Source organism: Mustela lutreola, chromosome 15 (assembly GCF_030435805.1).
Source record: "Mustela lutreola isolate mMusLut2 chromosome 15, mMusLut2.pri, whole genome shotgun sequence".
NCBI classification, from domain to species: Eukaryota; Metazoa; Chordata; class Mammalia; order Carnivora; family Mustelidae; genus Mustela; species Mustela lutreola.
Window position 1 is genome coordinate 1,455,657 of NC_081304.1, and position 103,933 is coordinate 1,559,589.

At 63.6% G+C, this 103,933-nt stretch overlaps 4 protein-coding genes across 22 annotated transcripts; 3 read left to right on the forward strand and 1 right to left on the reverse strand.

The window, feature by feature from the left end:
- The first annotated feature begins 28,527 nt into the window (after positions 1-28,527).
- Positions 28,528-68,916, forward strand: SLC38A10 (solute carrier family 38 member 10). 7 transcript variants are annotated; one of them, XM_059150140.1, is made up of 17 exons: positions 28,528-28,929; positions 31,470-31,587; positions 36,560-36,605; positions 37,304-37,397; positions 37,646-37,789; positions 38,820-38,944; positions 41,616-41,718; positions 42,477-42,659; positions 45,633-45,744; positions 46,602-46,708; positions 56,450-56,621; positions 62,350-62,517; positions 62,828-63,283; positions 63,878-63,994; positions 65,209-65,232; positions 66,976-67,137; positions 67,378-68,916. In XM_059150140.1, the coding sequence occupies exons 1-17, from the start codon at positions 28,831-28,833 to the stop codon at positions 68,421-68,423; spliced, it is 3,276 nt and encodes a 1,091-aa protein (XP_059006123.1). In that variant the 5' UTR covers positions 28,528-28,830; the 3' UTR covers positions 68,424-68,916. The 7 variants fall into 7 exon arrangements, with proteins under 7 accessions (XP_059006123.1, XP_059006125.1, XP_059006128.1 ...); XM_059150142.1 differs by having other exon boundaries at positions 56,450-56,606; XM_059150147.1 differs by lacking the exon at positions 28,528-28,929 and adding an exon at positions 32,884-33,032.
- A 2,138-nt stretch (positions 68,917-71,054) lies between these two features.
- On the reverse strand, positions 71,055-73,680 carry NDUFAF8 (NADH:ubiquinone oxidoreductase complex assembly factor 8). 3 transcript variants are annotated; one of them, XM_059150153.1, is made up of 4 exons: positions 73,223-73,381; positions 72,966-73,076; positions 71,585-71,717; positions 71,055-71,299 (listed from the first exon to the last, which is right to left on the reverse strand). In XM_059150153.1, the coding sequence occupies exons 1-3, from the start codon at positions 73,304-73,306 to the stop codon at positions 71,673-71,675; spliced, it is 240 nt and encodes a 79-aa protein (XP_059006136.1). In that variant the 5' UTR covers positions 73,307-73,381; the 3' UTR covers positions 71,055-71,299; positions 71,585-71,672. The 3 variants fall into 3 exon arrangements, with proteins under 3 accessions (XP_059006136.1, XP_059006137.1, XP_059006135.1); XM_059150154.1 differs by lacking the exon at positions 71,585-71,717; XM_059150152.1 differs by lacking the exons at positions 71,585-71,717; positions 72,966-73,076 and having other exon boundaries at positions 73,223-73,680.
- Positions 73,603-83,288, forward strand: TEPSIN (TEPSIN adaptor related protein complex 4 accessory protein). 3 transcript variants are annotated; one of them, XM_059150148.1, is made up of 13 exons: positions 73,603-73,711; positions 74,495-74,567; positions 74,826-74,917; positions 75,086-75,179; positions 77,207-77,274; positions 77,441-77,519; positions 77,675-77,746; positions 78,526-78,735; positions 79,675-79,921; positions 80,030-80,143; positions 80,229-80,307; positions 80,549-80,683; positions 81,638-83,288. In XM_059150148.1, exons 1-13 carry the CDS (start codon positions 73,664-73,666, stop codon positions 82,184-82,186), a joined length of 1,860 nt encoding a protein of 619 aa, XP_059006131.1. In that variant the 5' UTR covers positions 73,603-73,663; the 3' UTR covers positions 82,187-83,288. The 3 variants fall into 3 exon arrangements, with proteins under 3 accessions (XP_059006131.1, XP_059006133.1, XP_059006132.1); XM_059150149.1 differs by having other exon boundaries at positions 73,604-73,711; positions 79,744-79,921; XM_059150150.1 differs by lacking the exon at positions 77,675-77,746.
- Positions 83,289-86,452: 3,164 nt separating this feature from the next.
- On the forward strand, positions 86,453-103,615 carry CEP131 (centrosomal protein 131). Of its 9 annotated transcripts, none has more exons than XM_059147818.1 (26): positions 86,453-86,697; positions 88,696-88,897; positions 89,614-89,717; positions 90,178-90,292; positions 90,533-90,660; positions 92,928-93,041; positions 93,565-93,714; positions 94,803-94,920; positions 95,339-95,461; positions 95,669-95,825; positions 96,172-96,266; positions 96,738-96,920; positions 97,255-97,437; positions 97,516-97,638; positions 97,821-97,946; positions 98,289-98,438; positions 99,497-99,599; positions 100,270-100,471; positions 100,734-100,841; positions 100,921-101,038; positions 101,175-101,309; positions 101,957-102,099; positions 102,172-102,349; positions 102,442-102,638; positions 103,242-103,302; positions 103,376-103,615. In XM_059147818.1, the coding sequence occupies exons 2-26, from the start codon at positions 88,712-88,714 to the stop codon at positions 103,448-103,450; spliced, it is 3,375 nt and encodes a 1,124-aa protein (XP_059003801.1). In that variant the 5' UTR covers positions 86,453-86,697; positions 88,696-88,711; the 3' UTR covers positions 103,451-103,615. The 9 variants fall into 9 exon arrangements, with proteins under 9 accessions (XP_059003801.1, XP_059003799.1, XP_059003806.1 ...); XM_059147816.1 differs by having other exon boundaries at positions 86,453-86,679; XM_059147823.1 differs by having other exon boundaries at positions 86,454-86,679; positions 101,175-101,249.
- The last annotated feature ends 318 nt before the right edge of the window (positions 103,616-103,933 follow it).

Here is a 103,933-nt window from a genome sequence, read left to right on the forward strand (position 1 = left end):
ACGGACCCTGCCCTCTGCCCCCGGGGCCGGGACCTAGCCCTGTGTGGTTGCTGGGGAGGGTGGGGGGAAGCTGAGGGGCGCAGCTTCCGGGTCTGAAGAGAGCCGGAGCCCCAGTTTCCAGCACTGCTGTCAAAGCAGCGGCTCCCCACCTGCGTGGGGCCTCCCCACCTCCCGCCTTCGCCCGCCCCCACCCCTCCCTGCTGAGGGCTTGGGACTCTGGCCTGGATCCTGGGTCCTTGGCCCAGGGAGCCATGGCTATGGCGTCTGCCAGGGGAAGCTGCCAGGCTGGGCTCGGCCGCCCTGGCCGGAGGCCGGTGTGGGTGTGGGAGGGAGCCTGCCACCCAGCCACACCTGTCCCGCCGCGGGCCCTGGGGTGGGGTTTCCCATCAGTGCTGGAGTAGGGTCAGGCTTCTCACTCCGCCCCGGGGCAGGGTGCAGAGCAGATGGGCCCCTGCCAGCTAGGAGTCACCGCCCAGCCTCTGGCCGGCCTGCCCCGGCTCCGACAGACGGGAAAACCTGCGGGAAGGGGATGGGCTAGCCTGGAGCGTCGAGAGGGAGGTTGGAGGGGCTCCCTCGGGCCCCAAGGGACAGCTCCTGCCCTGCCCTGCCTCTCCCCGCTCCTCACCCAAGCCCCTGCGTGGAGGGAAAGAGGGGCCACGCCCTGAACCTCAGTGTGTCCGGACCCCGAACCACCGTTCAGTCCACGGGCTTTTCCTCCTGATCTTGTCCCAAGCGTATCTGTGAAGTCAGAGGCGTGATGTGTTGGTTTTATTTTTTCTAAGACATGCTCAAAGAAGTTATGCATTTTATTTTATTTAAGATTTTATTTATTTGACAGAGATCCCAAGTAGGCAGAGAGGCACGCAGAGGCGGTGGGGGAAGCAGGCTCCCCGCCAAGCAGAGAGCCTCATGTGGGGCTCGATCCCAGGACTCTGGGATCATGACCTGAGCTGAAGGCAGAGGCTTTAAGCCAGTGAGTCATCCAGGTGCCCCAAATTTATGCATTTTAAAGAAACTTTGCAGGGTCATCTGTGGACATGCCCGGCAGCCTGGCCAGGTAGATCCTGTCATGGGGCCAGGCATTTCCAAATTTCCGGGGTCCGGGCAGCAGTTGGGGTAATCCGGGCAGCCCCAGAGCAGGGAGGCCAGGGTCTTGAGTCCCTCGTGAGCCCCTGCCTCATCCTTGACAGGCCAGACCCCCAGAAGCAGCCTCTCTCGGCAGCCCAAGTCCTGTCTGCCCTAGGAACGGTGTGGCACCCCAAGCAGACTCCCCGTGGCCCCACAGGCATTCACACCTTCCCTACGATCGTCTGTTCGGGCTGCTCCCCTCGTCTATAAGCACCCCTTCCAAGTGCCTCCTCGGCCCACCCAGGGTGAAACAGTAGACCCCAGTGACCTTGGCCCCTGGGGTCCATGGTCGGGAGAGACCAGCATGGCCAGACCTTCGTGCTGGGCTCTGCAATTCAGGGGAGATGCATACGCGGGGCGCACCCCAGGCCCAGAGCCAGTGGTTTATGCTGGACCAAGAAAGAGCCCTCCACTGCCCTCGGGAAAGGCCAGGACGATGGCAGAGCACGGAGGGCCCCTGCTGGACAGAGCCTTGGGCCGCAGGTCAGCCCCTCCCAGCCTGCCCCCTTGCCCCCAGGGAGGGGCAGGCAGTGAGGGAGGGAGAAGCCTGTGCCCCCTGCTCCCCACCTTGCCCCGGGCCTGTCTCCAGGCGGCCAGATCCACTTCTGAGCTGGCTCTGCCCTGGGGCCCTCGGAGCACTTTAGAGGGAGATAAGCCAGACTGTGTGGACAGGGTCTTGGAGACTCCTGGGCTGGGTGCTGGAGGGGCTGCGACCTTCTTCCCCAGAGGGGAGCTGTGTGTCCTGAGGCCAAGGTTACTGATGAGGAACCCGTGCCACACCTGCCTCCACACTCAGGAACCTCCAGAGAGGTAGATCCTGTTCTAGCCGCCTTGGACAGATGGGGAAACCGAGGCACAGAGGGCTGGATACACCACTGGGCCGGGTTGGGGGTGGAGGGGAGGGTGTCAGAGCTGGGACTGAGATACAGGCTGGTCCAGACTCCGGGCAACCGGGGGCGCGGCAGAGCGCCCCCACACCACTGCCCACAGGACCCCTGGCAGCTCAGAGCTACTACTGGCCTGGGCTGTGAGTGTGGCCTTTCAGGTCCCCTACCCACCTGCCGCAGCCCCTCCGCGTTTCCTACCTTCCTCGATTCCCCTCTGGTCCAGGACAGGGAACGGAGACAAAACCTTTATTTATTTATTATTTATCGGACAGACAGAGATCACAAGTAGGCAGAGAGGCAGGCAGAGAGAGAGGAGGAAGCAGGCTCCCCGTGGAGCAGAGAGCCTGCTGCGGGGCTCGATCCCAGGACCCTGAGACCATGACCCGAGCCGAAGGCAGAGGCTTAACCCACTGAGCCACCCAGGCGCCCATGGCCCCAGGTCTTGATCTCAGAGTTGTGGGTTCAAGCCCTGCGCCGGGGTTCCATGTTGGGTGTGGCGGTCACTTAAAAAAATGGTTAAGGGGCGCATGGGTGGCTCAGTGGGTTAAAGCCTCTGCCTTTAGCTCAGGATTGAGCCCCGCATCAGTCTCTCTGCTCAGCGGGGAGCCTGCTTCCCCATCTCTCTCTGCCTGCCTCTCTGCCTACTTGTGATCTCTGTCAAATAAATAAATAAAATCTTTTAAAAAAGGGTTAAAATGGTGCAATTATCTGTTATGCATGTTTTAGCACATGAAAACGGGTTATAGAGGAAAGGGCCTGGTGAGCGTCTCCCTGGGCTCGCCCCCTCCCCGCCCGCCCCATCCCTCTGAGGGTCAGAGTCCCTGCCAGGCCCGCCTGGCTTCCCAGCAGCCGAAAAGCAATTCCGCCCACTTCGTTCTTCTTCAGAGACGGCTGGGGAAGGGCGACCCCATAGGCATAGACGTGGGCTGGGCCTTGTCTATAGGGTCCCCATGTCGGCACCCTCCCACGGCTCCAGTTTTGGGGTGCTCTGTGGGCCCACGGGCCACCGCAGGAATGTGAGCCTGAGTCAGGGCCGGTCTCCTACTGCCTGCGGGCTGGTGTTGGGCCCGCAGCCTCCTTCCTGGGCCATGGAGGCTACACGGAAATCGCCCCACGGGGTCTGTGGGAGGAGTATCGGTCTCCATGCGAGCCTGTGCCACGGCTCCTGGTGGGGCTCCTGGTGGGGCTCCAGGACCAAGCTCCCCCTTGCGGCCCCCATGGGGCATTTGGATGCCCGTGACTGAGCCCCTGCTGAACAAAGCCACAGGGTCACCCTCGGGCCTCACCTAGTTCTGCAGGAGGAGGCGGTGCCACTGTTTCCAGGCTGTGCTGCCTCAGGGCAGATGCTTAAGCTCTCGGAGCCTCATTTCCCTGACCTCTGAAGAACCTAAGGCCGGGACTGGAAAATCCCTGTAGGACAAGCACTTACTTGTCTGACCTAACTCGGAATACGGCCTCTCAAGGGTGGGGTCCAGGGGAGGCTGTCTCTATGTAGGGGGTTTAACGAGAACCCCACTCCCCATCTCCCCGAAAGATACGCCCACCTGCAACCTGGGAGTGGGCGCTTCCTTGGAAGATGGGTCCTTGTCTGACCACCGTCAAACAACCCGCAGGGGCAGATCCGTGGAGGTCATGGTTACCGTCCTGGGGAAGGAGCCGTAGGCCCCAGTATTCTGCCTTGTCGACTCCCTGGAGCCCAAGGCCTGAGCCTCGAACTCCCTTCCAAGAGGGCCTGTGCCCGGTCTGACCGGCAGGCCGCGCGCGAGGTGCCCGCAACGGACCCCCGCGTGTCCGAGGTCCTCTGCAACCCTCCGTCTTCTCATCGGCCAAGCAGGGCACTCTCAGCTCCCTTGAGCATTGGAGGGTGCCCCCCAAGTCATATTTCCCCAAAGGCTTGGTGGCTTGGGAGGCAGACATGTGATCATGGCTATGAGCGTGCAAGGTCCCCAACGGTCACAGTCTCGGGAGGGCGCGGTCCGGGTGGAGAGAACCCGCTGAGGCCTCCTCAGGCCCAGGCGGACCCTGGCTCAGCGGGCTTCAGCCCCAGCGTGACCCCAACTCCCCGACCAACTCTCTGAGGCCTGGACCGGCTGTGACCTGAGGGTCTGGCCCTTCTCGCCCGGCCCTCCAGAGTCAGGGTGGGCGTCCCAGAGGGAGCAGGAGCCCTTGCGGGTGCCCCCTTGTCCCGGCCATTCTCGCCCCCCACAGGAAACAGGCCCCAGCGGCGGTGGCCTTGGCCTGGGTGCCCAGGTTCGCGCGCTGGGCTGCGCAGGCCCGCGGGTGTGGAACCGATTTATTCGGTAGCTTTGCTGCTGATTAGTTGCAGGTGAGTGGACGGCACGTGGTTCGTGCTGTAACAATATTTTGGGACAATTAGATTGAAACCACATTGCTGGAGGCCTGCTGGCAGCTCGCCGCAGCCCTGCACTCTCCCTGCCCTTTGTGGCTCCCGGGCCGGCCGAGCCACCCCCAACCCTCCGGGGGCCTCAGGGCCTCCCACCCGCACCCCCGTCCGGCTCTTGCCCTGGCCTCCAGCTGACCCCGGCTTCCAGTTGCTCCAGGAAACAATCGCTGGGGTCTTCCAGGGGCAGGTGGGGGTCCTGGGGGGCCCTGAGTGGGGCTTCCAGGCTGGACGGCCACCCCCTCCCCCAAAGGTTTTTCTCCGCACACCGCTGCCCCTGCCCGGGCTACAGTCCCTGGAGCGCTCCTGCCCTCCGTCCCAGCCAGCTGCTCCCCTAGACTGTGCCCTGCAGGAGAGCGGTCCCAAGCCCGGTGACCCCCGACGGGAGGGCACAGCTGAGGCCGAGATGGCCCAGCTGCTGGTGGGGGTCCTCTGTCTTGCCCCCACCCCTGGACCATGCCGTGGGCAGAAGGGCCTAGAGGCTAGGTGGGCCCTCTCACTGCAGGCGGGAGGGGGCCGTGCTTCCTCTGCAGGCCCTTGGAAAAGGCCAAGGGCACAGGGTCCATCCTGCAAGGGGACCCCTCAGGCCAGGCTCGGACTTGGGGAAGGGGGTAGTCCATGAGGTCTGAGCACGGATTTTACACCAGACACACCAAGTCCACTTTGAGTCTGGGGACATGTGCATGTCCGGAGGGGATGGGGAGGGAGGCGTGTGGCACCTCCTGGGGTGGCGTCAGGGGCTCAGAGCCCTCCTTCTCTTCCTCAGACGCTCGGGGGTCATGCTTCGGGCCCCAGCCCTGGCGCAGAGCATGCTGGGGCCCTGCAGTGCGGGTGGCGTGTGTGAGGGGACCCCTCAGACCAGGGGCTCCTGGATCTTTCAGCCTGCTGGGCGTGAGGGGCACAGGTGAGGGGCCGCGCCCCGCTCTGCTCCTGCCTGCCAGCCTCTGGCCCAGGCACCTGCAAGCCCCCCAGGACCCCCGCAGACATGGGGGCGTGGGGACCCCGAGCCCCAGTACAGCTGCGGTAAGCGGAGAACTCGCTGTTCGCTACCGGATGACGGTGTTTATCGGTCTTCCGACGTAATCTCAGAAGGCTCGTTAGCAGGCTGCGTTTCTAATGCTTCCTGAGCACTCAGAGGGCTTTTCCAGAACGGGGTTTTCCTGGAGTTCTGCTCACTTGCCCACGTTTGTTCCTTCCCTGGGATCCTTGGCTCTCTCTGACCGGCCTTCTACTCCAGCGCCGCCCGTGACGTGTTCCATTCCAGGAACACAGATCCGGAGCCTGAAACCTCAGGCGTGTCTGACGTCGGGGAGGCCGCCTGGCTGGCCCCGGCACATAGAGGGGAAAGCCAGCTCTTCCCTCCAACCCCACTCTTCTCGGCCTCCCCTCGGCTCCATCCTGGGAGGCCCATCTTCACTTTGGGACTTGAGGCTTGGTGCTGTGGAGGTCGCTCTGGGCCCTTGGCTCCATGACTCTCTCTCAGAGGGACCCTGCCCTGTGTCACTGTCCTGTCTCTGTGTCTGTGTCCTACCAGAGCCCCTGGACTGGCCCAGGAATGCAGAGGAGAGAGGGGGTGTGAGGGCCAGGAGCGACCCTGTCCCGGGTGGGTAGGAGCCTCTCAGAGCCTTTTGGAAGGTCCTGGTCCTTTCTGGGTGTCCCCGGAGCAGATCTCCAAGGCCCGCTGCAGCCTCGGGGCCCAGCAGGGAGAGCACATCGGCAGGATCCCCGAAGGGCAGAGAGACACCGGCTCCCCGGCTGTGGCCTCACGGAGCTGGGGCGGGAAGCATCCAGAGAGCACCCCTCAGGGCCGATGGGAAGCAGCCCGGGCTCCCAGCCCCAAAGAATCGAGACCCACTGTCAGCAGACACGCGGTGTGGGGCGGGAAACGTCAGCCGGTCAGTGGTCCCCTCTCCCCCCGCAGCCCGACAGTCCCCAGGCTTTGGTGGTCCCGGGCATCCCCGTGGCTCCGAGCGGACTCTGGCCGCTGCCCTCACCCTCACTGGCTCCCAGGGTGTCTGGAGCGTGGGGAGCACCTGTCCCACCTGTGGCCAGGGACAGAATCTACTAGGGCGTTTGCCACATCTTGGGGGCCTAGCCTGGGTCGGGGTCCCTGTGTGCTCCTCACTATGTGGGCGTGTGCACACCCAGGGTGAGCCCACATGAGCCGGCGTGGGACAGGAAGCAGGAAAGGCGGTGAGGCTCCTCCAGGAGCGACCCTCTTCAGCGGCACACGGGGTCCCCTGGGAACCGAGTCCCCTCTGTCCCCAGACTTTGGACTGGCAGCCCTGGCCTGGCCTGGGAAGGGAGGGTTTCCCTCCAACCCTAGCTGTGCAGGCGAGAAGGGGTCCCCTGCGACAGGCCCCGGGGGGTGCCCAGCCCATCGCTGGTCCTCACCCCGCCAGCACAGGGTGGAGGGGAAGCTCCCTGAGCGTGCGGGGCTCGCCTGTCTGGGTTGAAAGGGCAGAGGCACACGCATGTTTCCTTCTGACGAAAGAGTGGGGCTCGGGGACACCCCCGTCAGCAGGTCAGCCTGCCGACCGTGGGACCTCTAGAGTCGGGGCAGGTGCCCGGCCCGGCCGGCCAATCAGAGCAGGCCGCGCGTGGGTCATGTGCGGGGTCCCTCGGCCTGCCCAGCCTTCGGGTGTGGTGGGGTGGGTCCAGGCAGTGGGCAGAGCTCCTGGCCGCAAGCGTTGGCACAACGGGAGACATTGCCTTCTCGGTGTGGACCCAGGACTGGCAGCAGCAGCCGTGCCTAGAGTTAGCGATGCAGACCGCGGAGCCCGGACCTGCCACAGTGGGTGGGCCGGCAGTCTGCGGCTCGCCGGGGCGGGGTGGGCGGTGAGGCCCGCTGGGTGGTGCCGCCGGCCGGACCTCCTGCAGCCAAGCGAGAAGCGCCCCGTGTCCTTTGCCCACAACTTGCTCAGTCCCAGGGTCTCACCTACATCCCTCTTGCTGTCCTTGCCCTGCCGCGTCCTGGGAAGGTGCCTTCTCCCCGTCCTTCCAACCTAACAGCGGCAGGTCCCCCTGGGCCGGTGCCCTCCCTCGCCAGGTTGGGGCTGTCTGGGGTGGGGGACTACGCAGGGGGGGGGAATCGAGTGGAGTAGGGAGTGGGGGCGGGGGGAGGCACCGGGTGGTCCTGATGCCCAGTGTGGCTCCCACGTGAACCAGGGCCCACGGCCCACGGTCCTCAGGGGCTGGGGCCAGGCTCTGTCCCCCAGCATGGCCTCACTGCGGGGGGCTGGGGATACTGCTTGCTTCCAGTAAAGTGTAGAATCAGACTTGGGCACTCACAGCGAGAGCCCCCGCTGGGCCTGTAAACCGGCCACACTGGGGCTGGACCAGCCCTTCCTCTGAGCCGCCGGGACGCGCGTTTGGAGGCTGTGTCCTCGTGAGGAGGGTGCACGTCGGGGAGCCTCCAAGGGGAGCACCTGCGGGAGCCAGCGTGGGAGGCACACGTGAGAACAAAGGGCCAGGGTGTCCCAAGGAGAGTGCGGGGAAGTGGAGGCAGGCGGGGTGGGTCCCCCAGGACAGGCCATCCAGAGAGGTCCTAGTAGGGGCACTGGGCAAGGGACTGGGAGCCTGGGAAGGCCGGGAGCCACCCCCAGGAGAATGGGCCCACGTGGAACGCATCATGGCCCTCCGGAAGCACCAAGTGTCAGATGATTTCCAGGAAGTTTTGGCAGCCCTGGTTTTGCCTTTGTGTGCCTGGTGGGCTCTCTAGCATGACGGTGGGTGCTCCCCCGGGGAGTGGGGGGGGTGCACTAGGGACCCAGAGCAGGAGCTTGTTTCCTGAGAGGCAGAGGCTGCTGACACCCGTCTGCCCACCGAGTCCACGGGACGCTCCCAGCACGCCAAGTGTGGGCTTCTTGAGCACATGTCCACTCTGGTCACCGGTGTCCCCAGGTGTGAGCGTTCATGGGACTTTTCTGACCCATGGGGGATGCAGCCCAGGCACCCACGTGCCGGCCCCTGTCAGGGCATCTGTATCAGGCTTCCCTGTGTCCCCACATTCTGGGGTCACCTCCCCGGGGGCCATGGGGCTCTTGCTCGGGACCTGCCTTAGGGGGTACACAGGGGCCCCCCAGCAAGGGTGCTAGTCTCCCGGGGCTGCCATCACAGAGGACCACGGAGTCAGTGGCTTTGAACAGCGGACGTGATTGTCTCCTAGCTCTGGAGGCCACAGAGCTGGTCCGTCTGTGGCTCTGGGGGAGAGCCCCGCCTCGCCTCTGCCCCCGTTCCCGGGCCATTCCCGGCACGCCTTGGCTTGTGGCTCTCTTCTCTTCCCTGCATGAGGTGTGTCCTGCCGTCTCCTTACAAGGACGCCCGCCGCTGCTGTAGGGGTCGCCTACCCCAGGGGGATCTCTTCTCGGGATCCTTACCTTAATCACATCTGCAAAGGCCCTACTCTACATCAGGCCACGTTCAGAGGCTCTGGGTGGACACCATTCACCCTGCCACAGTGAGGGACCCTGGAGTACCCCTGGCCCCGTGTCAGGGAGTTGCTGGGAGGCAGCTGACCGGAGCTTGAGTGAAAGGTTCAGCAGAGCAGATGTGACAGGAGGAGGGATGAGTGGAGAGGGGCTTCTCCCCGGGGGTCTGCCTGGGAGTGGGGGGCCCTGGCCGGGAAGGGGGAGCAGGCTGTGGAACAGACCCTGGCCGGGCAGAGCCCGTGGTGACCTGGCCACACTTGTGTGCCAGGAAGAAGAGGGGACGGAGGTGGGGTCCCCTGAACCCTGGAGGAACAGGCAGCTTTGACCCACTGGTCAGGCCTGACCCGGTCAGGACATCACTCCCTGCGCCCATTGCGCACTGGCCCGCACCCGGCTCTGTCTCTCCAGCCCCAGCCACTGCCCATGGGCTTGCTCTGAGGGTGCCTGCGGCTCACCAGTTGCTTCCACCGGGGTATGGGGCCTGTGGTCAGAGGAGTGACCGTCAGATGGCAGGACAGGACCCTTGGTGTGGGTGTTGGTGTCCCTGGAAGGGGAGGGCACTGATGTCTGTCTCTGTGCTGCTTCTCCCTGGTGGGCCTGGTGTGGCTGGAGAGGAGGGCGGTGGGGGGCTGTGAGACTGGGTCTGGCACTTTGGAAACCCCTAAGAGTAAGAGGGGATCAGCCTGAGGGGCTCATTTCTGGGGCCTGAAGCCATCACGACTGGGGACTAAAGGGAAACCGACAAAACCCCAAACCACCGACAGAAAGAGAAACTTATTACACAAAATGCTTTGAAATTTCTGCCTGATAAAAGCGTCGTTATTAACAAATGTCGAAAGGCAGCAGACTAATCAGGAAACGCAGACAGGAACCTCTGTGAGACTGGGCCACACAGCTCCCAGCGGAGAGCCGCGGAGCCGGGGACGGAGAGCCTGTGGCGGGGGGACCGTGGCGTGACGGGGCCAGGGAAGTTCCACGCGACCCAACCGTTCCAGTCCGTGGCGTCCATCCAGGGGAGAACACATGTTCACGTGCAGCCTTACCCCGGAAAGTTCCTTAAGAACCCCGCCTGGAACAGCCCAGATGTCCAGCCACAGGGACCTGCCACAAACATGGTCCCCCAGGCCATGGTCACCAGCCCACAACAGGAGGACACACCTCATTAAGAACCCCGATGTGCCTCAGAATTGCTGGGCTGAGCGTGGGAGCCAGTGCCTTCCGCATGATTCCATTTGTTAAAAATATTTTATCGAGCAGCGTCTGGGTGGCTCACTGGGTTAAGCCTCTGCCTTTGACTCGGGTCATGATCTCAGGGTCCTCGGATCGAGCCCTATGTCGGGCTCCCGGCTCAGCGGGGAGCCTGCTTCTTCCACTCCCTCTGTCTGCTGCTCCCCTGGCTCATGAGCTATCTTTTTCTGTCAAATAAGTAAATAAGATCTTTTAAAGATCTTTTATTTCTTTATTTGAGAAAGAGGGAGCGTGCACAAGCAGGGGGTAGGGGTAGAGGGAGAACCAGGCCCCCGCTAGCCGGGAGCCGGACAGGGGGCTCGATCCCAAGTCGAAGGCAGAGGCTCTACCGACTGAGCCCCCAGGTGCCCCCTGCACGAGTCCATCTACAGGAAATTCTAGAAAGGGCGAAACCATCCCAGAGCGACAGGAAGGGGATGGGGCCCACGGGGGCTGCCATCAGGTGTGCGACCCATTGGAAAGCAGCACGAAGAGATGTCCTGGGTCTCTGGGACGTTCTGTCTTGATTGTGGTGCCGTGGCATGCCTGTAGACATTGTCCAGAGTCATCGAACTGTACACTTAAAATGGGTGCATTTTATTGTATCTAAATCATATGTTACTAAAGATTAAAATAGAACAAAATAAAATAAAACCCCACCAGGATACTAGCTGTCCCCTGTCAGATGATGGGGGTCAAAACAGCTGGTGGGGGAGTCCAGCTGTGCCAAGAGGCGTGAAGCTCTCACACTAGCGGGGGGGCGGGGGGGCTATGTTGGCCCACGCCTGCCGGCAATTTGGCAAGAACAATCTAAATTTGAAACATGCTTGCCTTTTCGCCTAGCAGTTTCTCTTCCAGGAACTGAGTCTTCCAGACGGGCTCGCACAAGGGCACGAAGATGATGCGAGGGGCCCGTGCACAGCAACACTCGGTACGCTGGGAAATGAGAGTCGACCAGCAGGCGCCGACCGGCTGAGCACCAGGAAGCGGAACGTCGGTGTCCCGGACCGTCCCGGACTAGCACCCGAAGTCCCGAGGCCTGGGAAGCCCCTGGGGGCCGAGAAACAAAACAACCGAGTTGCGGTGGCACAGGGCCGTTCCTGGATGTCGCCTCCGGAAACCCAGGGTGCTGGGATACGCTATGTTCTTCCCAGCCCATCGCGCCGTTGGATTCATTGGTTTTCCGTGTATACGGATTTTATAATTAAAAAAATATTTCTTTAGGAAATGTGACCTTGGTCTGCGTCCAAGGCAGGTGGGTGGGGCGTCTGGACCACCAGCCGCAAGGAGGCAGGTGCCGGTGAGGGCGGGGCCCAGGCCCCTTCGGCAGGGGAGGAAGGCCGGGTTGGGGAGGGGCATCTCGAGGTCACAGTCTAGGGGACCCAGGCAGTGGAGGCTGTGGACGTCTGGGCGGCCTCCAGTCCTCCGCTTCCTTCCCCTGGATGTGGACCCCTCCGGAGGTGCCCCTCGCCCCGGGACCGCCTCCTGGAAATCGGCTCGCCCGCCTGGCTGCCTTTGAACCCCTCGGCCTTCAGCGGCAGCCCCCCAGCCTCAGCCAAAATAAGGCAGACCAGGATTGTTACACAAATTGGCTGGTGGGGCCCTGAGCCCCGCTAATTCCTGTGTCTTAATGAGTGGGAAGATGAGGTTTTTATTCATCACTGGGGCTTTAAAAATTGCAGTAAAGCGGCCCACTTTGTAAAGAAAAAATCAATAGAGAAAAGAAAACAGGAGTATGTAAATGGACAGAGTGACAAAAAGCAGGCCAATTACCCCCAAAACGAGACACAGTTATGCCTCCATTAACTCAATTATATTTTCAAAAAGATTTCTTGCGAGGCCCCCACCCCAGCCCACCCCCACACGCCTGTAATTTTTACATCAACTTCAACCCATTAAGTTGCATTAAATTATTTTGTGGGAGAGAGAGGTGTGTCTGGGGAGGGGAGCGGCGGGCCTGTCCGGCTCTGCTGGGGGCCTGGGGTCAGTGGCGGGCAGGCTGGGGGCCCCGGGGGCGGGGGGGATCCAGCTCTCAGCCCCTGTGAGACCATGAGGAGGACGGCCACCGGCTCCCCCTTGCCACATGGGCGCCCCAGGACCTGCTGGTCTCCCCGGCCCCAGAGGCCCCCCACGCCCTGCCCCTGCCCTTTATTCCCAGATCATTCTCTGCTCCGCACGTCCTCCCCCTGCCCCCGGGCGGGGACCCACATGTGCCCCTCACAGTGGGCACCTGCCCTCGCGGCCTTCACGAGCTTTCTCTTTGTCTCGTTCCGGCTAGAAAACTTAGTTTTTTTGAGAAATAGGAAAATGAAGTATTTAAAATAAATCACCGCCCAAACTGGGGACTGAACGGGGTAGAGACCGATGCCTGCCCGACGGACTGCCCTTCCGTTCGCCCGGGGTCCGGCGGCCCAGCCGCACCCGCCTTCCCTGACGGTTCTTACGAGCTGCTGCTTCTGTGGGCCCCGCGGCTCTGGGCTGGCTGGCTCTAACCTGCTTTTCTGCCAGCCGCCCCCCGGGAGCCGAGGTCTGTCCTACATAAGCCTGTGTCTGGGCCAGCCCGGATCTGGAGCTTAGTATCAAGGACTCCAGGCGGTGGCTAGAGGAGGAGGGGTGGGCTGGGGCACGGAGGGCACAGGAGCCGTCAGACAGGGAGTCGCTAGGCATGATGTTGAGGGACACAGGGCCAGGCCTCAAGCCAGGGAATATAAAACCCGGGGAGACTCAGGCTGAGCAGGGCATGGGTGACCCCGAGACACAGGCCAGGGCCCCCTCCGGGGCCGGCAGAGTGAAGGTTTAGACCACAATACAAGACCCCCCAAAGAATCAACCCCTTTGTCCCTTGGGGTATGAGATCCACGCAGCAAGGGACCTGCCCGGGACAGGCTCTAGGGTCTGGTCGCCAGAGGTTTCCTGCGCAGGCCTGGCCGTAGGGACAGTGGCAGGGAGGGAGGAGGGACAAGGCACAGAGACAGAGAGGCCGCTGTGACCTGGACGGGGTTCCGCGTGGCCAGCCCCTGGGTGATCGCGCCGTGGGGACACCGGTGTGAACTTCAGCCCCTCAAAACCTCCGTCGCCCACGAGCACCCCGACTCTGGAGCTGAAGCAGCCACAGCAGTCGGACGGCCCGCAGCCCGGGGTCCACGGCCAGGTCCGGGTCAGGTGCCCGGACGTCAGTGTGGGCACGCGTGTGTGCGTGTGTGGGAGCGGCAGCCTCCGCGCCCACCTCCGCTGCCCACCCCCACGCCCCGGGGGCCTGCCGCTCGCTGCCGTGTGCTCCTGGGCCGAGAGGCAGACATGCGGGCTGGACTGCAGAGTCCTGGCTGGAGAAGAGCCCGCAGTGGGGGTCGTGGCAGGGTGTGGGAGTCCCCGCTGGGCTGGGGAGGAGAACTGGGGGAGACCCTGCAAAGAGGGAGCACCCCACCCCGCCTGTAGCCTCACCCCGGACCAGTGCTCCCCGCCCAGGGACCCCCTTTCGACCCCCAGAACCCTAAGGATGGAGGACAGCTCAGAGAGGGGCCAGTCCAGCCTTCCCTAGCTGCCCTCCCGCCCCTAGGGGCCCAGCACCCCAGGCCTCTGGGGAAGTGGGGGGATTCCGCCTCCCTTGGGACTGGATCCGGCGTCTCCTTGCTCTGTTTTCCTTATCAGTCATCTGTCCGCTCACTGCCGGGCCACAGGCCGCCAGGCCGACCTGCCCTTGCCAGTGAGTGGCCTGAAAGGGCCATTGTTCTGGAGCAGATTCGGGAAGGGCATGGAGACCCATCTGCCGTCAGTCAGGCCCACGGGGTCAGACCTGAGGACCTGGGTCAGGCGGGTCTCAGGAAACTCCCCAGGACCAGCTGTGCCTGGGCAGCCCGGGGGTGGGGGGGGCAGTGCCCGAGTGAGGGCCAGCTTGGGGGCCAGCTTCCCTGTGTGGAGAGTCTAGGACCCCAGCCCCCGGATCGGCTGAGAAGCGGGGGTCCTCCCTGGGGCAGCCCAGGGTTCATCCTCTCCACCTCTGCACCCCATGCCCATCCTGCCCCGAGCAGACTGTCCGCACAGATCGGGGGATGAAGGTGGGTGCAGCTGCTGGGCCCCGGCTGGCCGTGTGGGCCGGCATGGAGACCTCCCTGGCTCCCGCCTGCCTGTTCCCCACACCCGACCTACCCCCTCATTCTTTTCGGGGTCCTGCCCAGCCTCTCTGCCACCTGGGGCACCTTCCTGAGAGCCGTGCAGGCTGGGCCGGCTCTTGCGCTCGCCTGGCTGAGCAGCTGGGACGCTGGGCCCCCCGGAGGGGAGAATGTCTGCATCTTCCCAGGAGCCTGTCGCAGGCCCTGCTTCTGCCGTGGTCCTCTCCCTGGTTCTGCTCAGGGCTCGGCCTCTCCCTTCATTTCTCTTAGCACCCCCCCCCCCCGCCCCCAACAGAGCGTGACCTGGGATTCCTCAGGCCCTGGGAGCTCTGTGGGCATGGTCTGGCAGCCAGAGGGGGCCAGATGGGTGGCGCAAGGCTGGCTGAGCCCTGGGGCTCTGGGGAGCCGTGGTCCAGGCTTTGGAAGACCGTCAGGAGGATGTGCACCCAGCTCCCGGGAGCAGCAGGCGGCCGCAGGGTCTAGGTCTGGGTGGTCTGAGCCTTCCAGGGCTGGTCCCGTCTCAGGCTGCTGCAGGTGCAGGGGTCACCTTGGTGGGGGGCGTGCCCGGCCATGGGGTCACAGCCTGCCCAGGCTCTGTGTCCGCCGTGCCCTTCCCACACAGAGCCCCCCAAGGTGATGAGGGCGACCTTGAGGGCTCCAGCTGTCCCACACCAAGGTCCAGGCATCAAGGTCACCGCCAGCCTGTGCTGCAGGAAGGGGGAGGGGTGACTGGAGGTTGGGGAGGGAGAGGGGGAGGGAAATAAAAAGAGATTAGATTTTGTAAAAGGTACTCGAGCTGTCTGCTGATACCGTCTCTGGTCTCCATCCGTTTTATAGCCTGACGGCCCCGCGGCTGGGCCTCCTCCGTCAGGGCAAGCTGGGGGTTGGGGGGTGAGGAGCGCCCCCCACCCAAACCAGGGCCGCCTGGTGGATGTGCCAGTTCTTCCCCTGCCCGGCCTCTGCTCAGGGGCGGCCCCAGGTCACAGGCGCCCAGCCCCCAGCAGGACCAGGGCACTCTGCGCAGGCGGGACCCGGAGGCTGCCCGAGGACCCGGCCCCCCGCTGGCGGCCACTATCGCGGCCCATCTATCCCCCTGACAGGTCAATTTTCTCCCGTGTTTTACAGAACCTTTCAGAGCAGGAAATGTGATCCCGCGGCTGATTTATGTCCTTACCTGGTCTTTGTTCACAAGCTGCCCTCCACGGGGCTGCGCGGAGTGTCCAGGCCTGGCTGGAGGACGTCTCTTGACCGAAGGGAGTCCCGCCCCTGCCCCTCCTGGGTGCCGCTTTCCACAGAGCTCGCCTGGGACACGGGGCGCTGGGCCGTCACCGTGTTTCCCAAGACGGGCCTTCTTGGGGTGTTTTGGATTCTGGCGGGTGGGCAAGCCCACTCCTGCCCTGTGAGCATCCTGGGGCCACATCCTGGCGGGGAGCCCGTCCCTTGGTCCCTTCGCCTCCTGGCTTGCAAGGGAGGGTGCCCCGGGTAACTGTGTGTCTTGCGTGTTGAGTCCACTCTTGTTCCTCAAAGCGGGCTCTTCCTCGTTGCCGTAGCTGAGCTCTCAGGGCGTCCTGGGGACAAGGGGCCCCTCTTTCCCCATGTCCTCTGGAGGAAGGAGTCCCTCAGCAGCTGCCTCCCGAAATAACGAGGACCTTTTGTGTACGATTGTCGGGCTTGCAATCTTCTGCAAGCGATGCACAACACATCCAGAGACTCTCCGCAGACGTTCCGAGTGGGGACCGCTCAGCGCCACGGGGCCCTGCCCCGCCCCCTCTGCCAGTGGCTACCCCCCACCCCTCCCAAAGAGAATTCTGGGAACCGGGGGCCATGGGGTCTTTTCTGTATCACCCCTGGTTTCGCATGGTTTTGTGAGGTGGGAGCTGCAAGCGCAGCCCGCTGGGGGCTCCAGGGACAGATGCTCCCGGCACACCTGCTCCTGAGCAGCAGCCTCTGCCCCTGAGACTAGCAGGGGCCGTGCATGATTCTTGGCAGGCGGCGACCCCGCACAGCTCTCTGGCCTCTGATCCCGCAGGGAAACCCAGACCCTGGGCTCAGCCTCCCCGGCAGCCGGGACACGTGTGTGACCCAACCATCGGCAGACAGACTTTCCCCGGCTCTGGGTGTTGACCCCTGACCAGGTCACCAGGTGAAGACACGGGCAGAGTCGTCCTGGTGTAGCTGCCCGGGTGTCCTGTCCAGGCGGGGCCGCCCTCCTGCTTCTCCTCTTCCCAAGCCCACATTTCAGCCGCCCGTTTCAGCAGTGAGAGCTTCCACTACCCCTTCAACCTGACTGATGGGCAGAACCGCGCTGGTTGCTGTCGCCAGAAGCTGACTGAAAACATTGGCTGACACAGGACCCAAGGCTGGGTCTTCAGATTCCACCGTGAGGGGAGGGGACAGCGCCCATCAGCCCACTCACCCATCTGTCCGTTCATCCACACACGCACGCACCCATCTACCCCTCTGCCCTGGCATCTGCCCTGGCATCCATCTGCCCCCTTCCGCCCACACATCTGTCCATCCGTCCACTCACCCATGCTTATCTACTCCTACCTCTCCCTCCTCACTTTCCTGAATAGGGCACTAACCCTATTCCAGGCCTGGTGCTAGGCACCGAGGCCACAATGGTACAAGAGCCCTTTATTGGTTCTAATCTAGGGGAAGAGACGACAGCATGTAAGTCCAGGGGGCTCTGGGCAGGCAGAACCCAGCTGCGGGAGGAGAGGTCCAGGGAAGCTCCCAGAAGGAGACGGAGCTTCGACATGGTAGGGAATACGGGCTTGCTAGGCAGAGGCCAGGGACGTTTCGGTTTTTCCAAGGCGCATGGCTCGAGGAGGTCAGGGAACAGGGTTGGGGGCCAGGAGGTGCGTCCGGAGTTGCACTCCGGACAGGAGAGGCTCCTTCCCAGTCTGCCTACAGACGGGAGAGGCATCGACAGTCTTGTGCTTAGGTGGCCGTGGCCACTGCACTAGCGGCAGGGGTCCGATAGGATGCGGCATGCCAAGTCGCTAAGGCACCCCAACTCCCAACACCGACCTCTAAGGCACTGCCTGAGATCCCGCAGGAGCCCCGGGCCCGGCCCCAGGCTTTTCTCTTCCCAGCAGCCACCGGTCCCAGCCTCGGACCGCTGCTCGCATTTTAGCAAAAATCTCCCAAGAAACAGGGGGACTGCACAGGCCCCATGCACAGAAGGGCCCCATGGTCTGTCGTTGTCTTGAAATCCTGAAGAACGTCCACTTCTAGCTTGTGTGCTCTGCGGGGGACCCTGGGGCAGGTGAAAAGTGGAAGAGACACTGCGTCCGGGGTGTCCCTGCTGTGCCGCACGCCTGCAGGCAGTCCAAGAAGCCCCAGGAGCAGATCTGGGGGTGCCCCTGAGATGAGATCCCCAAAGTGAACACAAGGTAAGTGTGTTGCAAGGAAGCCAGGGGGGCGGTGCTCCACAGCCTCTGGGGCCACACTTCCCCTTAGAACCAGAGATGCCTCCTAACACGGGAGGGGTGATGTGTAGCAAGAGCACCGGGAGCAAGGGCCGCCACACGCGCTCTCAGTGGTGCCCTCCCTGCCCGCCGAGCCCTCGCCCCAGAACCGTGCCGATGCCCGGGAGGGGACGGGACAGTGGGGCCGCCAGACCCCCTCCCAGGCCCTCCCTGCCCTGTTTCCCGGATGCAGATGGAGCAGCAGGCAAACAGCTGGCCCAGCTCCGCACTGTGCGTGCCCCGGGGCTGGTAACGAAACCCAGGAGCCTGGACACCAGGCGCGGGGGGACTGCGTGGCCTCAGTGCTCCCGCCCGCACTTGGGGTGCAGAACGGCATGGCGCGAGGTGAGAGTGAGCAGGAAACGTGTGCCAAGAGCTGTCCACTTTCTGTACTTAGAATAGCGTTAAAGAGCAAACACCGCCGCCAGGGACGGAGGACGGAGAAGGGAAGCTCTGGGCTCTCCCACCTTCCCGGGCACTGTCCGCAGCGTGTCGTGGGCCCTGCCCTTGCTCTTCCCCGTGGCTGGGCGCGCAGCGTGAGGAAGGCCTGGCCTGCGCCCCTCTCAGGATCCACCTGCTGGGGTTACTTCCGCCCCCACCCCCGCGTCAGCTGGGGGACGGAGGTGACTTGTGGCTCAGCGCCCCCACCAGGAGCTCAACACACAAAGGGTTCCTTTCAAGAGCCCCTGTTCGGGCCTGGAGGCCCCCAGGAAGGGTGGGGACAGCTCCCTGAGACTCTGTCCTGTGACTGTCTTCACCAGACTGGGCCTCCCTCCATGCCTCCAGAATGCTGAGCACAGGGTAGTTCGTCATCGGCGCAGAGAGGAGGGGACAGAGGGCTGGACTGAGCCGTGATAAAACGGTGTGGAATAGCCACTGTGCACTTTGAACCCCCTGATCTGCGGAACGGGGCTGTGACCACCCACGTCCCTCCTGGCCTGGGGGCAAGAGGCCGGGCCCTCTTTTCTCAAGACACACCCACCTTCCACACCAGGAGAGGGGGACAACTGGAGGGGCTTGGGCCAAGAACCTGAGTCTGGGGGATCTTTGTCATCAGGCCCCACCCCTGGGGGCTCTGGCTGTGCCATGGGAGACTGAACTTGGGCTCAGAGCCCCCCCAACCCCCGCCCCAGCCTGGAATTTCAGGAACTCACCTGTGTTCTATGCAGACTTCATCTGTGCTTGTCTGGGCACCCGAACAGCAGGGACAATGACACCAGCCGGCAGGGACCGTGCCCCTGTGGGAAACACACCTGCTGCTTCCCATGCGGGGCCTGCTTCACCCCTGACACCGGCCCTGGCCTGGCACGAGGCCTGCGGGCCACCAAACACGAGGCTGGCTTTCACTTGCAGAGACGGTAGTGGGGCCCCCACGGCCACCTCCGGAGGGAGGGACGGGCTGCGCTGGGAGTGGGGGCTGAGGGACACCGGGCTCTTTGTGGGACTCCATGTCCTGTCTCAGCCCTGGGAGGGGGAGGGGAGCGCCTCATTTCAGGAAAGGAGCCGGAGGTGGTGGAGATCCTGGTCCAGCCGCTGGCAGGAGGGTGGGGGAGCTTATGGTCTGCCGGGAGAAGGCTGAGGCCGCCTCCCCTGCCGTGCCGGGCGGGGCTCCTGCGGGGGCATTAGAGCCAGAGACCACTCCGTACCACGGGAGGGACCTGAGGCCACACAGCCCTCTGGGAACTCGAATTCAGGGGGCCTGGCCAGACCCCTGCCCCCAGGAAGGCCGCCCTCCCCGGGCCCCACCCCCGCCCTCCCCCCAGGGCCTCCAGGGACAGCACGTCCCACACCTCCCACCTGCGCTGCCTGATTCTGTCTCCCCCAGGCTGCCGAAGGCTCGAGTTACCCAGGCTCCATCTGCCCAGGCCTCTGCACAGCTGGGGACGCTCTCGGAAGCTCTGTCCCTCGCCTGGGCATGTCACATTCCTGCATACCTCCCCGTGGCCCACTGTCCCGCTCACAGTCAGGACAGCCATGGGTGCAGGGAGCCTGGGGGGCTGCAGCTGCTGGATGGGGGAGCCTGGATGCGGCCCAACCGTGCCCCAGGGCTCCCAGCTGCGTCCCCCTCACCTCCCCCATCAGGGCCCTGGCTCCCAGCCCAGCACAGGGAAGGCAGTAATTCATCACTCGGGGTCCACTGGGGCCACCTGGGGGAGCTCTGGTATCCTGAGGGCAAGGGAAGGACTTCCCCAGAAGGGGATGTCCCATGAAAGGCAGGACCATGGGACGTTTCCAGGGTCTCCTCTCATCCACTGTGGGTCACGGCCTTCCCCGGGGGGCTGGGCGGGGCCCGCAGGCTTTGTGCTCTCCGGATACACACCTTTCAGGGGAGACCGCGATAGCCCTGATCCCCGGGTCGCTGCCCTGGGAGAGGATCCGTCTGGGGAGGTCTCCCCACTTCTGGGGGCCACCCAGGTGGGCCAGTGTACAATGGGCAGTTCCCACTGAAGTGGCCGGAGAGGAAGGTGGGCGGGGATCCCCCAGACCTCCCCACCCCATGCCTGCCCCACCGGGGCTGCCACGGCTGCTTGGCCCTTCTGGAGTGGCCATGGCTGTTGCGTGCTCTCTGACCCGAGTAGAAGCTCCTCGGTGCGGAGAAGACTGTGGCCATCCAGGAGACAACTGATGGGAGCCACGTGGACGCTCTGGTCTGATCGGCCATTCCACGGGTGAGAAAACTGACGCCCCAGGAGAGGGTGCCTCTCTCCACTCTGCTGAGCCTGGTCTTGCCCCAGGACCCGGGTCCCAGCGCCACGGATCGCCAGAGTCACGGACGTCCCGACTCCAGCCTCAGCATCGCTTCCACTCTTGGGGCTGGAAAAGGAGTGAGAAAGCTTTTCGGGGGGACTTTCCTTTCTGCCCTCCCACAGCTGGGAGGGAAGGGTCCTGCTTCTTCAGTGCCAGCGCCGAGAAGCACGGGGGGGAGGGAGGCAGGTGGGAACCCCAGCCCCTCTGCTCTGCCCCGACCAGGCCTGCCCCTTTGTGCCCCTTCCTCCCCCCGTGAGAAGATGCTGGGGACACCGTGGAATGACGGCCTCGGACCTCCGAGCAGTCTCGAGGGGCTGCCCACTCACACCCTTCCTCAGAGGCTCTGGTCACTGCAGCCCCCCCAGTCCCCCTAGCACCCCCCACCCCCACCCTGAGCAGACCTTGTGCAGTGCCGACCAGAAAGCTCTAAGAATGGGGGAGGCCGCCAGTGTTGAGCCGGATGCCCTCTAGTCCTAGAATTTGCTCCAGGAGAAGAGAGCTCTGGGCAAAAGGGCAGAGGGGCCTCGGATCCCAGGACCCAGCGTGCTTCTGTGCGAGCAGAGCCTGGCAGGAACTCCGGGCCTCCGTGGGCCCCGTGCCCGCTGGCCGGCCGATGCTCCAGACAAGGGCAGAGGCTGGAGAGGCTGGAGAAGGCTAGTCTCATGCCACAGGCCTCCCCAAGCGCAGCAGAGAGGCCAGGCTCCGGGATCCGAGGGGCCTTCCCACGGGGCGGGAAGGGTCGGAGGTAAGGATGAGCGGGAAGGGTCTGTGGGGGGCTCCCTAACTTCTTCAGCTGCCGGCACCTGCTGGAATTGGGGCAGGTTTCTCCTCTGCACATGCCTTCGTCAGGCGAACCCCTGGGGATCTCCCAGTCGAGTGCGGCCAATTAGGTGGTGCTGTGAACCGGCCCCGCAGGGGTGTGCAGCGGCGTGGGGCGGCCAGGGCGGCCAAGGGCAGCGAGGAGGGATGGCAGGGGAGAGGAGGGCAGGCAGAGCAGGGGAGGAGGCAGCAGGGCCTGAAACCTGGGAGTGTCGGGCAGGCCGCAGGCCACCCAGGGCGGTCCTGGGGCTGCCGTTGCAAAGTTTCATAAACCGGGGGCTTCCAACCACAGAGCTCCCTTACCTCCTGGGACTGGAGAAAGAATTCTGAGCTCAAGGTGTTGGTGTTCCGTTCCTCCAGCGGGAGAAGGTGGTCCTCATCTCCCAGTGCGGACGCCGCCGGAGACCCTCGGCCTGCAGGTGAATCGCTCCGATCTCGGCCCGTCTTCACACGTGTGCTTTCTCTGTCCAACCTGGAGCCTTTTTTTTTTTTTTTTTTTTAACAAGTCACCAGATTAGGGCCCACCATTCTCATTTTAAGTGATTCTACCTGCAAGGCTCCTATTTCCAAATAAGGACCCATTCCAAGGCACTGGGGCTAGCATTGTGCACAAGAATTTGGAGGGCTGTAATGTAGCACAGCCACGGCTCACCGCCCAGCCCCATCGGACTTAACTGTGGGAAACTCCCCTTGGCCTTCCCCCCCACAGGCACCGTGGTGTAGTCTCCTCAGCAAGGCCCCCAGGAGGGCAGAGGGAGGGCACTGGGGCCAGGCTGGGATGGGGGTGCACCTCCCCAGCGAGAGTCGTCTGGATGCAGGGGTGACCAGTGTCTGAGACCCGACGCAGACGCTGCCACCACGCCCCCACCCCTGGATCGCCCAGGCCCGCGCAGCCCGGGGCCAGAGCAGCTCTCCTGTCATCCCCTCCCCAGAGCCCGGCCTGCTCAGCACAGCCTGGGCCTCAGCCCCACTCCCAGAACCCAAGCCACCAGGGGGTGACCACAGTCTGAGCTCTGGGAAGAACGCTGGGGTAACAGCTTCTGGACCTGGAGACGAGGACGGACCCCCAAAGCTGGGCCACCCAGCCCCCAACACCCAGCCCCATCTGGGCTCTGGGTATCTCCAACCTGGGGGTCCCGACAGGAAGAGGGCATGTGTTCACCTGGGGCCTGCCTGGGGCTCTCCCATCTTACAGGCCTCCCCTCCTCTCCTGAAGGGGCCCGGGAAATAATCGGAGGAGAGGACATGGGGAGGCACCCAGGGCTGGGGGAGGGACCACATCTGAGCCACTGCTCAAACCTCATCAAGAGCCAGGGGCCTCCACCCTGCCCCCACCCAGGAAACCAAGACCAAGGCCAAGTGTGTGTGCTTGGGAGGGGGTTGCATCTCAGGATTCCGCTGCCCCTGGGATGGGGCCCTGGCTGCCCCGAGCTGTAGGACGGGCTTGGAGGATTCCAATGGGCACCCGTCACGGGGATACTAAATGACATCTCCTCCTGTCTGCTGGGGCTCTGTCAGTGTTGCGGCTGTGGGTTGTATAAACGGCAGGGGGCAGGACAGAGCCACCAGGTCGCGGCTTCCCCCATCCCTCCACAGAGCACCTCCCTGGATTTGATGCAGGCAGTCTGAAAGGGGGGATCCCCCTGGGGTGTGGGATGGGAACTGTGGAACCTAGACGGTGCAGCCACTGGGCTGGAGTGAACGCAGAAGCCCTGCCTGCCAGGCCCCACGCAAGGCTCCCCCACACCGCACAGCCCAAGTCCTCCACCTGGGTCCCGGTCCCTGCGCTGACTTCCGAGGCACATCCCTGCCTCCCTCCCGTCTTTCCACCAATTTGGAAGCTGGAGGCAGATGAAAAAGCAGAGAATTGTCCAATGAAGATGCTCTCTGGGAGAGAAGGGGCCAGTGCTCCCTGGGACGTTATGTGCCCCTCACAGGGTAGCCTCGAGTGGGGTCATGGGCTCCACTGTCCACTCACAAACACGGAGGACAGACTCTGCTCCCTGGCCCGGGGTCTGCCGGCCGCTGGCTCTCCCAGACCCTTCTCAGAAGCAGCCACAGCTTCCACGTGGACGGAACCCCGCTGGGCCCCTGTATTTCTTTGTTGAGGATCAAGGTTGGGGGAGCTGGAGGGGAAGGAGGGGTTAGAGAAACAACCTGCGCAAGGCGGCACCCCGTCCCCCGCAGGGGAGGGATAGGACCCTCACCTCAGCACAGACAAGTGTCAGCATCCCTCTCTCTTTGAACATAGAGGTTGGCAGTCCCTGGTGTCGGGACCCACATCCGGCCTCCACCTTCCCCAGTGTCCACAGCTGTTGCCTCCAGAAACCCAACGGAAAGTTGTTGCCCTGGGAGCTGCCACTTCAGTGGTGGGGACCCCAGGGCAGGCTCAGGGAGGTTCATGAATGTGCCTGAGGTCACACAGCCCCTGTGTTCCAGAAGCCACAGATGCCTCCCATGGGACACGGGCATCCCATCAATCGTGGCGACTGATCTCACGGGGGCATAGTAAAGTCCACCCCTGCGGACCGGGTGCCGGGTCCAAAATAGCCACGGGGCTTCCTTTCTTCATCCCTTCCTGTGCCCGACGTACACTTCAGTCCTAAAAATGTCAGTGGGGCAGGATGAAGGGAGTGCCCAAGCCTGCAGGGGCTAGGGGGTGGGGAGGTCTCGCAGAACGGAGTGGATGGGGCGGGGGCCGGGTGGGGGTGAGGCAGCCAAGGGCAGGGTGTTGGAGCCCAACGAGGCGGGACAGCATCATGTAGGAGTTACGAATGCAGAAGGGGGACTTCCAGGCCCGGGACCTCCGGGAATGTTTGGAGGTCCTGCCGGGGACTTGGGGCTTTCAATACACGCAGACGGGCTTTGGGAGATGTCGGGACGTGAGTGCGTGGACCGTACACACCAGCCTCCCAGCTCAGTCCGCTGCGGTGCCCAGGAGCAGCGGCATCCTGTGGCTGTGAGCACACTGGGGCGCAGATCTTGGCTGGAAGGAACAGGGCTCCTTGGAAGGAACCAGGGCTCCTTGGAGAAATGACTGACGGCAGCAAAGGCCAAGATGAGCGGGGGACATCTTACGGAGCAAGAAAGCAAGAAGGTGCTCAGGTAGTGACAGGGACACACTGAAGGACCCAGAAGCCAGCGGAGGGCTCCTGAGGTACAGGTCCGGGGAGATGAGGGGAACGGAAGAGAGCGCTAGCCGTGGACTGCGGCCATCGAGTAAAACAGGAAACCGTGAGTCTGAACCGACAGAGAAACTGATGAATTAAAAGTCTGATGGGACCAGGATGTTTGGTCTCAAATTACCCGCTTCCAAACCGCTGCTTAATTGCAAAGGAGAAATCGGGAACTTGACGGGGGGCAAAGCGGATCTCATCAAGCTGTCCAAGAAAACATCATCTGTAACTGAACAAAGCAAAATCTTCCAGCGCCTGACAGGGTCCCCTGAACACACGGCCCCACTTGTACGATATTCCTGCCGAAGAAACACAAGGTAAGTCTCCAGGTGAGTGTTGTGGGTAGGATAATGGCCTCCCCAAAGATGTGCGCCTCTCGGGGCCTGGAGCCCGAGACTTGGAGACGGAAAGATGATCCGCGCTATCCGATGAGGTTGATCTAATTCCGTTTCCTTAAAATTGTAAAACTCCCTGGCTGGGTCAGAGGCACGTGCTGTGAGAGGGAGCTGGGCCCTCCCCAGCGCCGGCTACGGAAGTGGAGGAAGGAGACCATGAGGAGGCCTCTAAAACCCGGGACGGCCCTCAGTGTACAGCTGGGGAGAAAAGATGTCTTGGTCCTCCTGCCCTGAGGAAGTGAATTCTTCCAGCTGCTGAAGGAGCCGGAAACGGATTCTCGCCTCGGGCTTCCAGAGCGGAGGCAGTCTGCCCACACCGAGATTTCAGTCGCCAAGATCCCTAACCGGACTTCCGACCTACGGAACTGTGAGGGAAGGGGTTTCTGCTGGGTGAACTGGTAAGTTGACAGTGATTGGTCCCGACAGCAGTGAAAGACCAACAGCGAGGAGCAAGTAGGAGACCCAAGTCGAGGGGCACAGCGTTAGTGATCAAGCACACAGAATTCCTCAAAATTCATAAGAACAAATATGAACAGCTCTTTAGAAAAAAATGGGTGAAAAGGAACAGGCATTCGATAAAAGAAATATAAATGGACGATGACATTTGAGTAGGGTGATTAACTTCATTTGCAATTAAGGAGAACAAAGTAAAACCACGATGAGATTTCGTTTTATTCACCAGCTTGGCCACCCTGATGATACCAAAGGAAGGTGACAGTTTGGAGCAGGGGACTGCAATGTACAGCCTTCAGCCAGACTGGGCCAGCCAGTGCTTTTATAAATAAAGTTTTATTGGAACACAGATACTCCTCTGGTAGGTACTGGTGAGGGCTGCTTTAGAGCTACAACAGAAGAACCGAAGAGTCGTGACCGAGACCATATGGCAAGCAGGAAATATATGCTGTCTAGATCTTTAAAAAAAGAGAGATTTATTTATTTATTTGAGAGACAGAGAGAGCCAGTGAGCACACAGAGGGAGAGGGAGAGGCAGGCTCCCCACTAAGCAGGGAGCCCAACGCGAGACTAGATCCCAGGACCCGGGGATCCTGACTTGAGCCGAAGGCAGACGCTCAACCGACGGAGCCACCCAGGTGCCCCTACTATCCCTTTACTGAAAAAAGTTTTCCAGCCTCTGATGTAAAGGAGTCCTCGTAAGTACTTTGAACAGCCCTTTGGCGAAATCTGGTAACATCAAAGGTGTGCATAGTCTTGAATCTACAATTCCACTTCTACAGGTCTGCTCTAGAGAAACTCTACGGGAGGACAGAGACCAGCACTAACGTTCACTGCACCACTGTTTCTAAGGGCGAATATCGGGACGGCTCTGGTGCCCTCAGCAGGCGCGTGAGTACATGTATCTTGGGCCGTTTGAACAATAGAATTCCAGAGCAAAAATGAATGGCTCTGAGGAGCGATTTGACAATGAATCTTGCCAACAGCTGAGTGAAAAAGGAAGTTGCAAAAGAACACATATGTATAAACCCATTAGTATAAAAATAAAAAATGCAAAAACGCTCTACCCCAACACGCAGTTCAATTAGTTAGGCTATAACTTTTGGCTTCTTGCAGCAAAGTCCAAAGTAACAATGGCTTAAAGGGGGTGGCTTGTCTCTCCCTGGTATGGAGGACGTAGCTAGGGGCTGGGATGGCGGCTCTGCTCCGTGATGCTGTCCAGAGATCCAGAGATCCAGGCTCCTCCTAGCTTGCTGGTCCACTCCCACCACGGTCCGCATGGCCCAAGACGGCTTCCTCCCACAACCTCGATGCTGCAGACCGTAGGAAGAAGCACCCGTAGCTGCAAAGGAGGCTGCGAAGTGCGCTCTCTGTCCTAGGCAGCCGTACATGCTGGCAAAACTTGGGAGACTGCGTAAATGAACACGAGGACACAAGCTGTAATGTCCCCCACAGTCTGGGCACATGCCCACGGGCGGTAAACCTCTCTAAAGGAAAGCACGGGAGTGATAACGTCAGGGTAATCACGATCCCAGGACAGCTGCGAAGGGACAGGAAGGGGGAGGCATGGAGACACCACCAAAGGGTACGTCTAAGTTTCCGTCTTAGAGCCGAATGGTGGAGTCATGAGTATTCCTTATTCTCTATTAACACATACTTTCAAGCTTCATACTCCATCATAAAAGTGAAAAAGGTTACAGAACGTATGTGTGATTTATATAAAGGGCAATGAATGGCACGTACTATTGTGGCTTTGAAATAAGAACTTATTTATTTATTTTTTTAAAGATTCTATTTACTTTAGAGAGCAGAGGGGGAGGGAGAGGAGTCTCTTTAGGCTGAGTGCGGCGCTGGGCCTGGGGGCTGATCCCCGGACCCCGAGGTCACTACCGGAGCCTAAAACCAAGAGTCCGGGACTGTGCCACCCAGGTGCCCCTGCATTAAGTACTCCTGACCTGGCATTCCCTCCTCTTCCCCTGGTGCCTGGGGGTGCTACAGAGCTTTCCCTACCTAGTGGCTGGGAGAGTGGAGCTGAGGAACCAGCTTCTGTTCTAAGACATAAGGTCCTCCTGGGTGCCTGGGTGGCTCAGTTGGTTGGGCAACTGCTTTCAGCTTGGGTCATGCTCCTGGAGTCCCAGAATCGAGTCCCACATCGGGCTCCCTGCTCACTGGGGAGTCTGCTTCTCCCTCTGACCCTCTCCCTCTCATATTCTCTCTCTCTCTCTCAAATAAATAAATAAATAAAATCTTAAAAAAAAAAAAAAGACATAAGGTCCTCTGGGTGTCCACAACCCGGGGCGCCCCTCTACCCTCTCCCAGCAGCCTCAGGTTCCTGGGGCGGTCCACCCTGCTTCGAATTACCTGCGTGGTCCTGAGAAGGCCCTTCCTTCCGGGCCCTCCGTGGCCGTGCATGCCTTCAGCGGACACACGGTGAGCATCTGCCGGCGCCGGGAATCCACAAACGCATCAGGGCTTTTCTCTGTTCTCTCCCCTCCCCAAGCCCTTCCTCCTCCAGTCCCATCTGTTTCTCCAGGCCCGGCGGAGAAGCCACCTCCTTCTGGAAGCCCTCCTAGATTTCTCCGGCCCTTCTGTTCCCCAACCTTGCTGTCCTCTCGGCGCGTGGCCTTTGCTCCGGCGCCGCTGGGACGTCAGACCCGCAGGGCGCCGACCCGCGTGCCCTTCCGAGGGGCCGGCCCGGGGAGCGGGTGCCACGCTCTCTCCTGCGAGCTGTGTGCTCCTGGCGGGGTCGCCAAGCCGCCCTGCGCCTGCGCGTGTCCCGCGTAACCCGGGGTGCCCGCTCCTCCGAACAGGCTCAGGGCGCAGCTCCCCCGCCAGCAAGCCCCGGCCCCAGCCCCGGCCCCCGGCCCCCGGCCCGGGTCCCGAGCGCGCGCCCGCACATCCGTCCCGGTGTAACCGCTGAAGGTGAACCCTTCCAACCGCTCTCCTCCGAAGGCGCCGCGCTTCTCGCCTGACCCCACCGACCTTGTCCTGCAGCCCCTGCAAGGCGAGGCTCGAGGGACCAGACCCGCGGGCGAAGCCGCCTGAAGCTCGGGACCGGGGCCGGACCGCAGAGCCGGGCAGGCCCCGCCCCCGCCCCCCGCCGCGGGCCCCGCCCCCGGAAGCCCGCACCCGCTTCCCATTGGCTTGCGGTCCGCCGAGGCCCGCCTCTCCGGGCCACGCCGCAGCCTTCCCCTCGCCAGCCCCGCGGGCCCTGCCAGGCCGGCCTCTCATTGGTGCGTGCGCGCGGAGCCCCGCCTCGCGCCGTCACTTCCGGGCAGGGAAGCCTGCGGAAGGCGGAAGTGTGCGCTGAGAGGCGGTCGTGGAGAGCGGCCGAGGCGGCCCGGGTCGGTCTCTGGCTGCGCTTCCGCGTCTGGGCGCCGGGACCCCGAGGCGGCCGGCGACAGCGAGTGGGGGACGAGGCCATGAGGCCGCCGCAGGGCCTGGCGGGGTCTGGAGGCTGACCGTCCCTGCCGCCTTCGCGCGAGGCCGCCGCCTCCAGGCCGTCGCCCGTCCGTGTCAGGGTCTCGCATCCCCGGTGCTCCCAGGGCCTCGGACCGGGGCGCCCGGGCCCTAAGCCCCGCGCGATGACCGCGGCCGCCGCCTCCAACTGGGGGCTGATCACGAACATAGTGAACAGCATCGTGGGGGTCAGTGTGCTCACCATGCCCTTCTGCTTCAAGCAGGTGCGTCCAGCGCGCGGGGTCGCCGCGGGCCGGCGGGGGCGCTGGGCGGGGGCGCGGGCGGCCGGCGGGCGTCGGGCCGGGGCGGCGCGGGCGGGCTCGGAGCCGGGGGCGGCGTGGGAGCGTCCGCGCGGCTCGCGGCTCGGGCGCGGCTCGGGCGCGGGGCCGGCCGCGGGGTCCCTGCGCGTCTCCGTGTCTCCTTGTTATCGGGGCTTTTGGGGTTTGGGGGGGTTTGAAGCGATCTTTAGGCCCAACGCGGGGCTCACGCTCGCGACCCGGACATCTGGGGTCGGCCCCGGGCGGAGCCGGCCCTTTCCACACCTCTGACCCGAGCGCGCGCTCGCTTGCGGGGCGCCCGGCTGCGGGCCTGCGGGGGGGGCGGGGGCGGGGGCGCCGAGGTGACCCCCGAGTTCGCCCACTGGGCTGGGCCGCACGTGAGTGTCCGCTCCGCCCAGAAGCCCCTGGAATCGGCGCCACGCGACGGTGCGGCCGCGGGGAGAAGGGCCGCGCCCGCGGGGCTGCACCCCCCGGCTTGCGTGGGGTCCGCCCGCGGACGGGTCTTCGCCCGCGGACCGGTCTCCGGCGCTTCGCCCAGGGGAGGCTGCTGAGCGCCTCGGCTCGGGCCCCTCGTTCCCTCGAGCCCAGCTCCTGGGCTCACGGGGGCCCGGGCGGGGCTTGCTGCGCCCTGCGCCCTGGCGGGGGCCGCGCGTGTCGGGGGGCGGCCGGCGGGAGGCTGCGGCGGACCAGTCTGGGGATGAAGCCAGGCAGGGAGAAGTGGAAATCAAGTGGGCGCCGCCGTTTAATTTTAGGCTAAACACTTTGCATTTTCGTACTTAGCATCTTCGGGGTAAAAATAGCACCATTTTTTTTTTTCTTTAAAATCTGGAGATTATTAATCCCCCACCTCAGCCCCGCGGCCTGAATTGCTTCCCAGTTCCCAGGCGAGTTGTGGGGACTGTGCCGGCAGACGGCGGGCAGGAGGACAGGGACTCTGGCCGCTGTAGAACCAGGGGCAGCCCCTGTGACCTCACACTGAGCCCCAGCGTGCCCGGCCACTCGCGGGCGTTTCTGGAAGGACTGTGGGCCCCAGGCTGCACGGAGACTTGCCCGGGATCCGCGTCCCGGCCCGTGTGTGTTTGGGTCTCTGTGGGTCCGAGGCTGCCCTCCTCCACACGGGTCTGTAAAGTGCCGTGGCCCCACGGCTCTGCGGGGGCTCCTGGGCAGCTTTCGGACCCCGGTGACTCAGCCCAGCGCAGATCTGGGTCTGGCGCGTGGTGGGCACGAGGCCCCGCCAGGCTAACGTGCCCAGGAAGGCTCCCGCTTAGTGGTGGAGGCCTGCGTGGGAGCACAGGACCGCAGGGGGTCCCCTGTGCTGAGGGCCTGGCCCAGCGGGCGCAGCCTCTCATGTGGGCGCAGCACCTGCTCCCCAGGAAGGCCTCGGCTGGGGCACCACGGCAGGCCAGGGGCAGTTTGAGGACGTGTGTAGTTGGTGTCCGACAGCCGTGTCATGGTTTTGGGGTTCTTTCTGTTTGCTTGGGTACTTTCCAAAATAAATTAACATTTCACTGAAGTGTGACACGTATACAGAGAAGTGTGCTCTTGGGTGTGTTCTTGGTGATTTTTTAAAAAGTGAACGAACACAGGGCACTAACTCCCAACTTAAGGAGCAGAGCACGGCCAGCACCCCGCACCCTCCCGCCGGGCCACCATCCCGCCTGCGGCGCCGCAGAGCAGTGCACCCGTGTCGTGGAAGCAGACTCCTGCATGTCACCTGGTGTCCCTGCTGCGGACTCCTGCGTGCCCTCTCGTGTCACCTAGTGACCCTGCTGCGGCTGTGCCGGTTTCAGTCCTCTGCCTCCGCTCGGCATCCACGGCGTCGCCTGCCTGTGGTTCCGTGAACACCGCACACGGGCTCGGACGCTCTGTGCGCGTTTCCCGGGGGTGTTTCTCAAGGGCGGGGTGTACGCTCACCTCCAGTAGAGGCCGGTAGGACACTTGTTTCTTCGGCTTTTAGATCACGGATAAACCCCTCTAAACACCGGCAGACAGGTGTCTGCGTGAACACGTGCGCTTCTTCCGGGGGAATCGCGAGGAGTGCGATGGCTGGGTCGGAGGGTGTCTGTCAAGGGCTAAGAAAGGCGACAATGTGATTTTTCATCTCTTCCCGCAAGAGTGTGTTCACCGCTGCTGGCTGCTGGTCCAGGGGGCTGGAAGGCGGCATAGTGGGGGGTGCTCGCAGGGAGCCGCGGGCAGGGGCGGTGGTTGGCAGCGCGTCGCTAGCTACGCGGTAAGACTCGGCGGGGCCGCGGAGGCAGTGGCGTCTCTGGCATTCTTTCAGGGTCACAAAGCGCGTGGTCACCACATGTAGGGAATTGGTCCCTTTCAGTGCTGGGAATTGTCACCTGTAGGCAGGGGAGTGAGGCAGAGCTGGGGCCTGGCATTGGCGAGGGTCGAGGGAGGCCGAGGGGGTGCTCGGGAGTCACGCGGGTGAGGCGGCAGCATCGGGTCACTTTATTTTGTCTTTTTGTCTCCCTCCCCTCCAGTGTGGCATCGTCCTGGGGGCCCTGCTGTTGGTTTTCTGCTCTTGGATGACGCACCAGTCCTGCATGTTCCTGGTGAAATCCGCCAGCCTGAGCAAACGGAGAACGTACGCGGGCCTGGGTGAGGACGGTGGCGCTGGGCACGGCGGCTGGGCGCCCCCGAGCCCTTGCCTGGGGAGTGCAGCGTTCGCGATCTGGGCGTTGGGGCCTTGCTCCTTTTTTTACTTACTTTCCTTCCACTTCATGCTTAAAGAGCTCCTTGAACAGCAGGTTTTCTTCCTTATTTTAAAGGTTTTAAAAAAGATTTTATTTATTTATTTGACAGACAGAGATCACAAGCAGGCAGAGAGGCAGCAGAGAGAGAGGGGGCAGCAGGCTCCCCGCTGAGCAGAGAGCCCGATGCGGGGCTCGATCCCAGGAGCCTGGGCAGAGACTTTAACCCACTGAGCCACCCATGCGCCACTTATTTTAAAATTTAATGCCGTTTTTCAAAACCGTTACTAGAGGCAATGGTCTTCCCTGAGGAGGTGAGACTTGCTTTCCTGTTTTCCGTTGATGCAAACACCTGTAGAGGGCCTCCCCTTGGACATTCAGGCAGGACCAGCGGCCCCCTGCTCCCCTGTGCACTTGCTCCTTGTCTGCCTCTCCTGAGCACCCGGAGCCTTCCTTTGGGGCCGCCTGCTGGGGGCTGTGGTGCTTTGCTACTTTGAATGTCGTGGAGGAGATGGCCGTTCCGCCCGGGCCGGTGGCCGGGATCCAGCCCCTGTCTCTCTAGCACTGCTGTTTCCTGATGCTCTTGGTTGTGATTTCATTTCCTGTAGGTCCTTTTCCTTCGATTTTGGCCAAGGGCCAGGAGGCTGTGCTTTCTAATTCCTTTTGGTTTGCACTGTTTCCTGGGGCGCTCGGCTCGGAGGGCAGGGGCCCGACTTTCCCGCCACCCTCAGGCTGCTGTGCTGGCGAGATCTGGCCTGGGGGCTCTCAGGAGCTGGGGAGAAGCCCTGGGCCCCGGATGGAAGCCCCCCCTCCCACCCCGCTGCCAGTGTGTGGCCGGGACACTGGTCCGCTTGTGCTCTCAGAGCGGAGAGGCGGTGGCGAGAGGAAGTGGCGTGCGCGCTCCAAGGGGCCAACTAGAACAAAAACACGTGCAGGGTCCTCGCGCGTGGGCTGTGGCGGTGCCACCTCTGGTTTCCTCCCAGCTCGTCTGCTTTGCGTCAGTGCCGCGGTCCTGGCGTCTGTTCTGAGCACAGAGCTGAAGGCGCGCCTCCTTCCCTCCTTGCCCGTGCGAACCTTGCTGTCAGGCTCTCGGTGCCAGAGCCACGCCAGGAGGTCGCAGTTACAGGTGAACGGATCCCGCGGAGAGCACCTCCCGCAGCTCGGGATGACGTGTGCTCCGGGGCGTCCCTTCCTCCACCTGCAGGGCTGTGACTTTTGGGGTGATCTTTTTCTCCCCTCTGAGGGTCACCATTTGGCGGGGTTCCCGGAGCAAACGTCCCATAAAGGCCTTGGCTGGGCCATGACAGAGGATATGTGACCCTAGACCGCGGAGACTGGTGGCTTTGGACAGCGGTCTGAGTATTCTTCGAAAGTCCCTGAGAAGGCAAACCGGTTTGGCTGGATGAGAGCGTCTGCCAGGAAAGCAGACGGGACACCCTCGAATGTGGCTGCCCGGGGCTGCTGCCCGGGGCTGCTCACCGTGACTGGAGCCCAGCTGCTGGAAGCAAAGACGGTCCCGGTCCACCGGCCGTCCTCAGTTGTGCCTTTGCGAGCGAGACAGCTCCGTCGCGCGAGCTCCCACAGACCGTGTGGCCCCGTGGGCAGCGTCAGATGCCCTGGGTCCAGCCTCGGGCCCCGCACTGTCGCTCAGAAACAGAGGCCCCGCCACTTGCATGGGAGTCGCGCACGGGAAGAGACGAGATTCTCTAGGGCGCTGTTGGTCGGCGGCCCCACCGCGCCGGGGCAGGCTTACTGAAAGGGCCTTTTCTTCTCACGCTCTGCCTTCTCCTGGTCCAGAAACCCCGTGCGAGCTTGCAGCACAGTTGGAGAGGGTGGCCTGAGACCTGCGGCCCTGGGGTTCGGGATAAGCAGCCTCTGTTGGCAGAGCCCCCGGCCCCAACACGCGTTGTCTGCTGGATCCGTGGGCGCCAGGAAGGTTGGGGGCAGGCATGTGGCCTTGTGGCCTTCGGCCAGACCTGGAGACAGAGCGGGGCCCAGAGGGGCCGACGCAGCTCCATGGCAGGGGTGGGGTGTGCGCGGGGCTGGTTTCACGGAGGATGTCTGCACGTGCAGACGCCGGTGAGACTGCCACCGTGCCTCAGTTTGGTGAGCCCCAGCGGTGACCCCAGTGTCGCCCCTTCCCCGTGAGCGGTGTGCGGTGTCTGCTGGGGAGGGTGCCCTCCCGGCGGGGATCACGGCGCTTGGGCCGTGTCTGTTGGTAGAGCTTCCGTGTGTTTGTGGTGGTCTGGCGGCTGCGCTTGCGCCAGGTCGGCGCATGTCCCCCGCGTCTCACCTGCTCCTCCCTCGCCGTGTGCATTCTGTTTCGCGTAGACTTTTTAAAAAGACTTTATTTATTTATTTATCTGAGAGAGAGAGAGAGCACGAGCAGGGGGAGGAGCAGAGGGGGAAGCAGGCTCCCCACTGAGCAGAGAGCCTGACGCGGGACTTGATCCCAGGACCCTGAGATCATCCTCCGAGCTGAAGGCAGACGCTTCACTGACGGAGCCACCTGGGCGCCCTCATGGAGACTTTTCTAAATCTCGTTTTCGGAAGATGGCCCTGCCAGCCAGTCAGCCTCCCGCAGTGGTCTCAGCCCCCCAGGGCCTCCCCAAGGCCCGGACCCCACTGTGCTGAGTGTGGCCTCTGGGCTCCCCGTTGTGTGCACTCGATGCTTCCGGCACTGTGTCTGGGGTCCTGGGGTCCTGGTCAGCCTGCCACCCACTCCTGGGCCTGGGGTAGGGCCTGCCGAGGGCCCGTCTGGCCAGTTTTCTCCCTGCCGGTCTTCAGACGTGGGACCTACATGCGTGGATATGTGGCTCGGGCGTGAGGGCTGTGGAGCCAATCTTTCTGGTGCCCGGGGTCTCTATACTCTCATTGGCCCAACAGACGTTCTACCGGCCTCTGTGCAGGTGGCACTGGGGAATCACGTAGTCCAAGGCCTGGCTCCAGGGGCGGCTGGCTTGAGGTCACCCTTCTGTCTCGAGCAGCACAGTTTGGTGTGTGAACCACCTTCTCTGCCCTGCTGATGCTGGCGTTCGTGAGGAGGAGGCTTGGAAAGCTGGTGGAGAGAGTGGGAATGGGATCAGGGTCCTGCGCTGAACCGGGAAGTCTCAGCGTCAGCCCTGTGTCCTCAGCAGCCTTGGAGCCACAGGCCGGGCAGTGGCTCCCAGGAGAAGAAGCTCCTGCCCGGCCTCCCAGGGAAGGACCGGGAGAGGCCTCCTGACAGCAGTCCCCGCTCCGCACGAGAGCACTGGCTGGACTGGTCCGAGGCCACACCTCTTCCTGGTCCGCAGGGCCCGGCTGCTGGCTGCAGAGTGTCCGTCCCAGGGAGAGGCAGAACCCCTCCTCAGATACCTGCCGGCTGGCTGGGCCTGGCCCGTCTCTGTGGTTCCTCCCCCGAGGGACAGTCCCGGGCCCGCTCAGCCATGCCAGGTGGGAGGCTAAGGCGGGGGCTGCTGGGCATTTCTGTTGGGGACTCGGCGTTGGAGGTTGCCGAGGGATCCACCCTGGAGGTGGGGAGTGGGGGAGCCCAGGTAAGGAAGCGGCCGAGCGGGGCGGCCCGAAACTGGGACGGTCCCGTTGGGTTGTCCTTGTGGGTATCTGGGTGAAGAGAGCCGCCTCCCATCTTGGTCCCCTGACTTGCTGAAGTATTTTCCGGTTCCCCGTTCTCCAGGGTGCAGGTGTGTTCTGGAATGTTTTCTCCGAGCATTTGGAATGCGCTGTAGCTGTTCGGCTTCCTCGCAGAGCACGATCGGCTGGGAGGGGGCCACCTCTGCGGGGCACTGGGTTATGTGGTCCCGTCCGGAGGCGCGCTGCCCAACGGCTGTCCTTGGGAGCCTCAGAGCGCCTCCCTTGGGCGACAGCAGGCCTTGGGGTCCTTAGTCTGTGAAGGGCTCAGCTTGGCCTGGCGTCTGTGACGAGTCAGACAAGCCGGGAAGGCAAGCATGCCCCTCAAGGCTGGTGTGGCTTACTGGCCTTCTGCCTGTTCATGGCCTCTGTCCTGTGTGTGACGTGCCAAGCTCCCCTGCACTTGGCAACACTGTCCCTCTTCCTAAGTCACTGGGAAGTGGCAGGCACCAACTGGCTACGTGTTTCCTGCTCTCTGAGTCTCCTCGGAAAGGGAAGCTGGGCTGTGCTGTTGCGCGCTCTCCTTCCTGGCCGCTCCTGGGAGTTGGGAACTTCCCGGGGCCACGGTCAGGTCCTGGGGGGGCCTTGCCTTCGTCTCTCAGCTGCTCAGGGCAGTTCTGCTGTCAGGGAGGAGGGACAGGCCTCTCTTGTCCGCTGCGGGACACGCTGTTCTCAAGCCCGGCTCCTTGATCGTCTGCCTCGAGGGGGGCAGGCCTGAGACCTCTTATCCCTTCGCCCCCCAAAGTGCCCCACTAGAAAGGATTCTCTGAGTTTCCTTCTGGAATCACAGTGGGTGAACCTAAAGCCTTTAGCCAGGTCCCTCTGGCCTGGGCCGCAGAAGTGTGGAGACCCGTGGGCACTGGGCGTACCCCCGATTTGGGCTTCCCCAGCCTCCCTGGCTTCCCGGCCTACCCCGACCTGGGAGCCCGCGCGGCCTCGGTCACGGGCCTTCCCCCACGGCCGCAAGCAGGGGACCACCGCTTCACGGGGACAGGTCTCCTTGGTTATTTCTAGTGAAAAAAACCAACTGCCTGTGTCTTTCTCTCCTTTTTATTCTTTTCTCTGTGGTTTCCGTTTGTTGAGTAGACCCGAGAAAAGCATGGGACCAGAATCTTAAAATGCCCTCCCTACACCCCCGAAATGCCAGACCAGCAGGTTTTTGTCCAGGGGCCCTTCAAGGCTTCCCGCAGGGGTGTGTGCGGGCGTGGCGTCCGTGCTGTCTGACTGACCCCGCTTCTCTCTCTCTGCGCCAGCGCTGCACGCCTACGGGAAGGCGGGGAAGATGGTGGTGGAGACCAGGTACGTGCTGGTGCTTGCCCCCCTCTGCCCCCTCTGCCCCCTCTGCCCCCCTTCACCGCCCCGAGGAGAAGCCTGAGGGCCTTCACACCCTGAGCCGCGCGTCTCGGACCTGGACTGCTTTACGCGGTGGTGCTTTTCTCGAGTGTCACTTAGTAGTTGAAAGTGGCATTTGTGGGCACCGTAAAGTAATTTGGGTTTGGGCCGAAGACCCATGTAAGTCCTGCTAGGGAGGATGTGAGAATGGGGGACTCGGGGAACTCAGCCCCGCTCCCGAACCCCATGTGTCCCCCGCCGCACACGTGGTTGCCTCGAGGCTGCGTGGAACGGTCCTATCCCCCCCCCCCCTTGGAGTAGACTTTCGTGAGATGAGAACGTTGCTGGAAATGGAAAGTTGCCCTTTTAGGCTTGTAAGTTAGGGAATTGTGGACTCAGGGGAGCAGCCCTCTGAAGGCAGGTGATGGTTCTTTTTACTCATGGAGCATCAGGGCGCGTTCATCCGCTCGCTGGGAAGAGCGAAGCGCCCAGGTCCCAGCCCAGGCCCGCAGGCGGGCGTTTGCAGGACACTGCCTCTTCCTCCGGCCGGCCTCGGCGATCACGGGCCAGCCGCGTGGTGGGGACGGGTCTCGGTGGGGGGTGGGAGGCGAGATGGCGGAGTCCGGTGAGGACGGGGCCCTTCAGCCCGACCTCGTTCTCTGCAGCATGATCGGGCTGATGCTGGGGACCTGCATGGCCTTCTACGTTGTGATCGGCGACTTGGGGTCCAACTTCTTTGCTCGGCTCTTTGGGTTTCAGGTGAGGACACGCGCAGGGGCCCGGGGCCTTGGTGTGCTTGTGGCTGCTCGTGTGACAGCTGCTGGCGACACCCCTGCAGGGCTGCCTCTCAGCCCCCGGGGGCAGGGGCAGGGGCAGGGTGAGGCCAGCTGCCTGCGGTAGGTTAGGAGAAGCTTCTGGGCGCTTTGGGGTTAGTTCCAGGCCCGCAGGTTGGAAGCTCTGGGGAGCCACTGGGGTGGCGCCTGCCCGGCCTGCTCGGCTCCCCGCAGGTGGTCGGCACCTTCCGCATGTTCCTGCTCTTCGCGGTGTCCCTGTGCATCGTGCTTCCGCTCAGCCTGCAGAGGAACATGATGGCCTCCATCCAGTCCTTCAGCGCCATGGCCCTCATGTTCTACACCGTGTTCATGCTTGTGGTGAGTGCTCCCGGCGGGGACGGGAAGGTGCTCGAAAGCCGGGCAAGTGGTGGAGTCGTGCCCGTGAGCCCTGGCGGGGCACGGGGGCCGCCCAGACCTGGGCCGGCAGGGCAGTGATGATGCCCAGGCAGGGGTGCAGCCGATGCCCCAGGAAGCGAGGTATGGAGGCTCCTCGTTTGACGGACATTTCATGTGTACTTAGTGATCGGGACTCATGGCGCCGACGCCTGGTCACAAGGGGGCAGGTGGTTTTCTAGATGAACATTCTTGGCCATCCAGTTCTGGGTGGCCGGTGTGGAGTACATGCTTGGAACACTTGTGTCCTACCGCGTGCCTGGAGGCCTCTGAGCGGGAGCCCATGGGGTCTGAGCCCGGGGCCTGACCATCATGGTGAAGGTCGGATGGGCCCACTCCTGAGTGAACAGCGTGGAAACCTTTGCCATGGGTTTTCCTAAGAAAGCTGAGCCCTTCCCAGTACCCCAGCGACCTCCTTGGGAAGGCTGCCCAGTAAGGTCACGCTGTTCCCCAGACAGCCCTGTTCTCTGGGGCTTTGTCTTTTAAAATGGGTGGGGGGGGCTGGCGGCCTCAGTCGGTGGAGCGTGCGGCTCGTGATCTCAGGGTCGTGAGTTTGAGCCCCGTGTTGGGCGCAGACCCTACTTAAAGAAGAACAAAGTGTCCAGATGGGCCTGGGAAGGGCCTGCCCAGTTTGCAGGGACCGTCCTGTCCCCTCAGGCAACTGAGAAGGGGGTGGCAGGTGGGCCTCACTGTGCCCCGTCTGCCATGTGTGTTCAGGGCATGGGCAGCTGCCTCAGAAGCCCCGCTGGCTGTGTGCGTCCAGCTCGTGGCACAGCGCAGGGCAGGAAACCACGGGTGCGGGACCCCAGCCAGCGGCACCAGGTCTCGCCACAGGGAGCGTGCGGCCATCTTCCGGTAGCGTGGCCCGGGCCACGGTACTCGCCCGGCGCGGGGGTCCCGATTCGCATCCCGTGTGCTGATCTGCCCTGAGCTCGCCTTTCTCATCCCTGTGCAGATCGTGCTGTCCTCCCTCAAGCACGGCCTGTTCGGTGGGCAGTGGCTGCAGCGCGTCAGCTACGTGCGCTGGGAGGGTGTCTTCCGCTGTATCCCCATCTTCGGCATGTCCTTCGCCTGCCAGTCGTAAGTACCGTCCGCTGCCCGGGGGCCCGAGGCATGGGGGTGTCCCTTGGGGCGGGGGGTCGCGGGGAGATGGGCGTCCTCTCTTGTCTGGAATTGGCGACGCGGGCCACCATCGTGTGATGCCTCGTTCTGTTGTGACTTGTTCCCCCTCCAAGCTGAGGGAGAGAGCTGTGTGTATTTTTATCGAGAGAGAACTCGACTTTATTCCCGAGATGTGCTGCTGGCAGGACTGGGGACAGTGCCCAGTACGCCCCCCTCCCCCCAGAAGAGTTGGCTGTGGGGAACACAGAACAGCCCAAAACCATCTGATTCACACAGTCCCAAGCATTTTGCCAGAACTGAGCTGTTCGTGTGAGAATATTTAAAAGGAAATTGCACAAACATTGACTTCCGACTGCCGCCGGGGCGCCTTCGGAGGCGTGTGCGCGTGCGCGAGTGTGCTTTCTCTCTGGCACGCAGAGCTCTGGGAATGCAGATCAGGCTATTTCCATAATTCCAGCAGCATTACCTTCGCCACCGAGTGACAAGAGCCAGTGATTCATGCCCGGTCGGAACGGTAACCCGCTCAAAAGAGAGGCGTAAATCCGGCACGGACGGGAAAAGACCATCAGTACCCGGGGGGGCCCGCTTCTGCCAGCCCCCCCGCAGCTCCAGTGGGCTTGTATTGTGCCAATCGTAAACTAATGTGGCAGATAAAATTTGCTCGTGCTGCTGTGTTTACACCCACATGCGAGATCCAAATCGTCATTTCCCACTTACTGTCTCTCTTGGCAGCTTGGGTTCCACCAGAACACGCTCTACTCTTGCTGTTTAATGTCCCCATTATACTTGGTGACAGAAGTTCCACTCTCTCACGGCATACCTTGTTACCAGTTGTCCTTTTTTGTCTGTGAGTTTGCTTTTAGAACAGAAGCCAGTGGTCGGGCTTTTTGGTGGCAGCTGCAGAGTAGCCAGCCCACCTCGGTTGGGTTTGGGTCCTAGGTCAGATGGTACGTTCTGGAAGGTTGTCCTGCTCGAAGGGAGCATTGGCCCTACGGAGAGCGCCCATGTTCTCCCCAGTGAGCGGCTGGCAAGGGCGTCCACAGAGCTTGGTATGACTGGTTTGGGGACCTCCCCTTAGAAACACAGGCATTTACCAAGGGCGGAGACCAAGCGCTCCACTCCCGCTGCATCTCCGCACGGGCGTGCGTGAGAGACGGGCCTGCGGGGTGACTGCCTGCGTGACTGGTGTCCTTTCTGCGGGGGTGGGCCAGGCCGCTGCTTTGCTCTTGCCGTCTGGCCCTGTATGGTCTCACTTCCTAGTAATCGAGTCCAGAACCACGAAGCCCTGTGGCCCATAGAAGCAGCCTGGGGAGTGCCGAGCGCAGAGGGGCCTGGTCCACACGGAGGCCCGGGTCTGTGCGCTGGGGCTGCATGTGGGAAGCTCTGTCTGACTCGGGTAAAGCAAGTCTTGGAGGCCGCTCGGCGAGGTGGGCGGTCTGGGTACGCTCTGTGGGGTGCCGAGGTGGTTCTCATGGACGTCTGTGGCTCCCAGCAGTTGTTCCGGGGGCACGGGCAGGATTGGGGGGGCCTTTCTGCACTTGTTCATGCGCCAGCGTGGGGCACGACCCACTCCCCACGGTACCTGCAGCTCCTGGTGTGTGCTGGGGGCCGGGGGTCGGGGGAAGTCCCCGTCCGGGTGTCTGACTCTGCTTCCCCGAGTTGTCACTCGCTGGTATGGACCCTGGCTCAGCCCGAGGAACCGTCTGGCGCTGGGATGTTGGTGCCGTGTCCCCTGTGGGCCCTCTGCCGTCCGCTTGGGCTGCACGGATCGGTGCTCCCTGGCACCCTCCAGCTGGGCCGAGGGGAGGGCAGCTCTCTAGGGTGACCCCTGGCCACGGTGGGTGTCCCAGTGGGACAGTGTCCGAGCTCCTGCTGGCCGGTTCTTCCCACCAGTTCCTGTTTGCTTTGCGGTGACGTCTCCTCTTACTTTCTTGAAGGTGGTTTCGGGGTTTGGCTTCACTTACCACTGTGCTTGTGTATCTATTGGCGACCATTTTCTGCATCCTGGCGCGTCCCTGCCAGCTGGCATTCCGCACGCATGACCGCGGGCCGTGGCGCTCTGTCCCCCAGCCGCTGGGATGCCACAGTACATGGGCGGGAGAGTGGCCGCCTTCTGTTTGGACACCCCTGAGCCCGGCTTCCCTTCCCCGGCTGCACATAGACCTCCGCTGCCCACCCCTTTTCCTGGCCCTCCCCACTGCTCCCCACAGGGACTGTCCGCTGTTTGCAGAGGGCCCGACGGCCGTGTCCCTTCCACCGCCCAGCAGCGCTGCGCCGCTGGCCCTGGGCTGTGCGTGGGACAGAAGCTGCCTCTCTGTCCCTGTGGGCTCCGACCGACAGCGCTGAGGCGAGGGCAGGTGGCCTGGCCCTGCTTATGTTTGTTTAACTTTCTGTTCTTTTGACGGCGGCGCTCTGCACTGCTTCCTGCCTCCCCTGTAAACACGTGTGGCTTCACTGCCGCCTGGCACCTCAGCTGCAGCCTGGAGTTACCATGGTGGCGGGTGTGATTGGAAGGACCGTGCTGGAGACTCGGGGGGGGGGGTGGGACTGGGGACCTGGGGACAAGGGCAGGCAGAGGGGCGTGTCTTGCTCTGGAGTCTGCTTGGTGAAGTCGCTGGTGTTTATACAGTCAGGTTCTGCCCACCTACGACAGCCTGGATGAGCCGTCGGTGAAAACCATGAGCTCCATATTTGCCTGCTCCCTCAATGTGGTCACCGCCTTCTACGTCACGGTAGGAGCCCCTTCAACTGTCCCCTCCTCTCCTGTGTCAGAAACCACTGGGCTCTCGACCCCCTGCAGGCCTGCCCTTTGCTCCTTTCCTGTCGGAGACCCGGTGGCCTCGGGGGCAGACCCGCCCCTCGGCTCCGCTCCAAGGCCGCGCGCAAATGCAAACACGCTCTGCCCCGGGCGGCAGCCGTATCTCTCCCGTTCCAGGGGCCCCCATCACGCTGGCCGGGAGTCTCTCCTGACTCCTTCTCTGAGACCTTTGCTCATCTGCGCTGGAAAGAGCCCCGTCTGTTTACCGAAATGGGGACATAAAAAAAGCAGAGGAAAAAAATAAGCTTCGATTTGGGTAGATTTTTCTTTGGGTCCCCATGTTGCCGTTTGTCCTATGAGCAGTGCGCACTCTGGCCCGTGGCCCTGAGCCGCAGAGCGCCCGTGCTCTCCTCAGCTTCCCCAGCGTTGTCCACGGGGAGTGGCCGTCCATGGCGGGCACGGTTTGCCCCATGGTGCCCGGCTTTGGCTGTTGCCCTTGGGGAAGGTTGGCCGCCCTGCGGGGCTTGCCGGGAGCCCTGAGGCTTCCTTTCCACGTGGTAGCTCGCTGCCCTGGGGCCTGCTGTCCGCGCGGGAGGCAGACTGGAGCCTCCTGACAGCCGGGCCTTCTGGGCACGTAGGCTGTGGGCCCGCGGTCCCACGGGCGGTGTGGTCCTGCGGACGCTGCTCAGGGCTGTCTCCATGATCGTGCACCCCACTGTCGCCCTCCCGCAGGTCGGCTGCTTCGGCTATGTGAGCTTCACCGAGGCCACTGCAGGCAACGTTCTGATGCACTTTCCCTCCAACCTGGTGACAGAGATGATGCGAGTGGGCTTCATGATGTCCGTGGCCGTGGGCTTCCCGATGATGATCCTGCCGTGTCGGCAGGCCTTGAACACACTGCTTTTCGAGCAGCAGGTAAGGAAGGCTCTCGTGGCCCTTGAGGCGACCCTCCAGCAGCAAAGTGCTGTCCTGCCGACCTCCACTGTGTCCGCTCTGTTGGCTTGGGCCGCTTCTCTAGCTCTCTGGGCTGCGGCAGGGAGAGCTTTTTCTACTTAAAAATGGAAAAGCTGGGGCGCCTGGGTGGCTCAGTGGGTTAAGCCACTGCCTTCGGCTCAGGTCATGATCTCAGGGTCCTGGGATCGAGTCCCACATCGGGCTCTCTGCTTAGCGGGGAGCCTGCTTTCTCCTCTCTCTCTCTCTGCCTGCCTCTCTGCCTACTTGTGATCTCTCTCTGTCAAATAAATAAATAAAATATTAAAAAAAAAAATGGAAAAGCTTCGGTTGAAGTGAAATCTCTTATTTTTTAAATGTTTTTAAAATATTTTATTTATCTGTCAAAGAGACAAAACGAGAGAGGGAATATAAGCAGGGGGAGCGAGAGAGGGAGAAGCAGGCTTCCTGCCGAGCAAGGAGCCCGATGCGGGGCTCGATCCCAAGACCCTGGGATCATGACCTGAGTTGAAGGCAGATGCTTAATGACTGAGCCACCCAGGCACCCCAAAGTGAAATCTTCTAACAGGGATATTTTTAAAAAATCCCTATTACAAGTAGGCAAAGAGGCAGAGCAGCAGCAGAGGGGAAAGCAGGCTCCCCACTGAGAAGAGAGCCTGATGCCGGGCTCGATCCCAGGACCTTGAGGCCATGACCCAAGCCAAAGGCAGGGGCTTTAACCCACTGAGCTACCCAGGCGCCCTTCAGGATTTTTTCAAAACCAGCTTTGAAGAAAAGAGACCGTGCCAGAGCACACAGGGGTCTGTCCACACGGGAGGCGTGGAGCCCTGACTCCTCAGTCCCCCGGCTGCTGCCTCCGAATCAGGTGGAGCGGAAACCCCGAGGGGTGTGGGGGGGCTGGCAGTGCGGAAGAGCCGGCTCCGTAGGCAGGCACTGACATCTGGGCCCTGGGGTCAGCGCACTTTGCTTTTACGTTTATGTAACTGGACATTTTAACAGTTTGGATCAGAGACGGCACGAGAGGCTGAGTTCTCTTCACTTCCGCGTGTGCGGGCATGAACCACTGAGTCCTTAATGAGAAGTTTTCAGAGGTGTGGGTTGGAGCTAAGAGTCTCCTTTGCTGTTGCCAAGTTAAAAATAGAAGGTCTGTGTGTAACTTGTGCCCCAAGACGTGCCCCGAGATGCGCCCACTTTGGGAGCCCACGGACCCGCCCACAGTTTTTCTCCATGGCGGTGTCTTGTGTCTCTGGGTGGAGGTCCTTGAGTGTGGTCTGCGGTCAGCCGGGACTCCTGGTGGCCACACACGTGGAACTGCTTAGGCCACAGGGTGGGGGGTGGGGAGTGAGGGGGTGGAGGGGCTCTCAGAACTCCAGGAGACAGTGTGTCCAGTAGCCACACTGGAGAAGGTGGGCCCCTGGGCCTTTGGAGCAGCTAGAACTGGGCTCGTTGTCCACAGGGTTGTCCTGCGCTCAAGGCAGCTTCCCGCTGATTGTGCATCGAGACGGCCCCTCGTGGCGGAGCCAAGCCCTGAAGGACGGGCCGTCCTTCCCCATCCAGTCCGAGCCCTCATTCCCGACCCCATTAGCTGGGCAGGCACCTGGGCACCAGGCATGGCACGATTTAATGCCTGGTCCCTCGGGGGCAGCGGTGGGGACAGCTCTTGTCTCCCCCCCCCGCCCCCCCCCCCCCCCCGCACTGTGAGCTGCTGGCCTCCAGCTTTCCCCCTTTGATGCGCACACGTGCTCTGTGTGTGAACAGCATTTGTGTTTCTGTATATAATTTTTACCGTTGAGGAAACAGTCCACGGTGGCATTAGAGGCGATGTTAAATCAGGGAAGAAGATTCACCTGCGTCCCTCCGTCCTCCCACAGCTGACGTGGCGTTTGTGCGCGTCTCTGTAGAGTCCTTTTGCTGAGTCTCCTGCCTTCGCTGGGCGTCTCCATGGAAACCCGTGACGCCGCCTCGCTCTTGCTCTTCCAGCTTTTGTGGGAGGCTCTGCCGCGGTGGGTCCTTCATGCTTGACCTCCCACGGGTGCTCTCTCCCGACCACACGTACCGCTGCCCCTTCTCCCTCTCCTCTTGGAGTATCGGGTAGACTTGTAGGCAGGAGTTCTTGGGTCAAAGGGTGTAGCCCCAACGCCCCTCCTCGCCGGACCCAGTGCAAGCTGTCATCCTAAGGTCGATCAGAAATTTGGGCTGCAGCGCTCCCCAGTCCATCCTAAGAAAGCCACCTGCATCAACGGTCTATTATGGAAATGGGGTGATTTAAAATTCTAGTTACGGAAGGTTCTGAGACTCCCCTGGAGTGGTATTGCCCAGCCCAGGAATAGGAACCATGGTCAGCCCTTCCTGTGTGCCCAGTAGTGCTCTAGAAGCTTCACTCCGGCGACCTGACCAGAAGATGGTTCTGGTGAATGGGCCTTGGAGGAGGAGTAAGTTTGGGTTTGGTTACATCATGTCCTATCATCTTTCCTTCTTCTCCGAAGCACCTGGAAATTAGAGCGTGCACGGGAGTGTGTGCCCTGGGGGGTTCTGCTGTACCCGGAAACCATCAGCCTGGCTCTGTGGAGCTCCCTCTGGCTTCTGGTGGTCCCGTTTTTAATCTGGCTTGTGCACTGCCCCAACGGAAATGGAAGGTCCTGCTGCTAACATTTCGAAACAAAGTTGTAAACTCTCCATCCTGTTCCATCCCATGCCTGCGTGAGGAGCAGCCTGGGCCTTCCCGGCCCGGAGCTTTGCTGGGCTGGGTTACTGGTTGGGTCACCGTCTCGCAGCAACACCGCTCAGCCAAGTCATACCGTGTCTGGAGTCACCTGCTGGCCTCCCATGCACACCTACCTGGGCCACCGGCAGAGCCCTTTACGGGCATCCTTGCTGGAGGGCGGAGAGGCAATCAGTCATTTCAAAACCATTCTGTTTTTGTTTCCTCTCACCCAGCAAAAAGATGGGACCTTTGCTGCTGGAGGCTACATGCCGCCCCTGCGGTTCAAAGCCCTCACCTTCTCAGTCGTGTTTGGAACCATGGTGGGTGGAATCCTGATCCCCAACGGTAAGTGGGAAGACTGCCCCGGGGACTGGCTTCCCGCCCACTCTGTCCTCCGTGCTTGCTGTGACAGGGAGGGACCCCAGGGCTGGCGCTGCCTGGAGTCTCCGTGTTCAGCCGACACCCAGAGTCTCACAACCCTCTCTAGTCCCTAAAAAACATGTAGAGGCCATCTGTGAATCTTTCGATTTCTCCCCGGGAAAGGCGTGGGTCACTGTAGTATCCTCAGGGACCCGTGGGCGTGTGCAAAGCTGAGCTAGTGACTGACACGCAAGGACACCAGCCTGGTTGGTGGACTTGGTGGGGATGCTGTTGGTTGATTCCTGGTTTTGATGACACATCACCAAGGGACAGGGAAGGGCCTGAGTGAGATTTGCGCAATCACACATGGTGGGGAGGTTGGTGATTCAGGACAAGCCATCCGAGAAGCCCCCGCTGGGCGCCCAGAGGCTCTGAGAGGAGCCAGTGCGGTGCTGTAGGCCTCGCCCTGTGCTGGGCCTCGTGGGAGGACACCTGCTCCCCGTGGCTCACCGAGGTTCACGCAAGCAAGGGAGGGAGTCACGCTGCCCCCATTTCACGGGCCAGGAACTGAGGTGCAGGGAGCAGGGAGCTTGCCTGGGACTCCTGGCTGGGAGGTTGGGGCCTCTGGTTCTCACGGGGCTGCGGATTGCTCCCCGATGCCCGCGTAGCAGCCAGGATGCCCCTCAAGTGCCTGTGGGCACACAGGCTGGACTTGCGGAGGCGCGTGTTCCCCAGGCCCGGAGGCAGGGCTGGCTTGCCTGCCTGTGCTTGCCAAAAGCCTGTGCTCCGTGCCTTGCCGGAGCCCCTGGCGCTCACCCCCCTCCTGTCTTTCTCATTCCCAGTGGAGACGATCCTGGGCCTCACGGGCGCGATGATGGGAAGTCTCATCTGCTTCGTCTGCCCGGCTCTGATCTATAAGAAAATCCACAAGAACACCCTTTCCTCTCAGGTGAGCGCCGCTCAGCCCCACCCGGGACTGGTGTGGGCCGCGCTCTCAGATGAGAGTTTCTTCCTATAGGAGGCCCTTGGTTCGGAAGGTCTGGGAGATGCGGGACCAGGCCAGGCGGCTACCTCTGTACGTATGGAGGTTCCCACGGGCCCAGGGTGCGCAGGCGTGCCTATGTGTGTGAGACCTTACTTTGCCTGAGCGTTGAAGACCGAACTGCTTTTCCCCAAGCACGTGTGTGTGTGGTGACAGGGCTATCCATGCCTGTGTGTCGCACACTCCAGGCCCCTCCCCGTTCCTATCCCCAACTGTCTCACTAGGAGGCTGTCCACGGGGTCACTTCTGCCATGCTCTGGTGTCAAAGGGAAAACCATGCCGATTCTCCACGTACATGAGTGTTGGGATGCGTTTGAGAACATGTCTGTGGGAAGCTTTCTGGAAGAGGAGTCCCCGTGTCCGAGAGGAGGAGCACGTGGGCGCGGGAGCTTTTACCCACAGCCCGTACAGAGGTCAGTGCCGTCACCGCCCGGCCGAGCCCAGGCCTCTTTCCCCGTCAGCGGTCTGCGGGGGTGTCAAGTGTCTTCTCGTGTGTTTACGAGCTACTGCATTTCTTTTCCTGGGAGCCACCCTTGCGTCTTGCTCACCTTCCGCGGGCTTACGGAGCTTTTTGTTTTTGGGATGTCCCCATGATGGTTTCAGGAGTGCCGCAGAGCGAGTGTACAGCAAAGCACCCGATTCCCCATACAGCGTGAGGACCGTTTGCCAAGTGAGCCCAGCCATGGAGCCACCGTCCAGGGAAGGTTTATTTAGAACATTCCAGCACCCAAAGCTTCCCCGGGGTGTCTCACGGTCTTTCCCCTCCAAAGGTTACCGCTCTTCTGTCTTCTAACGTTTGGGAATAATTCTGCTTGTCCTTGGAGTGGGCATGGACAGAGTCTCACAGTACGTGCTGTGTGTCTGCTTCCTGACTCGGGCGTCACGTCTGAGGTCAGCCGCAAGGGCCGCAGCCTGCCTGTTCTCCCTGCTGCGGGGCTCCACGTGGGCCCCCAGAGCACACAGTGGGGCTCTCTGGGCCGCTCGTCCAGGACGTGCGTCCGGCGTGTGGGTTACTCCCCGAGGCGGGTGTACCGGATCCTGGGCTTAGGGGTCTGTCCGGTTTCAGGAGATTCTTCCAAGCTCTTCCAGGTGGGCCTCTGGCCTCAGGTTGGAGTTCCAGTTGCGCTAGCCCTCTGCCCCCCTCGCACGTGCTGGCCCTTCTGAGGGGTGAGCAGGGCCTCCGTCTGGGTCTTAAGTTGCAATTCTCAGGTGACTGACGATGTTGAGCATTTCATCGTGGGCTTCTCAGCCGTGTGAGTGTTGGGCACGTCCTGCCCTGTCAGCCGGACGGTCTTCTTCTGAATGATTTGTGGACATTTTTCAAGCTTCTGAGTCTTTTTTCAGAAGTACACATTGCAAGTGTTCTCTCTGGGCTGCCTCTCCATGCCCCTGTGGTACCTTTTCACCAACACGTGTTCTTCGTTTTGTTTTCTTATTTTATTTTATTTTTACTTATTTAATTTTTTAAAAAAAGATTTTATTTATTGATTGGACAGAGAGATCACAAGCAGGCAGAGAGGCAGGCAGAGAGAAAAGGGGAAGCAGGCTTCCCCCTGAGCAGAAAGCCCCATGCGGGACTCGATCCCAGGACCCTGAGATCATGACCCAAGCCAAAGGCAGAGATTTAACCCAGGCGTTCCTATTTTATTTTTTATTTATTTATTTATTTATTTATTTATTTAAAGATTTTATTTATTTATTTGACAGAGAGAGATCACAAATAGGCAGAGAGGCAGGCAGAGAGAGAGGAGGAAGCAGGCTCCCTGCTGAGCAGAGAGCCTGATGCGGGACTTGATCCCAGGACCCTGAGATCATGACCTGAGCCGAAGGCAGCGGCTTAACCCACTGAGCCACCCAGGCGCCCCCCTATTTTATTTTTTAAAGATTGATTTTCGAGAGCGCACACGTGCAAGTGTGTGCAGGGGTGAGGGGCAGAGGGGGAGGGAGGGAGAATCTCAAGCAGACTCCCTGCTGAGCTTGGAGCCTGACCTGGGGCATGATCTCACCACCATCAGATCATGGTCTGAGCCGAAATTAAGAGTCGGACATCCAACCAGGCATCTGTGCCGTCTGTAACGACTGTGCCGCCAGGTGCCTTGGTGTTCTTCATGCCAGCGTAGTTCCGTTTGTCCCCTTTCTCTCTGGCTGGGGGCCTTTTGTGTGCCGCCCGTTACAAGGCCCTGCAGATAGCCTTATAGGTCATGTTCTAGAAGCTGCTTGTTTTCTTGTCCGCATTCACGTGCAAGCTCCATCGGGTGGGGAGGTGGGGTGAAGGCCCTTAGCTGATCGCACCCCCCTTTCCCCGGCACTGTGGTGTCACAGCTGTCATCAGTCCTGTTTCCCCAGGGGATTGCTGGGGACACTCTGTTGCCGGTCTGTCAGTCTGTCCTCGTCCTCATGGCCCTGCTCCGAGCGCTGTGGCTTTACAGTCTTCATGGTGGGCGGCAGGTGCCTTGACCTTCATTCTTCTGCCCGGGGTCTTTCCATCACTGGCCCTTAGCATCTGCCGCGGAGTCCGCTTGCTGGCCTCCTCCTGCACAGCCGAGTTGGACTTTGATGGGGTTGTGCCAGACCACGGACCGGAGGACTGACCCGACCCTTCATGTCACAGCATTTCCCAGTTTTCCTTATGTCTTCTTTTACCCGTGGCTTCTTCAGATGTTCAGACTCTGGGGGATTTCCTCATACTCTTTTGTACTGATCTCTAGTGCGACCCCATTGTGCTGGGAGAACACACACTGAAGAATATGAATTTCCTCCTTTGACCTTCTTGAGACTTGCTTGCAGCCCAGCTTATGGTTTGCGCCGATGGCTGCCGTGGGCTGCGGGCAGCTGTGCGGTTAGGCCAGCCGTACTCACTGCGATGGTCAGATTTCACGTGTTCTTGCTGTTTCTTTAATCTTGTTTATCAGTTCTGGGGAAGATGTAACAAGTTCACTGTAATTGTGGATTTGTTTATTTCTCCTTTTAGCTGTATCAGTCTTTGCTTTTTATCTTGAAGCTGTGTTACTGGGAGCATACAGTTTCAGGACCCTCACATGTTGCTAAACTGACCCTTTTTCTTGTGAAATGTCTCTGTTTATCTTTGAAATGCTTCTGTCCTTAAAATGGTCTTGTCTGATACAGTGTGACTGACCCAGCTTTGTTTTGGATTTATATTTACACAGACAAGTTTTTTGTCTTTTCTTTTATGATCTTTCTATGCCTTTATACTTATGGTGTATCTCAGATAATGGCATATGGTTGGCTTTTGTTTCGTTTTGTTTTTATCCAATTTGTTAATAGGAGTATTTAAGACTCTTTATAGTGAATGTAATTACTGATTTTGGGGGGATTAAAGCTTCCATCTTACTCTGTTTTTACTTGTCCCATCTGTTCTTTTTTGTTTGTTTCTTTCTTGGTGACTTGGATAAATCACACATTTTAAGTATTCGTGTTTTATTTGTCTTTTAGCTGGAGGTGCACATTTCTGTTCTAATGGTCACACAGAGCAGTTTAGTATGGGTCCTCGATTTATTAGAGTTGACAGTAAGTTGGTTTTACCAATTCACAGACAAGCCAAGCATCCCATAACGTTTTACTCCCATTTACCCTCCTCTGGCCTGTGGTGCCATTGTTTCTGTGTATTTTAATTTTATGTATGTTTTAAACATTGTGAGATGTTATTATTGTTTTAAAATTGCCAACATTTCATTTTATTGAGCCTTTGCAGCCTCTTGGTTTTCTGTCACTTGGTCCTGTCTTCTGGCATGCTTGGTAGTTGGTGGCCATTGTGTTTGAGAAATGGTAGAGGTTCTCGATGATGCTGTCTTCCAGCAGACAGAGGATGGCAAAAGGCCTGTATTCACTTAAGGGGAGGCTGTTCCTGGTTTGCCTCACTCCTAGGGCACAGCCCTTCCAGGGTCTCAGCTAAACGCCCTTGCCCTCACATTGGTAAATTCTCTGCTTAGCTTCTGTTGTCTCACACCTCTCTGCGTAGTTGGCATGTACCTTAGAGAGAACTGCGTGCAGAATGTGGGTGCCCTTCTATGAGGATGGTGGCTGCCCGAGTTCTGGCTGCCCGAGAGCCCCCTCACCCTCCCCTCTAACCCCTGACTCCGGCTTGAGCGTCGCAAGCTCCAGGCTGCTGCTCTCCTGCCTGGTGCTCAGCACTGCAGGTCAGGAGGAGCTTGACCTCACGGGGCCTCCGTGCTTTCCTCTGTGATCCGAGGTCTCACCGGCGGTCTTGGTGGCCAAGGTTGTCTGCCAGTTGGGCGATTTTAGTGAGTTTGGGGAAACTCCTGAGGGCATGCGGAAACTAACCAGCTGCTGCCTCCAGATTGCAAAGATTTTTCTGTTTGTCACGTCCCAGAGTTTTAGTCCCTTGGACTCTTTCAGGGGGAAGAAGTCATTGTTAGAAAGGCCCTTCCTCTTCAGTATGATTTTTAAAAAATTCTTTCTTCAGTTCCAGGGCTTTCATGACTTCATTGTTTTTCATGAAAATCCTTGATCGTCTGTGTTTTATTTCAGGGTAAGAACCCAAGCAGGCTCCATAGATGGCAGCCCCGGGGCTGGGTCGCTGCTGGGTGGTGGTACTGCTCTCGTACTGGACCTCGTGTGGACTTGGGCCTGGTTTGGGACTTGTGTTCGAATGTGCTGCCGTCCGTACTGCTTGCCACTGTGGCCATGGTAGTGCCCCCTGCTCTGTGATGCATCGCTCTGGAAACTTTTTAAAATTTGGATCCAACTTTTTTTTTTTAATTTTATTGATTTATTTGTATTAATCCCCACATCCAGGGTGGGGCTAGAACCCACGATCCTGCAATTGGGAGTTGCACACTTACTGACTGAGCCAGCTGGGTGCCCGGCTTGGGAAACATTTGAATTCTGATCCTTCTTCCTCACTTTTACTTATGACATTTCTGGATACGTCGCCTGTTCATTCTCCAGAGGCGTGTTGGAGTTAGCCGATCTGCCTCTTGCCAGAACAAAGTCCAGCTTTTTGTTTCTTTGGTCTCATCAGAAGTCTTCGAAGCTGTAGATCACTTTGGGCAGTGTCGTTCCCTCCGCACTCCGGCGAATCTGCAGTGCGTACCTTGCAGTCTTCCGTGCAGTTGCAGGGGGTGGGGTCCGGCCCGGCCTGCACCAGCCAGACCGCGAGACAGCCGCACCGCCACCTCGGAGATGTCCGAGGCTCCTCTTCTGCCGGCTTCTTCCCTGCCTGTTTCACGGGTTTGCTCTTTGCCCGCCCACCTCCTTGCAGTCCGACGGCACCTCTGGACTATCCCTCGTCCTCCTTCCCAGTTGTTAGGGCTTCTCTTTCCTGATCTGTGTGTCCTGCGCATCTGGCCGCGGGGCCAGCTCCTGACTCAGCGGCGAGAGCCCCTGGTGTCGAACTGTTGAGCCTGGTGTGGCTGTGGCTGCGCGTATGGGAACAAACATGCACGCCCACACGCCTGCACACGGCGTACGTGAGCACCCGTGGAACTGTGCTAAGACAAGTGTCCATCTGTGCCTCCTTTGCTCTGGTTTTGAAATCCAAAAAACACATTGAATCGTGTTAACCATTTGTGAAGATGGTAAAGTTTGTCCCTCCAACTCAGTGCTCTGATGACTTGGGTATCACACATCAGTTTAGGGATGGACCGTCTGACTGTGGTGTTCTGTTCGTATGTGCTGCTGTGTTTTATTTGCACACAGGTAGCTTTAGTGTTTTGAGGGAAATGAATCTTCCAAGGCACAAACTGGGCAATGTGGCTAGAGTTTGGTGCACACAAAGCTCGGGTCTGGAGGGCACCTGCTTGGCTCCTTTCTGCCTTCTGTCCCGAGAGCTCTGGCTGCTGCTCCTGCGGAAAATGCGGGCCCAGCGCTAGGCCCAGGGCCCGCTCCCCTGGCCCGCCTGACGGCTCTCTGGACACAGACCTAGAGAAGAGCTGGACAGGGTGCGTGGCTGATGGACATGTTGGGACTGGGCAGCAGAAAGTCTCAAAGGGAGGAATGTGCTGAGAAGCGTCCTTGTAGGTGGAGTGAGCCTGTGACACAGTGTGCCCTTAGTGCATCAAAAAGGAACTTTCTCTGCCATCATGAGTTCATTCTTTACCTTGAGAATCTGAGAAATTGGACGGTCTCTCCAGTCTCCACCTGGATGGAGGTGTTGGGAATTGACATGCCACAGCCTGGAAGCCCGCAGAGTGAGCAGGAGCTGCTGGCGGGGCCCCAAGGAGAGAGCGGGGGTTGCCCAGGTCACAGGCCGGTGCTGTGCCCCCGGAAGGCTGTAGGTGAACACATGAGACCGAGACTTGGAGACAGTGAGCCACACACCGGTTGCCATCCGACCTCCACCAGAGCCCAGCACCCAAGGCCTTCCAGCTGGGATCTGGGGGCTGGGGGTGGGGTACACCCTGACGCGGAGACCCGAATCAGGGCGTATGGTTGCACGGCGGCCAGAGCCCCTGTCTCCAGGTGTGTTTCAACAAGAGATGCAGAATTTGAACCCGTGTGGTGTTCAGACAGGCTCCCGTGTAAGAAGTGAGTGCTTTTTTGTTTTTGAGTCGGGAACCTCTGCAGATCTGGAGGCTACATGCAGGTCATGGCTTGAGGGGTTCTCTGGGACACCATGGTACTTGTGGCCCCGGGCCAAGCCCCGGGTTTTGCTAAGCCTGGGCTAAGCCCTTGGAGTGTGCTGTGTTTCTCCTTCTGGTGGCCCTGCTGGGGGACTGTGGAGTAAGGCTGGCACACCGGACACGCTCACCGCCCTCGTCCTTTTGGACTCATGCAGGGCTGGACCCACAAGGGGCTGTGCTTGGGGCGCCGGAGGTGAGGTTGAGCTCCAGGCCCAGCTGACCCCCTCCCCCCGTCCTGAGGCCATGGCACCCCTGCACCCCAGGCAGGCTCTAGGGCAGCTCCCAATCGTCTATCCGTGGCCAGCCCGGATGGCACAGACCTTGGCCCCCCTTCTCCAGGGTCAGCATCCCTTACTCAGGACTTCAGAGAACCCGCGATCATTCCTTTTGGCACCCATTCCGCAGCCAGCCTCCCACACTTCAGTGGCGGAGTGGGGGCCCTGGGAGCTCTCGCCGGTCACAAGATCCTGGGGCCTCATAGAACTCAGGTCTGTGCCCATGGTCAGCATGTAGCCGTTACACCTGCCCCTGGGGACTGGATGGCCCCTGTGCCCTCTCCCCTGGCCTGGCTCTGGCTGACTTGCTTCTACTTCGTGCTTGCTGAAGGAAGCTTGGCTGCTGCATGCGCCATTGCCCCGTGGACTGGAGCCCACCGTGTCCCCGCTGACCGTCTGCGCGCATTCATCTCACGGCCGTCCTCCAGCCAGGGTGGCTTTGGCTTCCCTACCTGGGGGTTTCCTGGGCCCGCGGTGTTTCTTCAGAGAAGCGATGAGGGTGGCGAGCTGGGGTGAGGGGCCGGTTCCCGAGGCTCTGCCTGGCCTGCAGGCTGCCCACGCTCTGGCCCGTGGTCGGCTGCTGGGGGCCCTGCAGAGCCCGGAGCAGCCGGGTGAGCCTGGTGTGTGGGGAGACGAGTGGGGTCTCAGCACAGGGGGCGTGGGGGCTGCCGCCGGGTGTGGGAGCGGGGTTGGAGCTGGAGGACACACGCCCAAGAGGGGGCATGGGAGGTCCGGGCAGGTGGCAAGGGCAGGTGTGTGGGGGACCTCCTAGACCTGGTTTCTTTTCTGGGATTTCCGGGCTCTATGCAGGTCGTTCTTGCTAAATCAGCCTTATGTTAACGCGCTCTTGGTCTTTTTCAGGAAGCTTGCTGTCTTCCAGTATTGAAGGAGTTAATGTTTATTTATTCTGCGTGTGAGGTTTTTGCTTTTAGACCAGGAAGCCCAGGGTTGAAAGAAAAAATTCCGAGTCATGAGTGAAATGCTGCCATTCCAGTCTCCCGTGGGGCTGCTCAGCGATGTGGTAGGAAAGCAGTGTAGTGACCGACTGGGCAGGACGCCTCCTGCTTTGTGTCCCTGTCCTGTCGGGGTGGCCCCAGGCGGGCGCCGGCCTCGGGCTGCTCTAGAGTGGTCTTCTGCCCGAGCGGCAGCTGGAGCCGCAGAGTGGCTCGTGCCGGGGGCTCTTACCCACTGCTGGTCACTGTCCTGATGGTGCCGCGTGCTCCGAGTTAGGAGAAGAACTTCTCTTGTTGCTTCTCAGCAAGATCATTTCTGCTGTTGGTTGGGAAGTATGAAATGCAGGGGATTTGAAGTGTCCTTTCCTTTTAACTTTTAAAACGACCTCGGTCACTTGTGGACACCATCACTGCCCCACGAATCTTCCCTTCTGGGGAAGCTGTCCTGTGCTAGCGCTGAGCGTGCTCAAGCTTGTAGGAAAACACTTGGGGGGGGGCGGGGGCGGCGTGGTCACAGTCGGGAGCTCTCGACCCCGTGCTGCGTGGTGTGGAGTCTGCAGATGCCACGTTGGCTTCCCAGATCTCGCTGCGAACCTTGGGTAACCCTGTTGCACCAGCCGTGGCAGGCTGGAGGGGCACCCCAGGGCCTCCCTGACGTGTGGCCGGCCTCGGGAGAACGGCCTGTCCTCGGCCTCTGTGAGCGCTGGGGCAGCACAGTGTTTGCGGAGCGGCTGCGCAGAAATGGACACGTCCTGCAGGCTTTGTCCCCCGGCCTCGCCCGCCTTTGTGAGTGGAGGCTGTTCCTCTGAGGAGCGCCCCTTCTCCGGCTGGTTTGCCCCAGGGAGGGCTCACTGGTTTTTTTTTAACTGGTCCATTTTAAAGTCAACATGACTTTGGGAAAAAAGTTTGAATCCTGGCTCTGAGACTGCATGGGGTGAGCGGCAGGGTCTCCCTGGCTCTTGGGGCAGGTGGCCTGGCAGGGGGACGTTCTGCAGACTCCACAGGACCAGGAGTCCCTGCTCCGTGGGGACAGCCTGGCAGGCCGGGCGCAGGCGGGGCAGAAGTAGCCGCAGAGATAATGGCACGCGTCGGGCCAGCGTGTGCATGTCTTCACGGAGACATTGCGGGAGGGGACGGTGTCACGCAGGGCAGGCTTGGTCCTCCCAAATCTCTGAGCTGCGTTTGTGACCTGCCTGGCTCCCTCATGGGAGGGATGGGCCCAGGGGCGAGGACCCTCGGCAGGCAGCAGCATGGGCAGCACGACTCACTGGGCAGCCGCACTGGGCACCCACTGCTCAAGGTGGGTGGGGAGCCGCCTCCCCCTCTGTGCCGGTGGCTCCAGGCGTGGCCTGCGCATGACCACATGGGAGGCAGACCGACTGCGCCCTGGGCCTGCTGCACAGCTGTCGGGTGACACGCGGGAGGCTGAAGTGCCCCCTTAGGGGAGAGCACTGCCCTGAGATTCTTCCTCTTCTGGGCGGAGCCATCAGGAAGCCCTACCTCGGCAGCCACAGGTGTCGGCAGGTCCAGCTCCTACTCTCCAGGAGGCCTGGCCGGTGGTTGCGGGGGTCTACTCTTTGCAGAGAGCCTGCCCCTTCCTTCGGGGCCGGCCTGGCTCTGGCAGGTTGGGCCGATGAGTCGGTCACGTTGGCTAGTTAGGGACCCCCACCTCCTAGCGGCCAGCATGGGGGCAGGCCGGCCAGCAGGACCACGGCCTCCCGCTCTGCGCTGTGCCCTCCTGCCCCTTCCTCCCCTACGTGGGGCAGGGCTGCAGGGATCGCCCGACCCCTTTGACCCTTGGGTCTTTGTCTTGTCCAGCTGGTGTTCTGGGTTGGCCTGGGTGTCCTGGTGGTTGGCACGCACACGACCCTGTCCGTGAGCGAGGACGCCCCCGTGGACTTGGCCGAGGAAGCCCCAGCCGGCCGGATTGAAGAGGCCGAGGGCATCGTAAAGGCAGAGGCGGCTCGGCTCCCAGGTACGCAACGTCCAGGTATGCACACGCCCCAGCCCCGCAGCTTTCCCGAGGCGCCCCCGCAGGGCCGTCTCAGGGTCACGGTGCGCGAGCGGTACTTCCCGGCTGTCTCCCCCACTCTGGTCCCGTTTGGCTGGTCGAGTAGGGCCGGGAACGGCTGCCTGCCTGTGCGGGACAGCAGGATGGAGAGCTCAGAGCCCGCCGCAAGGCGCGCTGACAGGTAAGCAGGTGTGTGCGTGTTGTCAGGTTTGCTTGCTCTGGTTTGGGGATGAGGTGTTGCTTGGACAAGGTCAGCGATGCCCCATGGCTTTGTTTGATGGCCCCCCCTTGCTGCTGGCCCACCGGCCCGTGGGGAGGGGTGGCCCGCGTGGCCTTCTATAGCTGCAGGCCGGCTCAGAAGGCCTGCTGCCGTATGGCTCCATGGCCCACCCGTGGCTTTGCTCTCTCCGGGGTGCGGGGTGGCTTCTGAGCGTGGCTTTCTGGGCTGCAGAAGGGGCTCCATCGTGTCCCGAGTCGGTGGGAGAAGAGAGTTTTCTTGGAGCCTCTGGCGGTCCCAGGCAGAGCTGGCAGGGGTGCAGGGAGGGCTTCCTCAGCCTTCACCCCCCAGCCGCTGAGTAGCATCAGGCTTGGGTGCTGGGGGGAGGGGTGTGCTTCATTCTGGGGCTTCTGCTCGATGAAGGTTGGGTTTTAGGCGTTCACACTCCTGGTGTGTCCGCGCATGTCTGATCCCTCCCCCGCAATAGACCCCCACCGCGGATCGTGCTCTGCCCAGCTGCCGCCCGGCCTGCCCTTCTGGGAGAGGCCCCTCGGGGGCAGCAGTGCTGTTTGCCCCTGGGTTTTGGGTGTCTTTTGCTGGTGATGGCTAAGGAGTGCCTGCCCTAGTAGGAGCCCGGTCTCCCTGCCTACCATGATCGACAAAAGGTCCCAAAAGCCTGGCAAGAGAGTTGAACTTGCTCTAGGTCCTGGGCAGCTAGGCTGCCAGCCGTGGAAGGCATGTGGCCCTTAGATTTGTTGCTGTCTCTGTCCCCGGGCTTAGAAAGCCCCTAGCTGGTGTCCATGCCCCCCACAGCCTCCCCTGGGGGGCACAGTCTCTCCTGGGGCTCGGAGGAGCAGGCCGTGCTCTTTTTTGTCTTCTTGGGAGGACGGGCTGGCAGAAAGATTCCCCTTTTGGGGGTCCCTGGGGAATGGCGGAGAGGCCCCTGGGGAATGGCGGGGTTCCCCAGAGAAACAGATCAGAGTGGTCAGAAGCCATCTGAGCGTCCTGCGCCAAGTTGCATGGATTTGGCAGTTAGGATGGAGGAAGTCCCCTTGGAGAGGGACACAGGTGGCCTGCACCAGCCCCTGCTGGGTCCCTCACCGCCGGGCATCTCGGCCTTGTGTGCTTCATGGATGGCTGCAGCCGAGGTGGACTCGGGTGCCGCCGACCTCGGCCGGCCGTGGATTTCCTGGCATTGGTTGGCTCCGGGCTGCCCGTCCCCCCTCCAGTACGCACCCGCGGTCCGCGGCCTGTGCCAGCAGCTGCGGCCTGTCGCGGAGCCGGGCCGCGAGCTCACCTGGAGCCCGCCGCGGCCACATCTGGTTTCCATTGCTTCCACGAGCCTGTAACAAAACACATGGCCCCCTCAGAACCACATGCCGTTCGTTGTTAGCGCGTTCTCCGTTCTTCTCGCCCCTGGTGTCCCCCGTAATTGATGGGTTGCCTCGTTGAAGCAGAGCCGAGGCTGCTGGGGCCTGCACCGTGTGCGCGCCTGTCACACTTCGGCCTGTTGGCCTGGAGTGGGGCTTTACTGGTCTCTCTGGTGGTGCCGAGGCCAGAGCCGTGCAGGTTTCCTTAGAGCCGGAGCCGGCCCCGGGACAGACGGTGGCAATCCTGCCCTGCCGGGGACACGGACTGGGACCCGTGGCTGGCACTCTTGGAGAGCGGAGCCCAGGACGCGTGTTTGCTGGGGTGGTGAGCAGCGGCAAGCGTGGAGGAAAGAGGTTGCTGGGCCCTGTGAGGCAATTCTCTGTTAAAAAGGCTAATTAGACCATTTCTCTCCTATCTGAGCGCGCCCCACAGGGCCTGGTGGGTCAGGTCGGGTTCTAGAACGTGCTTGGCTCCTTCCTCTGCATGCGGCCCCATCCCCTCTCCTCCTTCCCCCGCAGCGTGCCCACCCCATGCCCGCAGCCCGTGTCATGGTGTCAGAGCACCCATGGTGCGCGTGCTGCCCCTTGGCCACCCTGCAGGGGTGCGGGCTCTGCTCTGTGGGGAGAAGCCCCAGAGGACCAGGACGGAGGCTCTGGTCAGGCCAGCGCAGGCTAAAGGCTGGGGCAGCAGCTTGGCTGTGACTGTAGGTGCAGGTGGCTGAGGGTGACCACAGGCCTGCGTGAGAGCTTACTCAGGGTCCCCTGCCCTGTACTCGCTCTCCCGAGGACTCAGCCCTGCACGCGGGCGGGAACGTGTGCACACTCTGCAACAGGTGCCAGGCCGTGTGTGAGGGACGGGCCCGGCGCTCGGCTCTCCGCAGCTGGGGCAGACGGTCCCACCACAGCCCTCCCAGTCTCCGCCGACAGGGGCTTTCACCGGCCGCTGTGCTGCGGCACCTGACCCACTCACTGCGTGTTCCTCAGGCCCTCCCAGGTGACTCGGTCAGCTCAGCCACGCCGCCGCCTGGGGCAGGGAGACCGCTGTCTCCCACGTGCAGCCCTGAGTGACCCCGACCCGCCCTCGGAGGCCCTCGGGGAGCAGCTCACCTCCTCGGCCTGTGGGGAGCCCTGCCGGCTCTAGAGGACCGTGACGAGTGAGGCTCGGGCCACCGTGGCCCCTTGGTTGGGACGCTCGGGTCTGGGGAGCCAAGGTGACTCCTGTGTGCTTGGGAAGACGCGAGGGTACAGCGGTCACGCCTGCCCGTGCCAGCCACGGCCGGCAGAGCGGGCTTCAGGAGTCTGCACGCCCCGGCCCATTCTCATGGCCACCTTGAGGGTCAGGAAAGTCACTTAAGGGCCAGGCCTGGCTCTCGGCTCTTGCCTTACAAGTGCATGGCCCTGGGCTCCCACATGTCTCCTGAATCGGGGTTTCTCCGGGTGACACGTACCCATCTGTGGGCTCAGGTGTGATAGGAGCAGTCCCTTTGTTTGGGTGCTTGCTGACTTAACTGTGCCCTGGGTCCCCGGAGAGAGGCTGCTCGATGCCGGCTGCCCACAGCAGTCGCCTCTAGCCCAGGTGTTCAAGTGCAGACGTCCTTGGTGTAGAGGTTGTGACCCCCCCGACCCCCGCCGCCGCTGTCGCATCCCCGATTCCAAAGACCGCGCAGAGCACAGGGTCTATCCCGCTGAGGTGGAATTGTGGACTTGATCCCCATGCCGGGCCCTGGAAAGGAGAGCCTGGCGGAGAACCATCCGTCGGCCTGTCTTAGGGCGCTTCCAGCCTCTCGCTCCATCAGGCGGGTGAGTAGGTCCCTTGTCACCATGCGGCCTGGTGCTTCTGAAAGCCAGATCCGCCCCCGGCAGGGTCTCCCACCGCCTGGCAGAATGAGGCACGGACCCGGAACTGTCCTGGGTCTTTCCTGGGTCATTCTCTGGTTGCTGGGACCCAGTGATGACCCTGAAGGTGAGCGAGGTGACCGCTGACTGCTGGGGACGCCGAGGTGCCCATCTGCTCTGGGCCTGTCCGCGCGGCCCTAGCTGCCTGCTGGGTGTGGTCAGCTCCTCTGTCCCTCTTTCTGGGGGTCGTGTTTGGTTCGCTATGCCGGGAGGCATTGCCGGCTGTCTGCGGCCGAGAGCCCAGTTCCCGCCTGGGGTGTGCTGGTCGTTGCTGTGGACCGGGATGCTGGAGGCCGGAGGCCGGGTGCCAGCGGCTGGGGGTGCGGGAGCCCCAAGGCACCTTGGCCTTGCTGTGAAGCCGGGTGCCCCCACAGCTCTGTCCGAGGGCCCTGGCGGGAGACTCCTCGCCGCTTCAGGTCCCCGCCATCTTGCCGTGCATACGGGGGTCCCCCTCAGCCCAGCCCATCAGGCTGCCCCTGCTCTCATGGGGGACTTGCCTTGGTTCCTGCTGAGACAGGGCCACACGTAGGTGACTTGGTCTTGTGATGGCTTAGCAGCTTGTTTTCTTTTCTTGTGTTTTTCCTTTCTTTTCTGGCCCTTTTTTTTTTTTTTTTTTTTTTAAAGATTTTATTTATTTATTTGACAGAGAGAGATCACAAGTAGGCAGAGAGGCAGACAGAGAGAGGAGGAAGCAGGCTCCCCACTGAGCAGAGAGCCCGATGCGGGACTCGATCCCAGGACCCTGAGATCATGACCTGAGCCGAAGGCAGCGGCTTAATCCACTGAGCCACCCAGGCGCCCCGCCCTTTTTGTTTTTTAAAGATTTTGTTCATCAGAGAGAGAGCAGGAGCAGGCAGAGGAGCAGCAGAGGGAGGAGCAGACTCTCCGCTGAGCAGGGTGCCTGATGCGGGGCTCGATCCTAGGACCCTGGGACCGTGACCCGAGCCACAGGCAGCCGCTTAACTGACGGAGCTACCCAAGCGCCCCAACAGACCTTTTTTTTAACTTTGTGATCCATGAGATAGATGCCTTGATTTATGGTGACTCCTGTTGGAGCACAGGGCCTCTGGGAAGGGGTGAATTGTGTGACAGAGACCAGGGTGTTTTCATCCGCTCAAGCAATGGTCACCCGCTTACTGTTACCAGCCCCTTGGTTCAACTGTAGAGTCCAGAGTCTGCCTGCGAGCCCGCCACCTGGCAGGGCCCGTCCCTGCACTGGTCTGGTGAGGGCACTGTCCCAGCTGCCTCCTGGTGCCCACATGGTGAGGGCACTGCCCCGGGCTCACAGGTCCCGGGCTGCATAGTAATTTCCTCTCCTTTGGGACCAGCAGGGCCCTGTCCGGACAGGACACCATGACACCCCCCCCCCCCCCCCCCCCCGCCCCAGCCTCACCTCCCGCCAGCAGCCCTGCTGCCCGTGGAGGGCAGTAGTCAGCCCTTCTCTGGGCAGCTCATGTCCTGTGATGGGGAACAAGAATGTGCTTCCAACCTCTAGGGTAAAATGATGGATTTTTAGTTTCTTTTCCCAGGATGTTTAGTTTTTGCCCCATTTGCCAATTTTTTAATGGCAGCCGCTTCCTAACAGGCTCTGTTTCGGTCCTGCGGGGGCCCCCGGTTGCCATGCGGGTGAGCTATTGCACAGGACTGCGTGGGGACAGGTGTGGACAGGCGTGGCACTTGGGGGCAGGTGTGGCGTCGTGCGCAGGCTCTGCCCGTGGCGGTCTTCGGTCTTCGCTGTTGGCGATGAGAGGCTCACAGTTTCACCCGTCGGCGTTCCCAGCGGCGTTCCCTCCCCGAGCACCTCCCAGCGCCACCAAGCAGCGGGGCTGCACTTTGAGGTGTGGCAGGCTGGTTGTCCCAGAGAAGGGGGGGACCCTGGGCAGATGCCTGCCCCAGGCTGCCGCCCCGTCAAGCCGCAATCCGCGGGTTCGTGCTGCCCTCTGGTGGTGACGGCCGGTATTCCGCAGCGCAGTGCTCTTTTGCACCCAGTTAGGTGTAAATTGCATTTTGACATATTTTTGTTATGAATGCACATGAAAAATGACAGTTTTCTGTGCTACTTAGCTGCTAATGATTGAGCAGGAAAAAAATAACTGCTTAGGCTCTGCCATCCGACTAGGAAACGTGATTACAATCTAGGGACAACCGCCCAGTCCCTGTGCGGGGTTGGGGGGTGCGGCGTGGCCTTGTGGAAACTGCGCAGTGAGCCGCGCTCTGCTTGCAGGCCTGAATCCAGGCGTGGACACGGCCGTGGACGGCCGAGATAAGCCGAAGCTGCCCAATGAGAAAGATGAGACGGAGCAGGCCCAGATTAAGGGCCCCGTGGACGCACCCCAGAGGGAAGGTGCCAAGGAGAAGCAGGAGGAGGCGCAGCTGGACCGGCCGGGCCGAGGTGGGCGGCGGGCGGCAGTGGTGGGCGGCGGAGGAGGGGCCTGCCTGAGTTCGGGTCCTTTCTGCCTCCTTCCTTCTGTGACTCAGGGGCGACTCAGATGGGGGCCCCGCCCCCGCCAGCTGGCTTGCACCTGCCCCGTTGTAATTCTCTACAGGTAGCCTCCGTGCTCAGGCAAAAGTCCGGTCTGTGGGAGGTGGCACTTGCCAGCCTGCCTCACACCGTTGGGCACTGGGACGCAGCTCACGCTCTGGGGAAGGAGAGCCGGGCCACCCCAACCTGCTTGCTCCATGATGTGTCTGTCTCCCTCCAGGTGTGGCAGCACCAATGGGCGAGGCCCACCGCCACGAGCCCCCTGTCCCTCATGACAAGGTGGTAGTGGACGAAGGTGAAGACCGAGAAGAGCCAGCGGAGAATGAGCGTTCGTCCAAGCACGAGGAGGAGAAGGCTCCAGGGGGCAAGGCTCAGATGGCACTGCCTCTGCCAGATTCGGAAAGAGAGAGACCGAGACAGGACCAGGTCTTAGAGGTAGCAGGGGGTCTCCCTGAAGACCCCTGGAAGGTTCCAGAAGGCAATGGTCAGCCAGTTATCGAGCCCGTGAAGGAGGACCAGGGGCCAGGCGACGGGGGTCTGCAGCCAGGGCCCCAGGCAGTGCCACCCAAGGGGCAGGACGCCCCAGCAGCTGGTGCGGCGGAGAGAGCCGGCGGGGTCCCGCTGCCGGGCTGGGCTGCAGGCGCCGCGGGCAAGCTGGTGGACAAGAGTGAGCCCGGTGGGTGTCGGCTGCGCTTGCCTTGGCAAACTGCTCTCCCTAAGAGGATCCTCGGGGTCGGGGGGGGGCAGGAGAGGCCGGGTGGGCGGGCCTCCTCCTGCCCGCACTCCCGCTCTGCTGCCCAGGTCAGCACGCGGACGCGCGAGAGCAGCGGCCCCTTCCGCAGCTGCTGGGGAAGCCCAGAGTCTGGTGATGTGACAGCTCCCGGGGTATCTGTCACGCAGTTGCTTGCCGGACCTTCGAGTGTTAGGCGGCGCGCTGTCCGTGCGTCTGGGCCCTCGCGGGGGACGCTTGACAGGTGCCACGCCGTTCAGGGCCCTGCGGCGCAGCCAGGCCGGCTCTCGCATGTTAATTGGCAAAGTGGTTAACGCTGGCTCGCTGCCACCAGCCCGCGAGATCGTTGAATGTGTTTTCATTACTTGGCCGGCCGTCATCAGGGCGGACAGAAACTGCTGACAGAGGGGGTGACGCGGAGGCTAGTTTTTGGAAGCCCCCCCCCCCCCCCCGTCCCTCTCCCGCCTTCTGCCCCCACCTGCCCCACCCACCGCGTCCTCCTGAGCTCTCTGCAAACCTCCCGCCTCTCCGTGTGTGCAGGTGGGAAGGCCGCCCTCCCGGTGAAGCTGGCCCCCGAGGCCGGGCCGCAGGCAGAGCCGCAGGAGCAGAGGGATGCGGAGGGCCAGGCCGGAGGCCACGCCGGCAGCAAGCTGGAGGGTAAGGCCTTCGCTCTCCTGCTGCATCCTCCCCGGGGCCGGAGCCTCTGCCCCTTCCTTCCAGACCCGCAGCGAGGGCTGGGGGAGGGGGAGGCGCAGGTGCCTGTCCTCCCGGCGGGGCTGTTCGAGCCCCCCACCCCCGGCTCTGGACTTGCTGGCTTCCTAGTGAGGAAAGACCCGAAGTAACCCCCCTTCCCCCCAGCAGCTTCCTCTGGGTACCCCCGCCCCAGGTAGTCTGTGTCTCTCTTTCTTCCCTTAAGAAAGCCTCTGTTGTGCTGTCACAGGGTTTTCTGTTCGCGTGGGTGGCACTCTCAGGGCGGCCGTGCCACTGTTGCTAGCACGTGCTGGTCAGCTCCCCGGCTGGGGGTGTCTGTGTCCCCGGGCACTGCTTAGAGCTAGGAGCTGCCCTTCTGGCAGCCCAGGTGGGAGGACAGATGCCACCTGCCTCCCCTCGGCCCCTGTGTGTCACCCGTCACTTAGGGGGACGTTTGTGCCCATCTGTAGCGAACACCCAGCACCACCTGGAAACAAAAGCTTGTCGCGCACTTTTATCTCCAGCGGCTAATCCTCCTTCGGACCTCTGTGTCTGTTTTGGGGCGAACCCTCTCCTCGTGACCTCGCCCCATTAGGTGCTGCCCTTGTAGTGTGGCTGGTGGCAGTCTTCCTGGCTGGTGGTCTCCTGTTCTCATTTCACTGGTGACCAAGGGGCCTCTGCACACCTGCTCCCTGGTTAGAGCCCCTCCCCACCCCCACCCACCTCCTGGGACACCGAGTCTGTTTGCAGAGGGGCCCCGTGAGCCGTGCCAGGGGGTTTCTCCCTGAGCCTCCCCTGGGTCTGTGCATGTAGATCTCGGTGGCACAGCCCTGGGGCTATCGTGTGTGACATGCACCCCGCGGCGCCCCCCAGCGGCCCCCCAGAGGGTCCTGCGGGGACAGCCCGCCCAGAGCACTGGGCTTGGGGCTGCCTGCTGAGCCCCCGGGGCAGCCAGGGACCTGAGCCAGGAGTCCCTGGAGGTTTTCTGGGGTCTGGGGGCTGCCCTAGGGGTTTCCTGTGGTGGTTCCTGTCTGGTTTGTCTCCCTGTGCTCACGGATGCCAGTGCTTATCCTGTTACCTAAACCTGTTTGATTCTTTCGATTTTTTTTCTTTCTGAAAAGACAATTCTCATGGTTTCCTACTCTGCCTTTCTTCCGTGCGCTTCTCAATGGGATGAGCAGCCGAAATCAAACAGATAGTAGCAGGTACGGACCCGGAGGGCACGCTCCTGCGGAAGGCCTGTGCGGGGTCTGAGATGCGAGAAGGGGAGGGCACAGGCCGGCCAGCCCCAGGCCTCACATGGAGCCGCCGCTGCAGCCCGCCCCCCGCCCCGGGCTCGGCTCTAGCCCCACAGCTGGGGTTCCCCCGATGCCCTCGCTCCCTCCTTCCCACAAATGCCCTGGTCCTGGAGGACGGTGGGTGCGGTCTGCACACGCCGCCGGCTTCAGGCCTCCCCGAGGGTAGGGCCTGCATGGAGGTTCTTCCGTGTGCATGGCCTGGGATTAACGTGTTTTGCATGCGTGTTAACATCCATCCGGGGTCCTGGCGGGACAGGCTCTGTCCATGGGCACGGCTTGTCACCACTCTGGTCCACACATGTCGCTTCTGGCTGGACCTGACCTGGCACCGCTTCGCTCCTCCTGCATCATCGGTCCCGGGCTGGTCCCCCGAGGGCCCGGGCAGGCTGGGGCTGCTCCTCTAGCACCTGCTCCGGGGACAGGCCGTGTGGGCGGCACGCGGGGCTGTCGTCATACTGTTGACTATTACGTGGCTTTGAGCCGTGGGTACCTGGAGTGACAGCGAGGCGCATGGCTGAAGTGGCTGGTCTAGAGCCTTGGGGGGTGGGGGACAGCACAGCGTACTTCCCTCCACGGAGCCCCAGTCCTGTCCACAGGATGTGGCCTTTCTCAGGCAGGTGTCTTCATGACCTTAGGGGGTGTGGAGGAGGGCCGCGTGGGGGTGGGGACCGCCGCACAGGGGCCTCCGCGTGGCTCCTCCTCCCTGCCAGCTGGTTCAGCGAATTCCTCACGGGCCTCTGGCTGGAGGGAGGCCAACCCCGCGCTACCATGGCAGGTCACGGGTCACCGTCGGCGAGGACGGGCTCGCTTGTCCGTGTGTGCGGCCTCGCCGGAATGTGAGCCGTCGCCACGCCCAGAGCGTCCTTCCTTCAGAGCTCGCCCGCCCCCCAGCCCAGCGGCCCACGTCGTCTTCCACAGCCTCCTGTTGAAAGGCAGATGGGTTGTAGCAGCTACATAAGCCGTGGCTGCGCGCAGGAGACGCTGGTGCTGAGGCCTTTGTAGCGAAAGCCGAGCTCCCCGGTGCTCCCGCAGGTGGCCGCAGCCGGCTGCAGGCTCAGACTCGGGGCCTCTTCCTGGGCCCACATTCTGGGTTGGGGGCATGGGGAGCCGGGCGGGTCCTCGGACGCACGCCTGCTGCGCGGCCTCCCCCCGGCCCACCTCCCTCCGCGCCTGCCCGCAGCCAGTCTCCCGGGCGGTGGTCAGGAGTGGGGTCAGGGCCCTGTGGGTGTCGGCAGCCAGCCTCTGCCTCACGGAGGGTCCCTTTCTTTCTTGTCTCTGCGGGAAAGACCGTTCTGTTTGTTTCCTAAATTCTCACCTTGGAGGAAACTTCCTCACGGTTCTGGGATTCTGTTTTTAGAGCAGTCTGTAGCTCGGCGCGCCCTAGCCCAGGGCACGGCAGCATTCCCACGGCACAGACCTCCCCTATAGCTTCTCTCGGCGTCTAGTCCCAGGGGGCGGCCATCTGAGCAGCTGGGCCCCTGCTGGGCGTGTCCCAAACCTCAGGCCCGTGTGAGCCCGTGCGAGCGAAGGGCATCCCGGGGAGAGCCCCCAGGCAAGCCGGCGCCGGCGCCCCGCGTCCCTCTGCCCTCCACCCGGCCCAGCGCCTGCGCAGACGGGGCAGGCTCCGAGTGTGCGTTCTCCCCTCCACAGAAGCCGGCCGGGCGGAGATGCTGGACCACGCGGTCCTCCTGCAGGTGATCAAGGAGCAGCAGGTGCAGCAGAAGCGGCTCCTGGACCAGCAGGAGAAGCTGCTCGCGGTGATCGAGGAGCAGCACAAGGAGATCCGCCAGCAGAGGCAGGACGGCGAGGACGGCAAGTCAGGGCCCCATCGGGCCGGGGGTCATCACCGGGGGTCATCACCGAACGCGTGGCTGCCCGTGGCGTCTCCTGGGGACTCCGTGGGGCCGGGGCTGGCTGGGGCTCTGGGGCCTGGGGTCCTGCTGGGCAAAGTTCTGGCTCATGTTTAATTGCCGGCCAGTTCACCTTTCTAGCCCCGTGTTGGTAGCTTCCGTTTGCTCCCGTGGTTCAGTTGGCGACTGACTTCATTTGCAGCCGAAGCGCAGCCAGAGCCTGGGGTGCCGGCGCCCAGAGGGAAGGAGCAGGAGACCCAGGAGGGGCAGACCGCGGACCATCCCCCGCAGCAGCCTGTGGAACTTGCACTCGGAGCCCCCGGGCGTCTCCCCGCTCCACCCCAGGGCCACGGCCCGGGCGCCTTGGAGGAGCCCAAGTCGGAGCCCAAGGCGGCTGTAGGCAGAGCTCCAGCGGGTCCTCCTGGCGCTGCCGACACGGAGCCCCGGGCGGCCCAGGCTGAGCCGAGGGAAGGCCAGCAGGGCGCTGTGGCCCAGGCAGCTGGCGCTGGCATGCCGGAGCGGGTGCCCGTGCCGGACCCTGCCGAGGGGCCCAAGAGCCCAGAGAAGCCTGTTGCTGGTGAGCTGCCCGAACAGGACACTTTCGGCAGAAGCTCCCACGAAAGGAAGAAATCCCGGAAAGAGGTGGCCCCCAGTGCCAGTGCCCAGGAAGCGGATGTGCTGGGGGCGAGGGAGAATGGCGACCCTCATGTGAGGTCCCAGCCGGTGAGCCAAGGCCGGGGACCCGCAGGCCTGCCCAGCAGGTCAGGAGGAGCAGCCCCCGGGGCCCAGGCTGAGATTCGGCAGCTGGAACACCGGGCTGTTTCTGTTGGGACTCAGGGTGGGCAGCAGGGCGCTCACCTGGAGGCCAGAAAGGAGGCTGTCGCCGGGGACCGTGCACTTGCTCTGGGGGAGGACACTGCCGTCCAGGAGCCGGAGCGGAGGCAGAACCCTGATCCGGGGCCCATCCCTGGGGCTCAGAAGCTAGACCATGCCAAAGCCAACCGAGACCTCAAAGTCCAGGCCGGTTCTGACCTTAGGAGGAGACGGCGGGATGTGGCTCCTGGGGCAGGCGGGGACCCGGCCCCAAGGGACAGGGTCATCATCAGCTTTAACCCTCTCCCGGACGTGCAGGTCAATGACCTCCGTCGTGCGCTGGAGACCCAGCTACACCAGGCCGCGGGGGGTGCCTTGTGGGTGGTCCACGGCCGCCAGGTAAAGCAGCTGGTGGGAGCCCCAGAGGAGCCCTGAGTGGCCACCAGCGGCTGCTGTCCTCCGTTGGTGGGTCTCAGCCAGCTGTGCAGAGGCCACATGGGTGCAGAGTGAGAGTCATGCTGTGGCTGGGGGTCTCAGTGGCCTGTCACCGCAGCCTCGCTGTCCAGGTGGCCTGTGCCTTCTCCGTCCCGCATCTTCAGCTTGTCCGAGTGACCGAGCTCGGCAGACCCAGATGACGCAGCGGCCGGCTGGGGAGCGTGGCCCTGATACGGACAGGGGCTGCCGTGAGAGCCCGCTGCACGCCAGGCTCCCGCTTTCTCCAGTCGTCGCGAGACGTTGCGAGGGTTGCAGAGAACCGGAGCGAGCTCAGCCCACGCTCACCTCCTCGCCGGACGCAGCTTCATGGCTACGGGTGTCTCAAGGGTCAGAGCCGCCCGCCTGCGTGCCCGCCTCGGCCCCCGTCACAGCCCCTCTGCTCTCCACGCTCCCTCTGCTTTTCTAAACCATAAAGTTGTTTACAAATTAGAAACGTCCCGGTGTCCAGTCCATGAGGCTGGTGTCCGCTGTGCTGGTGGTCGTGAGGCCGCCTGTGGACCAGACCTCGGGGGGCGGGGAAGCCCGATGCAGCGAGGCCTCCAACAACCCTGCGAGCAGCTGGGGGGTGTTTGTGGTGTCCCATTTTCAAGAACGGGAGAGCCGATGGTCGCCCCCCTGGCCGAGGCCAACGGGCAGGTGTGGCCGTGGTGGGCTGTCCACCCGCAAGCCCAGGGCTCTCACCAGCTCGCCTCGCGCTCCGAGGGCAGCGAGCGCTCCAGACCCCGCTGCCAGGGGCCCCAGGTGTGGCTGCTGGCGGGCTCTGGCCAGAGGGGCCCGGGCGCGTGAAGGACCACAGCTGCCCGGCAGCTCCAGCCATGGCTTCTGGCCTCGACTTCCCCTGCGCCTTTGAAATGACATTGTTTATCGTAGTCCCGTGTCCTCGGACAGCCTGACGACTAGAAACAAGTACCAAAAGGCCAAGGGGCTTCCTCCTGACCCCAGGAGCTGGTGCTAGGGAGACTGGAGCCGACGGACACTGCTCCTGCTGCGGAAAGCCCCGGAGAGGGGGGTGGGTCTTGGGGTGCTTCCTGTGCTTAGGTAAGAACAATTGCCAACAAACGCTGCTCACTGGGAAAACGCCTTCTGGATGTTTCCCCGAGGTCAGAACTCCACTTTTTAGAGTGGGGTGTATTTCTGGACGCATTTACCTGGATCTCTTACCTTGACCCGACGTTCGTGTCTTCTGGACGTCAGGCCATCCTCCTGCAATCTGCAAGGTCCCGTCCTCCTCAGAGTGGGGGACCCAGTCCCCGCTCCCCTGGACACTTGAGGTCTTCGTCCCAGTACACACTCTCCCAGCCTCCCCAGTGTTCACCCCCTCAGGGAAGGACCCAGGACCTCAGGGTGAGGTCGCCTTGCCAGGATCACAGGGAGCTGGAGGGGCTGGGACTGTCGTTTGCTTCTGACCCCAGACCACGGGTGCCAAGACTGACAGGTGCAGGGAGCGCGCCAGGCGAGCACCGGAAGCACAGCCGCCAGCGGGTGACCCTCCTGCTGGGTAGTTGCCCTGGGCGACGGGTAGGATCTTGCCTGTGGGCTCCTGTTCTAGGGCAGGGCCAGCGACTGGAGGTAGGTGGGAGTGAGGATGGACCCCGGGGCAGCGAGGCACACAGAGTTGCGTGCGGTAAGGGGGCTGCAGGAATGGCTGCATCCAGACACCAGTTTGTGGCATTTCCCTCAGTCAGAAAATAAGGACGAAGGCCAAGGAACATGGAAGGGGGGTGGGTGTGTGGCCTGAAGGGGGGGACACAGGTTGGACTAGAGCTAGGAGACATGGGGGCAGGAGGGCACCTGGCAGGACTGTTCCAGAAGTGGCTTGGAGCCAGTGTGCCCAGCAGAGACCCATGTGCTCCCCACAAGAGGCAGCCAAAGGTCAGAGTGGAGAGTGTGAGGGTCTGGAAAAGCCCACCCTCAAGGCCACAGGAGGGAGGAGAGTCGTGGTGAGGAGCGCTGGGCTCCCAGGCCCACCCCTTCCTGCTCTGGCCCTCGGTGTGTGTGGGGTCAGGGCGCGACCGCCCCCCATCAGTGCATGGATGCTGGACTCTGGCAGGCCAGGGGCTGTGGACCCCAAGGGAAAGGTGACCTCCAGGCTCCTGGAGCACAGTCCCCAAGCGTCCAGCAGGCGGCGCTCTGGACCTGTGGAATCCCTGGATTGCGCCTGATTTCATTCTTAGGTGGCAGGGCTGGGGTGCTGGACCGGGACTGTCCGGAGGGCTCGGGCTCTGACCTGGGGGGGCTGCGGAAGGACAGGTGCCCCACACAGTGTCACTGCCGCTGGGTTCCTAAGCCAGACCCTCCCTCGGCTGGCTGGCGCCTCTAGAAGGGCAGCCCCTCCTTTTTTGCTTCCAAGTCCAGAAAAACCGCCTGAGTGGCTTTCCCTACCCATGGCTCTTTCCCTCGTGGTGGCTGGACATTGGCTCTGGCACAGCCTGTAAAGCGGCAGCTGCATCTGCTGCCCCGGTCAGGCTCAGGTAAGGTGTTTTAGATGAAAATTCTCCAAAAAGTGACCATCCTGAGCGGCGCGTCCCCACGGCCCAGGGTCCTCTGCGCACACGACAGAACAGCCTCTGGTGCGGTCCGCCTGCTCTTTATTGTGGCTTCCCAGGGTCTCACGCTAACCCGAACCCTCACACGCGCGGCGCAGGAGCACCAGTTCGCCCCCTGCCCCAGTCCTCTCGGCTCTGAGCGCTTCGGGTGTTTCCGCCGTTTGCCCTTTGGGGCCGTGGGCGCCGCCGGGCTCTGCTCCCTGGGGCAGCAGACGGAAGTGCCGTGCGGGCTCGTCCATCCTAAAGGCCTCCCCTCGGGCTCTTCTTGGCCTGGAAGGAAAAGGGTTTGCTGTGAACGGGACTGAGATGAGGCTGCGGAGTAAGGAAACCGCCCACCAAACGCTGTCTGCAGCCACTACCTTCCCGAGAGCCTGGCCACCGGCGCCGGGGACAGGGATGCCTAGCAGGGGGCGTGGGCGCTCCCAGCTGCCACGGGCCACGCTCCACCTGCTCCAGACGGGCGCCCCCAAAGCCACGCCCCCTGGACCAGGCCCTGTGCAGATGCCGCGGCCCGGACACCCCGGGCCGGTGCTCCGAGGCAGCAGAGCTGCTTACAGAGAAGGCTGCAGCCAAGCGCTGAACACTCGCCCGAGACAGGGCTCCCGGGACGCGCTGGACGGGAGCCCGCCGCCCTTTCTGCCTCTCACGCTGCTCCCAAGTGCCGTGGAGTCCGGCAGAAGGGGCACGTCTGTGAGAGAAACACTCAGGTCAGGCACTAGTCCCCGAGCCTGTCCTCTTCCGTCACGCTGGCGCCTGGAACAGCTCCCGAGCGTGGGGCACCGAGTGTGGGGACCTCTGCGGGACCAGAGCAAAGGCGAGTGCAGACGCCTGGAACGGGGAACTGCCCAGCACAGAAGGCCGTCCCGAACACCTGTAAGTATCACGGCCGGTCCTCGTCTCACACCTAAGTTCTTCCAAGCAGTGACCCCTGTGCTCTGGGGAGGGCTGTACCACGAGAAGCCACCGAGACGACAGGTGGGACCCTGGATGAATGACCCACGTCAGACCTGTGGCTGGTGACAAGGGCTGACCAGGGATGGGGGCAGGACAAGCCCAGAGCGAGCGGCCGTTATGATCACAGGGAGGTCCCCGGGGAAGGCAGCACGAGCCCTGTCCGCTGTCCTCTCCCTGGAGGAGTGGCCAAGCCGCGGGAAGCCGGTCTGCTCGGGGACCCTGGAATGCTGGGAAATGGCCTCAGCAGCCCTAATTCCTGCTCACCCAACTGCCCCGTCTGTGGTCCAGGTCTCTCCCCAGCAGCTCCGGAGAACATCACGGCCCAACCCCGACCCAACGCAGGGGGCACCAGCCCAGGACCCGCGCGGCAGGCAGGCAGCCCCTCCTCACGCCCTCTGGCCCCCCGCCCGGCTCCCTGCGTGCGTCTGCAGCTCCTCCGACGCGACCTGCCGCACCCTTCAGGAAGACGTGCGGGCGCTAGGTCTTCCCTCGCGCGGGGCTGGTGACCTTCAGACTCACGGCTCCCACCTGACCCCTGGGATCACCAAACGCCTCGGAAACAGAAGGGACGAGCCGCTGAGCGCGCAGAGTCCCAACCAAGAGAGGCGCCGACGGGTGCCACCACGGCGCCCTCCGGGGCCCAGCAGAGTGACCTGCGCGTGCCCCTGGGGCTGTCGGGGCAGCGACGTCCTCCGCGGGCTTCGGGGCTGCAGCCGCGCGCCCAGCACACCCGTGCGGCGCTCAGCGCCCGCGAAGCGAAGACCGCGGGTGCGGGGCGCCCGGGGCTCCTCTGGACACCACGGGCTCCAGGCGCTCTCCGCGCGCGCCCCGCACCGGCATCCGCGCGCGGGGGCTGCCGTCCGCCTCCCACGACAGGCGCGGGCACACGAGGTCCGGCGCCCGACGCCCGGCCAGGGAAGGCAGGCCTGCGGGCCCCCGCGCGGCGGTCGGGGAGGCAGAGGACCGGGGCGAGCCCACCTACCGCGGCGGCGAAGCAGCTCCGCAGGGCCTCGAACTCCCGCGCGCACAGATCCTTCGTCAGGCGGCCGCCGGGGGTCGTGGACGCCTGCACGCACCTGCCGTAGGCCGCGGCCTGTGGGCGGGCGGGGACGGGCGAGGATCGCGGAGGCCCCGCGCCCGCCCGTCTCCCGGGGCAGACCCCGCGCCCCGCCGGTCACCGCCCTGCCCGCGCGGGCCCTCCCCGTCCCGTAGGCACTGCCCCGCCCGGCAGCTCCTCACCTCGGCCCCACAGGCTGCGAGGCGCTCGGGGAAGGCGCGGAGGCGGCTTCGCACGCGCCCCCACACCGCTCCGTTCCCCGACATGAGCGGTTCCTCCCGGCACCTCTGGGCGCCGCCATCTTGGGCCCGTCCTCTTCCGGCGTCCGGCGGCTCGATAGGCGCGCCTTCCGCCCGCAACCGTCCCTGCGGTTCTTGATTGGCCAGGCTTCAGTGCCCGCCCCTTTTCCGGGGCGGTGTCGGGTCTGGCCGAGCTCTGCAAGTGGCTCTTGGATTTGTCTGTCTTGGATTGGGACTTCAGATTGGCTCAGGCTCAAGTTATCTGTCGGCTCGGCGCAGGGCCCCGCCCTGCGCGAGCGATTGGCCATCTGGGCCAGGCGCGCGCGCTGATTGGAGGGGGTCCGGGACCGTGGCCGCGGGCGGGGCCGGACGGTGACCGGCAACATGGCGGCCGCGCCGCTGCTGCGGGACCGTCTGAGCTTCCTGCAGCGGGTAAGTGCGGGCGACCGCGGCTCCGCCCTGCGCCCGCTCGGCCCCCGTCGGGGCGTCCTCCGGGGCTCGGCGACCCCGCCGCTCCCCTCGGCCCTCTCCGCCTCCACGGCCGCGGCGTGGGCAGGGTCCGAGCCACGCGGGACGGTGCGGCCGCGGGGCCAGAACCGAGCGGGAGCGGCGGCCGGAGGCCCGGGGTCTGGCTTCCTGGTTTTGCGGAAGCGCAGCCCCGGGGAGCGGCCCCGCCGGACCTGCGCCGGGCGTGTCCGCGCCGGGAGGACCGAGGGGCAGCGGGCTGGGCAGCTGGGTGCGGGTCAGGGCCCGTCCCGCGCCGGCCCGGGGGCAGCTCCCGGGGACGGCCTCGGGGCCTCGACCATCGGCCCTGCCCTGCAGAGACCGGGGTGACGGTCGCGCGCGCGGGGGCCTGCGCCTCGCGCCGGGACGAGGCCGGTTGGCGGCGGCCCGCGGCGCTCCCCGGCGCTGTCCGCGGGGCCGGGCCGTCCGCTCCCGCTCTGGGCCGCGCGCCTCACGCTTCCCCGGGCCTCTGCGGCTCCCCCTTGGCGGGCTGGTGCGTGAGGAGGGCACGTCCGCAGCCTCCCGCGCTTTCCACGCACCTGTTCGGGGCTCGGGACAGCGGCCGTGGCTGTCCCCAGTAAGCGCAGTGCGGGCGCTGCTCGGGCCGCGGGCCCCGGAGGCTTCCGTCCCGCCCGCGCCCCGCGGCGGCCGGGTGGGGACCGGCCTTGCTTCCGTCCCGCCGCGCGCTCAGGGGCTCTCGCTCCCTCCCAGCTCCCGGTCCTGCTGAAGGGAACGTCCGACGACGATGTCCCGTGTCCCGGCTACTTGTTCGAGGAGATCGCTAGTATCCTTCCTTGTGCCCACACGCGGGGCCCCGGCCCGTCCTCTACCCTGGAGACTAGTGTGGGGCCCGAAGCCACATTAGGACGCCCCCGGGGTTCAGGAGGTCCCCAAGCCCCGAGCTCTGGAAACCAGGGCCGGGTGGTGTTGGTGGGAGGGCTCCTGGGAAGCCCGGTGGCGGGAAGGCCGGGTTCTCTCCCCAGCCAGGCCCTAGCGTGGCCCGGGCTCGGCGCGCTCCGTCCCTAACCCAAGCACCTCCCAGAGATCTCCCACGAGTCCCTGGGCAGCAGCCAGTGCCTCCTGGAGTACCTTCTGAACCGTCTGCACAGCGGCTCCGGCCGCGTGAAGCTCAAGGTGAGCCCCTGCGCGGCCCCCGCAGACCCTCCCCGGGGTCGGGGCCCCAGCACCCGCCAGTGGCTGGCGGGGCAGGAGGCCGCAGCAGGACGAGTGCCGGCTGCCCCCGCCCCCCCCCCCCCCCCCCCGTGACTGCCCTCCGGTGCTGCCCCCGTGACTGCCCTCCAGGTGCTGAAGATCCTGCTCCACCTGTGTGCCCACGGCTCCGCGGCGTCCCTGCTTATCCTCAAACGCAACCCGGCTTTCATCCAGGAAGCCGCAGGTACTGGGGGCCGGGGGCCGGGCAGCCAGGGTCCCCCCTACCCCACACAGCTCAAGCCTTCTCGCCTGCACCCCATGCCCCAGCTGCCACCTTCTCTGTCCCGCGCCTTCCCCTTCTGGCCATCACGGCAGCACGGGGCACAGTGGCCCGTTTCTGCCCGCATGCCCGGCCACGCCTTGGCGGCCCAGAGCTGTTTTGCCTGTTCTGGGGCCTGGCACACCACAGGGGATCAGCACCGCCTCCCGGTGTCACGGGCTCGGTCTCCTCCCCAGGGCCCGGGACGGGGAGCACCGTGAGCTTCTGCTTCAGGAGGTCTGTGGGAGGCCATCAGGGAGGTGGGGCTCGGGCCTGTTGGGGTCTAAATGCATGTCTCACCGCCACCCCCGCTCAGGCCGGGCGCTGTCACGTGTCTTGTTCCTTAAGCAGGACCTGGGGGGATGCGGCCTGAGACCTTCCCCTCCGTTAAGGCAGGAGCCCTGGGTGGTCTTGGGGACACAGACCCCAGCACATGGCCTGAATGAATCGAAGTGAGAGCCTTGCCCACCGAGCAGTCCACGAGAGGGAGCACCAGGGAGGGGGACTGAGTTGCTCTGGGCCACCTGGTGCTCACAGGGGACCCTCAGCAGTTAGGGAGCACGTCCTACCTGCCAGGTGCTGGGGTACACCCCCGCCCCGAAACCACTGTCGGCCCTTCACTGAAGGCAGGGCTGGGTGCGGGTAGGTGCTTGGCGCCCGAGAGAGCATCACCGCACAAAACCAGACACTGCCCCAGGGGTCCGTCAGGGCTCGTCCTGGTCCCAGCGAGCTCCCGAGAACTAGCGCACAGAAACAGCACACTCCGGGATTCTCGCCAGCTGGTGGGTCCCAGCGGAGTGCACCGTGGCCCGTGCGAGTCATCACCTGGGCCCTGCACCCCCGGAGCATGGGTAGAGCGGCTCGGTGGGGCCGGTGGGGGTGGGCAGACCGCGGTTCTCTGTTGGCACCACGGTCTCTCTCCACGGGGCGACTAGCACGTAGCAGCCTCGGTCCACCGTGCTCTTAGCGTCGACCCCGTGGGACCGTGGGACCGTGCCACTGGCCGTGGGGAGGTGGGGCTGGGCCAGCGGTGGCTCTGGGGCAGGGGAGCCGCGGAGGACCGCCTTGGCTCACACAGGAGGGGCCAGGTGCTGTCCCTTGTCCACTGGTGGCTCAGTTTCCGGCCGCCAGTCTCGGCTGGGCCCAGGGGCTGATATGTGCACACGCTGGGCCGCCTGCCAGGGCGGAGACGGGCAGCACCAGGCCGGTGTGGACTGTTTGTGACAGAGGAGACAGGGGGAGCCTGGGGTGGTTTAATTTTTTCTAAGAAAATTTCGTTTGCTGCGGCTGGTGCTTCTGGGAAGGCAGAGCTTGGAGGCCGTGATGAAGACCGGTTCGACCCTTGAGCCCGGGGGGACCTGCAGGGCTGGAATTGGATGGGACTCACTGGTGTTCTCTCCGGGTGGACAGTGGGTCGAGGGAGGTGGTTAGGCCGCCAGTGCAGCGGCTCCGCTGAGAGCGACAGCAGTGGGGTCGGGGAGAGGGGCCCCCGTGCTGCGCTCTGCAGGTTGCAACGCGGGCCTGGCTGCTGTGTGCATGTGCGAGGGGGCGGCCGGGGCCGCGGGTGTGTGGCCTCCGTGGGCCAGGAAGGTGATGTGGCTCTGAGAAGAAGCCTGGGGCAGTGGGTTCTGAAGAAGGGGCTCTGGGAGCTCCCAGGCTTGGACCAAGGAGCAGCAGTATTCTGGGGAGTGGCGGGTTCCCCAGGCTGGTGGCTGCCGTAGGGACCAGGAAGCCGTGTCACTGTAGGGACTTGGACCAGGAAGCCGCATCACGTGGGGGACTTGAGGACAGACCTGAGCTTTGGGAAGCTTATCGGACCCTGGGTGTGCAGGGTCACCTGCCAGGGCTCAGAGCTCTAGGGACCAATGGGGGGTGGCCTGGGCTGGGATGGGCTGCGGCTCAGTGTCCTGGGGGCCAGCCACTCAGCCCTGTCACTCTGGCTCTGCCCATAGTGTTCTCAGGGCCCCCGGATCCTCTCCATGGGAACAGCTTGTCCCAGAAGGTGCGCGCGGCTGCCCAGGTGAGTCCAGGACTCAGGTCAGCCCCAGGACAGCTCGTCCTCCCACCACCCGGGGCCCTGGCTCTGCTCCTGCTGTGGGACCAGATCGGGGCTGGTCCTCAGAGAACCATGGGGACGGGGGACAGCAGCCAGACCCCATGCACTGAGCGCCCTTCTCCTCGTCTAGGACTTGGGGAGCGCCCTGTTCTCTGACAGCGTGTCGCCTCCACCTCCCTCCCAGCCGCCCAGGGCCCTGCCTCCAGCGGGTAGGCGACTGTGTCCATCCCTGCCCCCGAGTCTTCCCTCTGGGGTCCCTCGGGGTCCCTCGGGATCCCTCCTCCCCACCTGACGTCCTTGGCTGCCCTGAGCAGGGCTGGGGGTGGGTGGCCACACTTGAGGCTGACGTGGGCCTCGTCCACAGGCATGGGCTCGCAGTCCAGACCCCAGAGCGCCCTCCAGGGCTTCGGCTACAGCAAGGAACGGGGCCACGTGGGTGAGTGCTGCGGGGGCTCTCGGGTGCAGGGTGCCTGGCAGCTTGGGCCTGCTGAGGCATGGAGGGTGGTCTTGCTGGGCTGCTGTACCTGGCGTCCATGGTCTTCTCTGCCCAGGCCTGCGGGGCAAGGAGGCAGGGCGGGTCTGCGCCAGCAGGCAAGACGTCAGGCCGAGCCTCCGTCGCATGTGTGGGCGCCCAGCCCTTGGCTCCTTCAAGGGCCGGAGGACACAGGGTGCTGGGCCTGGCGGGGACAGAGGCGACCCCGAGTGGGGGTGGTGCTGTTTGGGGTGGAAGCTGTGGTGGCCCACGTGCTACCCTTTCTTGTCCCGGGGTTCAGACTCCCCCCAGCGCTTGGGAAGCCTGATGTCAGACCTGCTTGGAGGTCTTGTCTCTTCCTGACACGGGGGTGACGGGGTTGGTCGCGGTGGGGCATTCGCGTGGGCCAGGGCCCGAGCCGCCGTGACGCTTGTGAGTTCCAGCACGAGCAGCACCTTGTCCCCTGCTCCCACACAGGTTGAGGGGACTGAGGGCCGTGGTTCTGCTGTAAGCTGTGGAGCACCCGGGCTCCATCGGGCCTGGGGATACACTGAAGCAGAATTCCCCAGGGAAGCGTCCGGAAGGCCCCAGATCCCCTGCATAGCCTCTCCTCTGTAACTTCAGCTCAGGTCTCCACCTTTTGATCCCTGAGCGGGAGCAGGGCAGCCCTCAGGAAATGTGGGCGAGCACGGGGGGACAGGACCGAGAAGGGCCGTCCCCCTCCTCCTCTCCCTCTGCTGCAGGCTCTGCGGGCGAAGCCTTCCTCTCCACCATCCAGAAGGCTGCAGAGGTGGTGGCCAACGCTGTGCGTCCTGGGCCCGAGAGCCCCCGCACCCAGAGCTCCCTACCGCGGGGAGATGCCTACCAGCCGGCCGTGACACTTTCAGCCAGCCACGGGGGCCCGGGTGCTGGGAAGCCGCTCTCTGGTGCCCTCCCGGGTGCCCGAGGAAGTGGTGAGACTCCTTTGGGGGGTCTGGCTTTTCCTGGCCTCCTGGGGTCTGGGTGAGCCGGCCTTCCCTGTCCACTGAGCGGAGAGAGGGGACAATGGGGTGCGGAGAGCGAGACCCCTTTATTAGTGAGAGCCACGGGTTCCCAGCTCCGGGAGGGGCAGTCGAGGTGGGGGCTGTGGAAGGTGCCCGGCGTGGAGCGGGGACTCTGCTGTGCCAATCTGGCTAAGACTCGGGCAGCACGTGACCCGATGCTCCTAAGGGCATGTGCCCCCCCCCGCAGAGCCTCCCACTGGCCTGCCACGTGTTTGCCGTGGTCTCTGCGGTGGCTTCCCTGTCACACAAAGGTTATGCACAGCATGTAGATGCTGCTTTGCCAGTCTCTTGCCGGGAGCTCCGGTGTTACAGTCCCAAAGCGGGTGGGGCTCCTAGAGCCCCTTGAGCCCCTCCCCCCACTCAGATACAGACCCGGGACCCCAGCCCAGTTGCTGCTGGTTCAGCCGGGACAGCAGGGGTGCACGGCCAGGGCCAGCATCCACGTCTACTCCCCCAGCGTCCACCCCGGGGAGTAGACAGCGGCACCAGGGGTCACAGCCGGGTATGTGTCCAGGAATGTCATTGGGACAAGGGTCAGTGTGATCGGTCCCTCTGCCTGTAGCAGAGCCTTCTGGGAGCTTTGCTGTCTGGAAGGGCAGCGTCAGGACTCCCTGAGAATTGAGTGCCGCCCTGTTGGGCCCTGCACCTCCTGCCATGGGCCAGCACTCCTCCAGCCTCGGGTGCCCGGCGCTGCTGGGTCTGCGTGAGCTGGCTCGAGGGCAGGCATGTCCCAGGCTGGCGGTCCCCACCCTGAGCCACCCATGTGAGGGGTGCCCCCCTCTGTCCCACATCACCTCATGCCGGGTGTTTATCTGGAGCTCAGGCCCTTCCCTGGGTTTCCTGGTCCAGGTGCCCGGGAGGGACGTGTGAGGCAGGTCAGAGGCCGCCCGATCTCACCCCCAGTCCCGTCTCGCACAGTCCTGAGACCCCAGCCTGGGCAGGCTGGAGGGGGCTGGGACGAGCCAGACAGCAGCTCCAGCTCGCAGACGTCCTCCCGGGACAGCGGAGAGCCGAGCAAGGCCTCGGACTCAGGCAGTCGGTCTGGCAGTGACAGCCCCTCGGCGGCCAGCCAGGCACCCAGCGACCTGGCAGAGCGGTGAGTGGGCACCATAGGGCCAACATGGTCCTTTACTGGGTCCCGGCCCGCAGGGAGTCCTGGCCTGGAGGGGTCTCCTTCCGATCCGGACCGCTGTGCCCACAACAGGGTGGAGGCCGTGTCCCCGAGTGACTGCCGGCAGGAGCGGAGCCTGGTCCAGACTGTGACGCGTGGGCCACGTGCCTTTCTGAGCCGAGAGGAGGCCCAATGCTTCATCAAAGAGTCAGTCCCCTGCCATTCCCCGCTCCCGGCCCCCGGCCCCGAGCCCCCCGGCCCCGCGCCCCACCTTCTGGCTGCCCCCCTGCAGGTGTGGGCTGCTCAACTGTGAGGCTGTGCTGGAGCTGCTGACCCGCCGCCTGGACGGGACCAGCGAGTGCGTGCAGATGGTGAGGCCCTGCCCATGGTGGGTGCGGATGGGGGTGGGGGGGCGGGCGAGGGTAGCCGGTCACCTCCTCACTGGGGGTCTGACCTGGGCAGGAGGGGAAGTGAGCCCAGGACTCCAGGGTGGCCTGCCTGCCCCAGGGCTTCCCCGCCTGGGAGCCGCAGCTGGGCCAGGAGGAGGGGAGCTGGCCAGATGGCCCTGGGTCCTGGGGGGGGGACCGTGCTGACCTTCTGTGTGCCTGGCAGAGAGCGCTGGGCGCCATTGCATCTCTGGGGCACACCGACCTGCTCTCCCAGGAGCACATCCTGCTTCTCACCCGGCCGCGGCTACAGGAGCTCAGTGCGGGCAGCCCGGGACCTGTGACCAACAAGGCCACCAAGGTGGGCGGCAGCCGGGGCGCAGAGGGCGGGTAAGGGGGTGCCTCGGCAGCCCCACTCCTGTCCTGGGCAGCCTGTCCCAGCTGCTCCTTGCTGTGTGGACAGCTCGCGCCCTTAGAGCGGCAGCTGGGCTTCCCGGCTCTTGGCACTCCAAGCTCCCCAGCCTCTTCCGGTGCCTGGAACCTGCCCGTTCACCTGTCCATTCACCTGCCTTACTGCTTAGCGGCTCTGCTGGGCACGCAGCCCGCCTCCCACTGGGTTCGGTTCGCGGCCGGCCTTCTGCGGGAAGCCCTCCTTGCTTGCTCCTGTTCTCCGCCCTGGGTCACAGGTCACGGGTCCATGCTTGGCTTCCAGACCCCTCCCTGGCTCCTGGAGGGCAGAAATGGTTTTGTTCTCCCAGAGTCCTTTTTCCACTGAAGCCTGAATGGTGTGCAAGGCACTTGACTCTCTGGGGAGCTTCTGGGCAGCACCCCTGCAGCCAGGCCCCGGCTGCTGCTCTGCCTGTTGGCGTCTCTGGCTTCTCCATTGCTCTGTGGCCCCAGAACACTCAGACCTGGAGTTGCTGGCCTTCAGCAAAGAATCAGTGACCCAGCAACATCTGAGTCCCAGTCATAGTGGGGTTTGTGGGGACGAGAAGGCAGGAGGAAGCCTTGTGTGTAGCAGTGGGGAAGGGCATCTGTGTCGGGCTGGCGTGGCGCCCAACGGGACCGCCTCTCCCCGAGCTGGCTCCGCGCAGCGAGTTCGCTGATGGGGGAAGTGTCGGTTGTGTCGGCAGGCCATGTGTGGGTGCAGAGGGCATGGCCGGTGTTGGAGCAGGTGGGGGACAGCAGCAGGAGGAGGAGGCCTGGGTGGGCAGCCGAGCGGCCTGCTCTCAGGACTGGAGTGCTTGGGAGGGGTGTCTCTGTGCCCCAGGGGTGCACGGGATCCCTCAGCCAGTCCCCTTTCCTTCATGTCCAGATCCTGAGGCACTTCGAAGCCTCCTGCCGACAGCGGCCCCCAGCCCGGAGGCCCCCGGCTGAGCTGGGCCCCGCTGCTGCCCCCATGGGCCCGTCTGACCTGCTGACCGATGCTGTGCCTTTTGCTGGGAGCCAAGCCTTCCTGCGGCCCCTGAGCCCCACCCTCCTGTCGCCCAAGAGCTCCGCGCGGTCCCCTCCCTCGGATGGCTCCTCCCTCTCAGTTCACGGGGAGTCTGGGGAGGCGGAGACCAGACTGAAAGGTCCCAGAGAGCAGGGGGCCCCCTCTGAGTGGAGCCCATTGGGCACAGGCTCCCCAAAAGGATCACCAGCACTTAGCCGGGAGCCCGGCCACGGCCTGCAGAGCCCGGCGGCCAGTGGTGGCTGTAGCTCCTTGTTCGTCGGAATGGAGCTGGTGGCTTGTCCCCGCCTGGTGGGGGCCGGGACTACCACAGGAGAGGCCCCCCAGGCCCCGCGGACGTTGTCACAGAAGGTGGCAGCGAGAGAGCCTCCTGGCCCAGAGTCGTCCGCTTTCCCGTTTCTAAACTCATGACCTGGCCGGCCTGGGCTGCACATGGGGTCCTCACTGCCCCTGCCCTGTAACTCCCAGGACCCCGTGACTTCGTACTGCCCTGTTTGCACACAGTCCCCATGTCCCACTGAAGAGAGGTTCCCCTTGGGCGTCTGCTATGGACCCTGCTCGCCCTCTGGCTGCTTCCTGTCGCTCGCAGAAGACGTGGGGCTGGCGGCTCGCGAGCCAGTCTGAGCCACTGGTCAAGCCTGGGTGATGCGCCAGGCAGAGCCAGGCAGCACGTGCAAAGGAGTCCACAGGGGCCAGCTCCCAACCCAAAGACCGGCTCCCCGATTTCCTGCAGAGGAACATGGACGCCCTCACACACGGGCCCTTCTTGTGAGCGTGGTGGCCGCACAGGGAGAGCCGTGTGGGGTTCTAGGCAGAAGTAGATGCGGAGCAGCTTGTCAGATGGGCGGCTGGGGTGTGGACGCTGGGTCTCCCGGCACGCAGCCATCTGCCTGGGGGGTTAGTCCCGTCTGTTTGGCCCCATCTGCCGACGGGCCCTGCTCCCTGCGGCCAGAGGGAAGGGAAAGGGGAGCTGTGGGGCAGAGGGCACAGCAGGGCCTGCCTGGAGGGGACAGGAGGGGACCCTGCCTGGGTCCTCAGAGCACACTCAGGCACATGGAGAGGAGGGGCCGGCTCCTCTGTGGGGGCCGCGTCGGGTGGGGGAACAGCCCAGGCCACAGCCCTTGCCACGCTGCTACTGCTTCCAAGTGACCGCAGAGGAGGGCCTGGTGCTGCCTCAGTTTCCATCACATGTCTCCTGTGCCGGAGGCCAGCTGTTTGGACTCGGATCCCTGGAGAGCAGGCAGGCTTACAGCAGACCCTCGGCGATGCCGGACCTCAAGGTCCCCTGGAGACCCGCACCTGCCTCCCAGAAACAAGGATTCGTGTGGGTTTGGAACCACCGCTTGGCTCTTTATTTCTGAACTCAGACCCCTGCCCCTGTGGGGTTATAAGCAGGCGGGTGCTGTCTGTGATGTCCGGTCACTCAATGAGCCACGTGTGGCTGCTTCCCACTGACTGCCCGGGGAGGTCACGACACCTAAACGTCCTAAGTAAACGCTGGTGTGCACCCGGAGCTGCCTGGCCTTGTTACTCCTGCCCGGGGCGCATGCGTGGGAAACGGCATTAAGGAGGCTGCACGTAGAGGACCCCCCCCCCCCCCCCCCCCCGTGCCCGACAGGAGGACAGATTCCTTCTTCCTTAAGTGCTGGGGGCGACTCGCAGGTCGGAGTTCTGGTTCTTTAATGTTAATGGCGAGGTTTCAACTATGAAATGAAGTTTCTGTCGCCTGTGAAGGGCCCTTCAGGTTATCGTCCCATGTGAAGGTCAGGAGCTTGTCCTCCAGGGAGTTGGTCTGTCGCACAGACGCTGTCTGTAGGGTCTGTAATGATGTTCCATCCTTATTCCTCATGTTGATGACTTTTTCCCACTCTTGGGTAGTCTGGTTAGAAGGTAATATTTTTTTCAAGAACAAAACCTTTGTATTACTTTTTCCTACCTTTTTTATGTTTTGTATTTCATTGCTGTCTACATTTTCTTTCCTACTGTTTTGGATTTTTTCTTTTTTTTCTGGTTTCTTTAAAGTGGAAGCTTAGATCATTGATCTGAGACCTTTATTTTTCTTTTTTTTTTTTTTTCAAGATTTTAATTACTTATTTGACAGAGAATGCAAGTAGGCAGAGCAGCAGGGAGAGGGAGATGCAGGCCTCCCACTGAGCACGTAGCCCGATGCAGGGCTCTGGGATCATGGCCTGAGCCAAAGGCAGCCACTCAACCGACTGAGCCACCCAGGCACCCCAATACCTTTATTATTTTTCTAACATTGGAAATATTAATGCTACAAGTTTTTCCCAAGACACTGCTTTGATTACATCCCATGAATTTCGATAGTTTTATTATTTTTTGAAGGATTTTTATTTATTTTAAACATAGAGCAAGGGGAGGAGCAGGAGGAGAGGGACAGGCGGACTCTGCTCAGTCCCACGACCCTGAGATCATGACCTGAGCTGAAATCCAGAGTCGGACAATTAACCAACCGAGCCACCAGGAGTGCTCGATAATAGTTTAATTTTCACTTGTTCAGGATATTTTCTAATTCACCTTGAAATGTCTTTTTGTCTACTGGGTTGTTAAATGTGTTTTTTCCCGTTATGCTTTTAATTCTGATATAGTAAGAACATTTTTTCTATAACTTCAGTTCTATTGTTCAAGATTTGAAACTTTTGTTGAAGTTTGTTTCATGGCCCAGAATATATAGTCAGTCTCGAGGACTGTTCCATGTGTATGTGGTCTAGAGAGCTACCGACCAATATCCTTCATCAGCCTCTGAGTATCAATCTGTAATTCATCAAACTAACATTTGTGAAGAAAAATCACATTTTATGCAGAAAATGCCAGAGACAAAAGCCAACATTTCATTCATGAAGAAAACTCTGTCAATGAGAAATACAACGATCTCTGACCTGGTCCCAGAGCTAACGTGCATGCTTAATGGTGTGGGACTGAAAGCTTTCCCCCCAAGATTGGGAACAAGGTGGTTCTATCCATCATAACAACTCCCGTTCAGCATTGTACTGGAAGCCCTGGTCAGTTCACTGAAACAGGAGGAAAGGGGAGCAAATAGAGTGGAAGGGAGATTTATTCACAGTTATTACTGTCTATGTGAAACTCCCATAGAATTTACAAAAATTCCTAAGACTGATAAGTGAGTTTAGCAAGGGCATAGGTTATGGGGTCAATTATATGCACCACTGTATTTTACATACTAGCAATAACACCATATGCCGAAAAAAACTGGAGACTGGTAAGAGAAGTCAGTGAAGGCCTACGTAACGGAGAGGTATACCATGCTCGTGGACTGGAAAACTTCATACTATTAAGACATCGGTTCTTCCCAAATTCATCTACAGATGAATTAACATAATCCTCATCAAGTGTCACTGGGTGGCTCAGTCAGTTAGGCGGCTGCCTTCAGCTCAGGTTCTGATCTCAGGGTCCTGGGATCAAGCCCTGTGTTGGGCTCCTCGCTTGGAGGGGAGCCTGCTTCTCCCTCTCCCTCCTGCTCCCCCATGTTTGTGTGCATGTGCTTGCTCTCTCTCACAAATAAGTGAAATCTTTAAAAAAAAAAAAAAAAAGAATCCTCATCAGAGTTCCAGCTGGGTTTTTTTGTTTTGTTTTGTTTTGTTTTGTTTGTTTTGTGGATGGTGACAAGCTGATATGAAAGTTTGTAAGAAAAGTAAAAATAAATTGAAAAGCCAAGGTAATTTCGAGAAAGAAGAACAAAGAGGACTCCTACGATGTGATTTGAAGATTTACTGTAAAGCAGCACTAATCCACGATGGTGGAAGTTGAGACACAGATCAATGGGCCAGTGTAGACAGTTCAGAAATCAATCCATGCAAATATGGTCAACTGATTCCACAAAAGTGTGGGGGTAACTCAATAGAAAGGGGATGACCTTCTAACAGATAGTACTGGGATAATTCGACATCCATGCACACCCCACCTCCCCGACCCCCACCCCGGAAAAAAATTATCCCATATTTCACACCTTACACAAAATCTCAGTTGAACCATAGACCTAGATATGAAACCGCCGCATCGTCTTGGCAGGGCAGTGGCCTCCGGTCTATGACCAGGTCCTGGGACAGGGCGCCTGAGAAAGGGCACCAGCCTCGCTGCTGGTGGATGTGCAGGCGCCAGCCCTAAATGGAGCTCTGCGGGGTGGGGGGTGGGTGTGCGCAGCGGGATCTCGTGTCCAGACGGGGCTCAGCGGGGAGGGAGTCTGGACCCGCGGGCGACTCGGACGGCGTGGGCACCGGGGAGCAGCGTGGGCGATGGGGACCGTGTGGCAGCCAAGGGAGGGCGTGGAGTCCGGGGGACAGCATGGGCGACTGGGGACCGCGTGGGAGTCCGGGGCCGCCTGGGCGTCGGCGCGGACGGCCGGGTACCGCGTAACCGTGCCGGGAGCGCCACGCCGCCCACGCCGCGCCCGCCCCCCGCCTCCCTGAGGCCCCGCCCGTCCCGCCCCCGACTAGCCGAGGCCCCACCCTCTCCGGCTGGTCCAATCGACGGCCCGCTGCCCCGGGCGGGCGGGGGGGGGCTCCGCTCCTCCCGGCTCCTCCCACCCCCGGACGCCCGAAGGACAGCCAGGCGCCCAATGAGCTCTTCGGACGGCCGGAGCGGGCACCCGGACGGCCAATCCGGAGGCGGCGCGGGCGGGAAAGGCGGGCCCCCGTGACGGACGGGGGAGGAGGCGCCAGGCTGGAGGCTGGTTGCTAGCGGCCGCCGCTCGCCCTGCGGCCCCGCTGCTTCATTGTCACCTGGGCCTCGGAGCCTGCGCCAGGGCCGGGGCGCGAGGTCGCCCGCCCAAAGCCGGCGCCTCGGGCGTCCCACCCGGGAGGGCCTCGCACATCCGCCGGCCGGCCGGCCCCGCAGGCCCCGCGCCCCAGGCCCGGCTCGCGCAGGTGAGGGGCCCCGCGCAGGTGAGGGGGGCTGGCGCGCATGCGCGTGTGCGGGGCCCGCGCGGGTGAAGCAGGGGCGGGCGGGGCTGCGCGGGGGAGCGGAGTCCAGTGGGCGGGCTCGGGTCCCACCGGCCCCCTTGAGCCGAGACCTTGGGGGACCGGGAGCTGCTCCGCGGGAGCCCTGCTCCGCCGCTGCTGAGGACGGGGCAGGGGCTCGGGTGCAAGGCGAGGTCTGGCCCGCAGGTTTCCAGGGAGAGGCTGTGTTTACCTTCCCAGAGCCCGCGCGCCGCCGCTGCCCGCGTGTCAGCCCAGCAGCCCGCGGCGGGCCAGCCCGGGGCCGGCGGGGTGTGGCCAGGGCCCTGGGGAGCGGAGGGCGTGACCATCACCCGCGCGACCGCAGACGCCGGAGTGGGGACGCCTGCGGGGTGAACGGCGGGGACAGATCTGTGCGCCACTCTAGAGAACAGCGGCCCTGGCCCTGGCCAGGGGCCCCCGACTCCGGGCGTGTGGAGGGGGCGGCCGCGGGGACCCGCCGTGGGAGGGGTGTGTGGCTGCTGGCCCACCAGCATCCTCCATGGCCGGCGGGGCTGTGCTCTCCTCCGCGGTCATTCCGTCTTCCGCTTCACGGGCTCCACTCCTGTTGCTTGTGTGCCGGCCACTTGCCAGGGGCTGGGGCTACGGGGTCCTTGTCCTGGTGGCGCTGATGTTCCTATGAGGAGTCAGACAACACAGACTGACCTGTGTGGCCAGCTGAAGGGAACTAAAGCAGGAGGAGGGAGCCAAGTGATGGGGACCGCTGGCTCTGTGACCGAAGGGGGAGCCTGGTGACATCCCAGGGAAAGTGGCCGCAGGCAGAGGGGCCCGCAGGTGCACGGGCTGGCCATGGAGACAGCCCGGCCCCGTCTGAGGGGCAGCAGGATGGCTGGTTTGGCTGAAGCAGAGCGCAGGGCAGTGTGGGGGGGGGGGGCAGTGAGGGGTCACAGAGAGAGCAGGGTCAGATCTGAGGGTGCTGGCTGTCTAGACTTTATTTTCTGTGCCAGGGAGCCCTGGGAAGGTCTTCGACAGGGACACGGTGTGATCTGGGACCTGGTAGACAAAGATGGGCTCTGGCTGCTGTGGGGAGGGCAGGAGCGGGGGGCTGTGTGCTTGTCCTGGTTCTAGGAGAGACCGTGGAGGGAGGGGGGGGTGTGGGGAGAGGGCACAGGTGTGGCAGGGAAGGGCAGGATGTCCGCTTGAGATCCAGATCCTTGGTCTGAGTCCGTTACAAAACATGACCCTGGGGCGGGGGAGGCCGGAGGTGGACGTCAGGGTTCTGCTTTGGTCCTTTTGGGGCTGGAGCACCAGATGCACAGCTTGTCTGGTGGCAGAAATTAGGGAACAGAGTGGGTCAGGACCTGTCAGCCTCTGTTTTGAAGCTTGGGGGCCAGACGTGGGCCCCAGTTGGGAATCTGGGTGGAGGGGAGGCCAGGGCAGAGCCTGGGGGTCCTCTGAGCAGAGGGGCTGGGAAGAGGAAGCGACAGCCAGGGAGACGGGGTGGGGTGGGGTGGGGTGGGGTGGGGTGGGGGGGGCAGATGCCACAGCCGGGACGCTCCGGGCGCTCTGGGGAAATGCAGGGCTCCCACGGCCGGACAGCAGGCCAGAGCTGTGGCCCTTGGGTCGGGCAGCATGCGTCAGACCACGTCCCGGCTAGGCCATCTCTCCTGGAGCCTCTCCGCGGCCCTGTCCAGGACGGCCCCAGGAAGAAGCACTTTGCTTGTCTTACAGATGGAGGAGGGAGGCTCGGACAGGTGCAGAACCTGCCCCGTGGCGGGTGGGGGGCTGCCCCTGGCCACCCTCGGGCAGGGTGGGTCCCCCTGGAGAGCCGTCACTCGGCATGGAGTCCTGCTCTGACAGAGGGAACCCCCACTCTCTCCACGAGGAGGTTGCTGGGTTGTGGCAGGCTCCTATCCTGGCGGGAGGGGGTGTGTGAGGAGGCCTGGCTCCTCAGAGGGCATCCCACGGCGTTTCTTGCCTGCTCAGGGCCTGCTCCGCCTCCATGAAAGGCTCCCGGGCCGCCAGTGGTCCCTCCGGCAGCCCCGAGGGCAGCTCAGAAGGGGTGGACCTGAGCCTGACGGGCCTCCCTCCACCTGTGTCCCGGCGTCCTAACAGCGCCTCGGCTGCCAAGCCCCTCACCCGCTCCTCCTCTGTGGTCACAGGCAGTGAGCCAAGGACGAAGGCGCTGGTGAGTGCTGGGGCCGGGGTTGTGCGGGCGCCCCCGTCACCCCCACCTCCTGAAGGGGTCGCCCCACCTTTCTGCAGGCCTCCCCCTTGTCTGTCGTCCTTTCCTTGCCTGCGGCCGCCCCAGGCTCAAAAGGGACTCCGTTCATAGACCAGAGACCTAACTTGAGAGAGGTCAAGGCCAGAGTCGGCCGAGGGTGGACCGCGCCCAAGGCAGAGGAAACCCTGCTGGCGCCGACCTCTCTGTCCATCTTGCTCCGCCAACACCGGATTTGTCTGCGTCCTCAAGGAGCAGGGTGACTTGGGGGGAGGGAGATGAGCTCCTTCCGGCCTTGAAGAAAGCCTGGTGGGCTTGCCGGCAGCAGGTGCTTGGCGGGAATGAGCCGGCCGTGCTCTCGGGTAGCCGATGATGGTCACGACCAGGCCCGGAAGCCATTGCCAAGGCCCCCGGGCCAGGCCCCACGTGCTTCCTCCTGGGCACTCACCAGCCAGGGACGAAGGGTCCCCACATTGTTCAAGGAAGACGAGGCCTCGGGAGGTCGAGGACCTGGGCCAGGTCACCCTGACCCTCACCCAGGACCCCACGCTGCTCTTGTCCACAAGAACCAGGAGACCCTCTCCTCTCCCCACATCCGTTCTCCGAGGCCTGGTGTGGCACGGGGTGAACGGGTGAGCGTCTGAAGCCTTTGCCACAGGGCTGCTTGCTCCTTCCTTCTGCAGGAGGGGCCCGGAGGGGCCCGAACCATCAACAACCTCCGCAGATCCAGCAGCACTACGCAGGTCCGCCAGCCGCCAGCCAGCCAGGCCTCGGCCGAGCCCCTCAGGTAGCCGCCGGCCTGCCCTGCTCCTGCCTCTGTCAGTCGCCCTTCCGTCCTCACCCGGTTGGGCCCAGGCTAGACACCGGGGCCTGACGGGACAGGCACTCGGTCCACCCCTGCCGGATGGGGTGGCGGGGCGGGTACAGGCGGGACGCATCTTGACCCGTCCTATCGGCGAGTAGAGATGCAGACCCCCAGGCCAGCGTCCCCCTGCCTGCTTCTCTCCCTCTCCCTGCTGCGCCCCTCACGTGGGTGTCCAGGTGGCTGCAGCTCTAGTGGGGGCATTTCCTTTGGGCATGGTCGTCGGATCATAGCTAAGCCGCGACAGGCCAAGCTGTGGGCTTGGGGACAGGATTCTCTGTGACCTGGCTCCACCCGTCCCCTTGGAAGACCTGCCCATTTGTGCTCCTAGAGCTGGCCTCCCCGGACTGACTGTCCCTGTGTGCCATCCTCTCTCCCAACGCAGGCCGGCCGAGCACCCCCACTTCCTGACCCTCTTCGAGGGCGGCTCCGGTGGGAAAAAGAGACCGGCTGGTGTGAGCAAAGCTTCCAGCGAGAAGGGAGCCACATGGAATGTCCTGGTAAGGACCGAGTCTGTGTCCCTCGGAGAGTGATGGTGGGCCCCCGCCTGCCTGGCCAGCGGGGAGGGGTCGGTGGTAGCCAGCTCAGATCACTGCGGGATGGGTGGCGGAGGAGCGCAGAGACTCCCAGCCCCCGGACCATCCCGTCTGTGCGTGAGGCCGTGGGGGCACTCGTCAGGGGCTTGGGGTCAGTGGCCTGTGCAACACATCGTGGTCTGAGGTGGCTACTGTGTCATGCAGGATGACCAGCCCAGGGCCTTCGCCGTGTCGCCGGACTCCCGGAGTCCCAGCACTGTCGATGCGCCAGTGGGCCCGCGGAGGAGAGAGTGCACCGTGCCCCTGGCTCCCAGCTTCACTGCCAACAACAGGTGGGCCCTGCTGCAGGCGCTCCTTGTGGCCCTGACCACCCGAGGCCCCTGGGCCGGGGGCGGGGGTGTGCTGTGTGTCTGCCCGTGGCAGGACCTCCCCGCTCTGAAGTGAGGCAATGAATGAGGGAACGCGTGGCCAGCTTTCTCCGCCCAAGGGCCCGGGGAAGGAGGCTGCAGGGCGCCGTCTTGCACACGAGGCGGGGTTCTTCTGGCCTGGCGGGGAGCGCACACCGCCGCGGGCCCCCACCCGCCCTCTCCTCCGTGGGGCAGCTTGCCTCCAGACGGCCCGAGACACCCGGCTTCATTCCTGAAGGGGCCGCTGGCCGCCATATGAGGCCCAGCTCCACGTCTCAGGAGGGTGGAGCGTGTTTCCCGGGGCCCTCCGGGCTCGCTGTGCGCCATTAGTCGGTCTGCGTGCCGGCTCCGGGGGTCCCGGGTCGGCTGCGCCGCCCCCCACCGCGAGACCGAACCAGGTGCGCGCAGAGTGACGGCCAGCGTGCAGGGGTCTGCAGAGGCTGGGGAGTCGTCGGGACGGCCAGGCGACCGGGAGAAGCCGCAGCGGAAAGCAGGCTCGTCTTGGCGTCCCCGGGCTGCTGGGGGCACGGGTCCCCCTCGCCGTGGGCACAGGGACAAGGGGACGCGTTTACTTCTGTGCGAGAAAGAGCTTCTTCTCGACGCAGCTGCTGTTTGCCAAAGGAACAGTCTGGGGGGGCTCTCGGGGACGGGTCCCCAGAGTCGGCGTGGTGAGAGTTCCTGCTTCGGGTGTGAGAACTTAGATGAAAATCTCATCGTAATCTCCGAGTGACGCGTGGGCACGGCGAAGGGAGGAGCTGGAACCTGGCAGACCTGCTGCCCTCCCTCCCCGCCAAGTCCCGCTCTCCGGACACAGCCGCGCTCTGGCTGCTTCTAGTGCTTTCCAGCATGTTCTCCCGCGGTTTCCTTGGCAATCTCCTTCCTTTTCTTTTCTCCGCGTGACTGCCGCCGCTGCCCGGTGCGCCTCCTGGATGGACTCTGCCGCCGGCCCTACCCCGCTGTCTCCTCTGCCTCCAGCTTTGGGACCCGAGGGGCCCGTGTACCCCTGAGCTGCATGCCCGCTCTTGCCTCTGTCCCCGCGTGGCCCAGCCGCATGGCCCTGGGGCCCACAAGCTCCTCCCGTCCCCAAGGGCGGCGGTTCTCGCCCCGTCTGTGATAATGTGGCCGTGACGGCCGGGTCACCTGCCCCAGCTGCGGAGGCCGGCTGTGCGCTCGGCCCGGCTCCACGCGTGTCTCGAGTCCGCCGCGCTGGGAACGTTGCAATCGGCAGACCCCAGAAATACGAGCTATTCCCGCAAACAGGCTGTTAAACATTTGCCGGCGAGCCTGGTGGCCAGTATGGATTCTCGACCACGCCCTGTCCTCTGCCGAGCCCGTCCTGTGTGTCTGCTCTTCACGTGTTGTCTGTCCTTCGGTGTCTGGAACATGGACTCCACCAGCCTTGCGAGGGAGGCCCTCTGAGTTGTGCGGTGGCTCACGTCAGGGCGACTGGGCAGGGGCCAGGCTGGTGTCCCGGGGGGGCCGCACCTGTCCCCAACTGGGGCTCTTCTCGGGGCTGCTGCGTCTGTCCAGGGAGGGATTCTCTGGTCTCCTGACTTGGGGTTCAGTTCCTGCCCACCACTGCTGCGCACCCCGTGGGACAGCGGACACAGGCGTCCTGCTCGGCACCCAGACGTTGCTTCCCCGGGCGGGCCAGCCTGCAGCCTGGTGCCGGGGTGCTGACGGCCAGGAGGGGATCTGGGGCCCAGCGTTGCCTTAGAAGAACCCGGCAGCCCCACGTCCTGTACCTCCACGGGGTCCTGGGGGCAGAGCGGCCACTCCCACAGCCCCGCGCCCCTGCATCTCCTCCCTTCCTCCCCAGGTCGCTTGCCACGGGCCCTTCTGCTTCTCGTCCTGTAAAACGCTGTGGTCACGTGTTTGCACCTGTCTCCGCCATGTCCCCTTTGTCCACATGTGTCCGTACCACGTGTATCCCTTCCGGTGGCTGGGAGGGCGGAGGGCGGACTGCGGGTCTGTGGCCAGCTCCCCGCCAGCAGCCGTGTCTGCCCTCAGGGGCCTGGGTTTTCACGGCCCGCACCGGGCTCTGCTCCGTGGAACGCTGCGGGTGGGGCTCTCCCGGGTCCCGAGAAGCCCCCACTGGCGCTGTGGTGGCCATGGAGGGGCCCCCAGGGACGCGTGGGTGCTGGCGTGGCGAGCATGCTCCAGGGGTCTGACGCCGCTCCCGCCCCCCACAGGAGCAACAAGGGAGCCGTGGGCAACTGTGTCACAGGCATGGTGCACAACCACTACTCGCCCTCGGGCCGGGCGCCGCCCCCCAAGAGCTCCAACCGCACGGCTCCCTCCCTCAAGTAAGGCCTGGCTCTGCTCGGGCGGGTGTGGGAGCTGGCGCGCCGGGAGCGGCCCGGTCCGGGTCCCCATGAGGCCCGGTGCTGTGCCCACAAGGGGCACCAGGAGAGCGCATCCAGACAGACCCCGGCAGGCATGCGGCCCAGCTAGGAGCCCGCAGCGGCCCCCCTCACGGCATCGCCTTGTCCCTGCACAGCACACTTGGGGGAGGGGGTGCCCGTGCAGTGTCTCGGGTCACTGTCTGGCTCAGGGGTCCTGAGACTCGACATCTGTCTCCTTTTTTGAATGGGAAGAGCCCGTGCACCCCGGTGCCACCAGATGGGCCCATGGGAGGGGGTCGACCAGCATTTGGAACCCGGGAGCAGGCTGTGCCTCCTCCTCACGTCCGGTGGGTGCCTCCTTCCAGCCCCAAGGCGCCGGGGGTGAAGCCGAGGCCGCCCCCTCTGCTGGCAGGCAGAGCCGCTGGCCGGGGCTGTGGGGGGCCTGGGCGGGCGTCCCCAAGCCCCTCCTGCCCTTTCCGGTTAGCAATATCCTCAAGGCTGCCGCCGGCGAGGGAGAGAGCAGCGGCTCGGCAAAGCCGCACGAGAACTTGGCCGGCAGCAACCGTGTGGCCCAGAACAACGCCGGGGGCGCCCCGCTCAGGAGGAAGGAGGTGACGGAGGAGGAGGCCGAGAGGTGAGCGGGACGGGGCGGGAGGGGCCTGGAGCTCCCGGGACAGGAGTTCTCGCTTGAGTGGTTGTTCTCAAACTCGGACGCTGACGAGCTCCCCGGTCTGTTCTAAATGTGGAGAACAGGCAAGTCTGCGGGGCGGGGCGGGGGCCTTTGTGGGCGGATGGAGATGCTCTAAACCGGGTCCCACCTGTCAGCTTAGGCAAAGTCCTCAAACCGTTTACTTGATGGGTACGTCTCGTAGTACGTCCTTTGCAGTGTCCCTTGCAGTTCGCTAAAGCTCTTAATTAAAAAAGGATTAAGGGGAAGGGAGATAAAACAGAACAAACACCACTAATGGTCTTACGGCGTCTTACGGGGTGACCCCTGGTCCACGGCGTTGCTCCTGGTCTGGAAGCTGCGTGACCTGAGTGTGGGCTGCTCGGAACCCCGCCCGCCGGGCAGTCACTGCCCCATAGCGGGCCTGGGGAGCAGGCCGGGAGCCCGCAGCCCTGTACTGCGCCCCTCTGTGCGCCTGTCCCAGGGCCGGCGACCGACCAGGTCCTGGCTGCTCCATTGGTGCCTTCAGACGGCCCGAAGAGCCGAGCTTTACTGGCCTGACTTGCAGTAGGAACCACACGTGTAACGCGTCGCGTGGTGGAGACTTTGGGCAGCAGCGTGCACCCGTGTCGTCTGCAGGGAGAGCCGCCCAGACAGAATGTCCGCCTGGCCCAGAACCACCCCCCCCCCCCCCCCCCGCTTCTCCAGGCCTGACCTTGGCCACGCCCAGCTGCCCCCTCAGGGCTCTACCTCTCAAGAACGCTCTGTGGCCGGGGCGCCAGGCCTATGGCCTGCCTGTACCTGTGTGCGGCTCTCTGTCCGTGAATGGCGTCCACCGTCAGGCCTGCAGTGTTCACACGGCCAAGCCACGGGCCTCTGGCTCATTTCTGGCCGCGGTGATGAGCGTCTTCGGGAACATGCAGCTGTCAGCTTGTCCGCCCACCTAGGCCTTCGGGGGCGTGGGGCTGGAGAGGCTGTGGCTCGGCTGCCGTGAGTCCACAGGCGCACGGGACTGGGCCTTGGTCCTGAGCCCGCCTGCCCCTACCCCCCGGCAGGTTTATCCACCAGGTGAACCGAGCCGCCGTCACCATCCAGCGATGGTACCGCCGGCAGGTGCGGCGACGCAGAGCCGAGGCTGCCCGCCCAGAGCACCTGCTCGCATCCAAGCCGAAGGTCAGCGTGGAGTGTGAGCTGGGCGGCAAGGGTGCAGCGTCCCAGGGTCCCCGCCACGCACAGAGGGGTTTCTGGGGCCAGTGCCATTGCAGCCTGGGATCGCCCCGCGGGTCTGTACCCCGTCCAGCGGCCCAGCTTCCTCCCTGCCCCGAGTCACAGCCTGGGTGTCAGGACACAACTGCCAGCCAGCAGCACCCTGGGCCGAGCGGTCCGAGTGGGCTTCCGGCTGCAGGGCCCTGGCTCCTAAAGGCAGAGCGGCCTCCCCAGCTGGAAGAGCCCTGCCTTCCTGGAGGGAGGCTTGTTTTCTCTGGGCAGAGAAGTGGCGGTCGGGGGGGCCATGGGGTCCTGTAGAAACCCGGGGCTGCATCAGGCAGCTCCACCTTCCCCGTCAAACCAGCTATGACTTTGACTTCTGCAGGAGCAGGGGCAGCAGCTCGGAGAGGGGCTCCTGGGCCTGCACCAGCAGAAGGAGGCAGCCAGGAAGAAGGCCCGGGAGGAGAAGGCACGCCAGGCCAGGCGAGCGGCCATTCAGGTGCCCGAGGTGACCCAAGCAGCGTGGAGAGCCCAGTGCCAAGCCAGCAAATGCTCGCTGGGCCCACCCCCTGTACCCTGGGGACCCCTGCTTGCTGCCTTCCCTGAACCTCCTTCCCCAAGCCACTCGACGTTGGGTCCCAGGGCAGCAGGGCTCAGGAAGGACAGGGGCCTGGCTCTGTCGGGCGAGGCTGCTCAGAGGGGCCCCCCACGACAGGAGCTGCAGCAGAAGCGGGCCCAGAAGTCAGGGGACCCTGAGCCCAGGCCGCTGGAGGACGCCCGGGAGACGGAGAAGCCCCGGCCTGCCCAGGAGCCGCTCCCGAGGCCAGGGGGCACCACTCACGCCCAGCAGACCCAGAAGGCCAACAACGCCGGTGAGCGCAGCAGGGCCTGGGACCCGCCTGCCAGCCGGCCTGGCTCTGGGCACCCCAAGCCCAGCCCAGACAGCCCTGCCCCGTCCCTCTGGGAGGGCTGTGGCCTCTGCTGCTGCCATTCGCCCCCCGCAGCCCCCGCTCTGCCGTGAAGCAGACCCTTAGGCCCTGCCTCTCTGCTCCTGCCTCTCTTCATCTGGAGCTGGACGTGGGGGCACCAAGGGTTCTGGGGTCGCACCAGTTCCCCTGACCCTTCATCTCCCCTGCATGTGGCCTCTCCTTAAGGGCTTCCCCAGATTTGCTGCCCCAGCTGAGTGGGGGGCGGCCAATGCTGTGCTGTGTTGTGCAGGGTCTGGCTTCCGAACGGCGGGCCCAGAGGACCCCTGCCAGTCTGCCTCCAACTCCTCCCCAGAGCCCTGGCAGTTTCCAGAAGACAAGCCTCAGGTGTCTGTACAGCTCCTCCTGTCCACCCTCCCGGCTTCAGCTTCGGGGCGCAGCCCTGCTTGGGTGGCCCAAGCCTGCCCCTCCATGGGGTCCCTGGTGCCAGGAAAGGCTGCCCAGCGTGGGTCTTGTCGCTCTGATGCAGGGATGGGGTCTCATGGGTCACTGTGGAAACCCGCTGGGTTGTCACCGAGGCTCCGGGGTGGGGCCCGCGCGCCTGTCTCCAGAGGGAGCAGGAAGCCCCGAGCTGGGGGGGGGGGTCGAGGGGCAAGGTCGGGGGCGTCCCACGCGGCCACTCTTCCTGTCTCCCTGGAGGTGGGTCGGGGCGAGTCTGGTCCATGTGCTTACGTGGGCACGAGCCTGTGCAGAGGAGGCCTCCCCTTCCCCGGCCCATCTCCCCCTAGTGTCCCCCCCAACGGCTCTCTGGCGCCCTCTAACGGCCTTCGTGGCTCTCCCTGTACGTGTCCACTGCAGGATGCCAACTCCAGGGATGTGGCCAGCCAGGATCTGGAGGTGGTGGGTCCTGCTGGGGGCAGGGCCAAGTCCAGGGCCACCCTGGATGAGCTGCTGGACACTCTCCGGCTGCTGGAGGAGGAGCCCGAGCCGCTGCCCTGCCCCAGGGCCTACCACCAGGACAAATACTCCTGGACCGACCAGGTCCGCACGGGTCACGGGGGCTCCTGCCTGCTTCGGTCGGGACCCTCACGAGGGCCCAAAGGGGCTTGTTAGGGTGTTCAGAGTAATCCTGGGTGGGCATCCCCGGGTGGGCAGTGGGTATTGCCTCTGCCCATGGTGCCCCAGTGATGCCCCACAAGCCTCTGGGCAGAGAAGCCCTTCCTTCCAGGTCAGGTCCAGCCGCCTTCCGCAGCTGTCCCTGTGCTGGCTTCTCCCCCGCCTCCCCTGCCTGGGGTTCCCCGAGCGACTCCCAGGAGTCCCTACCCAGGTCCTCGGCTGCCCCAGCAGCGCCTGCCGCTGTGTCCCTTCCCCGTAGGAGGACGACGGCAGCTCCCTGACGGCTGACAACCTGGAGAAGTTTGGGAAGCTGAGCGCGGGCTCCGGTCCTCCCGAGGACGGGACTCTGCTGTCCGAGGCCAAGCTGCAGAGTATCCTGAGCTTCCTGCACGAGATGGAGATGGAGACATCGGGGCAGGGCCGGCCGGCCTCAGCCCCCCAGGTGCGGAGGGGCCCCGGGGAGGGACGGTGGGGCCTCACCAGGTGACCAGGGCCTGCCTGATGCGCGCGGCCTTCCCAGGGGCTGGTGCCGGAGGAGGGGCGGCGTCTGGGGCCCACGTGCACGGCGAGCGCGTCCGTGATGCGGCTGAAGCTGGAGGTGGAGGAGAAGAAGCAGGCGGTGCGGCTGCTGCAGAGAGCGCTGGTAACGCCCTGTCCCCACCCCTGCCGTCCCCGTCCCCACCCCGCAGACCCTCGCCCGCACGCGGGGGGCCGTGACCACTAGGGCCCCGCTCGCCAGCCTGCCCCTTGCGAGGGCCTCGCCCCCGTTCCCTCCCCCGGTGCGTGCTGCCCAGCCGCACACCCCCGACCCCGGGCCCCTCGCAGGTGCAGCAGCGGGACCTGACTGTGCGGCGCGTCAAGGAGACTGAGAAGGAGCTGGGCCGGCAGCTGCGGCAGCAGAGGGAACACTACGAAGCCACCATCCAGCGGCACCTGTCCTTCATTGACCAGGTGCCTCCGCTTGGGCAACGGGTCACCCAGGGAGAGGGGCCAGGACCTGCTGGGCCCGTGGGGTTGTTGTTCCAGACCGGCTTGGGCCTCACGGAGAGTTCTGGGCCCATGAGCCTTCCTTGCTGGGCCCCCTCCCCTCTGTGGAAACGGGCAGCGTCTTCCCGTGGGAACACTTGCCGGGCTGGTCCCAGACATCGCTGGGTGCTTCCCCAAGGCCGTGACCCGCCCCACCCCACGGCCGTGTCCCCCAGCCACAGCCCCTGCCCGCTGGCACGCCTGCCCCCTCAGCCCCAGAGTACCCCCACGGGCTCTCGGGGGTCACGGCGGCGGGGCCCCCCCCAGGGCAGCAGCTCTAGCCCCCGCCCTTGGTCGCAGCTGATTGAGGACAAGAAGGCCCTGGCCGACAGGTGTGAGGCTGTGGTGGCAGAGCTGAAGCAGGGGGACCAGCGGCGCAAGGACAGGGAGGCCCAGGTGCAGGAGCAGCACGAGCTGGTGAGTCCCTCGGGCCGGTGGCCTGTGGCCGGGGTGACCGGCCTCCACCACTGTCCCCGCAGCCTGCCCCCAGCCCCAGCGAGCTCTCAGCACCTGTGGGAGGGAGGCCGCCTTGGAGCATGAGAGTCGCGGGGGCTTAGGAATGAGACCCCGGGACCCATCATGCAGCCTCGGGACCAGGAGCACACACAGAAGAGCCTCAGGCCTGCACCCCACATCCGGGGGGACAGCCGGGGGGCCGGGGGTGGCGGAGCAGAGCTGCCCCAGCACCAGTCACGGCCCCTCCCACCCCTGGAGCTGCTTCCCTCTGCCCTGCTGGGTGCCAGACCCTGGGGCCCAGGGACTCACGGCACCCTCCAGAGTCACATACGAAGAGGGAGGGCTCAGAGCGGCCCCCGCCTGCCACCACCCCCCCCCACAGTGCTGGCTGCCCCAGCTCTGGATCCCTGGACAGGGGGACCACACATGCTTTTCCTGGTTTTGTCGGCTGAGGACCAGACCCCTGCCCCATCTGGCTTTGCTGGTGGCCACCAGTCACAGGCCACCCCGCCCCAGCTGCACCTGCTGCGGTGTGGGTGGCGATGGTCCCCAGACCGGAAACTGACTCTGGGAAGTCAGTGGCACCAGCATTTTTTTTTTAAAGATTTGTTTATTAGACAGAATGCATGTGCAAGCAGGGGGAGGGGCAGAGGCCAAGGGAGAACCTCAGACAGACCCCTGCTGAGCCGGGACGCCCCCCTACACGGGTCTAGATCCTGCCACCCCGAGATCATGACCTGAGCCAGAACCAAGAGTCGGGCGCTTAACCGACTGCACCACCCAGGAGCCCTGGCAACAACAGTTTTTAAAGTCCCCCCTGCCATGGCAGGGGGCACCAGAGTTGTGGACCTAGGGGTACCCCAGTAGGGTCTCTGAAGACTAATTACTTCCCCCCTCAGGCCTCCACGTCTGGGGAGGGCAGAACAGGCTCCCTGGCTTGTGCAGGGGAGGGGGGCGGGGGGTTCGGCGCCCCCCCCACTTCCTCAGCTGCCGGGGACTTCTTGTTTCCTGCTTGGCAGGAGATGAAGAAACTCAAAGAGCTAATGAGCGCCACCGAGAGAGTCCGCCGGGAGAAGTGGATCAATGAGAAAACCCGAAAAATCAAGGAGATCACAGTCCGAGGTGAGCACCGGCGCCCCCGGAGCTGGTCGGAGGCTGACGAGCCGCACGGCCCAGAGGCACGGGACGGCAGCGTCTTTGAGCAAGGACAGTGGTGGTTTCAGTCATAGCCACGGTACCCTCAGGTGACCTCTAGTGGGCTTGGAAGCGGGGAGAGGGCCGGCCCAGGACCCAGGACAAAGGGCGGTTGGAGAGCATGGGCCATGCCTTCCCTCTGCCCCCTGAACTCCTCCACCTTCCCGGGGCCGGGGGTGCACTGGGGGGAAGCATGGGGGGCTCCCTGAGGTCCCTGCGACCTGGGACTATCGCTGCTCCCCGGGGAGGCTTAGAGAATGGGTCTGAGGCTGGCGGAGCTCCCGAGCTGTGGTCACTAATGGCCGCCCACACCCAGCCCACCTGCCCCCGGGGATCCCTCCTCCAGGGGGAGCCCCACCGAGGGTGGGAGGGAAGGTGGGCCTAGGGGGACTCCATGGGGCTTTCTCTGGGGTGGTTGGGGTGGGGGACCCCCTGGGTGGGCTGGAGCCCCAATGTCCTAGTGGGGGAGAGCTGGGGGTCCCCTACAGTACCAGAGGCAAGGGTCAGGGCCCTGGGTAGCATAGCCCGGCGAGGTGAGGGGCACGCGGCCGCGAGAGGCCGGAGGAACAGGCCCCTGCAGTGCGGTGCCCTCCTCCAGGCCTGGAGCCCGAGATCCAGAAGCTGATCGCCAAGCACAAGCAGGAGGTTAAGAAGCTCAAGAGCCTGCATGAGGCAGAGCTGCTGCAGGCGGACGCGCGGGCGGCCCAGCGCTTTGGGCGCCAGGTGGAGGAGCTCCGGGAGCAGCTGGAGCGGGAGAAGGAGGCGCTGGGCCGGCAGGAGCGGGAGCGCGCCCAGCAGCGGTGGGTGTCCTCCCCGGGCGGGCCTCACCGGGGACAGGAGGGAGTCCAGGCCAGAGCAGAGCTGGGGTGTGCCGGGACCCGCGGGAGGAGACCGCGGACGCTGCCAGCACCGAGCTGGTGTCGGGGCAGGAAACCCCGAGGGCAGGACGCGCGGCCCCAGTGGGGCTCCCTGCGAGCCCCGGGAGGGCCGCAGCTGCGGGCGGGGCGGGGCGGGGCGGGGCGGGCGGAGTCCAGAGCCCGAGCCGAGCCTCTGGCCCCACAGCTTCGAGCAGCACGTGGAGCAGGAGCAGCGGGCTCTGCAGCAGCAGCGGCGGAGGCTGTACGGCGAGGTGGCCGAGGAGAAGGAGCGGCTGGGCCAGCAGGCCGCCAGGTGCCACCCGGAGGGGAGCCGCCCGCCGCCCGCCGCCCCACGCGTGCGCCCCGCGCGCTGACCTCTCGCGGGCCCACAGGCAGCGGGCGGAGCTGGAGGAGTTGCGGCAGCAGCTGGAGGAGAGCAGCGCGGCCGAGGGCAGGGCGCTCAGGGCCGAGTTCGAGAAGGGGCGAGAGGAGCAGGAGCGCCGGCACCAGGTGCGCGTCTGCCCTGAGCTGTGCGTCGCGCGGGTTCTGGGGGCGCGGGGGTGGCGGCCGGGGTGGGGCTGGCCGGAGCCTGGGCTCGCGCACCCGGGGTTCGAGGCCTGCTGTCATGGTGCCGCCCGCCCCCTAGATGGAGATGAAGGCCCTGAAGGACCAGCTGGAGGCCGAACGACAGATGTGGGAGGCCAGCTGCGCCAAGAAGGAGGTGCGGAGCGGGAAGCAGCCTCCTGCGCTGTCCAGCACGCAGGCGCGGAAGCAGCCACCTGTGGGTTCCCCTTCCGTGGCCTCCCGTGGGCACGGTTCTGGGTTCCACAGCCCGGCTGCTCGGGGGACTGGTGGGCATGTTCTCGTGTGCACTCAGTGGGGGGCTGAGGAGAGACCGGGGCCAGGGGCCAATCTGATGGCAGAGGGGGCGGTCCTCCCTCTCCCCACCCCCGTGGCTGCCCTCCTCATTCCTGGTGCCTTCCCCAGGAAGCACCAACCTGCACTGCCAGACGTTTCTGGAAGAGGCCAGAGTAGACAGGTGCCTAGGGTCGCACATGAGGCCGTGCGCGTGGGCCAGATGACAGAGGCCCGTCAATGGCCGGGCAGCCTCCGTGTCAGCTCGTAACCATGCACGGGGGTCACTGTTTGCGTGAGCAGATGCTGGGCAGCCGGGTCAAAGGCTGTGGTGTGAAACCTGAGGGGAATTTCCAGAATCGCCTTCCCAGAGCCTGCCCCGTTTGGGCCCTCACCCCCGCCCCCAGGCTGGAGGTGTCCAGCCCGAGGATGGCACCCCTGGGCGGTGCTGCTGGTGCTCCTCCTGTGCCCCACCCTGGGTCCTGAGGGGGCCCACGGCGGGCGGGGGGTCTGCCACCTGGGTTCCGTGGGGCCCACCCCGCGCCGGCCCCAGCTAGCCCCGTGCACCCCCAGGAAGCGTGGCTGCTGAACCGGGAGCGGGAGCTGAGGGAAGAGGTCCGGAGAGGCCGGGATAAGGAGATCGAGCTGGTTATCCACCGGCTGGAGGCCGACATGACGCGCGCCAGGGAGGAGAGCCAGAGGGCGGCGGAGAGCCGGTGAGCCTTCTCCCCGCGCCGCGCGCCAAGGCCCGAGGCCCCGGAGCCCCCTGACCCCACCCCTGCCCCCAGCGTGCAGCGCATCCGGGACCAGCACGCGGCGGAGCTCTCGGAGCTGGAGCGGGCGGAGCGGACGCTGCAGGAGCGGTGCAGCGAGCTGAAGGGGCGCCTCGGGGAGGCCGAGGGGGAGAGCGGGCGCCTGCGGGGCCTGGTGCGGCAGAAGGAGACGGAGCTGGCGCACCTGGCGGCGGTGAGCGCGGGGGAGGCGCGGGCGGCGGCCTGGGGGGGACCCCCTCGCGCCCCCCCACCCCCGCCCGCTCACTCCCGCCCCCGCCGGCCCAGGTGAACGAGCAGCTGGTCAGCGAGAGGAGCGGCCTGGCCGAGGCGCTCCGCCAGGAGTTCGCCGACCGCCTGGCAGCCTCCGAGGAGGAGAGCCGGCAGCTCCGGGCCGAGCTGGCCGAGCTGCGGGCCCGCCAGCGGCTGGAGCTGGAGCAGCTCACGCGGGAGAAGCAGGCGGAGCTGGAGCACGTGCACGGGAGGTCGGCGGTGGGCGCCGGGGAAGCGCGGTGGTGGGGGGGGCCGCAGCTCCGACCAGAGGACCCGGGATCTGAGAAAAGGAAGTGGACTGTGGGTCTGCCTCTCGCCGCTGGCGGGGAGCTGGGGCTGTGAGCCACCGCTGCGGGCTCCGGGTGGCACCAGTGTCCCGGCAGGACGGGGTGGCTGCTGCCCCGGGCAGTCTCTGGAGGCTCCCGGGTCCTGTGCGGGAGGAGTCGGAACCCTGGGGACTCCGCAGTGGGCAGCTCCCCCAGCCCCGCGGACCCGGGGTCCTTCCAGAGAGGCGGGGCTGAGGGAGGGGTCCTTCCTCATCTCGGCAGGGAGCCTCCCTCTGGGCTCTAAGTCACCCAGGCCGGTCCTGTGGGCAGTGGCCCTGGGCCCAGCCGTGGGGGTCACCACCAGTCACCAACACGCACAGACAGCCCGGTGCCCGCCGTCAGCAGGGCGGGATGGGGTGGGCGGGCACAGCCACCTGCCAGCTCTTCCGGGATGGGGGCCCCTCCTGGCCCCCCTGCTGCCCTTAGCCTCCTGCCAGCCACGGGGTCTGGGGGGAGCTGCCCCAAGGCCCACTAAGCGCTCCCCTGCAGGGTGAAGGCGGCCCTGGCGAAGAAGGAGGAGGCCGTGCTTGGCCTCCGGAAGCAGCACCAGGTGGGTCCCCGAGGCCCGGCCTGCGGTGGGGGTGGAGGGGGCGGCCCAGGCCTAACCGCGGGCGGCGTTGCAGGCGGCAGTGAAGCGGGCCGAGCACCTGGAAGAGCTGCTGGAGCAGCGCGGGTGGCCGCTGCCGAGCGCCAAGTGACCCGCAGCCCGGACAGGGAGACAGCAGCCGGGCGGAGAGTGCCTGGTGCCAGGTGGAGCCCGTCCTGGTCCCGCGGCGCCCTTCCGTCTCTCCGCCCTGGGCTGGGCCGTCCCGACGTTAGAGCGCCACGACGGCCTTTGAACAGTAAAGGTGGTTTTGATACTTTGTGTCGCCCGGCCTTGTCTCTCTCTCCTGGGCTGGAAGCCAGGTGTGGGGTGTCCCCGGCCCAGCCCTGCTCTTGGGCTGACTCCCCGTGCCCCCTCCCTGCTGCGGGGCCTGGGGTTGGGTCCCAGTCCCCCAGCACAGAGAACAGCGCCCTGGTTGGCCCGCCGCACCCCCAGAAGGAGCTCGGGGGCTCTTCCCCGTCCTCCCCAGCTGCCCCGGCTGTGCCCCCACGCGGGTGGCCGGGACAAGCCCTCCAGGAGACCCTCGTTGTCCTTCCGCGTGCCACCGGAAGTGCGACAGGCCGGAGCCCCCAGGAGT

What these genes read in the sequence shown, in the direction of transcription:
- SLC38A10 (XM_059150140.1), top strand. Translation starts at nt 28,831, where the DNA reads ATGACCGCGGCCGCCGCCTCCAACTGGGGGCTGATCACGAACATAGTG. An exon ending in AAGATGGTGGTGGAGACCAG is followed by an intron (nt 36,606 to 37,303) that starts GTACGTGCTGGT and finishes CGTTCTCTGCAG; the next exon opens with CATGATCGGGCTGATGCTGG. An exon ending in CACTGCTTTTCGAGCAGCAG is followed by an intron (nt 42,660 to 45,632) that starts GTAAGGAAGGCT and finishes CCTCTCACCCAG; the next exon opens with CAAAAAGATGGGACCTTTGC.
- TEPSIN (XM_059150148.1), top strand. Translation starts at nt 73,664, where the DNA reads ATGGCGGCCGCGCCGCTGCTGCGGGACCGTCTGAGCTTCCTGCAGCGG. An exon ending in CAAGGAACGGGGCCACGTGG is followed by an intron (nt 77,747 to 78,525) that starts GTGAGTGCTGCG and finishes CCTCTGCTGCAG; the next exon opens with GCTCTGCGGGCGAAGCCTTC. An exon ending in TGACCAACAAGGCCACCAAG is followed by an intron (nt 80,684 to 81,637) that starts GTGGGCGGCAGC and finishes CTTCATGTCCAG; the next exon opens with ATCCTGAGGCACTTCGAAGC.
- NDUFAF8 (XM_059150152.1), bottom strand. Translation starts at nt 73,665, where the DNA reads ATGTTGCCGGTCACCGTCCGGCCCCGCCCGCGGCCACGGTCCCGGACC. An exon ending in TCGCAGCCTGTGGGGCCGAG is followed by an intron (nt 71,300 to 73,222) that starts GTGAGGAGCTGC and finishes TTTTCCTTCCAG; the next exon opens with GCCAAGAAGAGCCCGAGGGG.
- CEP131 (XM_059147818.1), top strand. Translation starts at nt 88,712, where the DNA reads ATGAAAGGCTCCCGGGCCGCCAGTGGTCCCTCCGGCAGCCCCGAGGGC. An exon ending in ACCTGTCCTTCATTGACCAG is followed by an intron (nt 97,947 to 98,288) that starts GTGCCTCCGCTT and finishes GGCCCCCCCCAG; the next exon opens with GGCAGCAGCTCTAGCCCCCG. An exon ending in AGGCGCGGAAGCAGCCACCT is followed by an intron (nt 101,310 to 101,956) that starts GTGGGTTCCCCT and finishes GTGCACCCCCAG; the next exon opens with GAAGCGTGGCTGCTGAACCG.